At 43.0% G+C, this 144,179-nt stretch overlaps 6 protein-coding genes across 13 annotated transcripts in view; 5 read left to right on the top strand and 1 right to left on the bottom strand.

The window, feature by feature from the left end:
• The window catches only part of LOC118391235 (neuronal tyrosine-phosphorylated phosphoinositide-3-kinase adapter 1-like), a 38,460-nt gene extending 26,232 nt beyond the window's left edge, over positions 1 to 12,228 (top strand). The window contains exons 3-7 of the mRNA XM_035782412.2: positions 2,552 to 2,931; positions 3,058 to 4,776; positions 4,974 to 5,219; positions 5,627 to 5,733; positions 7,283 to 12,228. Coding sequence (XP_035638305.1) covers positions 2,552 to 2,931; positions 3,058 to 4,776; positions 4,974 to 5,219; positions 5,627 to 5,733; positions 7,283 to 7,708 — 2,878 coding nt within the window. The 3' untranslated portion in view covers positions 7,709 to 12,228. The remainder of the gene's footprint in view (positions 1 to 2,551; positions 2,932 to 3,057; positions 4,777 to 4,973; positions 5,220 to 5,626; positions 5,734 to 7,282) is intronic.
• Positions 12,229 to 12,394: 166 nt separating this feature from the next.
• Positions 12,395 to 24,715, top strand: LOC118391234 (sodium/potassium-transporting ATPase subunit beta-2-like). 2 transcript variants are annotated; one of them, XM_035782411.2, is made up of 8 exons: positions 12,395 to 12,783; positions 18,464 to 18,592; positions 18,802 to 18,906; positions 19,015 to 19,220; positions 19,506 to 19,565; positions 19,857 to 19,883; positions 20,203 to 20,298; positions 20,518 to 24,715. In XM_035782411.2, the coding sequence occupies exons 1-8, from the start codon at positions 12,693 to 12,695 to the stop codon at positions 20,683 to 20,685; spliced, it is 882 nt and encodes a 293-aa protein (XP_035638304.2). In that variant the 5' UTR covers positions 12,395 to 12,692; the 3' UTR covers positions 20,686 to 24,715. The 2 variants fall into 2 exon arrangements, with proteins under 2 accessions (XP_035638304.2, XP_052313912.1); XM_052457952.1 differs by lacking the exon at positions 19,857 to 19,883 and having other exon boundaries at positions 12,400 to 12,783.
• A 19,215-nt stretch (positions 24,716 to 43,930) lies between these two features.
• Positions 43,931 to 55,810, top strand: chrne (cholinergic receptor, nicotinic, epsilon). Its single transcript, XM_035782410.2, has 11 exons — positions 43,931 to 44,489; positions 45,009 to 45,142; positions 47,773 to 47,817; positions 48,029 to 48,138; positions 48,335 to 48,594; positions 48,862 to 49,062; positions 49,523 to 49,637; positions 49,758 to 49,872; positions 50,093 to 50,300; positions 53,440 to 53,573; positions 53,824 to 55,810. Exons 1-11 carry the CDS (start codon positions 44,408 to 44,410, stop codon positions 53,989 to 53,991), a joined length of 1,572 nt encoding a protein of 523 aa, XP_035638303.1. The 5' UTR covers positions 43,931 to 44,407; the 3' UTR covers positions 53,992 to 55,810.
• A 1,915-nt stretch (positions 55,811 to 57,725) lies between these two features.
• LOC118391232 (phospholipase D2-like) lies at positions 57,726 to 89,715 on the top strand. Of its 3 annotated transcripts, XM_052457951.1 has the most exons (25): positions 57,905 to 58,167; positions 59,106 to 59,218; positions 59,904 to 60,057; positions 60,206 to 60,336; positions 62,069 to 62,211; positions 62,388 to 62,481; positions 70,840 to 70,905; positions 70,994 to 71,052; positions 71,184 to 71,429; positions 73,880 to 74,023; positions 74,166 to 74,249; positions 74,622 to 74,700; positions 76,838 to 76,948; positions 77,118 to 77,336; positions 77,467 to 77,632; positions 77,733 to 77,851; positions 78,013 to 78,129; positions 78,261 to 78,365; positions 78,746 to 78,834; positions 82,162 to 82,275; positions 82,475 to 82,521; positions 82,853 to 82,987; positions 84,211 to 84,364; positions 87,419 to 87,536; positions 87,674 to 89,715. In XM_052457951.1, exons 3-25 carry the CDS (start codon positions 59,916 to 59,918, stop codon positions 87,896 to 87,898), a joined length of 2,907 nt encoding a protein of 968 aa, XP_052313911.1. In that variant the 5' UTR covers positions 57,905 to 58,167; positions 59,106 to 59,218; positions 59,904 to 59,915; the 3' UTR covers positions 87,899 to 89,715. The 3 variants fall into 3 exon arrangements, with proteins under 3 accessions (XP_052313909.1, XP_052313911.1, XP_052313910.1); XM_052457949.1 differs by lacking the exons at positions 57,905 to 58,167; positions 59,106 to 59,218 and adding an exon at positions 57,726 to 57,884; XM_052457950.1 differs by lacking the exon at positions 59,106 to 59,218.
• A 1,776-nt stretch (positions 89,716 to 91,491) lies between these two features.
• Positions 91,492 to 129,372, top strand: LOC118391230 (misshapen-like kinase 1). 5 transcript variants are annotated; one of them, XM_052457948.1, is made up of 32 exons: positions 91,492 to 92,552; positions 95,219 to 95,284; positions 95,748 to 95,930; positions 96,132 to 96,242; positions 96,387 to 96,477; positions 97,375 to 97,505; positions 97,580 to 97,634; positions 101,461 to 101,539; positions 107,233 to 107,408; positions 108,109 to 108,178; positions 108,353 to 108,566; positions 112,865 to 112,972; positions 113,561 to 113,647; positions 114,003 to 114,182; positions 114,495 to 114,665; positions 115,219 to 115,374; positions 118,058 to 118,137; positions 120,409 to 120,512; positions 120,624 to 120,724; positions 121,037 to 121,060; positions 121,257 to 121,408; positions 121,650 to 121,767; positions 121,923 to 122,039; positions 122,173 to 122,284; positions 122,588 to 122,743; positions 122,957 to 123,100; positions 123,331 to 123,465; positions 123,647 to 123,747; positions 123,878 to 124,027; positions 124,328 to 124,487; positions 124,600 to 124,739; positions 124,877 to 129,372. In XM_052457948.1, exons 1-32 carry the CDS (start codon positions 92,496 to 92,498, stop codon positions 124,958 to 124,960), a joined length of 3,813 nt encoding a protein of 1,270 aa, XP_052313908.1. In that variant the 5' UTR covers positions 91,492 to 92,495; the 3' UTR covers positions 124,961 to 129,372. The 5 variants fall into 5 exon arrangements, with proteins under 5 accessions (XP_052313908.1, XP_052313906.1, XP_035638297.2 ...); XM_052457946.1 differs by having other exon boundaries at positions 115,111 to 115,374; XM_035782404.2 differs by lacking the exon at positions 113,561 to 113,647 and having other exon boundaries at positions 115,111 to 115,374.
• Positions 129,373 to 130,431: 1,059 nt separating this feature from the next.
• Positions 130,432 to 139,638, bottom strand: LOC118391231 (guanine nucleotide-binding protein G(I)/G(S)/G(T) subunit beta-2). Its single transcript, XM_035782408.2, has 10 exons — positions 138,771 to 139,638; positions 135,238 to 135,345; positions 134,899 to 134,937; positions 134,560 to 134,666; positions 134,361 to 134,424; positions 133,793 to 133,955; positions 132,962 to 133,028; positions 132,592 to 132,793; positions 132,191 to 132,407; positions 130,432 to 131,866 (listed from the first exon to the last, which is right to left on the bottom strand). Exons 2-10 carry the CDS (start codon positions 135,292 to 135,294, stop codon positions 131,760 to 131,762), a joined length of 1,023 nt encoding a protein of 340 aa, XP_035638301.1. The 5' UTR covers positions 135,295 to 135,345; positions 138,771 to 139,638; the 3' UTR covers positions 130,432 to 131,759.
• Between the last annotated feature and the right edge of the window lie 4,541 nt (positions 139,639 to 144,179).

Genomic DNA, 144,179 nt, shown 5'->3' with positions numbered 1-144,179 from the left:
AGAGGCAGAAAAGGAGAAGGCAGAAAAGGGGAGAGGCAGAAAAGGAGAAGGCAGAAAAGGGGAAGGCAGAAAAGGAGAGAGGCAGAAAAGGAGAGAGGCAGAAAAGGAGAAGGCAGAAAAGGAGAAGGCAGAAAAGGGGAAGGCAGAAAAGGAGAGAGGCAGAAAAGGAGAGAGGCAGAAAAGGAGAGAGGCAGAAAAGGAGAAGGCAGAAAAGGGGAAGGCAGAAAAGGAGAGAGGCAGAAAAGGAGAGAGGCAGAAAAGGAGAGAGGCAGAAAAGGGGAAGGCAGAAAAGGAGAGAGGCAGAAAAGGAGAGAGGCAGAAAAGGAGAAGGCAGAAAAGGAGAAGGCAGAAAAGGAGAAGGCAGAAAAGGAGAAGGCAGAAAAGGGAAGGCAGAAAAGGAGAGAGGCAGAAAAGGAGAGAGGCAGAAAAGGAGAGAGGCAGAAAAGGAGAGAGGCAGAAAAGGAGAGAGGCAGAAAAGGAGAGAGGCAGAAAAGGAGAGAGGCAGAAAAGGAGAGAGGCAGAAAAGGGGAAGGCAGAAAAGGGGAAGGCAGAAAAGGAGAGGCAGAAAAGGAGAGAGGCAGAAAAGGGGAAGGCAGAAAAGGAGAGAGGCAGAAAAGGAGAGAGGCAGAAAAGGAGAGAGGCAGAAAAGGAGAGAGGCAGAAAAGGGGAGAGGCAGAAAAGGAGAGAGGCAGAAAAGGAGAGAGGCAGAAAAGGAGAGAGGCAGAAAAGGGAAGGCAGAAAAGGAGAGAGGCAGAAAAGAGAGAGGAAGGGGAAGGCAGAAAAGGAGAGAGGCAGAAAAGGAGAGAGGCAGAAAAGGAGAAGGCAGAAAAGGAGAGAGGCAGAAAAGGAGAAGGCAGAAAAGGGGAAGCAGAAAAGGCAGAAAAGGAGAGAGGCAGAAAAGGAGAAGGCAGAAAAAAAGGCAGAAAAGGGAGAGGCAGAAAAGGGAGAGGCAGAAAAGGGGAGAGGCAGAAAAGGAGAGAGGCAGAAAAGGGGAAGGCAGAAAAGGGGAAGGCAGAAAAGGAGGGAGGCAGAAAAGGAGAGAGGCAGAAAAGGAGAGGGGCAGAAAAGGAGAGAGGCAGAAAAGGGGAAGGCAGAAAAGGGGAAAGGCAGAAAAGGAGAAGGCAGAAAAGGAGAGAGGCAGAAAAGGAGAGAGGCAGAAAAGGGGAAGGCAGAAAAGGAGAAGGCAGAAAAGGAGAGAGGCAGAAAAGGAGAGAGGCAGAAAAGGAGAGAGGCAGAAAAGGAGAGAGGCAGAAAAGGGGAAGGCAGAAAAGGAGAGAGGCAGAAAAGGGGAAGGCAGAAAAGGAGAGAGGCAGAAAAGGGGAAGGCAGAAAAGGAGAGAGGCAGAAAAGGAGAGAGGCAGAAAAGGAGAGAGGCAGAAAAGGAGAGAGGCAGAAAAGGAGAGAGGCAGAAAAGGGGAAGGCAGAAAAGGGGAAGGCAGAAAAGGAGAGAGGCAGAAAAGGAGAGAGGCAGAAAAGGAGAGAGGCAGAAAAGGAGAGAGGCAGAAAAGGAGAGAGGCAGAAAAGGGGAAGGCAGAAAAGGGGAAGGCAGAAAAGGAGAGGCAGAAAAGGAGAGAGGCAGAAAAGGAGAGAGGCAGAAAAGGAGAGAGGCAGAAAAGGAGAAGGCAGAAAAGGGGAAAGGCAGAAAAGGGGAAAGGCAGAAAAGGGGAAGGCAGAAAAGGAGAGAGGCAGAAAAGGGGAAGGCAGAAAAGGGGAAGGCAGAAAAGGGGAAGGCAGAAAAGGGGAAGGAAGAAAAGGAGAGAGGCAGAAAAGGGGAGAGGCAGAAAAGGAGAGAGGCAGAAAAGGGGAAGGCAGAAAAGGAGAGAGGCAGAAAAGGAGAGAGGCAGAAAAGGGGAAGGCAGAAAAGGAGAGAGGCAGAAAAGGAGAGAGGCAGAAAAGGGGAAGGCAGAAAAGGGGAAGGCAGAAAAGGGGAAGGCAGAAAAGGGGAAGGCAGAAAAGGGGAAGGCAGAAAAGGAGAGAGGCAGAAAAGGGGAAGGCAGAAAAGGAGAGAGGCAGAAAAGGAGAGAGGCAGAAAAGGAGAGAGGCAGAAAAGGAGAGAGGCAGAAAAGGGGAAGGCAGAAAAGGAGAGAGGCAGAAAAGGAGAGAGGCAGAAAAGGGGAAGGCAGAAAAGGAGAAGGCAGAAAAGGGGAAGGCAGAAAAGGGGAAGGCAGAAAAGGGGAAGGCAGAAAAGGGGAAGGCAGAAAAGGGGAAGGCAGAAAAGGGGAAGGCAGAAAAGGGGAAGGCAGAAAAGGAGAAGGCAGAAAAGGGGAAGGCAGAAAAGGAGAAGGCAGAAAAGGGGAAGGCAGAAAAGGGGAAGGCAGAAAAGGGGAAGGCAGAAAAGGGGAAGGCAGAAAAGGGAAGGCAGAAAAGGGGAAGGCAGAAAAGGGGAAGGCAGAAAAGGGGAAGGCAGAAAAGGGGAAGGCAGAAAAGGGGAAGGCAGAAAAGGGGAAGGCAGAAAAGGAGAAGGTAACACAATGGGAAAATAAATGACCGTCCTTCAATAGGCCGTGATTAACTGCTGAATGAGGGAATGTTGTTCTTCCTGTGTTGTTCAGCTCCAGCCAGAAGGACTCCTCCTCAGCCACGGTGGGCAAGGTCCGTGACTTGGCATCCTTCCGGCGCCACTTCCGCATGGGCTTCATGACCATGCCTGCCTCCCAGGACCTGTCCCCTCACTCCTGTGCCTCTGCCATGGCTCCCCGCTCCCAGTCCTGCCACGCCGTGGGCGCTGGAGACACAGGTCTGGAGAATGGGGAAGATTACTCTGACACCCAGTCACAGCACGGCGGGCGCTGCCCCCCTGCTAAACCCAAACGCCATCCCAGCACCCGTCTCAGCTCCTCCTCGGATCCCAGAGCACCTCATGCCCCACCGGACGCCCCTCCGCCACCCCCTCCCACTCACCCGCAGGCCAAACACTCAGAGAAGAAGAACGGTAGGCTATGGAAACAGTAATGAGGGCAGTGAAGTGGGGAAGTGTGAAAATGTGTGTTAATATTATTTTACCTGTTGTAATTATTGAATTATCTCTCATTCATTGCTCTCTCCCTTTCCCCTGCAGCCATGAAGAAGTCTGACTCAGGGGACATGTCCAAAAAGGTGCCGCCTTTGAAACCCAAACGAAGCCCCAGTACTCAGCTCTCGTTTGAGCCCCCAACTCCCTGTGTGCCCCCTCTTACCACGCCCATCCAGGGGGGTGAGGGTCAGCCTCAGGGGGACGATGAGCCCGTCTACATAGAGATGGTGGGCCAAGTGTTCACCAGGGAGAGCCAGACTGCCACTCCTCACCCTGTCACGCCAGTAGCCACCACGCCTGATTCAGACTCAGACCAGAGTGAGGCCATCTATGAGGAGATGAAGTACCCACTGCCAGAGGACAGAGAGGGACACAAACGCCTCCCTCTCAAACACGAGAGACTCAAATCCTACAAACACCACCACTCCTCCTCTGGCACGTCCGCCCATCTACCTCGCCCCTCCTCCTCCCCCTCCTGCTCCAAACCTAAAGCCACAGTGTCCATCTCCCACTCCTCGCCCCTCCCCTCCTCCACCTCCTCCACCCCTGTCCCCCAGCCCCTCTCCTCCAGCCCGCACCCCCCACGAGCCCCTACGCCCTACCTCCTCCAGGGAAACAAATCAGAGACAGAGTCCAACAGTAAGATCCCAGCCCCCTTCCCCAACCTGCTGCAGCACCGACCCCCGCTGCTCGCCTTCCCCCAGCCTGCTGCTGCCTCCAGTGGGGTCGGGGTCCAACACAAGGCTGCTTCTGCCAAACTGGGGACCATCAGCATTCAGACCTCCTCCAGTATGACAGCTCCATCTAGCACCTCCTCCTCCTCCACCACCCCCTCCTCTAACCTCCCTGTGCCCCTGTCAGGCTCTAAGGAGTCTAAGGACAGAGACAGAGACAGCCAGCTCGGCCCTGCACCAGGGCTAAGGGCCAGGAGCCACTCCACACCCCTGCCCCCTTCCTCTAAGTCCACCTCCCCCTATTCCCACCACCACCACCACCATCCCCACCCTCACCACCGCCCCTCACACTACCACCACTACCGCAAGCCAGAAAGAGGAGACTCGCCCAACCCCAACACCAACAACAAGAATGGTTCGGAGACCTTCTCCAAGTCCATTGCCCAGACCCAGACCCAGGGCTCGGGCAAGGAGGGAAAGTCTGTGAGCTTCTGCTTGAAGTTAGACAAAGCAGAGAAGGACAGGGACAGAGAGAGGGATAAGGACAGAGAGAGGGACAGAGATGGTCACAGGGACAGTCACAGAGACAGAGACAGGGACAGTGACAGAGAGCGACACAGGGAGAGAGACAGAGAAGCAGGGTTCCACTTTACCTCCTCTCAGGCTGAGAACACCACAAACAACCTTTCATCCCAGACCAGTGCCAGTTCAGCCACAACCTCGTCCTCCTCATCTTCCTCCCACTCTCGCCCTCACTCTCGCTCCCAACTCCACCGCTACCACACCCCCCACGGCCTACCCGCCTACAAGCCCCCCTCCTCAGACAGCCCCCTGCTCTGGACCTACCCCTCGGTGGGCTTCCGGAGACCCCCGGCGTACGACAGCCTGCGAGGAGGGTCTCATCTGCCCTCCTTGCACCACCAGGGTCACGGTGATGTGGCCTCTAAAAGCAGCACGGTGCCTGGGCCCGTCCAGGGGAAGGCTGGGTTCATGCCCTGGGACAACAGTGGCTTTGGAGACGACGGGTCTTACTTGCCCATGCAGAGGAAACTGTCCTTCAGCCAAGGCAGCAGAGAGACAGAGAGAGAGAGTAAGTTAACATGTGCTGGATGGCATCGTGGGTTTGAATTGAGTATTGAAATGTATCAGACGTTCCTCAGATCCCTGGGGAAGGGATAATCAGACTATTAGACTGTAGCTAAGTGACATCTGTCACTACACTATACTTTGTCAATAGACGATTATTCCATGTTTACTCAACAATTCCCTCTGACATTCCCCTCTCAGAGGATGAAGGGCGGGCGTGGAATGGCAGTGCAGATGCCCTCCTGAGGATAGACAAGGAGGACCTGGGCCCTGGTCGTCGAGGAGGAGGAGGCCACTCTGGGATCCCAGTACGCTTCACTGGAGGGAGGGGGCTGGGCCACAGTGAGTCCCTGGCTGGGATGGAGGCGGGGTCCTTGGGGTTCCGAGCCCTGCCTAGAGGGGGTCTCCCCCTCCCGTGCCAAACCTTTCCAGCCTGCCGCAATGGAGGTAAGCACTAAGACACCCAGCACAGACTCCTTCACCCAGAATATTTTCAAGGAAAGGGGTATGTCTAGGATTTCACTAGCACACAAACATCGCTTTAGAAAAGAGACGACATCAGCAGATTTATCTGAAGATCCTATTATGTGCATTTCTTAAATCCACAGTCGTATCATCATGGTGTTATGGGTTAAGATCATCAGTGGCAGCATATGTAGTACCAGAGCTATATATACACACACACAGTCAGGCACATCATACCTCCCCCCACATGTAAGCATAGTTGCACATAGATACATGAAATAATGCAATCCATTTTATACGCACAGCCATTCTCCCTGATAACATGAACAGCACAGTTGATTTGTGGTCATAGACAGCTATATGAACAGTGCTTGTTTTTTCTGTTCCAGAACTGGGTCGATTGAGCCGCTCATCATCCACCTCTGGGGTGAGACAGGTGGGTGGAAGCGACGTTCAACGGCAGAGCAGCCTGCCCCATCGAGAGGTACTGAATCAGGTGAATAATACCTATTATTAGAATGACGATGATTATTAGAATGACGATGATCTTTGGTATTACTGTGATTACTGTCATCTGTACAAGTAGTAGTTTTGGAATTATTCTGAAGAACATGGCCATTCTTATTATTCCCTGTACTGATAGCAACAACACTCCTCCTGAGCTATTTATAATGTGGAGATATGTTCAGTGAGCAGAATAAGGTTGCGCCTTAAAGAATAAGTCCAGGGGAGAGCGATGCTCTAATTGACGCATGCAGAGACGCGTGGATGTAAGAAGTATGCTTCTCTACAGTGTTTTGGGGCAGTGAGACACTGTCCAATAGTGTTGCATTTTGCCCAGTCACTTGGCTGCATCTCAAATGCTGACGCAGTTCGAGTGTGCTGTGCTGTGCTGCAGAGACTGTTGGCGTGTTGCTGCGTAACCCTCCCTTGCACGCCACGGGAGCTACAGGCTCTAATATGGTGTCACGTTGCCGCCTGGTGGCAGGCTTGGGTGCAACACGTTCTTATGGCTGTTGTGGTTGCTGGGCTTGGTCTTCAGTGCTACAACAGAGATTCAGTGTTTACAGCAGGGATGGGCAACTTTGATGGGGTTGGAGGCCACAAAAAAATCTGAACTCAACATGAGCGGGTCTACGTACCCACATCCATACCCACATATGCAGTCTACTGATTTGTGCAGTTAAACTACTTAACTCTCTTAACTAAATGCTTTATACCATTAGCCAAGGCCAGCCCTAGCGTTTTGGGGCCCCTAAAAGAGATTTGGTTGGGGGCCCCCTCCCCCTTGAGGTCAAAACATTTTACTGGCTCCATCGTGACGTTGGAGAGAAAACATTTGATTTGCAATTCTACACATTTTCCCATGGGTCAGAGACAATATATGTACATTTTCTAACACATTTCATGCAATTCTACTCATTCTGACATAACTTATGCCATGTTATTATGATATCTGAGTGAGAGTGACTAACAAAAATCAATGGGGCACATGCCCTGCATGCCAGATTGCTATTTGGCCATGATTACTACATGTTTAGACAGCTGGCTAGACTTAACCTTTTACTGCAGTGGGCTTAATCAGGGTCACACAGAGTCTTTCTTGGTAGTCTTAAACAAATCTACTTTGAAACAAAAGTATACACCTCACACACATTGTTATGGGCTTAAACAAATACATGTCAGATATAGAGTTGAAAGTATAACATTTTGAGTTTGCATCCCAATATTAGTCTTTATAGACATCACAGAAGACTGAAATATAACAAAACAGTTTGACATAGAAACACCAGATTTTCAGTGTGTTTTATTTGTTTTAATTAACATTCCACCCATGATGCCACTAGAGGGAGATTTGGTTAATTGACCTCACCAATCCAAAAATTGTTAGCTCACATGGCTAATTGAGTGACTGTCAGTGACTGACATAACAAGTAACACACGGTGACAAACTGTATTCATGCATACCCTACATTAGATTTTAGGTTAAAAAATATTTATTTAACTCCTCTCCTTCCACCTTCCCTGCCCCTCTCTCTGTCCAGTTGCATGGGCTGTCCCAATCCTCCCAAACGCCCTGCAGTCCTATCCTGTCCAGACAGCAGCAGCAGCTCCAGCTCCATCAGCAGCAGGTGCAGTTACAGCAACAGCTCCAGCAGCTGCAGCAGCAGCACCACCTCCAGCTGCAGTTCCAACACCTGGCCCAGCTGGCCCAGGGACAGCCTCCCACCACCGGGGGCGCTGCCACGTCCGCAGCCCAAACCCAGAGGGATGGCAAGCTGCTGGAGGTCATTGAGAGGAAGCGCTGCCTATGCAAAGAGATCAAGGCCCACCGCCGCCCAGAAAAGAACCTGTGTAAGCAGGACAGCATGCCCATCCTGCCCAGCTGGAGACGGACCCCTGAGCCCCGGAAGACGGGCACACCCCCCTGTCAGAGGCCCCAGGCTGTGGTGTGGGACACAGCCATCTGAGTGGAGGGTTGTTGGGGCAGCGGAGGTACAGTAGAAAAACAGGGGCAAGTAAATAAGTACTATTGGGTACGATTGTGGTGAGAATCAAGAAGTTTACACATGGAGAGAGATGGTGACAATATCTTTCTTCAAAGGGAAAGAGGATGGAGGACTATTTCCTCTCTTAGGAGTGACAGTGTGATTACCACCGACCTCCACAGAAGGGTGAAAATATACATGAGAGTAAGATGAGAGTTTTGTGCTCTCACATAGTAAAATAAACTTTATTTGGAGCTGATACAAGGTGTACCACGTTAAGGAGATTTTTTGAGGTGTGTGGGCCAGAGAGATAATGAACTGAAACATAAATCGTTATTTTGCCAAGAGTGATCAACTCTACTTTGTAGAGATATACAAAGATTGGGAAGATTCAGTTGAGGGATATACCAATCCAATTTGAAACCAAGAAGAGATATATGTACAATCTTTCAGTACAGTGTGATTTCTTACACTTTAATTTTAGTATTGTACAAGCCCTTCCTTGACTCTTTATTCATTTCTTAAACGCCAGTCAACTCAGACTTTGTTGAATCAAAAAAAGGGGAGAATTTAACCTATAAGAGCAATGCTGGTTTAAATAATTAGGCCTAATTTCCCCTAATTTAACTGCAGTTTACATTAATTTTCTCTCCCTCCACTGTCACAAATGGCTGTTGGTAGGGAGAGTTTGAATGAGACTTCAGGTTGATCCTCAGCAAGACACATCTTATACAAACTTATGTTCAAGCACACGGACACAGACACTTTAAACACACACACACACATAGTATTGTACAGCTAACCTTGTGGGGACACACAATTTAGTCACATTCAAAATCCTATCCTAACCCTAATCTTACACTTACCCTAACTCTAACCCCAACCCTAACTCCTAACCAAAACCCTCAAATTAACCCAAGCTCCTAACCTTAATCCTTAACATAATTCTACCCTAACACTAATTCTAACCTTAACCCTAAACCCCCTAGAAATAGCATTTGACCTCACGGGGACTAACAAAATGTCCCCAGTTGGTCAAATTTCTGTTTTTCTACTATTCTTATGGGGACTTCTGGTCCCATTTTACACACACACACACACACACACACACACACACACACACACACACACACACACACACACACACACACACACACACACTTACAGTTGAAGTTGGAAGTTTACATACACTTAGGTTGGAATCATTAAAACTTTTTTTGCAACCACTCTGAAACGTTTCACTCAAATTAAACTATTTAAAGGCAATGTTACCAAATTTGAATTGAGTGTATGTAAACTTCTGACCCACTGGGAATGTGATGAAAGAAATAAAAGTTGAAAGAAATAATTCTGTCTACTATTATTCTGACATTTCACATTCTTAAAATAAAGTGGTGATCCTAACTGACCTAAGACAGGGAAGTTTCACTAGGATTACATGTCAGGAATTGTGAAAAACAGAGTTTAAATGTATTTGCTAAGGTGTATGTAAACTTCCGACTTCAACTGTATACACTAGCCTTTGATAAAAAGGAGAAAGGATTGTTATTATTAAAGAAACATTGAAACATGTTGAATGCATATGAGATGGTTTGGTTTGCCTTGTGGTCTGGGTATCAGTTGTTTGTTATTGTGGAGATGTAGTGGGGGAAAATACTACCTAACGGTTTGCATTTTTGTAATGTAAATATACAGACTTTCTCAGCATTCCTGCAATTTTACAGCAATATGTTCCCAATGTGAGCGTAACATTAATATTAAAACGTGTCAGCCGGCCAAAACATATCTCGGACATGAACTCCAAGTCATAGTTAACATGTCATGCATGTCATTGAACAGACATAAAGTACTGTATAAAACCATATCAATGAATCGTGTGGTTATCGTGTGGATATGGTCATGTGAGATTGTCCGATTTTTCACATAGATCTCGAAGATGCCATTATATCACTACATACACCATGAAAAGTCCTGCTGAAATGTTATGTTGTGGTTGTGTAAAGAAGATGAATGTGTTGCCGGGGAAATCTTTTGAACAAGTTAATATAATGGCAGATGGCACTTACTGTACACTCAAACATAGTAGGCATGCTGAGGGTTTAATATTTTGTTATTAGTAACAAAAGTAGTGCACTGGGAATTTACTAGACTTGTATTAGTCGACTGATAAAGCCGTCTGTAGCGCGGGCTAAGGAATCTGCACTCAAATCATACTGTACACTCAAATGAAATACAAACGGAAAATTGTACAAAAAAACATTGGCGGTCGAAAAAAACACCACCGGTCATGCAGACTCACAGTAACTTATTGATGAGTGTCCCATCCCACAAAACAATAATATCAACACACCTCAAACAGAATGCTGGAAGATCCTGCCCAAAAACACAGAATAAGCCTATATAATATGTAAATAGATATGTACAGCTGTATTGAAAATGTAGCAATTATTTCCACTTTCATACTTGTAATCAATAAATATAATGTAGCATATAATGTATAAATGTATTTGTTCATATATTTTTTTTAAAACTTTTTTTTAATTGGGTACTTAATCTGTTGCAACTGGTCCACACAGACATTACTGTACGCTTTTACCAATACATGACAAGCCCTCAAGACAGTCTCACAATTGTTGTATCATATTTATGCAAGATTCCCTTTAAGCAGTACATACAGTTGTGGTATTTATGCCCTTTTCTACATACATTGTATTTATGTACAGGTTTGAACAACTCAGTTTGACCATTTGTTTGGACATTTTCTGAAATACTTTGCTGCTATCTCAAACTACTACTAGCTACTGTTGTTGTTTATTGAATTACAATGGCATTTGTGACCATATCTAACATTACTACTCTTGTGCTTATTGTGACATACTTTTAATTGATTTACTGAAAACCATGTGAGATGAAGTTTGTACTGTGAAGAGTCAATCTCTCTGTACTTGTATTCTGGCACTTGAATGTCTCCTGGTTGATGTTGTTGTTTTACTAGTTAGCACCAACCTGTACAGTTCCAGTGCCACCCTGTGAAAAAGTATCCAAAATGTTCAAGTGACATTGCACCAATGTTACCGAGATACTGCTTCACTTTTTGCTACTCAAGGTTATTATCACCCATTGGTCTATAATTTCAACTAAACAAACAGAGATGAGGACCATGTTGAGGGAGAGAGGGGAAGTGCAATGCATTCCTTACATTGAAAACGTCAGAGTTTGGATTCTATCCCAAACCCATTGATAAGTGTGCCCAATTGTATTTCAGATATACCAAGTAGTCATCTTTTTAAACATTTATTACAACAATTGATAACTTAGGCATCATTTACAAACTAGTTTACAGAAGCTGTCAGCTTTGCGTGTCGCCTAAAACAGTGGCCATTATATGAGTGCCATACTATATTGATATGGTAAGATACGGTGTACCTTGGAAATCACTGTAGTGCTATATTCACATTGATATTGTCATTAAATCAGTTTTATATAATGAACAGGATTTTTTGCATGTCTTTATGTTTCATTTCATGACAAACAGAAGCAAACAAATATGATCTATTTGCTTTATCTCTTCACATCTCTTATGTATCACGTTCAATAGCATTGGTACGATAAGTGGTGGTGAATGTAGAACATTGTCTCTGGTTAAAACATTGCAGACAGACAGAATGCACTCTAACAGGATTCTGCTGCAAGGCTTTGAACCCGGTGACACCGCCCAGACACAGACATGTTGTAATGTCTTAGATCTCCAAGTGAGGGCACCATTCACATCCACTGTACCAGTTACTATTCTCTCTCTGAGATTCATGTACCTATCATTTCAGTATATTTACACACACGCACACAGACACACACAGACACACACACACTGAGATGCGAATGAATGCTGGTGGCACATCCTATGGCACCAGAAGTACAGCAGAGTAATCTAACAGCCTTTAGACTTGACCTCTGCACTGCTATGAGACTGACTGGCAGACCAGACGCCACACAATGCATCAATTTAGCTAAGGCAGTGAGCTACATTCCCTATATTATAGACATCAGTTGCCAGTTGTGTGCAAATAAGCATCATATTGATATTGTGTGAGCCAGCACCATATGGTCCTCCCTCCTTTTCCTCCTTCCCTCATGACAGCCGGGTTTAGAGGACTGCATGGGGTTTAGAGGACTGCAACATAATTAATAAATCCTCAGAGGAATCTGCATTATTCAACAGTGTGGGTTTCAGGGAGGGGATGCTGAGGGGTAGACATTTTGTTTAGATGGATGTTATCATATGAGCTATGTTCAAGAGCCTAATTCATGAGCAGCACCACTGTCTTCACACACATGTATGAGCTGCATGAGGAATCCCAAGAGCTTATATCATTTGCTGGAATGCTTTTCACTCAAATCCTTGCTCTGCCATTAAGCGAGCAACACAGGTTGTAGCTCGCATATGATTGGTTAGAGAGGCAAGCTGGTTGGCTGCTGGTGTTCTCTGGTGAGAGGGGAGGAGGATGATTGTAGCTTTCTCCTCCGAGGGGTTGGAGTGATGGGTAGGGGAGGGGGTGATGCTTGAGAGGTAAGTGAGGGTGAGCGAGACAGGCTGGTAGAGAGAGAGAGAGAGAGAGAGAGAGAGAGAGAGAGAGAGAACGCTTTACCGCAGTATCACTAAATTTCTGCATCACTCATCAAAACTCTGCGGCATGCTAACTAGATCTGGGGGAGGGCTCATACCGGGTTTGTGCTGAGTGTAGTGTCAACACCACGGTCGTTTAGTATAGATTGACTGTAATTAGATACAGTAGCACGGAGCCGCCGGATTGTTCATCCTCTTCTTTCAAACAGCTCGTCATTTGTGTGCTCGCTAACGACTTTCTGCACCCTATCTGAGTAAAATATTTCACATCTCACCAAAACGCCTATTACATTAGGTTATAACGCCCGGTAACAGTCCGTGGATTGAAACACATTTAGCAAAATGGCAAAGGATGCTGAGAAGAGCACTTGGAAGGACTTCATATGGAACTCCAGGACCCGAGAATTTTGTGGCAGGACAGGGAGCAGCTGGGGTGAGTCTCCTACTTAGTAATGGTCGCCTGCAGCAATGCAGTACAGATGGCCCCTCTACACCTAACACAGGGATGGGCAACTCCAGTCCTCAGAGACCGGAGTGGTGTCACACTTTTTCCCCATCCCTAGCAAACACAGCTGATGAAACTAATTGCATTCTAAACTGAATATGATTCGTTTTTATTGGAGTCAGGTGTGTTAGCTGAGGCTGGGGCAAAAGTGTGACACCAATCAGGCCCCGGAGGAATGGAGTTGCCCATCCCTGCTCTAACATAATTGCAGGTCCGCAGCACCTTCTAGTTGGCTACAGGTTTCACAATTATGTCATGAGCACCCTTTATGTGTGCTGCTTGAATACTTATGAATGCGTAAAGAGTAAAATAATGTGACCCAGCAGAAATGTAAAATGTGTGCAGCATTCAATGCGCAATTTGAAACCGCTGCCTCACCCGAGCGATCGCTTAATGAGATTGGTCGCTTTCCAGTGCAAGGCGGTGCTGAAATTCAAATGCGGCATTATGTGTGGATTGCCCTTGTGGGAGCGGGCAAAATGTTCCCTGCATTATTCTTTTTCATTTATTAATTTATGCCACTGAGTTTTCCTGCGCAATGCGTCTGGACATAAGGGTGGAAGCAGTGCCAATATTTTTAATGAAATGAATATGCCAGTGCACCACATTTTTTATGTTACCTTTATTTAACCAGGCAAGTCAGTTAAGAACAAATTCTTATTTTCAATGACGGCCTAGGAACAGCGGGTTAACTGCCTGTTCAGGGGCAGAACGAAAGATTTGTACCTTGTCAGCTCGGGGGTTTGAACTTGCAACCTTCCGGTTACTAGTCCAATGCTCTACCCTACTAGGCTACCCCGCCGCCCCATTCTCTGTTGTTGCCTACTTTTTAAAGACTACAGTAGGCCTCTTTAGATTTAATGGTCTTTACTTAAGCTGTCTTCTGGCGCAGAGCACCCCTTCCTGAGATGTGAGGGCCAGTTGTTACTTCAAATAGCTTCAGAAGTTATTAGCCTGGCCTGTTATTAAAGTTACTTCAATTGGCTTTACCAAACACAAATGTAGTGGGTTTGCGGTATTCACTTCAACTATAGGCTATTTGCAATCAGTTACAATGTACGTTTTGTTTCAATGAACAATCAAATGTATAAGATTAAAGTTGTATCGTCTGCTTAGTGTCAAGATCAGCACAATAATCTGCACGGACAAGATCTGAAATAAAATAGGTAATGTAGTCTAGCATCCGAGATTTTAAGCGATGACCACAACGTTATAATTTGTGCACTCTTTCAACGCCCTTAATAACCCGCAACTATTTCAAATCGCTCTTTTCTAATGACATTGAGGCGTTTTAATCTGGGTAAAGCTGAGGGCCACATTCTATTTGTATCACCTCCAAGCCCCCAGCCCTCTCCTCTCTTAGTGTGAGTAAATCTGTGCAGGATTTAATCCTAATCTAATGACTTCATTGGCTGGCTAGCGGAGTATCAATTGTAGTTGTCAAATCAAACTGTATCAATTTCAGAACATTCCCTTTAATTGATTGTACAGCTAATCAGAATTGTTTCGGATGTAATCTGTCTTTAATGTAAATGCAATGATTTGAGATGTCACACACACATACTCACACACATTGCATTTCGCATTTCCACAAAAAACCGTGCCCTTGCTACGATATTGATGAATGGAGAGAAATGTAAGTCCTAGGTCTACTGAGTGGTGTGTTCACTGACTGTAGTTTCCTTTTCAGTAATTCTCCCAGAATGCACTCCTTCATCCAGCTCAGTGTGTCCCATATGCTTTGAGGACTGGTGGCCTGGTTAAGCTGCACCTCTCTAAGGCTTGTTAATTAGGCTATTTCTGTAGTGAGCCAAAACGTTTATAGCCTATACATGGTCCCTGAACTTAGTACATCCTTATTACCTGTCTGCGCCTAAGTGACCCATGTATCCAGGTGCTAGTCTGCATGTATCTGTCTTTTAATCAGCTCTGACCTCCTCCACGGCCCACAGAACAAAGATGGAGACGAACGACACCAATCTCAGGCACACAGTACTCTAGCTAGTGTAATGGCCACTTTTCCCACTAATAGTGCACACTGCTTAGCTGTTCCTTGTGGAAATGTGTGTGTGTGTGTGTGTGTGTGTGTGTGTGTGTGTGTGTGTGTGTGTGTGTGTGTGTGTGTGTGTGTGTGTGTGTGTGTGTGTGTGTGTGTGTGTGTGCGTGCGTGCGTGCGTGCGTGCGTATGTTTCACAGTTATGGAAATAGCTCTTAGATCCATCGGCAATTTCAAAAGTACTTGAATATTAAAACAACCATATCACATGCATATTCTTTTATCCTTACCACATTTTCCATTCAAAGCCTCTTGAACAGTGTCCACCACGTTTGAACATTAATCAAACAAACAAAAAGAAAAGAGACACCTTTTAAAAGGCATCCATGTTGCCATTGTAGGAGGGAAAGCACAGGATGCTACTGGCCTATTCAGCCCCGCCATTTTGTTCTTTGCTTTCAACTCTCCCGGTGATGGGGGGGATGAAAAGAGAGGCGGAGGAAGAGTGAAAGAGAGAGGGCACGGTGTCCATCATCGGCCGGGGCATGGTGATGAGAGATCAAGCAGGACAGCCAGTGAACTGGACACCCTCCTGGTGTGGTCAGAGGGAAGCTGACCCTCTCTACACTCCTCTTGACCCTCTCTCTGGGTTTGCACAAAACACCCAATCTGTCTCCCCACAGGGATGGGTGGTATCTGTGGTTACCATGACGCCCCATAATGTTAGATCAGATAAATAATGTCAGGTTCCCCTCCCTGATGGTAGTCCCTCTCGGCATTGGTTGTACCAGAGCCAGGGCTAGACCCAGGGCCTGTACAGCAGGGTGTGTCCTTCCAACACGCTATGTAACACAGCTCCCGCTCCATCCCTATCTCTCTTCACCACATCTCACCCCACCCCACAGGATGCCGCTCTGCTCTCCTCTCTGCTTACGATCCTCTCTATAAGGTTACATATCTACGTAGATCCCCTCACCCTGGGGACTGGCAGACAGACACACTTACACATTCACTCTCACTCACTCACCAAGAAGCTCCAGTGTTCGTAACTTTATCCCATGGAGGAGCTTCCCCTTGCTATTTGGTTATGGATCCCTGTAAGCCTGGCTGTGCTGTGAGGCCCACGGCTCCACACAGCTCTAGGCCTGCTGACAGAGGGAACCCTCATGCTGTTCTTTGACAGGGCCCAGGTGTGGAGCTCCACATTGGGGGTACTCTAGCAGAGACACAGCAGGCCTACACCCCAGGACTGGTCTCAGGTGACAATGCTGAGATGGCAGATGGAAGGGAAGGAGGGCTACTGATAGGCTCAGTCAACTCACCTGTTTTATTCATTATAATTTACACTAATTGTATATCTCACATTCTGTATGACCATATAATATTTAGCAGCTGTCGTGATTTTATCTTATCAACCCAACAGAATGGTTCAATAGCCATCCGTTCCCTTTGGGCCCAATGCCGTTCCCTTCGGGCCCAATGCCGTTCCCTTCGGGCCCAATGCCGTTCCCTTCGGGCCCAATGCCGTTCCCTTCGGGCCCAATGCCGTTCCCTTCGGGCCCAATGCCGTTCCCTTCGGGCCCAATGCCGTTCCCTTCGGGCCCAATGCCGTTCCCTTCGGGCCCAATGTTACCATGTTGGTTTGGTCTCCATACGGTTTGTGTTAGTGGAATACTGTGCATGGCAGCTAATCCCCTGACCCTCTGCCCTAATCTCCAGGGGTCTTCTCTCCTCCTCCCCTTTCTACTTCTGTCACCACTCCTCCCTCCCTCTCTTTTACCCTCCCCCTCATCGCGGCTCACTCCCCCATTGTTAGTGTTACTTAATAATTCATTCGGACAAAGACCAGACATTCATCCTGGATGAATCAGCCTGGTTTAAGGCTGGGGGAAGGGCGTGTGTCTTTATGTGCAGGTTGTGTGAGTTCAGACATGTATGGAGAAGTGTGCATGTCCAATTACTGTTTCCATAAATAGATAGATATTCAATATCCATTCATTGAAATATTTTTTGTAGTGTATGTTTGAGAGAGAGAGAGAGAGAGAGAGAGATACACTATAGAAGGAAGTAAAGGCTTCTGGTTTGAAGTAAAGAGGATTACTCCTTACCTCCTGTGTCTTTTCATGTATTTGAACGTCGGCACGGTATAGTGTGATAAATATAGAGAGAGTGGTATAGTGTGATAAATATAGAGAGAGTGGTATAGTGTGATAAATATAGAGAGAGTTGTATAGTGTGATAAATATAGAGAGAGTGGTATAGTGTGATAAATATAGAGAGAGTGGTATAGTGTGATAAATATAGAGAGAGTGGTATAGTGTGATAAATATAGAGAGAGTGGTATAGTGTGATAAATATAGAGAGAGTGGTATAGTTTGATAAATATAGAGAGAGTGGTATAGTGTGATAAATATAGAGAGAGTTGTATATAGTGTGATAAATATAGAGAGAGTTGTATAGTGTGATAAATATAGAGAGAGTTGTATAGTGTGATAAATATAGAGAGAGTGGTATAGTGTGATAAATATAGAGAGAGTTGTATATAGTGTGACAAATATAGAGAGAGTTGTATAGTGAGATAAATATAGAGAGAGTTGTATAGTGTGATAAATATAGAGAGAGTTGTATAGTGTGATAAATATAGAGAGAGTTGTATATAGTGTGATAAATATAGAGAGAGTTGTATAGTGTGATAAATATAGAGAGAGTGGTATAGTTTGATAAATATAGAGAGAGTTGTATAGTGTGATAAATATAGAGAGAGTGGTATAGTGTGATAAATATAGAGAGAGTTGTATATAGTGTGATAAATATAGAGAGAGTTGTATAGTGTGATAAATATAGAGAGAGTTGTATAGTGTGATAAATATAGAGAGAGTGGTATAGTGTGATAAATATAGAGAGAGTGGTATAGTGTGATAAATATAGAGAGAGTTGTATAGTGTGATAAATATAGAGAGAGTGGTATAGTGTGATAAATATAGAGAGTGGTATAGTGTGATAAATATAGAGAGAGTGGTATAGTTTGATAAATATATAGAGAGTTGTATAGTGTGATAAATATAGAGAGAGTTGTATAGTGTGATAAATATAGAGAGAGTGGTATAGTGTGATAAATATAGAGAGAGTGGTATAGTTTGATAAATATATAGAGAGTTGTATAGTGTGATAAATATAGAGAGAGTTGTATATAGTGTGATAAATATAGAGAGAGTTGTATATAGTGTGATAAATATAGAGAGAGTTGTATATAGTATGATAAATATAGAGAGAGTTGTATATAGTGTGATAAATATAGAGAGAGTGGTATAGTTTGATAAATATAGAGAAAGTGTCCAAACAATGACTTGGATCACAGACAACATAACACCTACTCTACATGACATTTTCACATGTCAGCATTTCAGGCTTTGTAATAACACAGGGCAAATAATAAATGGCACCCTATTCCGTAAAAGTGGGGAATATGGAATGGCCATCAAATGAAATTGCCCCACTGTATAGGTAGTAGAGTGCCATTTTGGGAATAGCCATATTTTGTTGAATGTTCCCTTTCCTTTGATCTTGTGTGATGTTAATGTTGTATCTGTTTGCTGGTTGTCTCCCTCCCAGGCCTCATCCTGCTCTTCTACCTAGTGTTCTACATCTTCCTAGCTGGCATGTTCTGCCTCACCATGTATGTCATGCTGCAGACCTTGGATGACTACAAACCCACCTGGCAGGACAGGCTTGGCACACCAGGTAGGATGAACTAATACACCAACACACCAATGCCACATTCTAAGAGGTTTTGATACACTAAAACCTCAGAAATCAAGCGAACATTTTGACAAGTCTCTTTACAACTGCCACTGTATAGTCAGTAACAGCCCGGACAATCACACATAGTGTAGTATACATATGATGTTGGCTAAAAGCCCTCCCCATCTTCTCTCTTCTCTGTTCTGCAGGCATGATGATCAGACCCAGGGGAAAGGCAATGGAGATCTCCTACAACACCACCAACACTGAGACCTGGGACATGTACATCAAGACACTGGACAACTTCCTCTCCCGTGAGTCTGTCTGTCTGCTTGTCTCTGCCTCTCTGTGTGTCTGTCCCACGAAATCACATTTCTATTGTGGAATACAACAGGGTGAAACTGTATTTCTCTCCCATCCAGCCTACAACAACTCTCTGCAGGCTGAGAAGAATGAAGAGTGCACACCGGACCAGTACTTTGTTCAGGCAGACAGTGGTGATGTGAAGAACAACCCCAAGCGCTCCTGCCAGTTCAACCGCACCATTCTAGAAAAATGCTCTGGCCTTGATGACCATACCTATGGATACCAGGCTGGCAAACCATGCATCATCATCAAACTGAACCGGGTATGGGAGAAGCAGAGAGCAGAGAACGGCTGGGGAGGGAAGAACTTGGCATGTTGCTAGGAGACGTAAGGGAGATGGGGATGGAGCAGTCATGTGAATGGTTGGGAGCCTGGAAGAGATCATACTAATTAAATACAAACAATGTTGGCCATTTTTGAAATTGTTATATCGACAATCACAACAATGATCAGTTGACTAGATCCGCTTTAAGGAGGGATGATGTGGGGATGGTGGTGGAACTCTCTGGTTAATGCATGTCTGTCTGTTGGTCTGTCTGTATTCTAGGTCATTGGGATGTTGCCAGGAAAGGATGGCCAGGCTCCATTTGTCACCTGTGGAGCGAAGGTGAGCCTCTCTCTCTTTCAGCTCTCTCTCTCTCTCTCTCTTTCTCTCTCTCTCTCTCTCTCTCTCTCTCTCTCTCTCTCTCTCTCTCTCTCTCTCTCTCTCTCTCTCTCAGAATGAACCCATCATGTCTCTTGTTCTCATCTATGTCCCCCATTACCATCCTTCATGTCTGTGTCTTTCTTTGCTCATCTGTGTTGCATGACACAATGTCATTTCCTCATTTCAAACCCTATGTGTATGTTGTTGTTCTCTTCTTTTATGTTACCGTCCATTTTGTCCTTGCACTCTCAGAGGTACAAGGTTGGCAAAGATGAATGGGTAAGGGTGCCACTGTAGTGATCTTAGTGACAGATAGAGAAGTAGATATGTGGTGTATAGTTGCTAGCGCTACGCTAGCACCCTCGTCATTTTATATTCCAAGATATAGAGGTTCAACAGCTGTATTGCATAGCATATACAGGTAGGCACAATGGCTAAAGTAAATGTAAATAAATAGTATACTCTAATTGTCATGGTGTCCTTTCAAAGCTCATCCAGTCCTTCAGATTGGGCAGTCTTTCCCTGCTTGCCCACACACTTCCGACAGATCATGCTCTAACATGATCTAACTAATGGCCTTGATCCTCTGCCCCTGCAGAAAGAAGACTCTGATAAGATTGGAGAGGTGGAGTACTACCCTGAAAATGGCACCTTCAACCTCATGTACTACCCTTACTATGGCAAGAAAGCTCAGGTGAGAACCCCCCAATACCAACCTGGCAACACTCACAAATCATCACTTATAAACCTTTGTTTTATGGTTAGATTAACTCATCTTTTGTTCCAATGTCATTTCTAATGTTGTTACACATTATTTTGCCTGTGCTTTCAACATGTTATAGATCAAATGTTGCTGAAAATGAATGCTTAAAGCCTATGTAACAATATCTTGAAAATGGTTAACTACTCCCAGGTGAACTACTCCCAGCCGCTGGTTGCCATCAAGTTCCTCAACATAACCCTCAATGAAGACATCAACATCGAGTGCAGGATCATCTCCAACAACATTCCTCCTGGGAGTTTAAGAGACAAGTTTGCGGGGAAAGTGTCTTTCAAACTGAGGATCAACACTAAAGGCTAGATGTACATTCTCTCTCACTAACATGTCCACCCACCTCTACATTCTGTACACAGGTACCCAGGTACACAGGTACACAGGTACACACACACACACACACACACACACACACACACACACACACACACACACACACACACACACACACACACACACACACACACACACACACACACACACACACATACAGAGATAGATAACAGAATTAACACCCTCCGTTTGTCGAATAGAATATGTTTACAACTTCCATTTACCCTCGATGTCGGGCATTGGATGCCCAGTGGAGTGATGATGTCAGAATGGTGGAGTTAAACGGGTGGTAATTCTGTCTCTGTTTCTGTGTGTGTACTTCCATTCCTTTCTGTAAATTAGTTTGAGGTGAAGTCTATTTATACTGCATGACTAACTAGGGAATATAGTGGACATAAACATGTATGATTTCAAAGTTTGCAAGGAGAAGCAACGCCTCTTACCAGTTTACTGTTGCTCCTTCATCTCTGCCTCCCTATAGAGTGCGCCTCTATATACAAATATACACAAAATACAATACAACCGTGTATATCTATTTATATATCATAACCTTATATCAGTATGTCTATTTTGTTGCGCTTGAAAATAATCCAACAGCTAAAACATATGATGAAAAAACATATTTTTGTGGATGAAGGGAGAGATGGAGACATTTTGCATGTGTGTACTGTCTTTAGTGCCCTAAGAAGGCGAGAGGCCCCATGTCTCAGCTCTCTGCTCTGCTATGTGGGAATTATAAACGAGGCTATGTTAAACTGCTGGCCACCAGGAGGGACCACGCTGCACTCTGCAGTGATCATCCATTTGAACCCATAAGAAGATAGCATCTCCAACATGGGGAGCTACAGAGGTCAAGACCTTTGAGTCTGTTTGTGCGTGTGTGTGTATGTTTGTATGTGTGTGAGTATGTACTGTACATTTAATTTGTATAACCAAATTCCATTTGCAAGACAGAATGCATACTGTAGGTCGGGAAGATGCATATGCAACGTGCAATATTAATTAAGAATGACACATCATGCACATTATACTCATTAAACAGGACTCTTTTGTCATTAACACTTGAATTGCACATGGTCATAATTCGGATTATCTTCCATAACATGAATATACACTTCATTGTCCTTCCATGGTTTATGTTCACATCGGTGTTCCTACAGCTCAAGGCTCAGGGCTAGTTTGTTTGTTCATAGTTTTTTGCATGTGCATCGCATCTATTGACATGCCTCCTATACATATAAGAAAGAGATGCTGTTCTTCTATTTTGTATTGATTTGCACTGGTTTGTGTTTTTCTTGTGAAGACGAGATGCTTATGGTTCTGTGGAGAAGGAAAAATAGAGTTTGTTTTGTTTCTACGTTTGTTGAAATTTATATTCAAACATGTGGTACCATTTGAATCAGTTGTACATGACTTGTTACTGCTGTAATAGTGCATCTCAGTTTGAAGGCTGTCTCCAACATCTGATTACATCGGCCAGAATGTCTGTAAGGCTGGTTTGGTGATAACGGTAATCTGTTTGATTTATTTTAATTTTAGTAGGAATCTCTACCATTACATTGCTTTAAAAAGGGTGCAACAGACCAACCAACCTTGTAGTTGGAGGGTGTACTATAACTAAAAGCACCTACAGTTGATCATGGGCAAGAGCGTTTATGAATTTGCTCTAGAATGATGGTCAATGTGCTGGCGCACAGATGCCCTGGATGTGCTGCAGACTTGGGGCTAGATTCAATATGTAACACTAAACTTCGGCATACAGATTCAATCCAGCCCTTGATTCTGGACACATAATGAGAAAAACCAGTTGAGGAATCTATGGATCTGAGCGAGTGTTGCTGAACACTGGCTGTGACATTGTGGCAATGTGACTCTGATCCTTCTTCAACGTCATAGCGACACTTTTAGAACCCTAGCATCTGTTCACTCAGCTTAAGGGTTGGGTTGACTTTTAGGACCTTTCTTCGCTCAGTCAGTATAAGGTGTATATCAATCAATTTTCCTTCATTTTGGTTGAAGTTGCACCTCAGTAATATCATCATAATGAAGACTTGACAGTTTAACAATAATCAGTATATAAATAATCGGTTTAATTTGATAGCTGTATAATACACGTTGAGGATTGACTGAACAAAGTCAATTGACTCCATGCTAAACATCCATGTTGCGTGTGGCCTACCAATAGTCCTTGTTTTTGACATTGTGAGACAATGGAGTGAACAGTGCTAATTCCTCGTTAGCATTCCTGCTCCACTCAGTCTGTTTCGCATGCTGAGATTCCACTGTAATCTCTTAATCTGGTCAGATAATCTAGAGCAGGTACCTTCTCTCTTTTGTACACACACACACACACACACACACACACACACACACACACACACACACACACACACACACACACACACACACACACACACACACACACACACACACACACACACACACACACACACACACACACACACACACACACACACAATCATCCACCCTTTCTGTTAAAATATGTCTGGTGAGGAATGACTATGCGCTTGGTTCCACAGTTCCTTTAAGGTCTATATTATTATTATCATGGTTTTATACATATGACCCATGTTTTGCCATGTTGTATCACAATATGTTTTGTCCCATGAGCCCATTCCATTCACAATTCAATCTACAAGTAAATGTGTATCCATGGTGTGTATCCATGGTGTGTGTAGCCACACAAGTACATATATGTGGATATATTCCAATTGTAAAATTAATGCTTTCCTTTTCTGCCTACAAAAAAGTAGTCCTGCCAGATTCCCTCCAACCAAAGATATTCATGATCATTTTATAACAGTATGAAATAATTGTGCTGCAATGAATGAAGAATGAAGGAAGTCCTATTCTTATATAATGCTACGCACAGAAGGAGCAGGTGTCACTAAATAACAACAGTGCCTCCTGGTGGGTGGACAGATGTGTTGTTCCCCAATATCACCGAATGTTATTTAATGTTATCTCCATATATCCGTTTTTATATGATAATTTGGAGATGTCTTCAAAAAGCAATATATTCATTTCCTGTGTTGCTGATGATGTTTTTATTCTTGGAATGGCTGTAACAAGTTTATAGTAGCATTAATCATCATGAAAGTGAGGAAGAAGACAGAAAGAACATGTAAATATTATGTTCACAAATAGATATACAGTTATATGTCTGCCAATGCACATCTTCAAGATTGAACAATAGAAACACTTAACAGTTTTGTTTTCAAACGAGATAAAGTATTTTTATTGTTATTTTGTTGTAAAGAGGAGATTATGTATTAGCTTTGGATTGTAATAAGACAGGGGTGCTACCTGGTAGGTGTTTGACATGTAACCTCTTGACTCTGGTTGAACACATACCAAGTATGGTTGAATGTAGAACACGTTTCTTTTTTGGTACCATCTTTCTCTATTTTGTTTTCAACCTTGCAGTATTGAATGTTTGCAATGATGAGCGCTCCACTCTTTCTCAGTCATTGTCTACTGGATATTCTTTCAGATGAACAATGCATGTCTTTATATGGGCCACAGTATGATGAGATAAAGGAGGGTGTCATCTTGGTTTGCTCAGTTACACTGATTCAACAGAAAGCTGCATATTTACAGTAACTGCAATGGATTTATCCTCAAACAGCACAATTACTCGCCTGTGACCACTGCATGTGGCAAACTAGTGTGAACTACCTATTTGTTTCAAACTCACTTCTGAAGCAGCAAGACACAGCTTTTCACAAAGGTCCACCCTGAAAAGAATAGCAAACGTATCCCTGATTTAAGACTATCTTGAATCCGACAGATAATTCAAAAGGATCTAAGGCAGAAATCCTTTGAAACACATTGGGATAGTCTCACCAAAAAATGAAAATGGCTGATAATTCTATTTTCTTTGGATCTTTTTTTGCTGTTATTGTATTTATATATATTTTTTGCTCATGTTCGTTGTAAAAAATGATAGAGAAATCAATAAACGTGATTGAAAGAAACATAACCGGACTGTCTGTTTTGTTACCTTTCTCCATTTTATATAAGTTTATTATCTCAGTTCAGTGTGTCTAACCTCATCCCTCCTTCAGTCACAGTCAGTCAATGAGACATAGAATACCCAGGATAATATAACACTGACATAAAAATAAACTCTATTCTAAGACTTGACAGAGTAAAAGCAGACATCTCCCACATTACATTTTTTTACATTTTACTGTAACATACTACAGTACTTACTATAGAATTCTGTAGTAAAGTGTTGTATACTGTAGAATACTACACTAGACACTGTGGTATCTCTCGATAATGTGTAGCACTTACTATAGTATGGTGGAGAATACTGTAGAATACTACAGTAAATACTACAGTAAAGTCTGTAAAACCCTACAGTCCGCAAAAACACAACACTTTTTTAACTATAGTAAATACTACAGTATTCACCCCCTTGGCATTTTTACTATTTTGTTGCCTTACAACCTGGAATTGAAATATATATTTTGGGGGTTTGTATCATTTGATTTACATAAACAGGCCTACCATTTTGAAGATGCAAAATATTTTTTCTTGAGAAGACAAAAAAACGTAAAACCTTGGCACACCCTTGGCACATCTAGCCACTGGGATTTTTGAAAATTCTTCAAGGCAAAACTGCTCCAGCTCCTTCAAGTTGGATGGTACCACAGATTCTCAATTGGATTGAGGTCTGGGCTTTGACTAGGCCATTCCAAGACATGTAAATGTTTCCCATTAAACCACTCAAGTGTTTTTAGCAGTATGCTTAGGGACAGTGTCCTGCTGGAAGGTGAACCTCCGTCCCAGTCTCAAATCTCTGGAAGACTGAAACAGGTTTCCCTCAATAATTTCCCCGTATTTATCACCATTCACCATTCCATCTATTCTGACCAGTTTTCCAGTCCCTGCCGATGAAAAACATCCTCACAGCATGATGCCTCCACCACAATGCTTCACTGTGGGGATGGTATTCTTGGGGTAATGAGAGGTGTTGGGTTTGCGCCAGATATAGCATTTTCCTTGATGGTCAAGAAACTCAATTTTAGTCTCATCTGACCAGAGTAACTTCGTTCATATGTTTGGGGAATCTCCCACATACCTTTTGCCGAACACCAAACATGTTTGCTTATTTTTTTCTTTAAGCATTGGCTTTTTTTTCTGGCCTCTCTTCCGTAAAGCCCAGCTCTGTGGAGTGTATGGATTAAAGTGGTCCTATGGACAGATACTTCAATCTCCGCTGTGGAGCTTTGCAGCTCATTCAGGGTTGTCTTTGGTTTCTTTGTTACCTCTCTGAATAATGCCCTCCTTACCTGGTCCGTGTGTTTTGGAGGGCGGCCCTCGCTTGGCAGGTTTGTTGTTGTGCCATATTCTTTCCATTTTTTAAAATAATGGATTTAATAGTGCTCCGTGCCACTTTCTTGGTGGTGACCCTTGCTTAGTGGTGTTGCAGACTCTGGGGCCTTTCAGAACAGATGTATATATACTGAGATCATGTGACCGATCATAATTATTTTAGATTGCTCACAGGTGGACTTTATTTAACTAATTACATGACTTCTGAAGGTAATTGGTTGCACCAGATCTTATTTAGGGGCTTCATAGCAAAGGGGGTGAATACATATGCACGCACCTCTTTTCCGTTTTTTATTTTGTATAATTTTTTAAAACAAGTTATTTTTTTCATTTCACTTCACCAATTTGGACTATTTTGTGTATGGTCATTACATGAAATCCAAATAAAAAATATTTAAATTACAGTCTGTAATGCAACAAAATAGGAACAATATTAATGGGGATGAATACTTTTGCAAAACCCAGTATACCCTGCCCATTCCTCTTACCCAATTCGCAATTTCTGCCACTCATAAGTGAGAAACCTGCATGCCAAGTACAGACCATATTGTGTTCCCTACAGGTTATAGAATAGAGCAGAAGCGCTGTACTATCCATTCAGACCGCAGTATTTCTATAGTAGGTTTTCTGAAGGAGGAAGCCTCCACTTCTATGACAAAGATAATAAAACAAAACACTATAGTAAATACTACAGTAAAGTCTGCAAAATATCTACAGTAATTTCTACAGTCTGCAAAAACACTACAGTAAATACTACAGCTTGGTACAGTCCTAAAAAAACACTACAGTAAATAGAATAGTATACTACAATCAGCAAAAACACTATGTTAATTATTATAGTATATACAACAGTTTTCTTTTACTAACTGTTAATACTTCAATAAACTACAGTATACTACATGGTCCCTAGGACCATGCCCCAGGACTACCTGACATGATGACTCCTTGCTGTCCCCAGTCCACCTGACCGTGCTGCTGCTCCAGTTTCAACTGTTCTGCCTTATAATTATACGACCATGCTGGTCATTTATGAACATTTGAACATCTTGGCCATGTTCTGTTATAATCTCCACCCGGCACAGCCAGAAGAGGACTGGCCACCCCACATAGCCTGGTTCCTCTCTAGGTTTCTTCCTAGGTTTTGGCCTTTCTAGAGAGTTTTTCCTAGCCACCGTGCTTCTACACCTGCATTGCTTGCTGTTTGGGGGTTTTAAGCTGGGTTTCTGTACAGCACTTTGAGATATCAGATGATGTACGAAGGGCTATATAAATACATTTGATTTGATTTGATTAAATACTACAGTAAAGTCTGCAAAATAGTGTTTATACCATGGTATGTTATAGTATTTGTTATTGTGGGCTGTAACATAATCATTCACATGTCAATTGTCAAATATTTCAACAATGAGTTCTGTAAAGTCAACAATTTAACAAAACTATTTGATGATCCAAACTGATTTTGTATAAAGTCGAAGCTACCCAATACTGAGTCTCTGGGGGAACTAGGTTTTCAACCTAGTGGGGAAAGGGGAAGTAAGGTACCGGGGGAGTCAAGAGGTAGCGTCAGGCAGATGGATGTAATCTAATGTAATCTCATTCACCATGATAATCCCTATGCAGCTCCTCCAACACTCATGTATCCTATTCTCTGCTGTCCTCTGGCAGATGATGGCCACTTACCTAGCCTGACATCAGGACAAGGCATCTAGCCAAGTACCCAGAAGGCCCTAAAAATGGCCAAAAACTCAAGCCATCCTAGTCATAGACTGTTCTCTCTGCTACCGCACGGCAAGTGGTACCGGAGCGCCAACTCTAGGTCCAAAAGGCTTTTGAACAGCTTCTACCCACATGCCATATGACTGCTGAACAGCTAATCAAATGGCTACCCGGACGTTTTGCATTGACACCCCCGCCCACCTTTTTTTATACTGCTGCTACTCACTGTTTATTATTTATTATCTATGCATATTCACTTTACCCCTACCTACATGTACATAGTACCTGAATTACCTTGTCTAACCGGTGCCCCCGCACATGGACTTGGTACCGGTACCACCTGTTTATAGCCTCATTATTGCTATTTTATTGTTGCTCTTTTATTTTTTACTTTCGTTGATTTAGTAAATATTTTTTTCTGAACTCTTATTTTTCTTAAAACATCATTGTTGGTTAAGGGCTTGTAAGCAAGCATTTCACTGTAAGGTTTACACACCTGTTGTACTCGGCGCATGTGACAAATAACATTTTATGTAAATACCTTTCATGGGAGACATTGCCTTGTACTTCAGATAACCTAACAATGATGTTAGGATTACAATGTATAATTTGAACCTCGAAACAATTGAACAAAAACCACTACATTTAAGCACTTTCTTCATTAAAGGTGCAAGATGACTGTCAGACTCGGACTGTTCTCAGATTGGACAGTGCTTCATGATGTTATAATGTCATAGTGGTTCTGACTTGTCTACCCTGCTCTGACCACTTTACAAGTTTATAACAGAACTTGACACCCAGTCTTTGTCCTTCACCTCAACTCTCACCACCCTTCACATTCTCTCTCTCTCTGTCTCTCTTTCTCTCTGGCTCTTTCTCTCTCGCTCACTCTCTCTACCTCACTTCCTCCTCTGCGCTATGCCCTTTGGCTCTCTCCTTGCCTCTCTTTCCGATCATCCTTTCTGGGAATGAGATCCAGTGGAGGACGACAGGGGGAGAGAGCAAGGATTACAAAGCATTAGAGGTATTTGTGGGTTTAAAATAGTGTGATCAAGTGTAACGCAGGTGGCTGATATACTGTGCATGCAACAGCTCTCTCTCTCTCACACACACACAAACACAGACACACACACACATACTGACACACACACACCACACACACAGAGAGAGAGACTCACAGACATACAGTGATTTATGTCAACTCTTTCCATTAACAACCTAAAGCAATATTTCTGTCTCCATTATCAATCTCAAGAGCATTTTTCGTTTTTTCTAACCATCACAGTACTGTCAGACACTTGGTGGTTATTAATAGTTTTTTTTAAATTACAGTTAATTCCCCCAAATATATTCTGAGGTCAAAAAGTCATTGTAGCTTACATTCAGAAATCTCTTCAATTGTGATGTTATGCCATTCACAGCATGTGTCCAAGTGAGTGGTGAGTGCTTGTGAGGTAGAAGGGATTATGTCACAAATGCTCATTTAAATGACTTAGTCACTCACTTCAGGGTTGAGTGATAGTGATGTGCTTCTGCAGTATAGCACTCTGACCGCTAGTGGACATAGTCCAGTACTGCAACAGGAGATCAAAAAGTAACTCATTGTCATATTTGAGTAAAAGAAAAGATACCTTAATAGAAAATGACTCGTAATGTAAAAGTTAAAGTCAGACAGTACTTTAACTACTTGAGTAAAAGTATTGGGTTTTAAATATACTTAAGTGTCAAGAGTAAAAGAATAGTCAATGTATAAATCATTGTCACGCATAGGTGTAATAGGTGGCAGGGAAGTCAGGCGCAGGAGAGTCAAATGGAGTGTAAATATGGAGTCTTTTAATAAAGTTCCAAGAGTATGCTCCATAACAATAAATGTACAAAAAACAAAACATGGGTACGAGGACCCGACGCGCACCTATACAAACAATCACACTACACTGACAACAAATCAATCTCTGACAAAGACATGAGGGGAAACAGAGGGTTAAATACACAACAGGTAATGAATGGGATAGAAAACAGGTATGTGGGAAGACAAGACAAAACCAATGGAAAATGAAAAAAGGATCAATGATGGCTAGAAGACAGGTGACGTCGAACGCTGAGCACCGCCCGAACAAGGAGAGGCAACGACTTCGGCAGAAGTCGTGACAATCATTTCAAATTCCTTACATTAAACAAACCAGAAGGCATGTTTTTTTAAGGATAGCCAGGGGCACACTCCAACACTAAACAATAATTTACAAACAAAGCATTTGTGTTTAGTAAGTCTGGCAGATTAGAGGCAGTAGAGATGACTGGAGATTTTCTCTTGGTAAGTGTGTGAATTGGACAATTTTCCTGTCCTGTTAAGCATTCAAAATGTAACGACATCTTTTGGGTGTCAGGGAAAATGTATGGAGGAAAAAGTACATTAAGTGATGTAGTGAAGTAAAAGTAGTCAAACATATAAATAGTGGAGTACACTACAGATACCCCCAAAACTACTTAAGTAGTACTTTAAAGTATTTTTACCTAAGTACATTATACCACTGCATATCATTGTGTGATTGCTTCATTTTTTCAAGTCAGAGATTCATTTAGATGTAAAATGCTTAATCCATGACAATAACAGTAGCAAAGATCCTAGTGAATCACTGCATTGTAAATGTGGTTTTGATTACTATGAATAATGTTCATCTGATGCTTACAGCAGCCCTAGAAAAGAATTACAAATGACATAATGACAGTGTGGGGCATGGATAAAGTCCTTTGTCCTGGGATTGGCCTTTGATTCAATGACGGCAATGCCGAATTATACATAAACATATCAGTCACTCATAACAATCACTGAGCTATGGAATGAAATTGGTAGCATCCTCCTAATTTACAACAATACCTAATAAATTGGACTTGTTTTTCAACCAGACAGAATTCATATGGTCTCTGGTCTTCCAACAGTATAAAAAGTCCATTACATGATCTCACACAAACAGTGACATGACAATGACTTAACAGTTGTACAACGAAGATGAAGTTTAGATTCAGTTGATTTCTTTCACCCGCACATTGGTCATATGGCCACTGTGGTCATATGGCCCTTAATACAATTTGGTTAACTCTGTTGAGAGCACTCACTCATGACTACTTGAGCAGCTCATTGTTCTTGCTAGTGAACTTTAGCCTGATAGTAGATGGTGTGTTGATAGTACAGCATATGAAACAAGGCACCAGGGGATAGACTGTAAGACCTAGTTTCCACTATTGTGCTGACCCGAGCCATACTGTGCTGGTTCTAGTTTATTTTCACATGGTCCATTACAGCATGATTCCATTCTCTTGTGGCGGATGTGTAACCAGGCCAGCGCAGTACAGCTCAGCTCAGCTTAGTACAGTTCCACTCAGTAGTGTGAAAAGAGCATTACTGTAATATCCAGATGTGGCTGGTCTTTCAGGAACAGACCCCCCTTCTCCTACGGCAGGTCCAGCATCCCATGCTCCTCCAGGGCCCCCTGAGTTCTATCATACACCTCTCCAATTTTTTGTACGTTTTTTTTTTACCTTTATTTAACCAGGCAAGTCAGTTTAAGAACACATTAAATGACCCGGACCACCCTGTTCAGCCCCATTCTGGTGGCCATCTCCTGGTTCATCACATACACCAGGCTGTCGGTGGAGAGGGAGGGGGAAAGGGAGAGAAAAAGAGTAATAGATTAATTTGAGTACATTTGGTTATCCATATTGAGTCCATTCATATAAAACCCAGCTGCACAAATAAGTTTAGAATTGTTTTAATTGTATTTGACCATACATCTCTCTCTCTCTCTTTCGTTGATTTACCCTGTTTATCTCATTTTAACATGTATGACACAAATCCCATTGGTAATCCAAATATCTGTAAAGAGAAAGATTTCAATATTTCAATATTTCAATATTGTTATCACTATGCTTTCACCCATCTAATATCACAACCAAACGGAAAAACAATGTCTGATTTTTGGTTTAGTTGTCATCTAAATGTGTTATCACTGCACATTAAACCATTTGAAAGCACAATGTTCAAATGGTTAATACAGTATCTGATATTTTATATGTATACAACAACTTAAAATCTTTTACTACAGTGGGCTAAATCACGGTCACACAGAGTGTTTCTTGGCCGTCTTAAACAAATCTACTTTGAAACGAAGGTACACACCTCACACACACTGTTATGGACCTAAAAAAAGAAGACACCTGTACCATGTCAGATGTAGAGTTGAAATGTATAAAATGTTGAGTATGCATCCCAATTTTACACTTCACAAATACACATCACAAATGACTGAAATGTAACAAAACCATGTCTTTGGCGTTTAAGAAAAAAGGTTTATTAATTAGGAAATGATGACAATAACATTCCACCCATTTGACTGCAGACAAGAGCTACTGCGTCGTCACTGTGCTTCATCTAATAGCACAACCAAATGGCCTGGATTGCAGTTGAGATTACATTAAAAGTACATGGTGCAAGTGATCAATGCTGTTCAAGATTCTGTGCAGATTATTACAGCAATTGTGAAGATCTCCACAGACCTGTGACCTGTGCATGCTGTCTTGAACATGCATGCTGTCTATGAATACATAAGAATTTATAGTTACTCTAGAATAACTCAAAATGTGACCATGGATGTGGTACTCATTTTAAGGTTGAATACTGTTACATTAGTTTGTAAGATAGACTTAACTTCAGGCTATTTGACAACCCAACCAAATAACAACATCCAAATATCTAATGACTGTGTATACTCTTAGAAAAAAAGGTGCTATCTAGAACCTTTAAAGGGTTCTTCGGCTGTGCCAATAGGAGAACCCTTTGAATAACCCTTTTCGGTTGCAGGTAGAAACCTTTTGATTCAAAGTAGGACCGTTTAGGGTTCCATGTAGAACCCTTTCTACAGAGGGTTCTACTTGGAACCCAATAGGGTTTTACCTGGAAGTTCAACCTGGAACCAATAAGGGTTCTCCTATGGGGACAGCCCAAAAAAGTGAATACAGTGTTACTGTTAAAAGCGCGTGCACAAATAGGCATCCAGTGGAAGAAATGAGCCCGCCGGAATGTCACAAACTGTAAAACATAGTGCAACCAATACATCTAATCCTTCAGAATAGTGACAAAACCTCACTCTGTTAGACAGACAGACGTGATTTATAATCACAAAGTTATTAGATTATGTCCTTCTTCCTGACCATTCTACCAAGCTGTCACACACTTTCATGACCTCATGATAACGTGTACTTGACGGGGGGAATAAAGGCTCATTATGATCTAAATAAGATTCAAGATCAAACTGATAATTGCAAACTTGTGTATAGCACACATCCTTGCATCATGAACTGAAGTTAACTGCTTGGAAATGGAATATTTCTTTGTGCTTCACTCCTATCTCCTTCTCTATTCTAATACCTTTGTTAAGTGTATGTTTTCCTCACTGCAACTAAAGTTACGGTGCTGGATGAAGTTAGAATAGAGGCAAAGATTGCTCTGATTATTGTGTAGAGTAGCATGATGTGGTGGTGTGTGGTGTTAACCCAGCCTAACCAGCAACCTAACCACCACAGGAGGAAATCCAAACTTCTAGAGATTCCTAGGTTAGCAGGTATCACGGATCCCTCTGGAACATTCATTACAGACACCTGTCCCCTATTCCCACTGATTAGTACTTGTATAAGTGTGCCCTTTGGTTTCCATTGGGCTGTCGATTATTGTTACAATGTCCGTTAGTGCGTGTGAGTACCTGTGCCGTGTGTTTTGACTTTCGTGCACATGTGGATTGCACAGATGATAATCATTGTTCGCCAGTGTTATTTATTTGAGGTACTCCTCGCTCTTTTGTTTGGGTTTCAACCCTGTGTTTTTGTTCCATGTTTGTTTGGTCTTCGTCTCAGTGCCTTTACACGGCAAGCCATAATTTGGGGCTTAATTAAAAAAACTATTACGCATTCCTGCGTCTGTCTCCCGAATCTCTTCATACCAACGTGACAGCAGGCACCATGTAATATTATTATATACATTGCAAACAAGTGAGGCATGTGTAAATCAATAAAGCTACATTATTACATAGGCTGGCTAACACATGGAATGTTTATTATACCAGGACAGATGCTCAGCCACACATACAGCCTCCCCTGTGTTGGATTGAGACAAATACGTTACTTTTGGCTTTCGTGCCTTTTGGCTTTCGTGCCTTTTGGCTTTCGTGCCCTTTTGGCTTTCGTGCCTTTTGGCTTTCGTGCCCTTTTGGCTTTCGTGCCTTTGGGCTTTCATTCCCTTTTGGCTTTCGTGCCCTTTTGGCTTTCGTGCCTTTTGGCTTTCGTGCCCTTTTGGCTTTCGTGCCCTTTTGGCTTTCGTGCCCTTTTGGCTTTCGTTCCCTTTTGGCTTTTGTGCCCTTTTGGCTTTCGTGCCTTTTGGCTTTTGTGTCCTTTTGGCTTTCGTGCCCTTTTGGCTTTTGTGCCCTTTTGGCTTTTGTGCCATTTGGCTTTCGTTCCCTTTTTGGCTTTCGTGCCCTTTTGGCTTTCGTGCCTTTTGGCTTTCGTGCCTTTTGGCTTTCGTGCCTTTTAGCTTTCGTGCCTTTTGGCTTTCGTGCCCTTTTGGCTTTCGTGCCATTTGGCTTTCGTTCCCTTTTGGCTTTCGTGCCCTTTTGGCTTTCGTGCCCTTTTGGCTTTCGTGCTTTTGGCTTTCATGCCCTTTTGGCTTATCGTCCCTTTTGGCTTTCGTGCCCATTTGGCTTTCGTTCCCTTTTGGCTTTCGTGCCCATTTGGCTTTCGTGCCCTTTTGGCTTTCGTGCCCTTTTGGCTTTCGTGCCTTTTGGCTTTCGTGCCCTTTTGTCTTTCGTGCCTTTTTGGCTTTCGTGCCCTTTTGGCTTTCGTGCCCATTTGGCTTTCGTTCCCTTTTGGCTTTCATGCCCATTTGGCTTTCGTGCCCTTTTGGCTTTCGTGCCTTTTGGCTTTCGTGCCTTTTGGCTTTCGTGCCCTTTTGGCTTTCGTGCCTTTTGGCTTTCGTGCCCTTTTGGCTTTCGTGCCTTTGGGCTTTCATTCCCTTTTGGCTTTCGTGCCCTTTTGGCTTTCGTGCCTTTTGGCTTTCGTGCCCTTTTGGCTTTCGTGCCCTTTTGGCTTTCGTGCCCTTTTGGCTTTCGTGCCCTTTTGGCTTTCGTGCCCTTTTGGCTTTTGTTCCCTTTTGGCTTTTGTGCCCTTTTGGCTTTCGTGCCTTTTGGCTTTTGTGTCCTTTTGGCTTTCGTGCCCTTTTGGCTTTCGTGCCCTTTTGGCTTTTGTGCCATTTGGCTTTCGTTCCCTTTTTGGCTTTCGTGCCCTTTTGGCTTTCGTGCCCTTTTGGCTTTCGTGCCCTTTTGGCTTTCGTGCCCTTTTGACTTTCGTGCCTTTTGGCTTTCGTGCCTTTTGGCTTTCGTGCCTTTTGGCTTTCGTGCCTTTTAGCTTTCGTGCCTTTTGGCTTTCGTGCCCTTTTGGCTTTCGTGCCATTTGGCTTTCGTTCCCTTTTGGCTTTCGTGCCCTTTTGGCTTTCGTGCCCTTTTGGCTTTCGTGCCTTTTGGCTTTCATGCCCTTTTGGCTTATCGTCCCTTTTGGCTTTCGTGCCCATTTGGCTTTCGTTCCCTTTTGGCTTTTGTGCCCATTTGGCTTTCGTGCCCTTTTGGCTTTCGTGCCCTTTTGGCTTTCGTGCCTTTTGGCTTTCGTGCCCTTTTGTCTTTCGTGCCTTTTTGGCTTTCGTGCCCTTTTGGCTTTCGTGCCCATTTGGCTTTCGTTCCCTTTTGGCTTTCATGCCCATTTGGCTTTCGTGCCCTTTTGGCTTTCGTGCCTTTTGGCTTTCGTGCCTTTTGGCTTTCGTGCCCTTTTGGCTTTCGTGCACTTGCCACATGGAGCTGAGGAAGAGCATTAGAACCGAGGTGGCCTCAGATGCCTTGCCCTTTACTCCCATGCTCCCATGCTCACAGTCAGCCTGGCCCTCTCTCTCACCCCTCTCTCCCTGAATATGCTACTACGCCTGCCAGCCTGTATTTTTTAAATATATTTTTTTATTTCACCTTTATTTAACCAGGTAGGCTAGTTGAGAACAAGTTCTCATTTGCAACTGCGACCTGGCCAAGATAAAGCATAGCAGTGTGAACAGACAACATAGAGTTACACATGGAGTAAACAATTAACAAGTCAATAATACAGTAGGGGAAAAAAAGGGGAGTCTATATACATTGTGTGCAAAAGGCATGAGGTAGGCGAATAATTACAATTTTGCAGATTAACACTGGAGTGATAAATGATCAGATGGTCATGTACAGGTAGAGATATTGGTGTGCAAAAGAGCAGAAAAGTAAATAAATAAAAACAGTATGGGGATAAGGTAGGTAAAAATGGGTGGGCTATTTACCGATAGACTATGTACAGCTGCAGCGATCGGTTAGCTGCTCAGATAGCAGATGTTTGAAGTTGGTGAGGGAGATAAAAGTCTCCAACTTCAGCGATTTTTGCAATTCGTTCCAGTCACAGGCAGCAGAGAACTGGAACGAAAGGCGGCCAAATGAGGTGTTGGCTTTAGGGATGATCAGTGAGATACACCTGCTGGAGCGCGTGCTACGGATGGGTGTTGCCATCGTGACCAGTGAACTGAGATAAGGCGGAGCTTTACCTAGCATGGACTTGTAGATGACCTGGAGCCAGTGGGTCTGGCGACGAATATGTAGCGAGGGCCAGAGAGCATACAAGTCGCAGTGGTGGGTGGTATAAGGTGCTTTAGTGACAAAACGGATGGCACTGTGATAAACTGCATCCAGTTTGCTGAGTAGAGTGTTGGAAGCAATTTTGTAGATGACATCGCCGAAGTCGAGGATCGGTAGGATAGTCAGTTTTACGAGGGTAAGTTTGGCGGCGTGAGTGAAGGAGACTTTGTTGCGGAATAGAAAGCCGACTCTTGATTTGATTTTCGATTGGAGATGTTTGATATGAGTCTGGAAGGAGAGTTTACAGTCTAGCCAGACACCTAGGTACTTATAGATGTCCACATTGACTATCTATCCATACCGCTGCCTCTTCCTCATGTGAGTGAGTTCTTTGATCTCCCCACTCAGATTATGTTTCTGTCTCTCTCCTGCTCTCTTTCTCTATGCTCTGTCCTTCTCCTTTCATGGCTCCCTCTTAATTTGCGAAACTGTTGATCTCTCTGTGTCAGTCTTCAGCTTTGTTGACCAATGGAATAGTCAATCAGCCGCTAGCCGATTAAGCATGTGTGGTCTGTCCCATCAAAGCAAAACCCATTCTCTATTCTCCAGCCCATTCCCCATTCTCCAGTATGTTTATATATCAGAGGGGAGGTAGTGTAAGAGAACAAATTGACCACAGAAGTCACAGTTCAGTAAATAAAGGACAGGTTATGCTCTAAGTAAATACGTTGTTTGTTGTTCCTGTCTGTTGCTTGTTTATCATCCAATGTGGACCCTATACTCTGACAATGTTATCATGCCCTCTATACTATTAAAATTCCACTATTGATCCAATGGCAGGTCAACACAGTCCACACACTCATTGTGCACTACCGAGTCCCATGGTCATCTACATACTACTGAACTCAATGTTTTGGGTGTCCAAATATATGCGCCAAGACCAATCAATTGCAGATACATGTAAATGAATGCAGCGGGTTCACTTAGATGTTTTTTGCTGCCATGGTGATGTTAACCATGTTAAAACCCACACACAACAAAGGAGGTTTGTCATAGGATATTTTCCTGCAATTGATTAAATTGCAGAATTTGCCAAATGAGCTTGTGAATCAATAACTCCACAGTCTGCCCTGCCCTTTTATTGGTTTTATTCAATCAATCCCTATCCCAGTCTGCTGTCCCCACATGCTTCAAGATGGCCACCATTGTTCCTGTTCCCAAGAAAGCTAAGGTAACTGAACTAAATGACTGTCGCCCCGTAGCACTCACTTCTGTCATAATGTAGTGCTTTAACTCTAGTGACTCCCCATCCCGCATGAGGGAGCGTAATCATCGACTGACACTAATTAGCATAACGCAACGGATATAAATATTCCTAGAAAATATTCCTATTCATGAAAATCACAAGTGAAATATATTGAGACACAGCTTAGCCTTTTGTTAATCACCCTGTCATCTCAGATTTTCAAAATGTGCTTTACAGCCAAAGCTAGACAAGCATTTGTGTACGTTTATCGATAGCCTAGCATAGCATTTTGTCCAGCTAGCAGCAGGTAACTTGGTCACGGAAATCAGAAATCAAATTAAATCGTTGATCTTTGATGAGCTTTGGATGTTTTCACACACGAGACTCCCAGTTAGATAGCCAATGTTCCTTTTTTCCAAAAATATGATTTATGTTGACGAAATATCTCCGTTTGTTCTTCATGTTTGACTGAGTAATCGGCCGGAAATTGCAGTCACAAAAACTCTGAAAAATATTCCAAATTAGCTCCATAATTTCGACAGAAACATGGCAAAAGTTGTTTATAATCAATCCTCAAGGTGTTTTTCAAATATCTATTCGATAATATATCCACCGGGACATTGGAATAATGGCTACCTCTGTATTTTACATGAGAATCACTCTGGGAGCATCAGGTGACCAGTTGCGCAATGTAGCCGCATACGGGTATTCTTCAACATAAATGCGTAAAACGACGTCACAACGCTGTAGACACCTTGGGGAATATGGAGAAAAAGTAATCTGGTTGATAGCCCATTCACTGCTCAATAGGGACGCATTGGAATGCAGCACTTTCAAAACATGAGGCACTTCCGGATTGGATTTTTCTCAGGCTTTCGCCTGCAATATCAGTTCTTTTATACTCACAGACAATATTTTTACAGTTTTGGAAACTTTAGAGTGTTTTCTATCCTAAGCTGTCAATTATATGCATATTCTAGCACAGAGGTGGGCAAACTTTTTGACTCGCGGGCCACAATGGGTTCTAAAATTTGACAGAGGGGCCGGGCCAGGAGCATTTGGAGGGAGTGTTTGGGCCTTATATACTAAAGCATTAAATGTAGTGTGTGCAAACCTCATAGCACAGTAAGAACACTACAACCCAATTTATTAACTGTCTTTCAAATGTGAAAAATAGCCCTTATCAGTTAATAAATTTGTCTCAAGGAATATGCAAGATATGGCATTTACATACTATTTCGCAGATACTGGGAGGAGGAAATGTAAATAGATTAAAATAACATACGCACTGTGATTTATCAAGATTGCGTCTGTTTTTAATAAGTTTCAATCGAAGGTGCAAAGTTAAAGAAATCAACATTTATTGAAAAATGGAATCACTTTCAACATTCAAAACATATTATTACACAACGAAATACTCAAGCTCAATAATATCTACTTGTGTTAAACTCCGCAAAATCATGGATGGATTGTCCTGACCGCGCGCTCTACAAACTCGCCACGGACGCCCTCGCCTTCACGCGCAAACAGTACACGTGTATCATTGCCAAGCACACAGACATAGGCTGTATTAAATAGTATTTTGTTGTCCACTCCTTATTAAACACTCGGCATTCGCTGTCCACTTTCCTTCTCTTTGGTCCGCTCATTTTCACAGAAGGGCTTAATGGTGACGTGAAACGAAGTGAAAATTAAAGTGAAATAAAGAGAAATACGCGCCACTCCAACAACGGTCAATGTGTTTTGAGTGCGCCATCTATTGGGGAAACGTGGGCATTGCAGGGAAAGGGGAAAAGGGAGGTTTTTACTATAATTTGGACAAGTTCGGCGGGCCGGATTAAAAAGCCTAACGGGCCGTATGTGGCCCGCGGGCCGTAGTTTGCCCATGTCTGTTCTAGCATCTTGTCCTGACAAAATATCCCATTTACTACGGGAACATTATTTTTCCAAAAATGAAAATACTGCCCCCTAGTCACAAAAGGTTGCGCCCTGCCTAGTCAAGGATCAAATCACCTCCACCCTACCTGTCACCCTAGACCTACTTCAATTTGTTTACCGCCCCAATAGATCCACAGACGATGCAATCACCATCGCACTACACACTGCCCAATCCCATCTGGACAAGAGGAATACCTATTGTAAGAATGTTGTTCATTGACGAAAGCTCAATATTCAACACCATGGTACCCTCCAAACTCATCATTAAGCTTGAGACACTGGGTCTGAACCCCGCCCTGTGCAACTGGGTCCTGGACTTCCTGAAGGGCCGCCCCCAGGTGGTGAAGGTCGGAAACAACATCTCCACTCTGCTGATCCTCAACACTGGGGCCCCACAAGGGTGCGTTCTCAGCCCCCTCCTGTACTCCCTCACCCACAACTACGTGGCCATGCACGTCTCCAACTCAATCATCAACTTTGCAGACGACACAACAGTGGTAGGCTTGATTACCAACAACGACAAGACAGCCTACAGGGAGGAGGTGAGGGCCCTCGTAGTGTGGTGTCAGGAAAATAACCTCTCACTCAATGTCAGCAAAACAAAAGAGATGATTGTGGACTTCAAGAAACAGAAAAGGGAGCACCCCCCTCTCCACATCGAAGGGACAGCAGTGGAGAAGGTGTAAAGTTTTAAGTTCCTCTGTGTTCATATCACCGACAAACTGAAATGGTTCACGCACACAGACAGTGTGGTGAAGAAGGCGCAACAGCGCATCTTCAACCTCAGGAGGCTGAAAGAATGTGGCTTGTCACCGAAAACCCTCACTAACTTTTACAGGTGCACAACTGAGAGCATCCTGTTTGGCTGTATCACCGCCTGGTACGGCAACTACACCGCCCACAACTGCAAGGCTCTCCAGAGGGGGGTGCGGTCTGCAGGCTGATTGAGGTAGTATGTACATGTAGATATGGTTAAAGTGACTATGCATACATGATGAACAGAGAGTAGCAGCAGCGTAAAAGGGGTGGTTGAGGGGGGCACACAATGAAAATAGTCCAGGTAGCCATTTGATTACCTGTATAAGAGTCATATGGCTTGGGGGTAATAACTGTTGTGAAGCCTTTTTGTCCTAGACTTGGCACTCCGGTACCGCTTGCCATGTGGTAGTAGAGAGTAAAGACTATGACTGGGGTGGATGGGGTCTTTGACAATTTTGAGGGACTTCCTCTGACACCACCTGGTGTATAGGTCCTGGATGGCAGGCAGCTTAGCCCCAGTGATGTACTGGGCCTTACACTACCCTCTGTAGTGCCTTGCGGTCAGAGGCCGAGCAATTGCCGTACCAGACAGTGATGCAACCAGTCAGCAGGATGCTCTCGATGTTGCAGCTGTAGAACCTTTCGAGGATCTCAGGAGCCATGCCAAATCTATCTAGTTTCCTGAGGGGGAATAGGCTTTGTCGTGCCCTCTTCACGGCTGTCTTGGTGTGTTTGGACCATTCTAGTTTGTTGTTGATGTGAACACCAAGGAACTTGATGCTCTCAACCTGCTCCACCACAGCCCCGTCGATGAGAATGGGGGAGTGCTCGGGCCTCCTTTTCCTGTAGTCCACAATCATCTCATTAGTCTTGGTTACGTTAAGGGATAGGTTGATATTCTGGCCCTTCTTTGGACACTGTGTTAACTAACCTCTAGACGAGCTTCAAGGCCATACAACTCTCCTTCAGTGGCGTCCAACTGCTCTTAAATGTAAGTGAAACTAATTGCATGCTCTTCAACCGATCGCTGCCCTCACCTGTCCAGCATCACTACTCCGGATGGTTCTGACATAGAATATGTGGACAACTACAAATACCTAGGTGTCTGGTTAGACTGTAATCTCTCCTTCCAGACTCACATCAAGCATCTCCAATCCAATTAAATCTAGAATCGGCTTACTATTTTGCAACAAAGCATCCTTCACTCATGCTGCCAAACATACCCTCGTAAAACTCACCATCCTACCGATCATCGATTTCGGCAATGTCAATTACAAAATAGCCTCCAACACTCTACTCAACAAACTGGATGCAGTCTATCACAGTGCCATCTGTTTTGTCACCACAGCCCCATATACTACCCACCACTGCAACCTGTACGCTCTCGTTGTAGCAGCAGCGTGGGGGGCGGCAAATAGTCTGGGTAGCCATTTGATTAGCTATTCAGGAGTCTTATGGCTTGGGGGTAGAAGCCTCTTGGACTGAGACTTGGCGCTCCGGTACTGCTTTCCGTGTGGTAGCAGAGAGAACAGTCTGTAACTAGGGTGGCTGGAGTCTTTGACAACTTTTAGGGCCTTCCTCTGACACCGGCTGGTATAGAGGTCCTGGAACGCAGGAAGCTTGGCCACAGTGATGTACTGGGCCATACGCACTACACTCTGTAGTGCCTTGCGGTCAGAGTTGCACACTGACAATTTTAGTCACCCTAGCAGAGCTGGTTAGGCAGTTTTCATGAGACCGTTGGTGACTGTAACTGTGCTTCTGGCAACAATTGAGTTACGCTTTTTTGCCGACATTTACTGCACCGGCCACATTAAACGGGTGTTGACCGTTCATAAATTCATCAGTTATTCTGCACTCTGGCAAGTTCGATGTATTAGTAGCCAACTAACATTACAGTAGGTAGCTAACATACCCGGTACATTACTGCTGTAATGATATGCAATGCAGTTCATAAGGACAGCATAGCTAACAAATTGTCAGCCAACATAACATGCAACGTAACTTATTTGAAAAGTCATTACTTTATTACATTTAATTGCTGAACATTTTCTTAACATTTGTCATAATTAGTTAAAGCAACAGATTTGTGTCCGCTCTCGTCGGACTTCGGCTGCATATTTTCCACCATTCTCTTCAAATCTGAAAACGTTGTGAAGCAATGCCAATTTTCTGAAACATTGCATTATGGGCCCTAAAAGCACGGAAATAGTAGCACGGAAATAGTGTCCATTGCTTGTATACTTCAAACTTCGGCGAATGTTCCCAACATCTGGGAAACTTTGGCATACTAACTATATCCATATTGTGACTAATAAGCATACTACATACTCAATTTACGTTAGTGTGGTTAGTATGAGTATTCGAACACAGCTATAGACTAATCACACTCATGTGCTAAGGAGAGGATGGGGGAGGCATAATTGTGCATTTGTTGGTGGAGAGAAAAGTGAAAGCAAGGGCATTCATTAGCGAAGGATGTGAGGAAGGAGGGGTGGGTCATGTGAAGACTACTTAGCCGAAGACACCAATTGAGATAAGTCTTAAGTGTTGATGTGGTGTGTGTGTGTGTGTGTGTGTGTGTGTGTGTGTGTGTGTGTGTGTGTGTGTGTGTGTGTGTGTGTGTGTGTGTGTGTGTGTGTGTGTGTGTGTGTGTGTGTGTGTGTGTGTGTGTGTGTGTGAGCGCACGAGAGAGAGAGAGATGGGGTGTGATAATAGTCTATGTTATGTGGGACATGTGTCCTGCTCTGTGGCTTGAATTTGTGAACTCTGCGACGTGAGATACGTATCGGTCTCGGAGATACAGAGGTCAGAGGTCCCGGTTACCTCAAAGGAGCGCATCTCCGTTTCACTCATGTATTTTTAGAGGCACTTCGCACACGGCGGAATTCATTCAATTGTCTTGTTGTCTTGTTGTTTAACATAGACAACTTCATCAACATTTTCTTAACATCCAGCCAGCTGCACGATCAAATTTTATTGCCCGGTATGGACAATAAATGTTCATTAGACCTTCATTTTATTTATTCAATGGAAATGTTAATTAATGTTGGTTGACGTCGTTATCAAATACCAACGACAATTGTATGCTGATATGCTGATGGTTGGATTCTTACCTCTTGACTGCTGCCACTGGCTGGTGTTTAGTCACTCAACGAAATGTAACAGGCGCATCCGGCGTCTCCACACACACACACACACACACACACACACACACACACACACACACACACACACACACACACACACACACACACACACACACACACACACACATGCCCAAGTACATGATTCATCTTCACGGGACCCCGTCCTATCTGTCGTCTATAACCAGCCGTCATCGTGACAAAATCACCCCACCCCACCCCACTCCAATCCAATCCCCCAGAGATTGTTCCCGTTTCACCAGAGCCCCGCAGTGCAAACTGCAAGGAGCGCAGCATAGACACTATTTATTTATACCCTCCCCGGGTAGAGAGTGGGGGCAGTGCAATGGAACGGCTTCCAAACTGGATCCCCGTCACCTGTTCACCTTGCTTACCAGTAGCGTCGACACACACACGCACACGCACACACACACGTTGTCGAAGTGGTCAGCTGTGGTCTAGGCATATTGGGCCTCTAGATGCAATATTTGTAAAACAGAGATAGGCTACTTTGTTAAATGGACACTATCCCATTCCATCCCACATTCAGAACATTGTGGGCTATTACTAGTTTGAAACCCGCTGACATATCAAGCAGAAAAGGTCCCCTTCATAATCGGAGTATTGTCATAACTACCCCATAGAATAATGATAATGATTATTATTATGAACGACCCGAGTGTGACTTTAAGACCGAGTTTAGCGCTTCCCGGTTGGTGTGTAACCCGAGCCAAGGGTAGCGACAGCTGGAGGAGCGAGACGACGAGCCATTCGGAAATAACCTCTCGCTTTCTCTTTCTTTGAATTTGTACTTCACTCAAATCTGGAACTGTGCGTAAAGAGCAATGAACTTTGCGATGGCAAGGCACTCCTTTTGGACGTGTTTGATTGCAACTGCAGGCCTACTCTGGGGTGTGACAATACCAGGTAAGTGCGTATATTGATGATTTCTTCTCATGGCCAGGATCAAGTCTCTTGGCAATGGCACCTCTCGGTGTCTGCGACTGTTGTTTTGGTGTTTCTATGGGCTTGTTATTATTGTTCCTGTGAGGCAGATGTCATGTTCATGTTTTTATAGGCGCTGTAAAAACTTTCACAAACATTGTTACAACTTTTGGTGTTAGGGTTGACATGCCTAAATGTCAAACATGTTAATTGAAAAGGGTTCAATGGGTGATTTTAGCAAAGCAATCGGTCACTGACCATTTAAGGTCATTTGGCACTTTAAGTGTTATGGGTCGTTTGAAATGGTAAGTGTTATGTGTTGCAGTCCCTATGGGTTTTACTCCACCCATATCTCATCATATATTGCCATGGCACTCTGCTGTGTCCTCTTACTCACTCACTCACTCACTCTCTCTCTCTCTCTCTCTCTCTCTCTCTCTCTCTCTCTCTCTCTCTCTCTCTCTCTCTCTCTCTCTCTCTCTCACACACTGCCTTGTGCAGTGAGTTGTAATGAGGAGTCTAAGCTGATTGGGGATCTGTTCAGAGGCTACAACAAGAACATCCGTCCAGCGGCGCACCCCACTGACAAGGTGGAGGTGCAGGTCAAGCTGATCCTTACCAACCTCATCTCCCTGGTGAGAGACAGACCACACCTGATGCAGTATAACGCCAACAACACATAGTACACACACACATTACACACATTATGCATCTCAATAAGAATTTCATTGTACCAAGCATTTCATTGTCCTGCTTACCTTGTGTATCCTGTGCATCAGAGGAGGCTGGTGGAAGGAGATATAGGAGGGGCACATTGTAAAGGCTAGAATGGAATGAATGGAACACATCAAACATATGGAAAGCACATGTTTGACTCTGTTCCATTTATTCCATTCCAGCCATTACGATGAGCCTGTCCTCCTATCGCTACTTCCAACAGCCTCCTCTGCTGTGCATATGCAAATAAACTTGACTTGACTTACTGCTGCAACATAACAATGCCATATAACAACACACAACACATACCAAACATATTACACACACATATTACACACCTGCTGCAACCCAACAACATTCCATACATATTGCCAAACAGTCCTGTGCTTTTGTCAGCCAGTGATTGTCAAGCAAATAACTGTCGGTCTCACGGTAATTGACCTTGAATTAACAAAAACACATTTATTATCTCCTGGCTTCCACACACAAACCGTTGGAATGTGTACATTTTTAAAAAAGTCTAATAAATCCATGTAATATAGCCTACACCTTCACAATAAATCCATGTAATATAGCCTACACCTTCACAATAAATCCATGTAATATAGCCTACACCTTCACAATAAATCCATGTAATATAGCCTACACCTTCACAATAAATCCATGTAATATAGCCTACACCTTCACAATAAATCCATGTAATATAACCTACACCTTCACAATAAATCCATGTAATATAACCTACACCTTCACAATAAATCCATGTAATATAGCCTACACCTTCACCATAAATCTATGTAATATAGCCTACACCTTCACAATAAATCCATGTAATATAGCCTACACCTTCACAATAAATCCATGTAATATAGCCTACACCTTAACAATAAATCCATGTAACATGACTCTAATGATATTTTGAAAAGATCTTAGTCCTGTATTGACCGTTTGCCTGTTTAATGGTTCGTCGGAGGTTATAGCGGGATTTCTTATAAGCGCCCGGGTTAGAGTCTCGCTCCTTGAAAGCGGCAGCTCTACCCTTTAGCTCAGTGTGGATCTTGCCTGTAATCCATGGCTTCTGGTTGGGGTATGTACATACGATCACTGTGGGGATGACGTCATCGATGCACTTATTGATGAAGCCAGTGACTGATGTGGTGTACTCCTCAATTCCATCTGAAAAAATACCGGGACATATTCCAGTCTGTGCTAGAAAAACAGTTCTATAGTTTAGCATCTGCTTCATCTGACCGCTTTTTTACTGACTGAGTCACTCGTGCTTCCTGTTTGAATTTTTGCTTGTAAGCAGGTATCAGGAGGAGGGAATTATGGTCAGATTTGCCAAATTGAGTTCGAGGAAGAGCTTTGTACGCATCTCTGTATGTGGAATAAAGGTGGTCTAGAGTTTTTCCCCCTATGGTTGCACATTTAACATGCTGATATAAATGAGGTAAAACGGGTTTTAAGTTTCCCTACATTAAAGTCCCCGGCCACTTTAATGCCAGCTGTATGTTATTCATGTCGTCGTTCAGCCACGACTTGGTGAAACATAAGATATTACCGTTTTTAATGTCCTTTTGGTAGGATATCTGTGCTTTTAGTTCGTCCAATTTATTTTCCAGCGATTGTACGTTGGCCAGTAGTATGGATGGCAAGGGCAGATTAGCCACTCGTCGCCGGATCCTCACAAGGCCCCCCGATCTCTTTCCGCGATATCTTTTCAGTCTCTTTCTCCTCCGAATGACGGGGATGAGGGCCTGTTCGGGTGTCTGGAGTAAATCCCTTTCATCTGATTAATTAAAGAGAAATGTTTCATCCAGTTCAAGGTGAGTAATCGCTGTTCTGATTTCCAGAATCTCTTTTCGGTCATAACAGACGGTAGCATCAGCATTATGTACAAAATTTTTTACAAAAAATGCAAAAAACGAACAGAAAAGCACGGTTGGTTAAGAGCCCACAAAATAGCAGCTATCCTCCCCGGCGCCATCTGTAGTTGGAAAGTTGAGAAATAAATATGGTAGGCCCAGCCTATAGAAAGCTGATGGGATCCTTTTTATTAGTGGTCATCACTGTGTTTTCTCCTGCAATTGCATAGCCTATATAAATGTTGCGCAACATGAGCTCATGGGCTCTCATGACGTGTTTGATTATATTTTTGATTACATTTGAATGGATGTCAGAGTGATTAGAGGAACAATAGAGTGCTGAGTACCAGGCAGTTAGTAAGTTAGGTAGGCTACTAATGACCATCAGCAGCATCAGAGCTTGGAGAAGCCTAATTAACATGACTAAACGGTAATGTGGAATTTGACTGCCTTCATGACTTGTGACCGCTGGTATGGTGGCAACAGTGTGGCCGCAACAGCCCTAGGTGCACTACAATACTATCACATATCAAACTGTCCAGCATAATCCCATAGAGTTGCCACAGTTACCAACTACCCTTTCACAATCTCACTCCACATGTATTCCTGTAAGGTTATGTAGGCTACCCAAATAAAGTAGACAAATGTCTGCATCAGACCATTATATATGTCCTCTGTTACAGAACGAAAAGGAAGAGACTCTCACGACTAATGTCTGGATTGAGATCGTGAGTGTTTCTCTCATTGTAAACCAATTTTTTTTGTTGATATTGTATCTTCTTAATTAGTTTAACATGTTTCCTGCATACATCTTTGACTAGATTATTTCTGTTTTTTTATTTTCTCCTACTTTTCCCTGATTTCTAGCTGTGTGTCTTTATTTCCCTCTGATCCTCTCACGCTCTCTACTCTGCCTACACCCTTTGCTCCCTCCCACAGCAATGGAATGATATTCGCCTGGCCTGGAACACCTCTGAGTATTTTGGCATCGAGGTTATCCGTGTGCCTTACAACACAGTGTGGCTTCCTGACATTGTCCTTGAGAACAAGTGAGTCAGTAGAGGAGGGCTTTCAACTTCTTTTTCCTTTTTTCCTTTTTCCTCATTCTGATTTCCCCCTTCTGTGGCACTGCTATGTTTTGACCAATAGACTCTTGAACTCTTTTCATCGCCCCCTCTACCCTTTCCTTCCACCTCCTCTCTTCCCCTCCTCCGTTCCCTCTCCTCTCTCCCTCCTCCTCTGCAGCATTGATGGCAAGTTTGACGTGGCCTACTATGCCAATGTGTTAATCTACTCCAGTGGCTACATGTACTGGCTGCCTCCAGCTATCTACCGCAGCACATGTGCCATAGAAATCACCTACTTCCCCTTTGACTACCAGAACTGCACTTTAGTCTTTAGGTCCCAGACTTACAGTGCAAATGAGTTGGAAATCATGCTGGCTGTTGACACGGAGACTGAACAGCCCATTGAGTGGGTGGACATTGATCCTGAGGCCTTCACTGGTATACACACACTAATGTTGCAATGTTTTGTTTTTATAGATTTGAATAAATTCTATTTCAAAACCTACTACCCCACCTTGATAGTTTCCCACTACTACTCTGGTCCTGCATGTGTGACCAAAATACAGTATATGAAACTTTGTAATTCCTCAAAATCAATCTGTAGGCCTACACCTATCTGCAAACAACTGACACAACCCGTCAACTGGTCCAATCCTAATGAAATGGTTTCTACTCATCCCAGTGTCTTTGTTTCCAACCTGTTAGAGAATGGTGAGTGGGCCATAAAGCACCGGCCAGCCAGGAAGCTGATCAACTCACGCTACACTCCTGATGACCTGGAGTACCAGGAGATCTCCTTCAACCTGGTCATCCAGAGGAAACCTCTGTTCTACATCATCAACATCATTCTGCCCTGCTCACTTATCTCCTCCTTGGTCGTCCTGGCCTACTTCCTACCTGCACAGGGTCAGTGGCAACGTTGCTGCTGATTGGTCAGTGGTATAAGGGTGTAACTTAGGGTTAGTGAAACAGGAAGATGATGCAGTATGCCATCCCCAACTGAAGTTAGCAGTTGTCCGCTAGTGTTACTAGTGTTGCTTTGTATATTGACTATTATTTCAAATGATTTATATTTAAGAAATGCTCCAACATAGATATAATGGTTTTGAGTTTCAAACTAGAGAATGCACTGTATGTTGTTGGACTTTAGTTGGACTCGGTTAGCCTGTGCGATAGAACGTCAATAGTTTTCTGCATCCCAACTAAAGCACTTGGAAGCATTTGGAAACACTAGAGCACTCTCATGTTATGTCTGGAATTGCTAGAGTACAGTATAATATGCCTGTTGTCATCTATGAGGATGATGATGGGAAAAGCACTGCACTCCTTTCTGTACCCCTCTGACTCTCCATTGTCCCCTTCACAGCTGGGGGACAGAAGTTGACTGTGTCCATCTCTGTCCTGCTGGCTCAGACTGTCTTCCTCTTTCTTATTGCTCAGAAGGTCCCTGAGACATCTCTCAATGTCCCTCTCATTGGCAAGTGAGTAAGAATTTCTCCAGTCTCTTGCTTACTGCCTTCCTCCATATACAGTATTTCTGTAACACCAGAAGAGAGCTCAATTCCCTCTCCATCCACATCTGTCTGTTCTTCTCTTCCCAGGTACCTGATCTTTGTCATGTCTGTGACAACACTCATCGCCACCAACCAAATCGTGGTGCTCAACATCTCCCTCCGCAGTCCCAACACCCACACCATGTCTCACACTATCAAACACGTATGTATACAGTAACTGTGTAATAACATGGTAAGTTGAAATCAAAACCAAAGTCAAGGCTCATGTAACACTGGCCCAAACAGACATAGAATGGACAAAGTAAATGTCGCCTGTATTAAGAAACAATACGATATGATAAAATGCAAATTTATCAGAACGAATATTAAACTTTTTTCTTGCCAAACTAATACCTGTTCCACCGTTCCTCTCCTCTGTTCAGGTCTTCCTGGAGCTTGTCCCCCGATTCCTGGGTATGGACCCTCTGGTGGATGATGGAGAGGCGGAGGCGGAGGTGAATGGAGTGAGGGAGCGACGGCGTAGCTCGTTCGGCCTGATGCAGAGAGCGGAGGAGTATGTGCTAAAACAACCACGCAGCGAGATGATGTTTGACAAACAGAGAGAGAGGCATGGCCTCACACGATCCGTTGGTAAGATTAAGGAAAGAGATACTGGTAGGGAGTGAAGGGTAGCACATGGGGGAATGTTTATTTGAGGCGACAGTACAGAATGTCACCTTTTATTTTAGGGTATTTTCATACATGCTGTATCTGTTGTACCATTTAGAAATGAACACATTTTATGTATCTAGTCACCCCATCTGAAGGTGTCATATGTATTTGGAAAAATGCACTTATAGTGTATTAATTAAAGTAGTAAAAAGTGTAGTATTTGGTCCCATATCCCTAGCATGCAATGACTACATCAAGCATGTGACTCTACAAACTTGCTGCATATATTTGCAGTTTATTTTGTTTTTGGATTATGTTGAATTGTGAATAATGATGAGTGAGTAAATTACAGAAGCATAAATATCACCCCCCGAAAATGCTAACCTCCCCTGTTATTGGTAATGGTGAGAGGTTAGCATGTTTTGGGTATGATCTTTGTGCATCTGTAAATTCTTCACATGTATCATTATTCACGATTCATTAATGATTCTCTGTAATCAAGGTAGGACCCACATTATTCTAAAAGTGTTTAGAAACATATTATATTCTTATTTACAATAAAAGTGACTCCACAATAACACAATGCATTGTATACCATTAATTTATATTGGGCACAAGATAATCCTAAACAAAAACTAAAAAAATTGCAAAGGCATCCAACAGGTTTGTAGAGTGACAAACGTGATGTAGTCATTGTGTGCTAAGAATACGAGAACAAATACTAAACCTTTGACTACATTAATACACTATAAATTAATTTGTCCAAATATGACACCTTCAAATTGGGGGACTAAATATGTAAAGTGCTTTAATTTCTAAACGGTAAAACAGATATGTATGAAAATACCCACAAATAAAAGGTGACATTCTGTACTATCGCCTCATATTAAACATTTGATCTCAAATCCAAAATTATGGAGTATAGAACGAAATGAACCGTTTTAGCCTCACTGTCCAAATAAATATGGAGTGGAATGTATGTGCATTATCCAGCAAGCCACTTTTCTGAATAGATGTGTCTGGCTCAATTTGAATTGGTTTTAAAAAGCATTTTGGTTGTATTTGCTATTATAAATATGTATCACAATCAATGGGAAAAGGAGAGGGGATAAAGATTAGCACTGTGGTCCATCATCAGCGTACCTTTAGGTAACTGTATGTGTCTCTGATACACTAGCGGATGATATTGATGTGTCTCTGCTACCCTCTAGTGGATGGTATTGATGTGTCTCTGCTACCCTCTAGTGGATGGTATTGATGTGTCTCTGCTACCCTCTAGTGGATGGTATTGATGTGTCTCTGCTACCCTCTAGTGGATGATATTGATGTGTCTCTGCTACCCTCTAGTGGATGGTATTGATGTGTCTCTGCTACCCTCTAGTGGATGGTATTGATGTGTCTCTGCTACCCTCTAGTGGATGGTATTGATGTGTCTCTGCTACTCTCTAGTGGATGGTATTGATGTGTCTCTGCTACCCTCTAGTGGATGATATTGATGTGTCTCTGCTACCTTCTAGTGGATGGTATTGATGTGTCTCTGCTACCCTCTAGTGGATGGTATTGATGTGTCTCTGCTACCCTCTGGTGGATGATATTGATGTGTCTCTGCTACCCTCTAGTGGATGGTATTGATGTGTCTCTGCTACCCTCTAGTGGATGGTAATTGATGTGTCTCTGCTACCCTCTAGTGGATGATATTGATGTGTCACTGCTACCCTCTAGTGGATGGTATTGATGTGTCACTGCTACCCTCTAGTGGATGGTATTGATGTGTCTCTGCTACCCTCTGGTGGATGATATTGATGTGTCTCTGCTACCCTCTAGTGGATGGTATTGATGTGTCTCTGCTACCCTCTGGTGGATGATATTGATGTGTCTCTGCTACCCTCTAGTGGATGGTATTGATGTGTCTCTGCTACCCTCTAGTGGATGGTATTGATGTGTCTCTGCTACCCTCTAGTGGATGGTAATTGATGTGTCTCTGCTACCCTCTAGTGGATGATATTGATGTGTCACTGCTACCCTCTAGTGGATGGTATTGATGTGTCACTGCTACCCTCTAGTGGATGGTATTGATGTGTCTCTGCTACCCTCTAGTGGATGGTATTGATGTGTCTCTGCTACCCTCTAGTGGATGGTATTGATGTGTCTCTGCTACTCTCTAGTGGATGGTATTAATGTGTCTCTGCTACCCTCTAGTGGATGATATTGATGTGTCTTTGCTACCTTCTAGTGGATGGTATTGATGTGACTCTGATACCCTCTGGTGGATGATATTGATGTGTCTCTGCTACCCTCTAGTGGATGGTATTGATGTGTCTCTGCTACCCTCTAGTGGATGGTATTGATGTGTCTCTGCTACCCTCTAGTGGATGGTAATTGATGTGTCTCTGCTACCCTCTAGTGGATGATATTGATGTGTCACTGCTACCCTCTAGTGGATGGTATTGATGTGTCACTGCTACCCTCTAGTGGATGGTATTGATGTGTCTCTGCTACCCTCTAGTGGATGGTATTGATGTGTCTCTGCTACTCTCTAGTGGATGGTATTGATGTGTCTCTGCTACCCTCTAGTGGATGATATTGATGTGTCACTGCTACTCTCTAGTGGATGGTATTGATGTGTCTCTGCTACCCTCTAGTGGATGGTATTGATGTGTCTCTGCTACCCTCTAGTGGATGGTATTGATGTGTCTCTGCTACCCTCTAGTGGATGGTATTGATGTGTCTCTGCTACTCTCTAGTGGACGGTATTGATGTGTCTCTGCTACTCTCTAGTGGATGGTATTGATGTGTCTCTGCTACCCTCTAGTGGATGGTATTGATGTGTCTCTGCTACCCTCTAGTGGATGGTATTGATGTGTCTCTGCTACCCTCTAGTGGATGGTATTGATGTGTCTCTGCTACCCTCTAGTGGATGGTATTGATGTGACTCTGCTACTCTCTAGTGGATGGTATTGATGTGTCTCTGCTACTCTCTAGTGGATGGTATTGATGTGTCTCTGCTACTCTCTAGTGGATGGTATTGATGTGACTCTGCTACTCTCTAGTGGATGGTATTGATGTGTCTCTGCTACTCTCTAGTGGATGGTATTGATGTGTCTCTGCTACTCTCTAGTGGATGGGATTGATGTGAGCACCACAGCCAGCCTGTACAAGAGCCTCGCCCAAGCTGCTCCTGAAATCAAGGAATGTGTGGATGCTTGTAACTTTATCACTGAGAGCACAAAGCAAGCAAATGACATTGGATCAGTAAGTATTGCTTTTACTCTGGGGATCAGAGGTCAATTTCATCTGAATGCAGCCAGTGCAAGGCCGTGTTCACAAAGAGTGCTAATCCAGATTTATTTGTGATAAAATAAATAATTATGATTAAAACTCTGAGACACTTTGTGAATAATGGCCCACGATGAGCTGAGAGTTGAGAAATCCTGATAGAACATTGTGGGTTATTATCTCCCCACTTCTACCCCCTTCTGACTCACTGTTAACTGTCCCATAGGAAATGGAGAGCTGGGTATTGATTGGGAAGATGATTGACAAGGTTTGTTTCTGGGTGGCCATGGCTCTCTTCTCCATCGGAACGGTCGCTATCTTCCTCACGGGACATTTCAACTCTGTCCCAGATTTTCCATTCCCTGGGGAAAACAAACGATACCTCCCCAGTTAGGGCGGCAGGGCCACCCTCCCTTAACCTGGTCACAGGTTATAGGACACATCATCATCGTCTTCATATCATTGAGAGCTAAGATTTATTCACTTCTTTCTCTTACTTACTTATTTGTCTTTTTAGCAGTAGATGACTGAAAATGGTATCGTCTTGATATGATGTAATCCTTTTTGATAAATATTTCATACTGTGTTTTGAGTTTTAGCTGAACCATTTCTTGTTATGTGTGATTTACATGTGTGCATTTTATTTTTTGTGACATGAAAGTGCCAAAAACCTCGAACAGTTAGTGGCAAAGCAGTTGTGAAATTAATTCAACAAGTCTGCTGTGGGCTTTTGTGGGCTTTGTTATGTTAGAACAAAATGAAAAAGTTAGATCTCTGTTTTAGCCTTCAACCTTATTCATACCTTAGTCTTTACACACCACATTAGGAGGACGCTGCAGATCACCTATACCCTGCGGAATTCTTGTCTTTCTTGTATCTCACTGTATGGTGCACTCAGCACACAAAAGACATGCTCTTTCCATGATATAGACTGACCAGGTGAATCCAGGTGAAAGCTATGATCCCTTATTGATGCCACTTGTTAATCCACTTCAATCAGTGTAGATGAAGGGGAGGAGACAGGTTAATGTAGTATTTTTAAGCCTTGAGACAGTTGAGACACGGATTGTGTGTGTGTACCATTCAGAAGGTGAATTTAAAAAAATGTAAGTGACTTATGGTATGGTAATAGGAGTATGGTAATAGGTGTCAGGCACATTGGTTTGTGTCAAGAACTGCAACAGTGCTGGGTTTTAAATGCTCAACGGTTTCCCATGTGTATCAAGAAATCAAGAATGGTTCACCACCCAAAGGACATCCAGACAACTTGACAGAACTGTGGCAACCATTGGAGTCAACATGGGCCAGGATCCCTGTGGAACGCTTTTAACACCTTGTAGAGTCCATGCCCGGACGAATTGAGGCGGTTCTGAGTGCAAAAGGGGGGGTGTTCAACTCAATATTAGGAAAGTGTTCCTAATGTTTGGTATACTCAGTGTATATGTGACACAGGTCTTTACTGATGGATACAATGCAATGTAAGAAGGCCACATACTGTAAGAATATTTGATTTAACTAGTTACTTTAATTTACACACAGTACATTTACATGGTTAAGTGACTTGTTCTGTTTAATATCTAAGAATGACACAATGACACAGAGACTTAATTAAAAGTTAGAAACAGAGGCCTTGCCTTCCTTTCTGTCCAATTTGTGCCTCATTTTTAAAATGTTATGTAAATATACCATTTATGTTTTTGTATACAATTACAATCCTACACAATTAACACCCCTGTGCTGCTAATGTTAGCATACACAAATCAAATCTATGTAATCATCATGAACAACAATGCATATAATAATTTGTGTATTTTTAAATGTATTTTTATGTTTTAATTTGAACCTTTATTTAACTGAGCATTCGAATAGGCATGTCAGTTAAGAACAAATTCTTATATACAATGACGGCCTACACCGGCCAAACCCAGACAACGCTGGGCCAATTGTGTGCCACTTTATGGGACTCCCAATCACGGCCGGTTGTGATACAGCATGGTTTAACATTATGGACATTGAATATATTGAGTTTTAGTATTAAGAGGATGTGTTGGATGGTACATAGAGTCAGTACAAACTTTTGAGATTCAAACCATTACTTAAAAGTACTGTGTTGTACTTGTTTTAGACAACAACAAATACTGTATAATGAGTGTTATTAGTATTTTATGTTATTAATACTGTAATAATTAAATCTAATAAATGTTTTATCGAAAGACTGTTGGGATCATTGTAGAGAGGGTGCACATACAAGATGTGGCTATTCAATTTTGAAATGGCAGTTTGAGATGCTTTTGAAATATCAGACAATGTTAAAGATTAAGGTAGCTCCAGACCACCTCCAAAACACTGCTTGTCTGAGTCCAAGTCTTGATTAGAATCACATGGGAATCCAAGCACAACCCCGCTTTCCCAGGGATTAAATCACATGGGAATCCAAGCACAACCCCGCTTTCCCAGGGATTAAATCACATGGGAATCCAAGCACAACCCCGCTTTCCCAGGGATTAAATCACATGGGAATCCAAGCACAACCCCGCTTTCCCAGGGAATAAATCACATGGGAATCCAAGCACAACCCCGCTTTCCCAGGGATTAAATCACATGGGAATCCAAGCACAACCCCGCTTTCCCAGGGATTAAATCACATGGGAATCCAAGCACAACCCCGCTTTCCCAGGGAATAAATCACATGGGAATCCAAGCACAACCCCGCTTTCCCAGGGATTAAATGGAGCAGTAGCATGGCATCCTACCAGACAACACAACAGTTTGAAGGTAGTTTTAATATTAAAGGCAAAGTAAATATTTATTCAACCCCTGACCTTACCAACAACTCACATGCAAGTAAGGCTGTATTGAATCATTTTGTCTGCTACTGTCGAGTACTGTAATGTTTACATTTTCTGTTTCACTAGAGTATTATTAAAACCTTTGGGAATGAAGATGAAGGTGTTCTTAAGGCATATTAATGGGATACAGTTTCTGATCCGTGCGTGTAGTGTGTATGGTGAAAGTACACATGGGTGCTAGCCTATAGGGGTAAGCTCTACAAGTCTGAGACATTTCACACCACTATAATTATGAAACTTTTGAGTGACATAAGAATAGGCTACAGACCTTTAAGATCATGTTTTTTGTATTTACAATATTAAAATAATGTAACCTGAGATAAAAAATATTTTCAGGTTGAACACATTTTATTTACTACTTCCACTGAGTGTACAGGGTGTGCTCAGTCCGTCTGACCTTGAATGACTGACCATCATGTGAGCACTATGGATGGACAATGTCTGCTGGTTCACCCTAATTTGCAGTCTCCACCCAAAGATTTTATGTTAAAAGTAGTTGTTACTTCAAAATGTTAAAGGCCTAGTTCAGTCAAAAACATGATTTCCCCGTGTTTTATATATATTTCCACACTATGAGGTTGGAATAATACTGCAAAATTGTAAAAATAATTATGATAATGCACTTTTAGTGTAGGAGCTATTTGAAAAGAGCTGTTTTGGTGAGGTAGAGTTTTTGCCTGCCTGGTGACATCACCAAGCGGTACATTTGCTAATAGACCAATAAGAAAGAGATTTCCAAATGTCATACCTCTCTGCCAGCTAGTTTTCAGTTTTCCCCTCCCCACTCAGACCAATTATTGCTTGGTAAATTGCTCTTTGCTAAGAAGTTTTTAAAATGTATTTTAATCTATTATTTTATAACATGTTAATAGAAAACAATCACAGTAAACAATTTGATATTGAGATAAGAACGGCTGCATTGGACCTTTAATAGAAGAATCGCAATGCAGGCGAATGTTGTGTGCTGACAATCACCGACAACCTGGCTACAACAGGAGCGCTGCTGTCTCCTATGCCAGCCACAATGCAATATTTTCTGTGATCATGGATAGGTCATGTGTAAGGAAAATGTATACATTGTTGATACAATAATGCAATGTTTATGCGGACAACTAATCGCGCGCTATTGTATCATATTGAAACTCCTTTATGACTAATTATGCTACAGTAGTATCTAGTCTCGGTGAATGATTTCATGAATAATGCATGAACATACCATGCAGCCAGAAGAAACATTTACGCGTGCATCATTTAGAGTGATTACGGTATCGGGCGTGTCTCCCTCTTCTCTTTTACTTAAAAAAACTACTGTTAAGTGTACTAGGACGGAGGAACTAGAATGAAAAACGATAGAAGTTCATAGATTTTTTGATTCAACAATACGGAATTATTTGGATTTTGACCATCATCTTTCAGATGTTTTCTGTGTGACGCTTTAGTAAGTAGCATACGCCTCTGCCAAATTACCCCCTCTAACTTTTTAAAGGGAACTACGGTGATTTAGAAATTGTTTTAAACAACACGTAAATAGGCCAGCTACAAAGGGCCTATGCGACATTTCAACCGGACCCTTCATTATTGTCTCACATTGCCAAATCTGCTCCTACGCTCGCATGCCAAGATTTTAGTTTTTTCCCTGGAATGTTTTGGAACTCTGTAACTGCAATGGTGAAACTGGGATGGGTGGAGGCTATGACAAAAACTTTCCACAGGCTATAAAGGTGCTATGAAGAATTATGGCTTAAGCGGGGAAATCTTCTAGCTAGTCAGTCATTTTAATGACAAACAAGCTAGAATATAGAACCTTTTTAGAAAGTGTTGATTATGATGTAATAAATGAAGCAAATATCTGTCTGATCATAGTTGTTGGTTCCATGGGAGTACTGGTTGTTTTACAGTAATTATGGAGCCACCAGTTGTGTGAAAAATACTAAATTGTCATACTTGAGTAAAAGTAAAGATACAGTACCTTAATAGAAAATGACTCAAGTGAAAGTCACCCAGTACTTAAGTACAGTGTCAAAACGTGTCATACTTAAGAAAAAGTAAATGCTATAGATCAAACTCCTTATATTAAGCAAACCAGACACCAACATGTTATTGTTTTTATTTATTTATAGTCATGGGCACACTCTAACAATTTACAATTGCAGTATTTGTGTTTAGTGAGTCTGCCAGATCAGAGGCAGTAGGGATGACAACGCGTTATATTGATAGGTGTGTATGAATTGGACCATTTGCTGTCCTGCCTGAGCATTCGAATTGTAACTAGTACTTTTGGGTGTCAGGGAAAATATATATGGGTAAAAAGTACATATTTTCTTTAGAAATGATACTCTGCATAGTAAGAGACTTGTAGGAGACGGTGGTGCACATTTTGCCAATGCTTTCTCTCTCTCGCTCTCTCTTTCTTTCTCTCTCTCTCCCCCCCTCTCTCTCACTCTCTCTTTCTTTCTCTCTCTCCCTCTCTCCCCCTGTCTCCCCCTCTCTCCCCCCCTCTCTCTCTCTCCCTCCCCCCTCTCTCTCTCTCTCTCTCTCTCTCTCCCCCCCCTCTCTCTCTCCCCTTTCCCCTCTCTCTTCTCTCTCTCTCCCCCCGCTCTCTCTCTCTCTCTCACCCCCCTCTCTGGATTGTGTTCCACCTGGAACCTGGTTGCCCAAGAAACAAATCTTGTCAGCCAATCGGATCCCTCAACCCACATGCATTTGCACACACCCTTCTTCTCTCATTGTGTCCCAGCCTTCTTATGTATCACACTGTCGATGATAAACCAGGTAAACACCACCAACACATGATTGCGGTGATTGCTCTCTGTATTTGCTGTTTAAAGCTGTTATCTCTTGTTTTTTCCCTCTTCAGCTCCTCAGTACCCACCCATATGTCATTGTGCACACATCATATTTAGCTGTTGACACTAGTCCCTCTACACCTGCTTGCTGCTGTGGTGTGATTGGTGTGAACTGTCTGGTTTACTGAGGTGTCTGAGGCACTTGAGAGGTCCCAGGATTATATTTAGACACACTTGAAGCCCCAGTTTCTCCTAGTTCATAGATCAATGTTCCCACTATTTATTACTTAGCTGTCTTATGTATCCTTTACGGTACTGTACTTCCTACATAACGTGTCTGAAAAATTGTTCTCTGCCTTATTGGCACAGGCCTGAAATGAGTCTAAATGACTCTGTCGTAGTGTTGTAGAGTCCCACTATTGGCCTGTTATTTAACCATGTTTGCGTTCCCCTCTCTCATAGAGAAAAACAATACTCCAACTAATCTTGCAAACAGTGTAGCCTCTGAAGAAATATTTTGGCAGTAGCAGTCCTAACTTAGGCAAACTTCAACAACACTTTTGTTGAGACACCTGTGCTTTTACATTTTTGGACACCATAGCTAGATGTCTTGAAGATTATGATGATGGACTGTGATTCATATTTAGTGCTCCTTTTCTGTGTGATAAAAGGGATAGACCACCATGACTAGTCCAGCACCAGCATGCTGCAAAACCCCTTCCAGTCCAGAGGGGGGAGTGGCGGAGACCCAAACGACAAAGCGCTTCATCACGGACAACTATGAGCTAAGCAAGGAAGAGCTAGATGGTCTCATGAAGGAAGGAGGTGAGGAAACACAGACATAAGTTGTTGATATAGCCTATACATATTTTTATTCCCTCCATCCAAATACCTTTACATCACATCAGACTGATGAGAGGCTCCAGTTGTGGTGTTTTATTAATCTCTGATGATGGATTTGCCCCCCACACAGAAGAAGAGCGTCCCTTCCTGGTGGTCCATCATCTGCTGGATGTAAAAGAGGCAGGTGTGCCGGTATTATTGCCTGGGACCCAGGTCATATGCAGAGTGGACAGCACTGAGAGATACACCACACGCTCCAAGGTGTGTGTGTGTGTGTGTGTGTGTGTGTGTGTGTGTGTGTGTGTGTGTGTGTGTGTGTGTGTGTGTGTGTGTGTGTGTGTGTGTGTGTGTGTGTGTGTGTGTGTGTCAACTGTAAATGTGTATATACAGTTGTAGTCGGACGTTTACCTACACCTTAGCCAAATACATTTAAACTCAGTTTTTCACAATTCCTGACATTTAATAATAGTAAAAATTCCCTTTCTAAGGTCAGTTAGGATCACCACTTTATTTTTAGAATGTGAAATGTCAGAATAATAGTAGAGAGAATGATTTATTTCAGCTGTTATTTCTTTCATCACATTCCCAGTGGGTCAGAAGTTTACAAACACTCAATTAGTATTTGGTTGCATTGCCTTTACATTGCTTAACTTGGGTCAAACGTTTCAGGTAGCCTTCCACAAGCTTCCCACAATAAGTTGGGTGAATTTTGGCCCATTCCTTCTGACATAGCTGGTGTAACTGAGTCAGGTTTGTAGGCCTCCTTGCTCGCACACACTTTTTCAGTTCTGCCCACAAATTTTCTATAGGATTGAGGTCAGGGCTTTGTGATGGCCACTCCAATACCTTGACTTTGTTGTCCTTAAGCCATTTTGCCACAACTTTGAAAGTATGCTTTGGGTCATTGTCCATTTGGAGACCCATTTGTGACCAAGCTATAACTTCAGGACTGATGTCTTGAGATGTTGCTTCAATATATTCACATACATTTCCTCCCTCATGATGCCATCTATTTTGTGAAGTGCACCAGTCCCTCCTGCAGCAAAGCACCCCCACAACATGATGCTGCTACCCCCGTGCTTCATGGTTGGGATGGTGTTCTTTGGCTTGCAAGCCTCCCCCTTTTTCCTCCAAACATCATGTTGGTCATTATGGCCAAACAGTTCTATTTTTGCTTAATCATACCAGAGGATATTTCTACAAAAAAGTACGATCTTTGTCCCCATGTGCAGTTGCAAAACGTAGTCTGTCTTTTTATGGCGGTTTTGGAGCAGTGGCTTCTTCTTTGCTGAGCGGCCTTTCAGGTTATGTCGATATAGAAGGTCCTTTGCTGTTGTTCTGGAATTGATTTGAATTTTTCGCACCAAAGTACGTTCATCTCTCTGAGACAGAACGCTTCTCCTTCCTGACTGGTATGACGTCTGCGTGGTCCCATGGTGTTTATACATGCGTACTGTTGTTTGTTCAGATGAACGTGGTACCTTCAGGCATTTGGAAATTGCTCCCAAGGATGAACCAGACTTGTGGAGGTCCACACTTTTTTTTCTGAGATCTTGGCTGATTTCTTTAGATTTTCCCATGATGTCAAGCAAAAAGGCACAACGTTTGAAGGTAGGCCTTGAAATACATCCACAGGTACACCTCCAATTGACTCAAATGATGTCAATTAGCCCATGGCTTCTTAAGCCATGCCATAATTTTCTGGAATTTTCCAAGCTGTTAAAGGCACAGTCAACTTAGTGTATGTAAACTTCTGACCCACTGGAATTGTGACACAGTGAATGATAAGTGAAATAATCTGTCTGTCAACAATTGTTGGAAAAATTACTTGTCATGCACAAAGTAGACATCCTAACCGACTTGCCAAAACTATAGTTTGTTAACATGAAATTTGTGGAGTGGTTAAAAATGAGTTTTAATGACTCCAACCTAAGTGTATGTAAACTTCTGACTTCAACTGTAGGTGTATGACATGAACTGTATTCTCTGTCAGGTCAGTGTGTGCTCTCTGTACACTGTGAAGCTGACCCATGGCAAGTTCACCTGGACGGTCAAGAGGAAATACAAGCACTTCCAGGAGCTGCATCGTGACCTCTACAAGCACAAGATGATGGCTCACTTCCTGCCTCTGGGAAGGTCAGACTCAGAGCACCAATCAAAGCTCAGACATGCAAAGCAACCCATTATCTGAGTGGAGAGTAATTTGTTTAGAGGGGATGCAATTCAAATAAGAGTGAAGGCCTGTTGTGATTTCTGTGTGAGTTTAACCTTAAGAAGGAACATTTTTAGAATATTCAAATATCTCTTTTTAGATTTGCAGCCCAGAGAGCGCAGCTGAGGGCTATGACAGAGGAGATGCCAAGTCTACACGGCACTGAGAGGATGAGACAAACCTCCAGTAAACCGGTATCACTCTTACATTCATTGACCCACCCAAACTGTTTACAGTATGCACAAAGACAGACTCTGATAAACACCATGGTACACACGCAGACAGAGACCCACACATAACTTAGTCTCACATAAAGGCTCACTCCACTGGGCACACCATGTCATTTCAACATGGAAATGTGGGTAATATTTGGTTGAGATGTTGATCAATGAGAGTTCCACCTTTATGCACCCACTCAAGACAGACCGAAGTTTGTTGAATTCCCAATGTGTTATTACTTTGCTTTCAACCGTTGAAAAGCACAACAAAGTTCAAATGGGAATAAAATGTGCTTCATATAATAGGACAACTAAATGACCTGGATTGCAGTTGAGATTACATAAAAAGTACATACAGATGTAGGATCTTAATTTGAGGAAGTTTGCTACAGCAGGAAAATAATCTTGCAGCAACAGGAAATGTGAATTATTATGTGGATTATAATTAATGGATTTTTTTGTAGGGGTTGATACATTTTTTAAGTAGGGCAAATCAAGTCTGTCATTTTAAAGTGGAAATTACATACATTTTAAGCCTTTTTAAACCATGAATATATTACAAATTTGCATTTCCTGCTGTGCAGAAAAATTGTGATCTTACATCTGTAGTGCAAGATGCTAGACAGATTATTATAGCATTATTGTGAATATCTCCACAGACCTGCAAATTTTGCGTGATATCTTGGACATGCACAATGCACACCTTCTATGATTACATAATACATTTATAGATACAGTAATCTCAAAATGTGACCATGGGTTGTGTTACTCATTTTAAGGTTGAATAAAAACGCTTACATTAGTTTGTATCTTTTGTTCCACTGACTTAGTCTGGCTTTAATTACAGTTTGTCTACAAATGAATAATTTATATTTTGTATTCCAAGAATCAAAGTTAAAGAATAGCACTAAATCAAATCAATCCTAAATTAAAGTCTATTTAAAGTTTGTTTGATTTAGTCCTATTCTTTAACATAGATTTTTTTGGTTGAGATGGAGACATGAATCCAACATATTAATTAACAACTTGAAGATAAAATGTAAAAACAACCAAAGCTTTAAACCCTAGGCCTATATGTACTGTCTATATTTAGTTGAACCCTGAGTTGAATTGAAACAATAGTTGTTGATGACTTTGCAAATGCTATACAGGCCTAAATATTGATGATATAAGATTTATAAAGTATGGTTACATTTTATTTTTCTCTGTTGAACTGACCCTTTGGAATGACGTCAATAGCAACAGGGAATCTATTTAGTTATTAAGAGAACACTCATAGGACTGTTACCGTGACCGTATTACCGCCACACCGGCGGTCACGAGTCATGATGGCAGTCAAATTCTATGTGTCCATTTACAGTAATTAGGCTTCTCCAAGCTTGGATGCTGCTGATGGTCATTAGTAGCCTACCAAACTTGCTAACTGCCTGGTACTCTGCAGTCTATTGCCCCTCTAATCACTGTGACACTGTGACAAATGTAATCAAAAAATGTAATCAAACACTTCATGAGAGCTCATGTTGTGCAACATTTCTATAGGCTATGCAATTGCGTGAGAAAACAGAGTGATGGCCTCTATTAAAAAGAGGAGGATCCCATCAGCTTTCTACAGGCTAGGTCTAGTATATTTATTTCTCAACCTTCCTAATATTGAGCACTTTGCTTCTCTTTAAAACAGGAGTATAGTCTACCTGGCTGGCATGAAAATTAACCACTGGAAAAGTGTCCTTCATTCGCTATTTAATTGTGTAGCTGACGTATTTTTTCCCCCGGTGCCCCTGTTTTGAAATGTCTGCATGATAATGGTCCATTCTAAATAAAAACACATTTCACACATATATTATTGAGTATATGTAAAGACAAGATTAAATCAAGAATAGTGTGATGGGTAACAATATTAGCTTATCACTTGGGAATTGTATATCATCACTTTTTGTGAGTTTTTCAAATCATAAGTCACACACCTAATGTAGCCTAGCACATTGGAATATATGTTCTCGTAAAGTTTGTATCACAACTAAAGTGACCAAATAACTTCTTCAAATTTAAGCACATTAATCCGGTTTCCAACGGCTGTAGAGCCTAACTGGCATGCATACCCAGCGCGTGAGTTTCAAGTTTGGGGAAGATAATTTTCAACATAACAATGCACCTTTATAATAAAAGCATTATATGCATAATCACATTTGTGGTTACTTTGGATAATGGTGTTTTGTCGGACTATGGAATATTTAATTCTCGCACAGAATAGAATAGGTAAACCTTTGTACCATGGGGGATAGTAGATTGACATAGGCTAGTGCTTTTGCTGTTCGTTAGGCCTACTCATCTTGTTGGCTGCCAAAAAGTAAATGTGGACAGTTCTTCCAATATCTTCAATATGCACCTCAGAATTGGATAAGGATGCGTGCAGTTGCATCTCCAATATGTCTGTCTTCACTTCTAGCCTGTGAGAAAGACCCGATCACGTGACTGAGAACCATGTGAGTGAGATGTGCAGCCGGGAGAAGGGAATTCTAATTATTATATTCAGCCCAAGGGCACAATGGCCACTGGCCGCAAAAGGCATGGATTCTTTTTAGGGGGAATTACGGCCATGCAAAGGGTATGCAGCCGGTAAATTCAAGGCATTATCTGGTGCTTGTGAAATTGTGAATGAGAGACTGATGACGTGTGTACAGCCTGTGCAAAAAACAACAACGCAGAGCTCATGCCTTTCATGCAACCTTTTTCAAATCATCATTAGAGTCGCATCATGCAGCCTTAGAATGTATTAAAAATCAAAACATATAGCCCAACATTTTTATCACAATGCTCAACACAGAATAGCCGCATCTATGCACTCCCTGAAAAATATCATTTTTTTCAGCTATGTTCAATTGTATTCTTCATACTATAAAACAATATAAAATAATGCCATGGATTTCAAAACAAATCTTGTCTGCTAAATGAACTAGTGTAGCCCACAGCCCAATGGCAGAGTCAGATTAGGGCCTAGCATAAATTCTTCTGAAATAGACTACATTTTGTTCATATCGTGCTTCTTTAGACCTGTCTAAAATAAATAATTGATTTATTGTGATGGTGTAGGTTATATTAAATGTATTTATTACATTTTTGTCAAATGTAGATGTTCCAAAGGTCTGCATCAGTGGCTTGTAGGCTGTGCGTGGGATCCAGAAGATGCTAAATGTGTTTATGTTAATTAACGGTCAATTACCATGAGACCGGCAGTTAATTGCTTGAAAATCACCGTCTGAAAAAATGTAATGACCGCCATAGCCCTCATCGCTCAATAATAATTGTCCCGATAATTCAAAAAATATATTATCTTTATTTAACCTTTCATAACTAAGTCACTTAAGAACAAATTCTTATTTACAATGACTGCCTACCCCAGGAAAACCTGGACGATGCTGGGCCAATTGTGCACCACCCTACTGGTCTCCCAATCACAGCCAGATGTGATACAGCCTGGATTCGAACCAGGGACTGTAGTGACACCTCTTGCACTGAGATGCAGTGCCTTAGACAGCTGCACTATTCTGGAGCACATTGGTAACACATTGGTAGTAGTGACAAATGTCATAGCTAAGCAGGACTGGGATTGGTTAAACCCTGGATGGGAGACCAAATGGATAGCTGTAGGTAGATCAATTATCCTGGCCTAATGATAGTGAATATAACGTTGAAGATCTGATGTTCAAATAGAGGTACAAATAGAACATATCTTATAAAAGGTGTGTCTATGTTGAAAATGGGTTAACCAATAATGATATAAGTTTGTAAGTTTGTACTGTTAGGTGACCTAAACTGGGACATGCTTAACACCCCGGCCGTCCTACAATCTAAGCTAGATGCCCTCAATCTCACACAAATCATCAAGGAACCTACCAGGTACATCCCTAAATCCGTAACCATGGGCACCCTCTTAGATATCATCCTGACCAACCTGCACTCTAAATACACCTCTGCTGTCTTCAACCAGGATCTCAGCGATCACAGCCTCATTGCCTGTGTGCGTACTGGGTCCGCGGTCAAATGGCCACCCATCAATACTGTCAAACTCTCCCTAAAACACTTCAGCGAGCAGGCATTTCTAACCGACCTGGCCCAGGTATCCTGGAATATTGACCTCATCCCGTGAGTAGAGAGTGCCTGGTTGCTCTTCAAAAGTGCTTTCTTCTCCATCTTAAATAAGCATGCCCCATTCAAAAAATGTAGAACTAAGAACAGATATAGCCCTTGGTTCACCCCAGGCTTGACTGCCCTTGACAGCACAAAAACATCCTGTGGCGTTCTGCATTAGCATCGGATAGCCCCCGCGATATGCAACTTTTCAGGGAACTCAGGAACCAATATACTCAGGCAGTTAGGAAACCTACGGCTAGCTTTTTCAAACAGAAATGTGCTTCCTGTAGCACTAATTCCAAAATGTTTTGGGACACTGAAGTCCATGGAGAATAAGAGCACCTCCTCCCATCTGCCCACTGCACTGAGGCTAGGAAACACTGTCACCACCGACAAATCTACTATAATCGATCATTTCAATAAGCATTTTTCCACGACTGGCCATGCTTTCCACCTGGCTACCCCGACCATGGCCAACATCTCTGCAACCCCTACCGCAACTTGCCCCCCTCCTGCTTCTCCTTCGCCCAAAACCAGACAGCTGATGTTCTGAAAGAACTGCAAAATCTGGATCCCTACAAATTAGCTGGGCTAGACAATCGGCACCCTCTCGTTCTAAAATCACCCTCCGAAATTGTTGTTTACTAGCCAATTCAATCTCTCTTTCGTATCGTCTGAGATCCCCAAAGATTGGATAGCTGCCGCGGTCATCCCCCTCTCCAAAGGGGGAGACACTCTAGACCCAAACTGTTACAGGCCGATATCCATCCTGCCTGACCTTTCTAAAATCTTTGAAAGCCAAGTTAATAAACAGATCACAGACCATTTCGAATCCCACTGTACCTTCTCCGCTGTGCAATCTGGTTTCCGAGCTGGTCACGGGTGCACCTCAGCCACGCTCAAGGTCCTAAACGATATCATAACCGCCATCGATAAAAGACAGTACTGTGTAAGTACTTAGTACTTAGTAAAACTAAGTGCATGCTCTTCAACCGATTGCTGCCCGCACCCTCCCGCTTGACTAGTATAATTACTCTGGACGGTTCTGACCTAGAATATATGGACAACTACAAATACCTAGGCGTCTGGTTAGACTGTAAACTCTCCTTCCAGACTCACATTAACGGGATCGATATGACAACAGCCAGTGAAAGTGCAGGGCGCCAAATTCAAAACAACAGAAATCTCATAATTAAAATTCCTCAAACATACATGTATCTTATACCGTTTTAAATCTTGTTGTTAATCCCACCACAGTGTCTGATTTCAAATAGGACACTGTGAACGATTTTTCCAGCCAAAGAGTGGAGTCACAAAAAGCACAAATAGAGATAAAATGCATCACTAACCTTTGATGACCTTCATCAGATGACACTCATAGGACTTCATGTTACACAATACATGTATGTTTTGTTTGATAAAGTTCCTATTTATTTGTAAAAAATCTGTTTACATTGGCGCATTACATTCACTAGTTCCAAAAACATCCAGTGATTTTGCATAACCACATCAATTTAACAGAAATACTCATCATAAATGTTGATGAAAATACAAGTGTTACACATGGAATTATAGATATAACTTTCCTTAATGCAACTGCTGTGTCAGATATCAAAAAAGATTTAGGGAAAAAGCAAACCATGCAATAATCTGAGAACGGCGCTCAGAATTTTTGTTTTAATCTGCCATGTTGGAGTCAACAGAAATCAGAAATAACATTATAAATATTCCCTTACCTTTAATGATCTTCATCAGAATGCACTCCCATGCATCCTAGTTCCACAATAAATGTTTGATTTGTTCGACAATGTCCATTATTTATGTCCAAGTAGCTACTTTTGTTAGGGCGTTTAGTACACAAATCCAAATGCTCGTGCAGGTCTAATCGAACGTCGGACGAAAAGTTCAAAAAGTTATATTACAGGTCGTAGAAACATTTCAAACTAAGTATAGAATCAATCTTTAGGATGTTTTTATCATAAATGTTCAATACCGTTCCAACCGGAGAATTCCATTGTCTGTAGAAAAGCCATGGAACGCAGGTCGCTCTCACGTGAAATGCGCGTGACCAGGACCTGGCTCTCTGCGAGACCACTGACTCAAAGAGCCCTCATCCGGCCCCACAGCACAGTAGAAGCCTCATTCAAGTTTCAAAAGACGGTTGACATCTAGTGGAAGCACCAGGAAGTACAACTTGAACCATATCCCACTGTGTATTCGATAGGGCTGAGTTCAAAAACTACAACAATTTTCTCAGGTTTTTGCCTGCCATATGAGTTCTGTTATACTCACAGACATCATTCAAACAGTTTTAGAAACTTCAGAGTGTTTTCTATCCAAATGTACTAATGCTATGCATATATTAGCAACTGGGATTGAGGAGCAGGCCATTTACTCTGGGCACCTTTGGGCTCCTTTCATCCAAGCTACTCAATACTGCCTCACTCATGCTGCCAAACATACCCTCGTACAACTGACCATCCTACCGATCCTTGACTTCGTCATTAAAACTCATTTTTCAACCACTCCCCAAATTTCTTGTTAACAAACTATAGTTTTGGCAAGTCGGTTAGGACATTTACTTTGTGCATGACTCAAGTAATTTTTCCAAAAATTGTTGACAGACAGATTATTTCACTTATCATTCACTGTATCACAATTCCAGTGGGTCAGAAGTTTACATACACTAAGTTGACTGTGCCTTTTAAACAGCTTGGAAAATTCCAGAAAATTATGGCATGGCTTTAGAAGCTTCTGATAGGCTAATTGACATCATTTGAGTCAATTGGAGGTGTACCTGTGGATGTATTTCAAGGCCTACCTTCAAACTCAGTGCTTCTGCATGACATCATGGGAAAATCTAAAGAAATCAGCCAAGACCTCAGCAAAAAAAATTAAAGACGTCCACAAGTCTGGTTCATCCTTGGGAGCCATTTCCAAACGCCTGAAGGTACCACGTTCATCTGTACAAACAATAGTACACAAGTATAAACACCATGGGACCACGCAGACGTCATACCAGTCAGGAAGGAGAAGCGTTCTGTCTCCTAGAGATGAACGTACTTTGGTGCGAAAAATGCAAATCAATCCCAGAACAACAGCAAAGGACCTTGTGAGGATGCTGGAGGAAACAGGTACAAAAGTATCTATATCCACAGTAGAACGAGTCCTATATCGACATAACCTGAAAGGCCGCTCAGCAAGGAAGAAGCTATTGCTCCAAAACCGCCATAAAAAAAGCCTGACTACGGTTTGCAACTGCACATGGGGACAAAGATCATACTTTTTGTAGAAATGTCCTCTGGTCGGATGAAACAAAAATAGAACTGTTTGGCCATAATGATCATCATTATGTTTGGAGGAAAAAGGGGGAGGCTTGCAAGCCGAAGAACACCATCCAAACCGGCAAGCACGAGGGTAGCAGCATCATGTTGTGGGGGTGCTTTGCTGCAGGAGGGACTGGTGCACTTCACAAAATAGATGGCATCATGAGGGAGGAAATGTATGTGAATATATTGAAGCAACATCTCAAGACATCAGTCAGGAAGTTAAAGCTTGGTCGCAAATGGGTCTTCCAAATGGACAATGACCCCAAGCACACTTCCAAAGTTGTGGCAAAATGGCTTAAGGACAACAAAGTCAAGGTATTGGAGTGGCCATCACAAAGCCCTGACCTCAATCCTATAGAAAATATGTGGGCAGAACTGAAAAAGCGTGTGCCAGCAAAGGAGGCCTATAAACCTGACTTCGTTACATCAGCTCTGTCAGGAGGAATGGGCCAGAATTCACCCAATTTATTGTGGGAAGCTTGTGGAAGGCTACCCGAAACGTTTGACCCAAGTTAAACAATGTAAAGGCAATGTTACCAAATACTAATTGAGTGTATGTAAACTTCTGACCCACTGGGAATGTGATGAAAGAAATAACAGCTGAAATAAATCATTCTCTCTGCTATTATTCTGACATTTTACATTCTTAAAATAAAGTGGTGATCCTAACTGACCTAAGAAAGGGCATTTTTACAAGGATTAAATGTCAGGAATTGTGAAACACTGAGTTATATGTATTTGGCTAAGGTGTATGTAAAACTTCCGATTTCAACTGTATGTATATACTGTATATATATATATACTTTTTTTTCTTCTCAGAACCCCCTGCGGGCTAGTAGGCTATCAGTCTTGATTTCTGATTTCTCTGTTGTAGAAATACCTTGAAGAATATCTAAATGGCCTTCTGGAGAATTCATTTTGTAAGAACTTCCACGGCATGGTGAGTGAAGATGACACACACACACACACCAATTTTCATTCAGTGTCAGGATGAGCTGTCGTCACTGTCTGTCTTGTTCTGATTCCAGCTGGAATTCCTTGATGTCAGTGCTCTCTCTTTTGTCAGTGAGCTTGGACCCAAAGGCCTGTAAGCAATATTAATAGTCTATGAGTGTGTGATGGTATACGAGAAAGTGAGAGTGAGTGTGATTCAGTACATTTTAATGTGACTAATTCTCTGTCCGTGTGAGCAATGTTAGTGATGTCATTGTATTTCAGGGAGGGTTCCATCTTCAAAAGGTCAGGAGGTCATCGTATCCAGGGGCTGAACTGTATTGGTCATCACCAGTTCTGCTTCCGCTGGTCAAAACGCTGGCTGGTGGTCAAGGATTCCTTCCTGCTCTATATGAACCGGGAAAATGGGGTCGTCTGCTTTGTACTGGTCTTTGACCCAGAGTTCAAAGTTCAAGTGGGCCGTGCATACACTGATACCAAGTATGGGGTCTGTATTCAGAACTTCACCAGGTAAGTCCACAGTGGTGTCCAAAATGTTATCTATTTGTAGGCAGACACACCCATAAATTTGAATGTATGTTTTTTACATTGGATAAAAGTAGAGACTCAGAAATAGAACATTGTATATCATACACTGCAGTAGAGGAACAATGGGAAAGTAATTCTGCTTTGAAAGTTGATAAACTTGTAACACTACTTTTGAGAAATTGTTGTTACACCAACTGGAGAGCTCTTATTTTTCTTCACCCATTCAGCATCGTTATCACCCATATAAGGCTTAGCCCTGCCCATCTTAAGGATTCACGTGTGAGGCCATGTAGTTAACAGAGTGAGTAAGGTATTGTAGTTAACAACCAAAGATTTAGACTGAAAGTGGTACAAATGGTACAATTATAGTGGTACAAATATACTTTATCTAGTCCTTGGCCCATATCCTATTCTGACTTTGGTTCAGGTCATGTTGTTCTTCTCGTTACCATTTCTGGTAAACACACACTAAATTAAATAAAATCTAAGTTTATTTGTCACATGCACAGGATACTGAAGGTGTGAACGGTACAGTGAAATTATTACTTTGCATAGTGGAGTCTTTTGTTTAGACCCTTAATCCCAACCCATACTACCATGTACCATGCATGAATCTGCAGGTAGCTTAAGCTAACCAACTAGGTTCAATGTTAGCTAACTAGCTAACATTAGGCTATTACTAGCAATGCAAATGGTAGTCCATCACAACTTCTTCCCACTGAGCAGTAGCAACACTTTTTCAGTTCTTCATGATATCCTTCAAAAAAATCCTTGGTAGAAAGTATTATCTACACATAATGAGCAACTCGTGCTATAAACAGAAGAATACTACATGGCAGACCAATCCGAACTCATGTCCAGCCCATCCATTATCTCAGACAATCATGGCTAGCAGGAAGGTTCCTGTCTTTTTTCATTGTTAAACCAACTAGGCTTGTAATTTCTTATTTTAATTTGATTCATTTACAGATGGCATACACGTTTGTTATTAAGGCAAATGACAGTCCGCATGTTCAAGAAGGCATTTCTCCCCCAGAACTTTTGATTTAAAAAAATGTAAATAAACGTTAAAATGCTTCTCCTGTGTAGTAGTGACGTGCAACATACACATAGATTCCTGGAATGTGTCACATACAGTATTATTTCTCACAAAGATATCTACATATATTTCAGGATGTTGTGTATCCCTGGAAAAAATCTGAATTCATATAAACATAACAGTTTTGAAAACATAGATTGTCCAAAAAAAGTGGTCTCTTGGCACAACTTGGGGTAAGTTGAGAATGGGACAGGGTAAGTTGAGTCATCTTGGGGTAAAGTGGTTGATGGTGTCCTGTGACAGTGGGTAATGGTGCTGATAGGTCAACGTTTAATGAATTAATGTGGTGTATTGTATATCTTAAATGTATGCCTACATTCAGATATAGATATTTCTGTTCAATATCACTTAACCTTCCATTTCTTGACCAGTTGTCTGGGACAGGGATGTTTCAATGTGTCAATTAGTAGACAAGTTCTCTGCATTTGAGGCTACAAAGCCCATGAAACTGGCCCGCAAGATTCTTGATATGTTTAGGAAGCTCAGACTCCATGTCGTCAGATAAGACCTTGTGTGCCTCTGCTACTCTATCATAGCCTCATTCTCACAGGGACATGTTCATTTTGGTTTTTGTCATTGAACGTCTTCAGTGTCATTCAGTCTATTGTTTTCATCCCTTGCTGCTGCTCAAATGGACTTCTTCCTTTCTCACTTCTTCCTTCGCTTCTCTCTCCAGAATCTCAAGGGGGGCCAGATCCCTGCTTGTTTTATGTGTGTATACAGGGGGCATGAAGATGTCTGCTATGTAACAATAAAATATGCATCTTGAGTTCATACAGGACACATTGCAAAAATACTATGCATATTATGCACGAAACTGACTAAATGTGATGATAATATGTATGGGGTATGGTGGAGATTGGCTCAATGTATCCCATGGCCATTGGCATAACTTACCCCAAAGCAAATATGTTGACTATATTAGCCCACACAGCTACAAGGATACACTTTCATGCTATGTTTAGGATCTCATATTTTAGCTTATAGTCTCAACTGATGTATAAAACATTATTTAAACTATATACTTCGGTTTAGATACAAGCATCATGAAACCTATAACACAATAAATTAATTTGACTTTGTGAAAATCAGTTTTTTGGACCTAACTTGCTTACCACTTTCCCCATATGGCTTCGTACTTCAGACTCTATGAAATGATGAACTCTTCCTAAATATTTGGCCACATGATTAATTTTGTGTATGGTTTTCTAGAAACAATTAGGGTGGCTCAATAATTATTTGGTTCAACATATCCCACTCTCCCCTATTGCCTCGCTGTGTTGCCTCATATGTGTATGTGTGTTCTTACATGAGCGTTGTGTGTGTGTTTTAGGAATCTGGTCATCAAGTGTAACAGCTACAGACAGGCTCACTGGTGGAGCCATGAGATCAACAGGCTGGCTGAGCCTTGTGAATTCCTCCAGGTCCAACGCTTTGGGGGCTTTGCCCCGCCACGGGAGAACACACTCACTAAATGGTCAGATGTGTGTGTGTGTGTGTGTGTGCATTGCTTCACATTGGATGATGATGTGGTATTTGTACATACTGTATACATCCATAGCTTTGTGCTCCCTTAACTTGAATGTAATGTCTCTGTTTATGAATTGGTTGTATTAAAGGTATGTAAATGGCAGTGGCTACTTTGCAGACCTGGCTGATGCTCTGGAGCAGGCCAAGGAGGAGATCTTCATCACAGACTGGTGGTGAGGAGCAGAGCTAGCACAATCGAAATAGAATAGAACGTTATATTATTATACACTATATCTTGATGGCTAGTAGGAATACTCTGTGTTCCAAATTTCATGTACAGTAAGCACAGTGCTCTCCGTAATTACAGAGAGAGGTTATCCAGAGCCCTATATGGTATACTGTATACATGGCTCTGCCCTGCCGTTAGCTAAATTAGAGCATACCGCAAACAAAACAAATGTTTGATTTCACTCTCTCAATAACAACGGAGACCACTTTTTCCAACATTTATTAGGTTTGTTTCTAATTAGTCTGTAAACAGCAGGACACAGTGTAAATATGTTCATTATTAATATTGCATGGTGAATATTTATTTCCCTCCCAAGGCTCAGTCCAGAGGTTTTCCTGAAGAGGCCAGCTACAGGAACATACTGGCGTCTGGACCAGATCCTCAAACGCAAAGCAGTACGAATCTACTTCCCACCTTTCTCCTGACAACATACAGTGGGGAGAACAAGTATTTGATACACTGCCGATTTTGCAGGTTTTCCTACTTACAAAGCATGTAGAGGTCTGTAATTTGTCTCATAGGTACACTTCAACTGTGAGAGACGGAATCTAAAACAAAAATCCAGAAAATCACATTGTATGATTTTTAAGTAATTCATTTGCATTTTATTGCATGACATAAGTATTTGATCACCTACCAACCAGTGAGAATTCCGGCTCTCACAGTCCTGTTAGTTTTTCTTTAAGAAGCCCTTCTGTTCTCTACTCATTACCTGTATTAACTGCACCTGTTTGAACTCGTTACCTGTATAAAAGACACCTGTCCACACACTCAATCAAACAGACTCCAACCTCTCCACAATGGCCAAGACCAGACAGCTGTGTAAGGACATCAGGGATAAAATTGTAGACCTGCACAAGGCTGGGATGGGCTACAGGACAATAGGCAAGCAGCTTGGTGAGAAGGCAACAACTGTTGGTGCAATTATTAGAAAATGGACGAAGTTCAAGATGACGGTCAATCACCCTCGGTCTGGGGCTCCATGCAAGATCTCACCTCGTGGGGCATCAATGATCATGAGGAAGGTGAGGGATCAGCCAGAACTACACGGCAGGACCTGGTCAATGACCTGCAAATTAATTACTTAAAAATCATACAATATGATTTTTCTGGATTTTTGTTTTGGATTCCGTCTCTCACATTTGAAGTGTACCTATGAGAAATTACAGACCTCTACATGCTTTGTAAGTAGGAAGCACTGCCGATTTTGCAGGTTATCAAATACCTGTTCTCCCCACTATGTCTATAGTCTCCCTTATACCTGTCCTCCTCTCCTCTGAAAGCACTGAAGATGAATCTCTTCCCAGCCAGCACATAATGTTCTCAGAACAATTTGTTTCTTAGAGCTTGCTGAGAGTGTAGTTATCCTATTGGTTATTTTGCATACAACCTTCCTCAACTTTATGGGAATGGTGCAGGATAATTGCTTTACTTTGGAACATTCTCAGCACATTTTAAGGAACTTCACAAAAAAAACACATTTACTTGGTATTTCATTTAACAGTATACGTTTTCCAAAATGTCAAACATGGCTACGTTTAATTTCATTTGTTAATGTTCTAGGGACATTCTCCAAATGGTTTGACATTGGGAGTGTTCTCAAATAGTTCAGAGAATGTCAAGAAACAATGTTCTTCTGTGGGAATTTCAGTACTTTCGGCATAACGTTTCCTATAGGTTTCCTCATGGTTCTATTTAAGGCCATGTTCTCAAATTGTTCAGAGAACTTTAAGAAACAATATTCTTCTGTGGGAATTTCAGTACTTAACAGATCATTCCACCACAAGTTCCCATGCGGTTCTATTTTATGTCATATTTTTACCACATTCTGGGAATGTTCTAAAAGAAATGGTGACTTAAGGGATGTTCCCAGAACATTCAGAGGATGTATGGTTGGTTCTATTTTATGCAGGTTCTTGGCAATATTCTTGAAATCTTCTGAAAAATGTATTGTACCCATTAATCTCAATAAGCTCTACATTTCGTTAACTGAACATGAAGAAAACTTTCCAAAAAAACACAAGAACTTTAGTAACATTCAGAGAACAATTTAGAAAAAAAAGTTAACCCAAAGTAAGCTAGCAGTGTTATTAAGTCTTATTGAAACATTCAGTGAAATTTATTCAAAAACCTCTAAGTAACCTAAAAATGTAGTTCTTAGAGTCAATAATAACTATAACAAAACTTTCACAGCATTTAGAGAATATTCTCAGAATGTTATTTAATTACCTTCAAATAACCTATATTTTCAGATCTCAGAACGTTAATAAAACGTTCAATGAACTTGAGTAAAACTTTCTGCACACCTACCTGCAACTTAAAAATAAACAATCCCAGAACAGTTTAAATTTTCACTTCTGTCCTCAGAATATATTTTTTTAAACATTCCGTTTTTACTGGACTTTGTTCCCACAACCAATTTGAAACCAAAAACATACTTTCCCGCAACATCCAAGGTACCAAATATTCTTGCTGGGTCCTTTCCTCCTTCCCACCTTTTGTGTATATCTATCCTTTCTTTTCTCTGTGCAGGAACAAGGTGTCAAAGTGTGTGTGCTTCTGTACAAGGAGGTGGAGATGGCACTGGGTATAAACAGTGGCCACAGCAAGAAGACACTGATGGACATGCACCCCAACATCAAGGTCTGTCAGACACTAATCTCTGCTCTACAATCTGGTGGTGCTATACACCTCATAAACCAACCCACATAGCATCATCATGCTTTCATTGCTGGTGTTATACTGTGTCATTATTTAAAATTCAAAAAACGTTATTAGATTTGTGTCCTTAGCTTCACTGTCTCTCCAACAGGTGATGCGACACCCCAACCACATGTCCGCTGTGGTATTTTTCTGGGCCCATCATGAGAAGATGGTGGCCATCGACCAATCAGTGGCCTTCGTTGGAGGCTTGGACCTGGCCTTTGGGAGATGGGACGACAGCCAGTACCGGTTGACTGATATAGTTCCCACAGAGACAGCCAATCACATCTCTGAAGAAGTGCCAAAGGCTCCAATTTGTGAGCCAGAGGTGATACATCTCAAGACAAAGTCAAGATTAATATTTTTCTTTCTCCTGTGTTCTGATAATCCATAGTTCATATTGTTACCTGGTGTTAAGCAGTGACTTCTTTGCCAGACTGTCCTATTCTGCCTCCTAGGCAGCTGATTCAGGTGACCAAGTGGATGGGTCAAACTCAGCCCAGGATCCAGAGCCGGAAGAGGTCAATGCTGAGGATCTGAAGAACAACACCCAGCTGTGGCTTGGCAAGGACTACAGCAACTTCATCAAGAGAGACTGGGTCCAACTGGACCGCCCATTTGAAGGTGCCGCATACACAACACCCACTACCCCTCTCTTTGTAACTTACTAACACACACACACCGGAGGGATAATCCTTCATTTGAATGTGTTTTGTTTTCTCAGACAACATTGACCGCACTGAGGTGCCCCGTATGCCGTGGCGTGACCTGTCTGCTGCCCTACATGGCAAAGCTGCCAGGGACGTGGCCCGCCACTTCATCCAGCGCTGGAACTTTGCCAAGGTCAGAGGTCAAATGAGAGGTTCCTAAGGATCTTTCTTTCATGGCTTTACTTGGATGTACATACACTACTTCTAAACTAGGTTCCAAAGGACAACCCTAGACACAACTAGGGTTATGTGATAGAGACATCTGGCTCTTATCTTTGTTTTGTCTGCCTACAGATCTTTAAGTACAAGAATATTAGAAGCAGGTTTTTCCCATGCCTTCTTCCCAAGTCTCACAGTACTGCTGATGTACTGCCATTCACTGTGCCTGGCTCTGGGAAGGCCTCCGTGCAGGTACACATGCTCACACATAAGAGTGAACAAACCGTCTCGGACACATACAAGCTCACAGAAATGTCTCTCAATTCTCCTTTTTTTTGATTATCAATTGTATATTGATTTTAATTTTCTTCTCTGTCTCTCAGGTGTTGCGTTCTGTGGATCGCTGGTCCGCCGGAACTTGTGACAACTCTATCCTCAATGCCTACATCCATACCATCGATAACAGCGAACACTACATCTACATCGAGGTAACTCTGCTACCAGCACACTACATACATTATTTAATCGCACCCATTTACCGGACTCAAACTCTTACCAGAATCATTGCACCAATTTACCAGAGTCAAACCCATGCTAATTCTATGCCATATCTATCTGTTTGATTGCTGTAAAAGCATAGAAATCAACCAGGAGACAAGGTTGTTTTTTGTAATGCAAGATGGTATTCAGTGCCCTGGCCTCCCCCATGCTGTCTTGTGACTGTATCTCTGTAATAAAGTCAACTTGGAGCTCAAGGTTGCGATAACGGCAGTCCCCTATGCCTTCACAGTCCACATGGTCCTATCAAGTCCAATTAAATGTATGGGTTGTGGTATAAATTCTCAAATGTCCCCCTCTCTGCTCTCAGAACCAGTTCTTCATCAGCTGTGCTGATGGGAAGAACGTGCACAATGGCATCGGTGACGCAATCGTGAAGAGGATACTACGTGCACACAGGTGTGGTTCTTCCACAGTGTCTCTCGCTCTGTATGTCTGGGTTTAATCAGTCAGCACACGGCAAGGTTTACTGTTTAACATGATTTTACTGGACTGATCATCACACTGGGTTATGCACAGGGGTGAAGGTAGAATTCATTTCTTCCCGGTTCGGGACCTCCTATATGTGCTTGCGCCCAATCATAGAATTACATACAGAATCCCTTTTCATTCAATAGCACCTCTGGACCTAGTCGTAAATGCTTGTCATTTAACTTTTAAAAAGTATTACCTGTTTTTGCCACAACAAAAATCGATCCTGATGTTTTCATCTGATTGTCAAAGTAGTCATGTCAAAGAACTCCTTCCCTAGGCGCACCTTCCTCCACTCACAACATATTTCCAGCCTCCAAACAAAGTGGTGAATGGAAAGAGACATCTGTTACACAAAACACCACAGTGTCATGACATTTGACGATTGCCATTAGGCCAGAATTTACGAGTCCACCGCTGTTCACGTAGGTCTGTCAGCCACTCAACTCTGCCTTGGCAAAATCTCAGTGTTCACGTAGATCTGTCAGCCACTCAACTCTGCCTTGGCAAAATCTCAGTGTTCACATCTAACCACATTGCATTTTGAACGGTAGGCTATAGCACCCGTTTTCAAGTCCATTTTCAAATTGTTCATGCCTCTGACATGCGGTAATGATAAAAAGTGGTGTAATAGCTTACAGTTTAATATACATTTTGTTTTAATAAATGTGATAGGCTCATATTTTACCGGTATGGCGTACCCGCACTATTTATTTTTGCCGTCTCTACTTACTTTCACCCCTGGTTATACATGTTTTATACTTGCTTGTTAGTTGATGGTCTGTATCGAGTTAAGTAATCATGATTCAATATTGTTAATGTCACAAATACCACATTGTTTTCTTGTTTTTATATTTCTTAATGTTTTATATAACCTTTATTTTAACAGGGAAGACATATTGAGAACTAGTTCTCTTTTCCAAATGCGCCCTGTACAATACTATATATATACTGTAGATGAAGTTTACAATTTTCAACAGATTGACCTATGCTGTTTTATATAAATGTAGAAATAATCTACCTGTGGTTCACCTTTATGTACAGTACCAGTCAAAAGTTTGGACACCTACTCATTCAAGGGTTTTTCTTATATTTACAATTTTCTACATTGTAGAATAACATCAACTATGAAATGACACACATGGAATCATGTAGTAACCAAAAAAAGTGTTAAACAAATCAAAATATATTTGAGATTCTTCAAATGGCCACCCTTTGCCTTGATGACTGCTTTGCACTCTTGGCATTCTCTCAACCAGCTTCATGAGGAATGTTTTTTCCAACAGTCTTGAAGGAGTTCCCAAATATGCTGAGCACTTGTTGGCTGCTTTTCCTTCAATATGCGGTCCAACTTATCCCAAACCATCTCAATTGGGTTGAGGTCGGGTGATTTTGGAGACCAGATTTCCACCAGTCTAATGTCCATTGCTCGTGTTTCTTGGCCCAAGCAAGTCTCTTCTTATTATTGGTGTCCTTTAGTAGTGGTTTCTTTGCAGCAATTCAACCATGAAGGCCTGATTCACACAGTCTCCTCTGAAGAGTTGATGTTGAGATGTGTCTGTTACTTGAACTTTAAAGCATTTATTTGGGCTGCAATCTGAGGTGCAGTTAACTAATGAACGTATCCTCTGTAGCAGAGGTAACTCTGGTCTTCATTTCCTGTGGCGGTCCTTTTGAGAGCCAGTTTCATCATAGAGCTTGATGGTTTTTGCGACTGCACTTGAAAAAGACTGAAAATGGCAAGAACTTAAGGTTTTCTTATTTTATTTCAACTTAATTTAACCAGGTAGGCTAGTTGAGAACAACTTCTCATTTACAACTGCGACCTGGCCAAGATAAAGCAAAGCAGTGCGAGACAAACTATAACAGAGTTACACATGGAATAAACAAACTTACAGTCAATAATACAATAGAGAAAGTCTATATACAGTGTGTGCAAATGAGGTAGGATATGGGGGTTGAGGCAATAAATAGGACATAGTGGCAAAATTATTACAGTATGGCAAATTAAACATTGGGGTGATAGATGTGCAGAAGATGAGTGTGCAAGTAGCGGTACTGGGGTGCAAAGGAGCAAAATAAATAAAATAACAATATGGTGATGAGGTAGTTGGATGGGCTATTTACAGATTGGCTATGTACAGGTGCAGTGATCTGTGAGCTGCTCTGACAGCTGGTGCCTAAAGCTAGTGAGTGAGATATGAGTCTCCAGCTTCAGTGATTTTTGCAGTTCGTTCCAGTCATTGTCAGCAGAGAACTGGAAGGAAAGGCGGCTGAAGGAGGAATTGGCTTTGGGGGTGACCAGTGAAATATACCTGCTGGAGCGCGTGCTGCGGGTTGGTTGACTGAACTTCATGTCTTAAAGTAATGGACTGTCGTTTCTCTTTGCTATTTGAGCTAGTTTTGGCAAAATATGAACTTGGTCTTTTACCAATTAGGGCTATCTTCTGTATACCACCCCTACCTTGTCACAACACAACTGATTAGCTCAAACGCATTAAGAAGTAAAGACATTCCACAAATGAACTTTTAACAAGGCACGCCGGTTAATTGAAATGCATTCAAGGTGACTGTCATGAAGCTGTTTGAATGTCAAAAGTGTGCAAAGCTGTCATCGAGGCAAAGGGTGGCTGCTTTGAAGAATCTCAAATCTAAAAAAAATGTTTGACACTTTTTTTGCTTAATACACAATTCAGTCTCTTTTTTTTCACAGTTTTTATTTTTCTACAATGTAGAAAACAGTAAAAATAAAGAAAAACCCTGGAATTAGTTGGTGTCCGAATTTCTGACTGGTATTGTATCACGATGGCCTGAGTTCTTTCACTGAGATAATCATGAAAATATGAACCCCACGTCAGAGCTCAGGCAACAGTATCAAAAGCTTTTGACAGGTCCACAAACAAAGCACATTTAATTTTAGTGTTGAAAGCATTGACAAGGTCACTAACAACTAAAGCTGTTTCTTTAATAGCGCTGTGCCCAGGCTTAAACCCTTATTGGTTTACATTTAAAATACATTTCGAAGATAAAAAAAAAAAAAGATAAATTGTACATTTACCCAGGATTCAAGAATCTTAGCCAGACGCGGAGCCTTGAAATGGGCCGATAATGATTTAAGATCACTATTATCCCTGCCCTGATGGAGAGCTGATTTCCATACTCATGGAATATTCCCTGAAAACAATGTTGAATTAAATTATATATAACCCCCTCTCCTCTTCTACCACATTCCCTATAACTCTTGCTGTTCCTCAGTGAGCAGAAGAAGTACAGGGTGTTTGTGGTGGTGCCCCTGCTTCCTGGGTTTGAAGGAGACATCAGCGAGGGGGGTGGGAAAGCCATCCAGGCCATATTACACTTCACCTACAGGTCAGAACCCTCCCTTATGGGCCTACATACACACACACACACACACACACACACAGTAAAAAGTAGCACACAATCACTTAGTGTCAAACTGCATAATTTTAAAACATACATTTTGTGTAGTGATTTGTGTTTTAAGAAAACAACTTTAAAGATTGTTGTCGATTTTTATGGTGTAAATAATATGTATTTTTCACGACAGGACCATGTGCCGTGGAGAGTACTCCATACTGATGAGACTGAGAGAACGTGAGTTTTGTTTCCTTATTTCCAACCTAATATCTGGAATTACTGTCAGTCTGTCTCATCTCTGATAATATTTCTGCTTTTCTTTCTCTCCTGTGTATGGCTTACCCTTCCGCTAACTGAAGGCTCATACTAGGTATCTAACTTCACTATCTATATTATCTATAGTATAGTTCTCGATTCTCCCCATACTTAATCATTTCATCCTCTTTTCCTATAACGCCCATCTGTCTTCTCATGTTTAAATTGTGGTCCTGTTTCATTAGCGTTCATTTATTCATTGGCTTCAGCTCCATGCCAGTGTGTCAGCCAACCAGTGTCTCCCTACCCCCAGTTGAGGACCAGTGGAGCGAGTACATCACCCTGTGTGGCCTGCGCACACACTCCCAGCTCTCCCAGTCCCTGGTCACAGAGCTCATCTACGTACACAGCAAGACCCTCATAGCTGACGACCGCCGCTACATCATCGGTGAGTCACTGTCATCACAGCCACACTTACAGATGAGACAGGATGGGGCATCACTGTGGCTGTTTCCAAAATGGCCCCCTATTCCCTATATACTGTAGTATACTACCTTTGCTCTCGCCAAAAGTAGTGTATTATAGGCAATAGTGTTCCATTTCCGACGCAGCTTGTGACTGTGACTCATCACTGAGATCAATCACAGGCTGCTAATTACTGTCTCTGCATAATAAACACAAGGTGAATGATATGCAGAGCTAATAAAATATTCAGCTATAAAAACATACTGAACTTTAGGGGAGGGAGGGAAGGGGAACTTAAACGGCACCCCCCTCATTGAAGATGAATGCATTTTTTCCCGAGGTAGATTGTATTGGAATCTGTTGAAGGAACTTAATTCCTGTTTTAATTCCCAATTAAACACTCTGTCAATTCATAAGAATTTGTAAGACCCTTATTTTATAGGAATGGACAGAGCCCGGTCTTAAAAGTCAAGTATCAGCCTTTAATCAAGAGAGTACTGCCACAATACAGGTTACTACAGGTTATAAACTGAAAATGACGTCCTTAGTTCCAGCCCCAATCCGTGCCATATCCGTTCCAGTACAAAGGCTGTCTCTCCAGCCTTCCCACATCCGTCTCCCTACCAATTGAATATAATTTACGAGTCAAGGTTTTCTTGTGTCGATAAGCACTCTAGCCAGTCTGATTAATTTGTACCAAGGAACAGACAGTTATTATTCTAACTTTTTCCCACGTTCACACACACATTATTTTCAGTACTGTGATCAAGAAAGAAAACTCATACATATACAGTAACATTTAGTATTCTGATTAGTACATGTACTGTACTAGTATTCGGATTAGTCTTGAGCTTGCTTGGCTCCATGCTATGATATTATTATGAGTACACTGGGACTGGGTAGGGGTACAGTAATTATGATGCTTCTGTCAGCTAGATGGAGGATGATTCAAGGATGAGTCCTTGAAACACAGGAAAGGTGTTTTATAAACAATGTTTTTTTTAACCTTCTATCTTCTCTGTCTTGGTATTAAGAAAGTTTGCTGCTACCAACTCACATACTTTGTTGCAAGCAAGTGGCTGCAGCATCTATGGCCATCGTCACTGATATTAGTGCCACAACACGCTCTCTCTTTCTGGCTCTCTCTCTTTTTCTCTCCTCTCTGGTTTCTATTCCCTCCACTCTCTCTGTGCTCCCTCCATCCAGGCTCAGCTAACATCAATGACCGCAGTATGCTGGGGAGCCGGGACAGTGAGCTGGCTGTGCTGGTGGAGGATGAGGAGAGGATCCCCTCCATTATGGGGGGAGAGGAGTACCAGGCTGGACCCCTCACTCTGGCCCTGCGCAAAGAGTGTTTCAGGTTCGGACTCGGGAAAAGAGTCCATACACTTCTGCACTGTCTGTGATTTTACATTAAATTAGTTTATTTTTTAAAATTATTTTAAAATTTCACCTTTATTTAACCAGGTAAGCTAGTTGAGAACAAGTTCTCATTTACAACTGCGACCTGGCTAAGACAAAGCATAGCAGTTCGACACACATAACAACACAGAGTTACACATGGAATGGACAAAACATACAGTCAATAATACAGTAGAAAAAAAGAAAACAAAGTCTATATACAGTGAGTGCAAATAAGGTCAAATAAGGGAGTTAAAGCAATAAATAGGCCATGGTGGCAAAGTTATGTTAATTACATTATGGCAATTAAACACTGGAATGGTAGATGTGCAAAAGATGGATGTGCAAGAAGAGATACTGTGGTGCAAAAGGAGCAGAATAAATAAATACAGTATGGGAATGAGGTAGATAGATGGGCTGTATACAGTTGGGCTATGAGCAGGTGCAGTGATCTGTGAGCTGCTCTGACAGCTGGTTCTTAAAACTAGTGAGGGAGGTGGGAATCTCCAGCTTCAGTGATTTTTGCAGTTCGTTCCAGTCAGTGGCAGCAGAGAACTGGAAGGAAAGGCGACCAAAGGAGGAATTGGCTTTGGGGGTGACCAGTGAGATATACCTGCTGGAGCGTGTGCTGCTATAGTGACCAGCGAGCTGAGATAGGGCGGAGCTTTACCTAGCAGAGACTTGTAGATAACCTGTAGCCAGTGGGTTTGGCGACGACTATGAAGCGAGGGCCAGCCAACGAGAGTGTACAGGTCGCAGTGGTGGGTAGTATAAGGGGCTTTGGTGACAAAACGGATGGCGCTGTGATAGACTACATCCAGATTGCTGAGTAGACTGTTGGAGGCTATTTTATAGATGACATCGCCAAAGTCAAGGATCGGTAGAATGGTCAGTTTTACGAGGGTATGTTTGGCAGCATGAGTGAAGGAAGCTTTGTTGTGAAATATTAAGCAGATTCTAGATTTAATTTTTGATTGGAGATGCTTAATGTGAATCTGGAAAGAGAGTTTACAGTCTAACCAGACACCTAGGTATTTGTAGTTATCCACGTATTCTAAGTCAGAGCTGTCCAGAGTAGTGATGCTGGATGGGCGGGCAGGTGCGAGCATTGATCGGTTGAATAGCATGCATTTAGTTTTATTTGCGTTTAAGAGCAGTTGGAGGCCACGGAAGGAGAGTTGTAAGGCAGTTCACTGATTGAGAGGTTTACTGAGGTTGAGTGGTATGGGAATGATATACACTATATATGCAAAGGTATGTGGACACCCCTTCAAATTTGTGGATGTGTTTATTTCAGCCACACTCGTTGCTGACAGGTGTATAAAATCAAGCACACAGCCATGTGATCTTCATAGACAAACATTGGCAGTAGAATGGCCTTTGTCACATATACTCCCTCTAGGTCATCAGGCTGCTGATTATCTCGGACACATGTCACCATCGTCTCGCTCACCTGCGCCTCATGAGACTCAACTGGACTCCATCACCTCCTTGATTATCTTCCCTACATCTGTCACTCCCCTTGGTTCTTTCCTCAGGTGTTATTCACTCTGTTCTCATGTCGGTGTGTTGTTTGTGTTATGTGTTTTTTTTATTTATTAAAACACTCACTCCCTGAACTTGCTTCCCGACTCTCAGCGCACTCGTTATAGCCTTACTGAAGAGCTCAGTGACTTTCAACGTGGCACCGTCATAGGATGCCACCTTTCCAACATGTCAGTTCCTCAAATTTCTACCCTGCTAGAGCTGCCCCGGTCAACTGTAAGTGCTGTTATTGTGAAGTGGAAATGTCTAGGAGCAACAACTGCTCAGACTCTGCAACAGTGGAAATGCTTTCTCTGGAGTGATGAAACACCCTTCACCATCTGGCAGACCGACGGACTAAGCTGGGTTTGGCGGATGCCAGGAGAACGCTATCTGCCCCAGTGTATAGTGCCAACTGTAACGTATGGTGGAGGAATAATGTTCTGGGGCTGTTTTTCATGGTTTGGGCTAGGCCCCTTAGTTCCAGTGACGGGAAATCTTAACGCTACAACATACAATGACATTCTAGATGATTCTGTGCTTCCAATTTTGTGGCAACAGTTTGGGGAAGGCCCTTTCCTGTTTCATCATGACAATGCCCCCGTGCACAAAGCGAAGTCCATACAGAAATGGTTTGTCGAGATCGGTGTGGAAGAACTTGACTGGCCTGCACAGAACCCTGACATCAACCCCATCAAACACCTTTGGGATGTATTGGAATGCCGACTGCGAGTCAGGCCTAATTTCTCAACATTAGTGCCCGACTTCACTAATGCTCTCGTGGCTGAATGAAAGCAACTCGCCACAGCAATGCTCCAACACCTAGTGGAAAGCCTTCCCAGAAGAGTGGAGGCTGTTATGGCAGCGAAGGGGGGACCAAATCAATTTTATTGGCCTTGATTTTGGAATGAGATGTTCAACAAGCATGTGTCTACATACTTTTGGTCATGTAGTGTGTCTGTGTTGAATCTGGGGTGTTTGGACATGAAAGGTTTCTAACGAGATGAACCACTCTCACATAGCCGTCCTTATATTAGCGAGGGAGGTTGTAACCAAGGTCCCTGCACTGACATTCTAATAACGCTGACTCCACTGCTAGTGGATGAATCTATTGATTAGCAATTGTTGGCATTTGTGATGCACTGACACTGTCCCTAAAGATCCTGGACAGAATATGCATACTTCTCACAGAGCTTGTCTGCAGCCTATTATGCCAGCAGAGCTATTCATTTCGATTCAGCAGCTACCAAGTATATCCTCTAGTTTCCAAGGGAACCATCTCAGACGACAATTTTGCGCAGGCGTGGTCATCATTCTCTGTATGAAGGAAATCTTTAAAAAAATAAAAAAAATGTAATATGAATTTTTGCATCAACCTCTACTCAGATACTGTAATACGAACTGTCACTCTAGCAACAGTTTGAATGTGCAGTTAACATAGCTGCTTGGCAGTAACTGACCTACAACTCTATGTGCATGTACTTCCCAGGGTGCTTTTAGGAGCCGATTCTGAACCCCAGATCGACATCGATGACCCGATCAGTGACCTGTTCTTCTTTGTGGGGTGGAACACGACGGCAAAACTGAATGCTATGATTTATGACAAGGTATGAATAGAACCAAAAGCTATTTTTGTTCTCTTTTATGTGCATCCTCAATTACATCCACTCTCTCTTTCCCTTCTCCCTGTCCTCTCTGCTGCTCACCTTCCCTATGGACTGTTCCGTCCCTTTACCCGGAACAGGTCTTCCGCTGCCTCCCCTGCAACTCTGTCCACAACATGAGGGAGCTGAAGGAGCATTCAGGCCTGGAACGCCTGTGTGACACACACCCCCAGCAGGCTAAAGAGGAGCTGGAGGCCGTCAGGGGGCTACTGGTCCACTTCCCCCTCAACTTCCTGTCTGAGGAGAATCTGCTCCCCCCACTGGGCAGCAAGGAGGGCATGGCTCCAACAGAACTCTGGACATAAGAGTACCAGGCTACCAGCCACAAGGACCAAGATGACACTGGAAAAGCCCAGTGCAGCAGGAGAGAGCTTTATAGATTTGTATCGCATTGACCAGATTCCACTCCATTGTAAATCAAAAGATTGGAACGAAATGTATACTCAACTCACCTACACTAACTGATGTGTCTTTGAAGACTGCAAATAAATGCAAGGCATTTAGGATGTTTACATAGATGATACAGAGTGAATTTGAACTCTGTTAAAATGGAGGAAGAAAAAATGAAACACTAGATGATAATCTATACTAATGCATTATGAGCCTTGTATGTGCTCCAAGTGACTTTGAGACATAGCTATTTGAAGGATTACCACTCTTGTAATGTTAAAAGTACATTTTTACGATGTTGGATCATTGCTGTACTCAACTGACCAAATGTGTTTGTTGATATAATACTGAACCTGAGTATTTCTTTTTTCAAAGGGCTTAGGTATGGGTCTGCCATTATAGAACACAACAGGAACAGGATGCCACTGTATGATAGGCAGGGGGAGGAATGGAGATCAGAAGTCAAGAGTCTCAGATGATTGAAGAACATTGAGTACATGTGTTCTTGCAAGGTTGTGGGTGGATAGCTCGCCTCTCTCTCTCTTACCCTCTCAATGCAGTACCAGCAAATCTGTCAGAACATTTGTGGTTGTTATGGTGATGGTTACAAAGAGCTGACAAGATTGTGGCCAAAGAGGAAAGGAGAGCTAAACAGCGGCAGAGTACGATGAGCTATGGACTAAATCAAACAGGTTTCTGAAAAGATTGAAGGTGATATGGAAGACATGGATGTGAGAGAGAGCCCATGGCAAAAGAGGAAGAAAAAGGACCATAAGAGAGTCATGGAGTGAATAGAGGGGAATGAGGAAAAAGATATTCAGGGGGTGCACCTGGCGTGCTTTAATTGTTGCGTATTTTTGCTGTCACCATGGCAACCAAGTACATTATTGTTACATTACTTACCCGGTTGTCTGTGGTCCAGAACATTCCACTTCATTTTGAGCTAGGGGAGCAAGGAAATAGTGTTTTTGTAAAGCACCGTTTCTAATCTGGGATGGGAGGAATCAAGTGACAGGTGAACAAGGAGCAGGGATGGTCTATTTTCTGCCATAGTCTTTCTATGCATTTAACAGGTTTATGTTTCCATTGATAGTCTCATGTGCATGCTGAATTCTAGCATGTTGTCCCTATCTCAGCATAATACAATTATTAGGCTTAACCTATTTATTTTACCAAGTTATTTAGACTAACTGAAATGGTCATGTTTATTTAGTGATACTACTTAATCTATCACCACCACTACAACTTCTTCTTCCTCCCCCTACTACAGCTACTGTTTCATCTGCTAAATATGTCTGTGACCAATAACATTTGATTTAATTTGATGATATTATGCCTACTACAACTACTACTCATTTTGTTTTAGATTTTGGCATTGGTTTCATATTTTCATTTCACCAAATAAAATGTGTAATTTCTTAACTCTATCAATGGTTATTATATTCATGCATACTTTATGCTGAGTCTAAACCCCATTTATAGATGATAATGTTAAAGATTTACTATCTATTCACAAACCTGTCTGCCACCTTTTAAACAGTGTAGGCCTACCTTTCACTATGTTTTAAAACCTTTTAATGTGCATCAAATGTATGTATCACTTAATTATTATAATAACTAGATTATAGCCTCTGCTTTATTTTTTTTTCAATTATCATGTGTGAGAATGTATCTTTAACATTTTAATAAACATCCTAACATTTAAACATTTAAAGTTTGAGTATGAACAGTATTAGTTAACTTGCCTCTGGTTTTTGACTTTGAAGTCTCATGTCAATCTGATTTTCCTAGTCAGCTAGGTAAACAGTAGGCTAGCCGGGCCTACAGGAACAACGCACTAGTATGCATTACTGATCACCTCTCAGGTAATTTGTGCCTGATGGTGTACCATAGGACTCTTCAGTAGGCAGAGGGGAGTGGGAAGAGAGAACAAATAAAAGAGTAGAAAGGAAAGGGTGTTGTATACACACTTGCTGGAAAGGAATGAAATAGCCGACAACACAGATGAAAAGGGCTGTACAACATCGATAGAGGAATTTTAGTGCCCAAATGCATGTTTGAGCAGGGCAGCGCCATTGAGCACTTTCACCATTTTGAAATAGTCAACTGCGTGAGAACTGGCATTCTCTCAATCAGCTTCATGAGGTAATGCATTTCAATTAACTGGTGTGCCTTGTTAAAAGTTCATTTGATACTATTTCTACCATCAAGCACTATGATGAAACTGGCTCTCATGAGGACCGCCACAGGAAAGGAAGATCCAGAGTTACCACTGCTGCAAAGGATGATTTCAGTTACCAGCCTCAGAATTTGCAGCCCAAATACATGCTTCACAGAGTTCAAGTAGCAGACACATCTCAACATCAACTGTTCAGAGGAGACTGTGTGAATCAAATCTAATCAAATTGTATCTGTCACATGCGCCGAATATAATAGGCAGAGTTGCAAAGAAAAAGCCATATCTCAGACTGGCCAATAAAAGATGAAGATGGGCAAAATAACACAGACACTAGACAGAGGAACTCTGCCTAGAAGGCCAGCATCCCGGAGTCGCCTCTTCGATGTTGACGTTGAGACTAGTGTTTTGCGAGTACTATTTAATGAAGCTGCCAGTTGAGGACTTGTGAGGCATCTGTTTCTCAAACTAGACACTCTAGTGTACTTGTCCTCTTGCTCAGTTGTGCACTGGGGACTCCAACTCCTATTTATATTCTGGTTAGAGCCAGTTTGCTCTATTCTGTGAAGGGAGTCGTACACAGTGTTGTACAAGATCTTCCAGTTTCTTGGCAATTTCTGAAATGGAATAGCCTTCATTTCTCAGAACAAGAATAGACTGACGAGTTTCAGAAGAAAGTTATTTGTTTCTGGCCTGTAATCGAACCCACAAATGCTGATGCTCCAGATACTCAACCAGTCTAAAGGCCCGTTTTTTGCTTCTTTTAATCAGAACAACAGTTTTCAGCTGTGCTAACATAATTGCAAAAGGGTTTTGTAATGATCAATTAGCCTTTTAAAATTATAAACTTGGATTAGCTAACACAATGTGCCATTGGAACACAGGAGTGTGAACAATAGTGTGTGTGTGTGTGTGTGTGTGTGTATATATATATATATAAATGGAAACTTCAAAATCAAAGTTCAAATAATTAAATCAAATAATTAAAATTCCAAATCAAATAGCAAAATGATTTAAAACAGTACCATATAGCTTAGTGGAAAATATTAAAATATTTGACATCTGAAGAGCTGCTTGGAGTACTGTCTCGAGCAGTCCCACCCTCTCAGGCCCTAGAGCCTGAGTAGGGAAGAATGAGTTATCTGAAGGAGTGGGAAAATTTTTGTTAATGATCATTGTTGGGTAGTTTTTTTTAGAGATCCATGTTTTTTCCCCATTCCTGTAACGAATTTGCTTTTCTTTTGTGTATTTATTCACCCCCGTCCAGCTGGCGGCGGCATGCACCTCTAACATTTGTTTACGGATCCCCATAATACCATAGAAGAAGAATGCACTGCCCATGCGATCACAGACGCCATAGAACATATACAATGTTGAGTCGTCTGACTATCCATATGGGCCATACCAAAACATGGCGAGGAAATAAGTTTATGCACTATATTTGTCGGAAAATTAATCGCCTAATCATTGGTACCAACTATTCTAGCTAAAGTATATATTGTAGAAGTACGAATCAGCTCCATGACGCTTATCGATCGAGGGTCAATTGGGACTGCACAGAAACTGTTTGTTTTTTCACGGCCGGTACAGGCAGTGCAAGGCGCGATCACTGTCAACGGGAAAGGAATGAAAGTTTGTGTACGGATATCGATCATTTGACGTGGCTAGCCGTACATTCCACATTGATCGTGCGGCTCGCCATTTGCTACTTCATTTGTGGAACATTTTAAGTATTTGTAGGATGGAAATTGCGAGTAGTTAAAATCCATGTTTAAGTACAATAAATCTTATTTTTGATTTGTGCGTGGGTAGCTAGCTAGCGAATAGCGTTCATGTTGTGGCAGACTGAAAAGTGACAGCTCTGCTGCGGACCACCTTTGTATTACGCTGTTATTATCTAGTCTGCTAACTTGGCAAGCTAGCTATCTACTTGTTTAATCTCACAAACATTAACATTACAATTACATTGTATTTGTAGTTAGAAGCATTCAAATGATCTGTCGACGACCTTCAAACAGCATATACGCAGTGACGTTATTGCCAGAATGAACGCAGTAAGAGAGTGCCGCACACGATTGGGTCTCTGTAACGCAATTGAACTTAGTATACCTGCTAGATAACTGCGTTTTACCTTGTCATTTTTGCAACCATTTGTTTATGTTAGCTAGTTAAGTTAGCAAGTCGAGTCTCATCAGGGATTGATGTTCTGAGCGGGACTTGACAGCTCAGGACACAGTTAAATTAAACATTGGGCCACCTGGATTTTCTACTGTCCGCTGCTTTTATTTTGTAGCTAAATTATTAGCTAACTAACGTTAGCTACGACTTTTGCCAGCATGTCTGAAAACGCCACCACACGAAGCTTGGATGACATAGACCTCGCAGCTTTGAGGGTAAGTGGCTACTGTACATCTAGTTAGCTAGGTTAGTTCAAAGCTGCAGCAGTTGTCACAATGCGCGTGACAAAAGTTCACTGATGATACATTTTTTGGAAACGTGCAACAACTAGAGCTGTACGTTTTGAGGTGCTTGCTTGAGCTAACTAACGTTAGCTACCTAATGTTATATTTAGGTAAATGGCTAGTTGTGGGTTACGCACAGACAGGGTTGCGAGATTTGAGTCTATTGGATGTCACTACTGACTCCACTATCTTGCTTTTTTCCATATCACCTTGGTCAATCTGAGTCCATTTTTGTAAATGCTTGGGTGAGTAAGGAATGACGGCCTGATTCGTTTGATCGATGGCTTTTAAAACAGGCCTGTATCTCAGTTCCATTTATTCTTTTAAAACTAGCCCACATTGATCGATTTCTAGTCTATCTAGCAAACGATTGAACTGTATCTTGTGTACTTTTTACCCGTATATTATCATACAACTTCACAGACCACAACACAGGTGTTGACAAGCGTATTTACCACAGTGTGGTGTGCTACAAGACTTCCTCGTAGGCTTTTCTTTTTTGTATCATTCGAAGTAATACAAACGTAATCTCAAACATTTCTTCCAAGAGCTATCAAAGCATGATTTGAAATAGATTTGTGGGAATTCAAAAACTCACCGAGTTTTTGACTGCAGTCTCTCTCTCTGACATGCACACAATGGTCCACAAGTGTATTGTGAAACTCCCATTTAGCATATTCCAAAACCATCAAAATTAGAAGTTGAACAAAAATAATTAATAAACCCAGACCTGGGAGCTTATTCTTCAGGACCATAGACATTCAAGTTATCTATTTGTAATGTGGACCGTCATGGAGGTTGACCGTTCTGATACCATGATCCAGTGTCAGTATATCATCAAAACAAAGACTAGTGGCATGTAACAACAGAGTAGAGGCACTTTAGTTTGAGAAAGGGAGATTTAATATCTACCGGTATATCTCACCTACACACTTTTGCGATTTCAGTACAGCGAGTTACAGGCCAGACCTCTCCAGGCAATGCCATTTAATTTTCCGTTCTGAGAGAAGAGGGATGAGAGAGAGCTCTGAGAGGGATGATTCACTAGAGCTCATTGTTTGATGGCTGTCCTATATAACACCCACTCTGCCTGCTACACATAAACGCACACATACACTCACATAGCCTACAAGTACAATCTAGGCTAGTACTAGTGCATCACTGTTTTCTGTGGGAGACTCAAAAGTTAGCTAGTAGAACAGGCTTTGTGTAATGGATTTGTTTGGGGATCCCTTGGATTCTTTGAGTCCCCATATCAACAAATGTCAGGTGGTAGGACAAGTGTCAACACACATTGAATCAACGCTTACCTTCCAACTTCCAAATCTGTTCTAGGCTATTTCTTGAGCGAACGACCCCTGTACTTACCTTGCAGACAGTTGTTTTTCTCGATTTGACATTTTTTCATGGTTTCTGTGAGTTTAGTTTTTGATAGTAGACAGTGAGTCTAAAGGCCAAATTATTTGTGAATTTGATAGGCCTATTTGTCGAGGAAGAGAGGAAAAGCTGTTTTCCTTTAGGTAAGTACAGATATTAGGGGGAGTCTTCTGACAGACACAAAGATCCAACAGCATTATTAATGGGTAGAGTTTGCACTTCCGCACCCAAGTTAAGTTGACTGAAGTGATGTTAACAGGTCCACAGTGTGTATTCCTCTCATGCACTTTCTGATCAATGTTGACAGTTTTGTTGCTGGTACAGCGCTCCCCCCACACACATTCATCTCTTTCTTCCTTCCCTCTGCGTTGGACGTGGGCGATGCTGCCATCTCTCTTCCCCCTGGATAATTGCATTAGCCTCCTCTATACCATCGCCCCCCCACCCCTGTCATCTCATTCTTTCTCTCTATTTTGTACACTTGTACTCCAGCGCTTTTACTCCAACCCTTTTGACAGTTTGATCCTGCTTCTCCTGCTCTCAGTGCTCCTCTTACACACAGCATAGATGCACTAATTGGACGATTTGTCATTCCCATTATGTTTATTTAATTTCTCTCTCAACCCCCTTAGCCCTAATGCTCACATCTATCTATGCCTCATTCTCTTGTACACCTCTCTCCTCTCCTTAAATGCGTTCTCTGTTAAAGACAAACACTTGAATAAGTCAGGAGACAGACCCATTATTGGAACCAGATGAAAGCAGGATGGTCACGCTGTATGCTTCCATCCCAAAGCAGCCCCAACGCCCACAGATCCTACACAGGCCATAATGAATCACACTGTGAAAGTGGAACTGGGTGTCTTTTTGCCCTATCCAGGGAAAAAAAGAGATGGCTAATTTTAGCAATTAGCTAGAAGTAGCCATTATGAACATCACCTGTGGTTTTATCTTATGGTGGGGAAAAATAGAAACATTCTTGCAAATTGTTCTGTAACATAAATGGTGGATGGATGTCTAGAGCTTCTATGTGTTTCAGAACATCTCAATAGCACTCAGGCCTCCTTGCTTGTGTGGTCTAGGCCTATATATTTGCCAGTCTATTTAAATGTACCATGTCTGTCTCTGCATCTTGTCTCCCAGTCTGTCTGGCCTGGTGTTCTGGTCTCAGTCTGCCAGAGAGCAACCAATCTTAATGAATCTATCACTCTTTCTTCAAGGACCCAGCAGGGATCTTTGAGCTGGTGGAGGTGGTGGGAAATGGGACCTATGGACAGGTGTACAAGGTAAGATGAGTTTGGGCCAGCGACCCAGTTGAGACACTGAGGGGATGAGTGAGATGAACCACTGAGCTGGTTGAAACTCAGATTGAGGCTGTCTGAGTTACTCCCCTGAGTTTCTCAAACTCTAGCTGTGGTAGTAAATCTGAGATTAGGCCAGATTAGTGCACCTGTGCTGGACCACGTTAAGGCTGTCAGTTGGAGGAGCCCAGGAGATGGGTAGTGGTAATGAGATAATATGGAGAGAACTAAAAAGTAGAGGGGAGAGAAGAAGAGTAAATGACGTGGTGAAACACAGCATAATCACTCTCAAAACAGATTAAACAGGGTTGGAGTTTTTTGAACTATTAGAGATTTTTGGCTCAAATGTAGAATATATTTTTTAGAGCAGACATCTGTTGTACTCACTTAATTTTCTCGTTTTCGATTGACCAGATAAGATGATCAAGTCTGCTCTGCCTTTAATCAGGGGCGTCACGTGAAAACAGGCCAGTTGGCTGCAATCAAGGTGATGGACGTGACTGAGGAGGAAGAGGAAGAGATCAAGGCTGAGATCAACATGCTGAAGAAGTACAGCCATCACCGCAATATTGCCACCTACTACGGAGCCTTCGTCAAGAAGAGCCCACCTGGACATGATGACCAGCTCTGGGTCAGTCTGATGGATTCTGACCCTGTCTGGTGGTATAATCTGAGAGAGAGCAGCATCATTTATAGGGCTCTCTCTGATATCCATGAACCCCATAATGCACAGAAACTAGATTAGGGTTATTGCATGCAGCATATATTATTTATTACAGACACACTGAACATTGTATTTATGTGTGCTAAGTTCCTTCCTCTCTGTGTATAGCTGGTGATGGAGTTCTGTGGGGCAGGCTCAGTGACAGACTTGGTAAAGAACACCAAGGGCAACTCTCTGAAGGAGGACTGGATCGCTTACATCTGCAGAGAGATCCTCAGGGTGAGGAACCACAGTGCACCCACTATAGAACCATTACAAAACAGTCTTTAGGCCAAGCACCAGTGTAAATCCCTGCATTGGAAAAGTGCCATTACAGACGCCCTCAAACCCCTGACTGAACTCTGACCCCTCTCTAATACCCAGGGCCTCTCGCACCTCCACCAACACAAGGTCATCCACAGAGACATCAAGGGCCAGAACGTGCTGTTGACAGAGAACGCAGAGGTCAAACTCGGTGAGATTATTGATTCTAAAACTGTTAATGTGTTTGCTCTGCCACTGCTTGTTGTTTACATGTGTTTCTGTACTGTGTGTGGGCTTGTTGTAATCAAACATTTGTATGTTTTCCGTTCCAGTGTTTCCGGACAGAAAATACATTTATAAAATTGGTTCAAACCAAGAGAACGTGACTGTTCATAGTACATATTCGTTCTTTTTTTGAACCTGTGAAATCAACATTGTTTTTACAAAATGTCTCATTAATTTACTCGACCCATTAGCACAGATAGAGAAGCTTTCTATGGAACGCGTAAGCTAGTTGTTTACATGTTTAATTGGTCAAAAAAGTACAGATGCAAGATGCGATTGGAATTTCACTGGTGGGGAGAGCTCGAGAGGGAGTGGGGTGGACATGGAGGGGGAATGGCTTGATGCGCTGAACATCATGATGTCATTTGAACTGGACTGTGTTTAAGCTATTACTAGTATTATAACTACACCAAATGACAATTATATACTAGACAGGAATGTTTTTGTACCAAAAAAATAACATTATTAATCGGTTCTCAAGATTTTAAAATAATGGTTCTGTTCCAGAACACTAGAGATCACTTTCGTTCCCAGTTCTGTTACCATTCCTCAAACATTTTAGTTATATTTTGGTTCTGTTCCCTGAACCGGGTCCAGCCCCTGGGTATGATGAATATGTATTCCTGCTCTTTGTTTCCATATGTAATCTTCCAGTCTGTGTTTTATAGCAGCTTCCCTAAGTCTGAATAAAGTGCTCAATTGTCTCACCATCAAGCACACTACATATTTGTATTATGGTTTTATCTACAACTTAACTTAATCAAGACTTGAAAAATGTAAATGTAGCCAGTAATACTGAGTCTCTGTCCTCCACTGTGTGCAGTGGACTTTGGGGTGAGTGCTCAACTGGACAGGACCGTGGGGCGCAGGAACACCTTCATTGGCACACCTTATTGGATGGCCCCTGAGGTCATCGCCTGTGACGAGAACCCCGACTCTACCTATGACTACAGGGTAATGACCCCTTTCCATCCTAACGTGTCTGTCTGTGTGTGAGAGTGGGTAGTAAATCTCACATGTCTCCACAGAGCGATATCTGGTCCCTGGGGATCACAGCCATAGAGACAGCAGAGGGAGCTCCTCGTAAGTACAGCTCAGTGCACCCACCCACACACATCCATCTCCACTTTATTACCCTTTTCATCCACACCCACCCACACACACCCATCTCCACTTTATTACCCTTTTCATCCACACCCACCCACACACATCCATCTCCACTTTATTACCCTTTACATCCACACCCACCCACACACATCCATCTCCACTTTATTACCCTTTACATCCACACCCACCCACACACATCCATCTCCACTTTATTACCCTTTACATCCACACCCACCCACACACATCCATCTCCACTTTATGACCCTTTACATCCACACCCACCCACACACATCCATCTCCACTTTATTACCCTTTTCATCCACACCCACCCACACACATCCATCTCCACTTTATTACCCTTTTCATCCACACCCACCCACACGCATCCATCTCCACTTTATTACCCTTTTCATCCACACCCACCCACACGCATCCATCTCCACTTTATTACCCTTTTCATCCACACCCACCCACACGCATCCATCTCCACTTTATTACCCTTTTCATCCACACCCACCCACCCACACGCATCCATCTCCACTTTATTACCCTTTTCATCCACACCCACCCACCCACACGCATCCATCTCCACTTTATTACCCTTTTCATCCACACCCACCCACCCACACGCATCCATCTCCACTTTATTACCCTTTTCATCCACACCCACCCACCCACACGCATCCATCTCCACTTTATTACCCTTTTCATCCACACCCACCCACCCACACGCATCCATCTCCACTTTATTACCCTTTTCATCCACACCCACCCACCCACACGCATCCATCTCCACTTGATTACCCTTTTCATCCACACCCACCCACCCACACGCATCCATCTCCACTTTATTACCCTTTTCATCCACACCCACCCACCCACACGCATCCATCTCCACTTTATTACCCTTTTCATCCACACCCACGCGCATCCATCTCCACTTTATTACCCTTTTCATCCACACCCACGCGCATCCATCTCCACTTTATTACCCTTTTCATCCACACCCACGCGCATCCATCTCCACTTTATTACCCTTTTCTTCCACACCCACGCGCATCCATCTCCACTTTATTACCCTTTTCATCCACACCCACGCGCATCCATCTCCACTTTATTACCCTTTTCATCCACACCCACGCGCATCCATCTCCACTTTATTACCCTTTTCATCCACACCCACGCGCATCCATCTCCACTTTATGACCCTTTTCATCCACACCCACCCGCACGCATCCATCTCCACTTTATGACCCTTTTCATCCACACCCACCCGCACGCATCCATCTCCACTTTATGACCCTTTTCATCCACACCCACCCGCACGCATCCATCTCCACTCTATGACCCTTTTCATCCACACCCACCCGCACGCATCCATCTCCACTCTATGACCCTTTTCATCCACACCCACCCGCACGCATCCATCTCCACTCTATGACCCTTTTCATCCACACCCACCCGCACGCATCCATCTCCACTCTATGACCCTTTTCATCCACACCCACCCGCACGCATCCATCTCCACTCTATGACCCTTTTCATCCACACCCACCCGCACGCATCCATCTCCACTCTATGACCCTTTTCATCCACACCCACCCGCACGCATCCATCTCCACTCTATGAGCCTTTTCATCCACACCCACCCGCACGCATCCATCTCCACTCTATGACCCTTTTCATCCACACCCACCCGCACGCATCCATCTCCACTCTATGACCCTTTTCATCCACACCCACCCGCACGCATCCAGCTCCACTCTATGACCCTTTTCATCCACACCCACCCACCCGCACGCATCCAGCTCCACTCTATTACCCTTTTCATCCACACCCACCCACCCGCACGCATCCAGCTCCACTCTATTACCCTTTTCATCCACACCCACCCGCACGCATCCAGCTGATATTTATCTCCTAAACTCTCAAAAGCACATTCTGCATAACATAAGCCATGTGTTTGAGATGGCTCATTCACCACTGTGCTGCTCATGTAAGATACGAGGTGAGGGGGCTATTGATCTGTGGTGTTAGAGAGCCTTCTCTATATCAAACCGCATAACACAAGCACATATCACTGCACATTGCTCCCACCGTAGGCAGCTTTGAAGTGGGATGCCTGGAGAAGGGATTCTCTCCCTGGAGCTCCTGCTGTTGCTGTACCCACCCAGTATGCGCGACACAGCCCAGACAGGCAGACTGTCGAGGGCTGTTGTCGTCAGATGCCTGTTGTCAATGAATTATGCAATACGGACTTTCTCACATTCTCACCAACACTGAGTTTCTACTGGTGACTGGGAGGCTACTGGCTAATTGTTAGATAGCATTGCTGTTGTTTTTCAAAACCTGATAAAACCACCCTCTGGTCTGACATGAGCAGACTGATTTAACTCATGTGACTTATTGTGCCAAACGGTGAAGTGTGCACATTGGTACATGTATCCCCATAAAAAGTTCCCACAGATGCACATAAACTGTTTTTATACTTCACAAACATTGTCAAGAATGACATACTTAAACTGGTCGTGTAATCACCATGTATCAAATTTTATTGGTCACACACACATGGTTAGCAGATGTTAATGCGAGAGTAGCAAAATGCTTGTGCTTCTAGTTCCGACCATGCAGTAATGTCTAACAATTTCACAACAACTACCTTATACACACACAAGTGTAAAGGAATTAATTAGAATATGTACATGTATATATGGATGAGGGATGGCCGAACGGCATAGGCAAGATGCAGTAGATGGTATAGAGTACAGTATATACATATGACATGAGTAATGTAGGGTATGTAAACATTCTTTAAAGTGGCATTGTTTAAAGTGACTCGTGATACATTTATTTTTAATTATTAAGTGGCTACAGATTTGAGTCAGTATGTTGGCAGCAGCCACTCAATGTTAGTGATGGCTGTTTAACAGTCTGATGGCCTTGAGATAGAAGCTGTTTTTCAGTCTTGGTCCCAGCTTTGATGCAACTGTATTGACCTTGCCTTCTGGATGATAAGCGGGGTGAACAGGCAGTGGCTCGGGTGGTTGTTGTCCTTGATGATCTTTTTGTCCTTCCTGTGACATCAGGTGGTCTAGGTGTCCTGGAGGGCCGGTAGTTTGCCCCCGGTGATGCGTTGTGCAGACCTCAGTACCCTCTGGAGAGCCTTGCGGTTGTGGGCGGAGCAGTTGCCGTACCAGGCGGTGATGCAGCCTGGATTGTGCATCTGTAAAAGTTTGACTGTTTTTGGTGACAAGCCAAATTTCTTCAGCCTCCTGAGGTTGAAGAGGCGCTGTTGCACCTTCTTCACCACGCTGTCTGTGTGGGTGAACCATTTCAGTTTGTCCATGGTGTGTACGCTGAGGAACATAACTTTCCTCCTCCTCCACTACTGTCCCGTCGATGTGGATAGGGGGTGCTCCCTTTGCTGTTTCCTGAAGTCCACATGTAGTCACTGAAAGTACTGAATGCCTTGGGCAGTATCAGAACTAACGTCAATGTATTCGTCCTAACAAAGGGCATGTTATTGTTGTGCTGATAACCTAACCAGACAGGTTAAGCTAGCTATGCTTGGAAGACAATACGTACGTGTTGCTCAAACAAGACAATGGAGCAATAGGTGTGAGGCACGGATCGGGGTTTATCAAGAGCACATTATATTGATTGGGACTACAGTTGTATGCATAAGGATTATGTGATCATTACATGTTTATACTGTATAGTAGTGTACAAGCAATATTTTAATGCTCTTTTGATTTAAGTGCTTTGTACCAATCCATCATTATCTCCCCCTCTCTCCCCTCAGCTCTGTGTGACATGCACCCTATGAGAGCTCTATTCCTCATCCCGAGGAACCCCCCTCCCAAACTTAAGTCCAAGAAGTGGTGAGTGTTTGGTTTCTGCTGTTGTTTTTCCTAAAACTTCAGTTTTATTTTAGGACATAGCTATTTTCTCTTGGCTCCCCACCCTCTATTGCCCTGCCTTTGTAGTGATAAGATTCCTTCCTTACCATAGCCCTGCTGTGCTTTACTGAGCTATTTACGTCCAACACCAGCTGGCCATGGTACAGTGGCATGACAGAAATGTTATCACTAGGGCTGTGGTGGTCACGAAATTTCATCAGCTGGTGATTGTCAAGCAAGTAACTGTCAATCTTAAGGTAGTTGACAGTTAATTAACATAAACACATTTAGCATCTCCTAGTTTCCACACATAATAAATCCATGTGATATAGCCTACACCTTCACAATAAATCCATTATTTATTTTAGACAGTTCTAAAGAAGCATGATATGAAGAAAACAGTCTATTTCAGAAGAGCAGAATAGCATACTCTGAGTTGTCCGTGTTAGGTCCTGATGTGGCTATGACAAATAGCTGTGGGCTACACTAGTTCATTTAGCAGACAATATTTGCTATAATTCTGTGGCATTATTTTATATTATTTTATAGTATGACGATCACAACTGAACAAATTTGAATATAATATAAATATTTTCTCAATGATTTGAGGGCGTGCGCACATGCAACTATTCTGTGTTGAGCAGTTATCAAAGAAGTAAACTAAGCAAAAAAGGAATTCTTGTTCAATGAATCATAAACAATTAATGAACATGCACCTGTGGAACGGTCGTTAAGACACTAACAGCTTACAGACGGTAGGCAATTACGGTCAGTTATGAAAACTTAGGACACTAAAGAGGCCTGACTCTCTAACACCAAAAGAAAGATGCTCAGAATTCCTGCTCATCTGCGTGAACGTGCCTTAGGCATGCTGCAAGGAGGCATGAGGACTGCAGATGTGGCCAGGGCAATAAATTGCAATGTCCATACTGTGAGACGCCTAAGACAGCGCTACAGGATGGCAACAACAACTGCCCGAGTTACACCAGGAACGCACAATCCCTCCATCAGGGCTCAGACTGTCCCCTATAGACTGAGAGAGGCTGGACTGAGGGCTTGTAGGCCTGTTGTAAGGCAGGCCCTCACCAGACATCACCGGCAACAACGTCGCCTATGGGCACAAACCCACCGTCGCTGGACCAGACAGGACTGGCAAAAAGTGCTCTTCACTGACTAGTCGCAGTTTTTACTCACCAGGGGTGATGGTCGGATTCGCGTTTATTGTCGAAGGAATTAGCTTTACACCGAGGCCTGTACTCTGGAGCGTGATCGATTTGGAGATGGAGGTTCCGTCATGGTCTGGGGCGGTGTGTCACAGCATCATTGCCTGCAATGACAAGCTCAGTCCAATCTCAACGCTGTGAAGACATCCTCCTCCCTCATGTGGTACCCTTCCTGCAGGCTCATCCTGACATGACCTCCAGCATGACAATGTCACCAGCCATACTGCTCGTTCTGTGCGTGATTTCCTGCAAGACAGGAATGTCAGTGTTCTGCCATGGCCAGCGAAGAGCCCGGATCTCAATCCCATTGAGCACGTCTGGGACCTGTTGGATCGGAGGGTGAGGGCTAGGGCCATTCCCCCCAGAAATGTCCGGGAACTTGCAGGTGCCTTGGTGGAAGAGTAGGGTAACATCAAACAGTCCATGAGGAGGAGATGCATTGCAGTACTTATTGCAGCTGGTGCCCACACCAGATACTGACTTAATTTCGTGGTCCTTCTGTAGCTCAGTTGGTAGAGCATGGCGCTTGTAACGCCAGGGTAGTGGGTTCGATTCCCGGGACCACCCATACGTAGAATGTATGCACACATGACTGTAAGGATAAAAGCGTCTGCTAAATGGCATATATTATTATATTATATTAATTTTTATTTTGACCCCCCTTGTCTGTGAAACTTGTTCAGTTTATGTCTCAGTTGTTGAACATTATGTTCATACAAATATTTCCACGTTAAGTTTTCTGAAAATAAACGCAGTTGACAGTGAGAGGACATTTCTTTTTTTTTGCTGAGTTTAGGTACTCCTATGTGCTTAATTTAATTATTATTATAACTTTAGTTGTTCTACAAACGTTGGGCTATATGTTTTGATTTTTAATACATTGTAAGGCTGCATGATGCGACTCTAATGAGGATTTGAAAAAAGTTGCTTGAAAGGCATGAGCTCTGCTTTGTTTGTGTTTTTTGCGCAGGCTGTACACACTCCAATAGTCTTCCATTCACAATTTGACAAGCACTTGATATTGCCTCGAATTTCACGGTGGCATCCCCTTTGTGGCTGTAATGCAGCCTAAACAAATCCATTCCTTTTGAGGCCCGGAGTGCTGCATTGTGCCCTTCTCCCTGAGTGTGCTGCCCAATCCGAGGCATTTCTCACTCGCACGGTTCTCCATCACCTGATCGGGTCTTTCTCATAGGCTATAAATTAAGACAGGCACATCTGGGACACAACTGCCTGTGTCCTAATCCAAATTCCGAAGTGCATATTGAAGATATTGGAAGAACTGTCCAAAATATACTTTTCATCAGCCAACAAGATGAGTAGGCCTAACGAACAGCAAAAGCACTAGCCTATGTCAATCCACTGTCCCCCATAGTACAAAAGTCAACCTATTCTGTGCAAGATATAAGTATTTGTTATATATGCCAGTTAGGCTCTACAACCCTTGTAAAGTGGCCTAATGTGCTTAATTCTAAGAAGTTATTTGACCACCTTAGTTGTGCTACAAACCTTGTTAGAACATTCTGGCCTATGGGCTATGATTCAAACAAGTGGCTGTACTCCTGTTGTAAATATAAGCAATCTGCTTAATATTAGGAAAGCTGAGAAATAAACATAGCTTTCTATAGACTAGGCAAATGGGATAGAAATGTTCTGCAACATGAGCTCATGGGCTCTCATTAACTGTTTGATTTATGTTTTCAAATACATTTGCATTGATCGTGGACTATAGGTCTCATGGTCCAAATACACCAAGACCGTTGTGAAGTGTAATGTGTATTGGCGCCGGAGGGGATGGCTGCTGTTTTATGGGCTCTTAACCAACCGTGCAAAAAAAATATCTATATATTGCACTGTTTAACTTATTTTGTTTATAATGTTGCTGCTACCGTCTCGTATGACTGAAAATTGCTTCTGGACATCAGAACAGTGACTACTCGCCTTGAACATGACAAATAATTTTTCTTTAATGAGTCGGACGAGAGGCATTTACTCCAGACACTTGAACAGGCCCTCATCCCTGTCATTCACAGGAGAAAGAGAGGTTATGCGGAAGGAGATCAGGGTTCCTTGTGAGGATCCGGTGACGAGTGTCTAATCTGCCTTTGCCATCGATACTATTGGCCAACGTACAATCGCTGGATAATACAGTGGAAAAACTAAAAGCACCTATATCCTACCAACTGGACATTAAAAGCTGTAATCTTATGTTTCACTGAGTCGTGGCTGAACGACGACATGAAAAACATAGAGCTGGCAGGTTTTACACTACTGGCAGGATCGAACACCAGCCTCTGGTAATACAAGGGGTGGCGGTCTATGTATATTTGTAAACAACAGCTGGTGCACGATATCTAAGGAAGACTCAAGGTTTTACTCTACCTCAGGTGTGCATCTCATGATAAGCTGTAGACCACACTATCTACCTAGAGTTTATCATATTCTTTGTAGCTGTCTGTTTACCACCACAGACTGATGCTGGAACTAATACCGCACTCAACGAGCTGTATACGGCCACAAGCAAACAGGAAAACACTCTTCCAGAGGCAGCGCTCCTAGTGGCCGGGGACTTTAATGTAGGGAAACTTACATTTGTTTTACCTAATTTCGACCAGCATGTTAAATGTGCAACCAGAGGGAAAAAACTCTAGACCACCTTAACCTCACACACAGAGGCACATGCAAAGCTCTCCCTCACCGTCCATTTGGCAAATCTGACCATATTTATATCCTCCTGATTTCGGCTTACAAGCAAAAATTAAGCAGGAAGCACCAGGTCTATAAAAAAAGTGGTCAGATGACGCAGATACTAAGCTACAGGACTGTTTTGCTAGCACAGACTGGAATATGTTACGGGTTTCGTCCCATGGCATTGAGGAGTACACCACATCAGTCACTGGCTTCATCAATAAGTGCTTTGAAAGGCTGGTCATGGCTCACAATACCATTATCCCAGAAATCCGAGACCCATCTCCAATTTGCATACCGCCTCGTGAAGAGGGCACGACAACACCTTTTCCCCCTCAGGAGACTGAAAAGATTTGGCATGGATCCCCAGATCCTCAAGAAGTTCAACAGCTGCACCATCGAGAGCATCCTGACTGTTTGCATCACTGTCTGTTATGGCAACTGCTTGGCATCTGTCCGTAAGGTATGCATAAGGCCCAGTACATCAGTGGGACCAAGCCTCCTGACATCCAGGACCTCTATACAAGGCGGTGTCAGAGGAAGTCCCACAAAATCAGACACCAGTCACCTAAGTCATAGACTGTTCTCTTTGCTACCGCATTACAGCCGGTACCGGAGAGTCAAGTTTGGGACCTTAACAGCTTCTACCCCCAAGCCATAATACTGCTGAACGATTAATGAAATTAACACTTGGACTATTTATATCTCCCCCCCCTGTTTTTACCATGCTGCTACCCGCTGTTTATCAATGCATAGTCACTTTATAAATTACCTCGACTAACCTGTACGCCCCGCACATTGGCTCAATACCGCCTGTATATAGCCTCGTTATGTAATTTTCTTCTTACTTTTTGAATTTAAATGTACATTATTTTGTAAATATTTTCTTAACCAAAAATGCAGTTCAATAAATGGAGTTAAGGGCCTTGTAAGTAAGCATTTCTCGGTAAGGTCTACAGCTTTTTTGTATTCGCATGTGACAAATAAAATTTGAAATTATTTTAGAGGGACAATAGTGCTGAGTGCCAGGCAGTTAGTAAGTTTGGTAGGCTAATGACCAGCATCAGTTCTTGGAGAAGCCTAATTACCGCGACTAAATGTCATGTAGAATTTGACTGCCTTCCTGACTTGTGGCTGCCGGTGTGGCGGTAATACGGTCACCACAACAGCCCTAACTTAAACTAACGTAGCAAGTTTTTTTACTTGCACTATTCTTTCCCTGACAAACCAGGCATGTAGGAAGACATTCTTAGACCTCAAACAAGCGAGTCATCTGCAAATCACATATTTAAACTACTCATACAAATGATTCAATGATTAAGACAAGAATGTATTGAATGAAGTTGTTGCTCAATGCACATGTTTCATTTGGTTGACCTATAGTACATTCCTTAGTGATAGCTATTGGCCTCCAGACAAGTCATGTGGACAACTTTACTGCAATTGATACACCCAAGTACATCCTAATAAAAATAGCAGTGAAAAATCTACCGATAGAGGCACTGTTGTACATTTAATGTATGGATACTCGGACTGTCTTTTTGTCTCTCTTTCACTCCCACACACACAGACCTTCCCTGTTCTTGTCCTTTCTTTCTGAACACTCATCTTGGAATAGTTTTCATTCCCAAATACATGTGACCTACAGGAGATACCTGGCCTCCTAAAATTCCCACTCACACCAGCTCTCCCATCTCTCTCCACCAAACACCTGTTACTCAACACTCCCCTCTTCCTCACCTGACCCACCCACCCCACCTCCAGGTCTAAGAAGTTTATAGACTTTATAGAGGGCTGCCTGGTGAAGACGTACACCAGCCGGCCAACCACAGAGCAGCTCCTGAAGCACTCGTTCATCCGGGACCAGCCCACGGAGCGCCAGGTCCGCATCCAGCTCAAAGACCACATCGACCGCACACGCAAGAAGAGGGGCGAGAAGGGTGAGCGAGGGAAGGGCCGGCCTGGGCCCGACTGAGGCCTGTTTGGGTTGCGCATGAAATATTGTGTTTTGCACATGTCTGTGTGCATAATGGTTGGAGGGTTGAGGTTGACTGAGAAGATTGGGTGGATTGTCATTATATGTACATACAGATAACGGCCAAAATAAAGGAAGCACCAAAATAGTGTCTTTAATAGGTCATTGGGCCACAACAGCTTCAATGCGCCTTGGCATAGATTCTACAAGTGTCTGCAATTCTATTGGAGGGATGTGATGTCATTCTTCCACAAGAAATTCCATAATTTGGTGTTTTGTTGAGGGTGGTGGAAAATGCTGTCTCAGGCACCGCTCCAAAGTGTTAATTTGGGTTGAGATCTGGTGACTGAGACACAACCACACACCCTTTAAACCCCCTGCGGTCCTTTAAGGCTCTTCTTTCAAAGTCACTGACATCTCTTCTCGCCATAGTAGCCAAAATAATGGGCAACTGGGCATTTTTATACATGACTAATCATGATGGGATTTTAATTGCTTAATTAACTCAGGAACCCCACCTGTGTTGATGCACCTGCTTTCAATATACTTTGTATCCCTCATTTACTCATGCGTTTCCTTTTTGGCAGTTACCTAGTATGTTTTCACTACTATGTGATATACTTTCTCATTTCTGTTAATTATTTGTCTCACTCCCTTTGTCTCAGAGGAGACAGAGTATGAATACAGTGGCAGTGATGAGGAGGATGAGAACCGTGGGGAAGACAGGGAGTCCAGGTAACACAACACTACCCATATAACATTACTACCCCCGTAATATAATAATATAGTGTCATGAGATTAATGTCACAATCTCCTGATTCTCTACTATGATCTCTCATCACCTCATCCTGCTATATTCCTCCATATCTAAATCCTCCTTTCTAACCCTTCCACCTCTCTCTCCTCTAGTACCTCCATCCTGAATGTGCCGGGTGAGTCAACGTTGAGGCGGGACTTCTTGCGTCTTCAGCAAGAGAACAAGGAGCGCTCGGAGGCTCTGAAGAGACAGCAGGCCCAGCTGGCTGCCCAGCGTAGAGACCCAGAGGAACACAAGAGACAGCTGCTGCACGACCGACAGAAACGCATCGAGGAGCAGAAAGAACAGCGCCGCCGCCTGGAAGAGGTAATACACACATACTCACATACACATACTCACACACACACACACCTATATATAGTCACACACACACACACACACACACACACACACACACACACACACACACACACACACACACACGCATACAGTGGGGCAAAAAAGTATTTCGTCAGCCACCAATTGTGCAAATTCTCCCACTTAAAAAGATGAGAGAGGCCTGTCATTTTCATCATAGGTACACTTCAACTATGAAAGAGAAAAAAAAGAAAATCACATTGTAGGATTTTTAATTAATTTATTTGCAAATTATGGTGGAAAATAAGTATTTGGTCAATAACAAAAGTTTATCTCGATACTTTGTTATATATACCCTTTGTTGGCAATGACAGAGGTCAAAAGTTTTCTATAAGTCTTCACAAGGTTTTCACGCACTGTTGCTGGTATTTTGGCCCATTCCTCCATGCAGATCTCCTCTAGAGCAGTGATGTTTTGGGGCAGTTGCTGGGCAACACGGACTTTAAACTCCCTCCCAAAAAATTCTATGGGGTTGAGACTGGCTAGGCCACTCCAGGACCTTGAAATGCTTCTTACGAAGCGACTCCTTCGTTGCCTGGGCGGTGTGTTTGGGATCATTGTCATGCTGAAAGACCCAGCCACGTTTCATATTCAATGCCCTTGCTGATGGAAGGAGGTTTTCACTCAAAATCTCACGGTACATGGCCCCATTAATTATTTCCTTTAACGGATCAGTCGTCCTGGTCCCTTTGCAGAAAAACAGCCCCAAAGCATGATGTTTCCACCCCCATGCTTCACAGTAGGTATGGTGTTCTTTGGATGCAACTCAGCATTCTTTGTCCTCCAAACATGACGAGTTGAGTTTTTACCAAAAAGTTCCATTTTGGTTTCATTTGACCATATGACATTCTCCCAATCTTCTCTAGCAAACGGGCCTGGACATGTACGGGCTTAAGCAGGGGGACACGTCTGGCACTGCAGGATTTGAGTCCCTGGCGGCGTAGTTTGTTACTGATGGTAGGCTTTGTTACTTTGGTCCCAGCTCTCTGCAGGTCATTCAATAGGTCCCCCCGTGTGGTTCTGGTATTTTTGCTCACCGTTCTTGTGATCATTTTGACCCCACGGGGTGAGGTCTTGCGTGGAGCCCCAGATCGAGGGAGATTATCAGTGGTCTTGTATGTCTTCCATTTCCTAATAATTGCTCCCACAGTTGATTTCTTCAAACCAAGCTGCTTACCTATTGCAGATTCAGTCTTCCCAGCCCCGTGCAGGTCTACAATTTTGTTTCTGGTGTCCTTTGACAGCTCTTTGGTCTTGGCCATAGTGGAGTTTGGAGTGTGACTGTTTGAGGTTGTGGACAGGTGTCTTTTATACTGATAACAAGTTCAAACAGGTGCCATTAATACAGGTAACGAGTGGAGGACAGAGGAGCCTCTTAAAGAAGAAGTTACAGGTCTGTGAGAGCCAGAAATCTTATTTGTAGGTGACCAAATACATATTTTCCACCATAATTTGCAAATAAATTCATTAAAAATCCTACAATGTGATTTTCTGGATTTTTTTTCTCATTTTGTCTGTCATAGTTGAAGTGTACCTATGATGAAAATTACAGGCCTCTCTCATCTTTTTACAATTGCACAGACAAACACACACACACACACACATATGGGGCGACAGGGTAGCCTAGTGGTTAGAGTCTTAAATATTCCCAGGTAAGAAGATTTAGGTTGTAGTTATTATAGGACTATTTCTCTCTATACCATTTGTATTTCATTAACCTTTGACTATTGGATGTTCTTATCGGCACTTTAGTATTGCCAGTGTAACAGTATAGCTTCCGTCCCTCTCCTCGCTCCTCCCTGAGCTCGAACCAGGAACACAACGACAACAGCCACCCTCGAAGCAGCGTTACCCATGCAGAGCAAGAGGAACAACTACTCCAAGTCTCAGAGCGAGTGACGTTTGAAACGCTATTAGCGTGCACCCCGCTAACTAGCTAGCCATTTCACATTGGTGATACAAGCCTAATCTCTGGAGTTGATAGGCTTGAAGTCATAAACAGCGCAATGCTTGATGCACAATGAAGAGCTGCTGGCAAAATGCACGAAAGTGCTGTTTGAATGAATGCTTACGAGCCTGCTGGTGCCTACCACCGCTCAGACTGCTCTATGAAATCATAGACTTAGTTATAACATAATAACACACAGAAATACGAGCCTTACGTCATTAATATGGTCGAATCCGGAAACGATCATCTCGAAAACAAGACGTTTATTCTTTCAGTGAAATACGGAACCGTTCCTTTATTTTTATCTAAGGGGTGGCATCCATTTGTCGAAATATTCCTGTTACATTGCACAACCTTCAATGATTTGTCATAATTACGTAAAATTCTGGCAAATTAGGCTGCCCAAACTGTAGCATATACACTGACTCTGCGTGCAATGAATGCAAGAAAAGTGACACAATTTCACCTGGTTAATATTGCCTGCTAACCTGGATTTATTTTAGCTAAATATGCAGGTTTAAAAATATATACTTCTGTGTATTGATTTTAAGAAAGGCATTGATGTTTATGGTTAGGTACACATTGGAGCAACGATACGCACCGCATCGATTATATGCAACGCAGGACACGCTAGATAAACTAGTAATATTATCAACAATGTGTAGTTAACTAGTGATTATGATTGATTGTTTTTTATAAGTTAAGTTTAATGCTAGCTAGCAACTTACCTTGGCTTCTACTGTATTCGCGTAACAGGCAGGCTCCCCGTGGAGTGCAATGTAATCAGGTGGTTAGAGCTTTGGACTAGTTAACTAGTGATTATGATTGTTTTTTATAAGTTTAATGCTAGCTAGCAACTTACCTTGGCTTCTACTGCATTCGTGTAACAGGCAGGCTCCTCGTGGAGTGCAGTGAGAGGCAGGTAGTTAGAGCGTTGAACTAGTTAACTGTAAGGTTGCAAGATTGAATCCCCCGAGCTGACAAGGTGAAAATCTGTCGTTCTGCCCCTGAACGAGGCAGTTAACTCACCGTTCCTAGGACGTCATTGAAAATAAGAATGTGTTCTTCACTGACTTGCCTAGTTAAATAAAGATTCAATAAAGGTGTAAAAAAAATTTTTTTTTTAAATCGGCCAAATTGGTGTCCAAAAATTCAGATTTACAATTGTTATATGAACTTGAAATCGGCCCTAATTAATCTGCCGACCTCCCTCTAACACACACAGACAGACAGACAGACAGACAGACAGACAGACAGACAGACAGACAGACAGACTCACTGGCAACCTTATCAACTGCAGTTTGTGTTCTTTAGCTTGCTTAATCAAACCACGTTTTTACCCTTTGAGGTAACCTGTGACCAACATGGTTCAGCTGACTTGATCCCACCTTACAAAGAATGAATCATCACACAAGCCTTTTATCTAGCTATTTATGTCACTCCAAGTTAAGGCTTTCACAGTAGACCGGTTTACTGGGATTGTACTAAGCTGTTATGTACATTGCCACTGTTTAGGGAGATACCGTAATACAGCAGGATGGTAACACCAACGGTTTGACGATATCTATAATACATTTTTTATTAATGATAATTATGAATAATTGCACATAATTTCTGTGCCAATTAAAATACTTCCACTGGATTGAAATCTCAATTAATGTTGGATTACCTGCATACAGTGTGGAGTAGATGGGAATTGATTATCACAAGGTCAGGAAGCAATTTAGCGTCAGGGAGAGAACTAAAAATGATAGCTCAATATTGTCTCGAGATTGTTAATCATTCATTCTCAACAACAAAAGAGAACTGTCATTTAAATGTAAAATGTGTCATTAGCAAGTGCTATCTTAATTCTAAGAGGCATCCTCTCTTAAGGGAGTTGTTTTAATAGGGAGGCTGTAGTGTCTTTTCAGAAGGCGGCTTAAAACTATTCAGGGTGATAACAATTAAAAGAACAACTGGCCAAGTGTTTGAATCAGGGAGCTGTGCGGTCTCAGCAGAGGAGCAGGGCTCCTGCAGTGGCTGTTGGTAACGGGGGCTGGCAGTGACTCACACCTAACATGCTCTTTCTCTCTTTCACACTCGCTCACTCTTTTGCTCTCTCGCTGTCTCTCGCTCTTTTCTTTTGCTCTCTCTCTCTCTCGCTCGCTCTCCATTTCCTCTCTCTCTCTTTCCATTTCCTCTCGCGGTGGAGGGGGAAAAAAACTAAAGGTTTATGCAAGGCATCCATTATAACCACAACTAATGTAAAAAAAATGTGGCCTCCACACAAATTTCTCTCTCCTGTCATCCCTCTCAGCAACAGAGAAAAGAGCGAGAGATGGTGAGACAGCAAGAAAAGGGCCCCCATCGGAGACTTGACGATATACGGAGGGAGGAGGATAGGAGGCTGGCTGAGAGGGAGCAGGTAACCAACCACGAGAAGCACAGGAGCACAATCAGCCAATTGGGGAGAGGTGTGGGTGTAGCCTACTCTGCAGCCTACTGCAAGCCATTCTAGCTGTGGAATGTCCGTGTGCTGGTTGCCATGGCAGCCGGGATCTAAATTAGTGTGTTTTCTGTTTTCTGTGCAAGAGCTCAGTTTCTGCTGCTCCGTTTCCGCTCTACCTCTACCACACAGTGACTGGCATTATATCACAGTCAACCTACGTTTTATAATCTACTCTCCTAGTCTTCTTTTCTCCAACCTTTAACTCTCCTACCATGGCCCGTTTCTTCACGATAACTAACCTGCATCTAGTACTGATAGACGTGATGCCTATATGGAACTGTATTGTAGTCTTTACAGTAGATATTCAATAGAAAATAGCTAATACCATTTTAGCTTTTAGTGTGAAAGTGTAACTTTAAAGCCACTACAAATCACTAGGGCTGAATACTAACTAGTGTATGACAGTCATAAATCCCCCCGCGCCTACATCGTGGTCTATTTATATCTATCCTCTTCTCCATTGTCTTTCCTTTCCCTCTTCACCCCTCCTCCACCTCTCTTCAGGAGTTCATAAGAAATAAGTTAGAGGAGGAACAGCGGCAGTTAGAAATCCTTCAGCAGCAGCTGCTTCAGGAGCAGGCACTGCTCATGGTAACTCTCTTCCTTCCTTTCTCCTGCAGTCACCTCCTCTCCTCAGCCCTAGTCTACCCCTACCTCTGCCTGCAGGGCATACTGCTCACCCTCCTCCTCCTTCTTGCACTTCACACCTCTCACCACTAGAGGCATCAAACACTCCATGTTCTGTATGTTGCTTTTTACTTGATGAGAACGTTTCTTGAGAGAAGTGGAGAATCAGCCCTTGTCTATGTGTACCCTGCATGATGTCCCCATCTTTGTCTGTGGTATTGTGTCTGTTTTGGGGGCATGTCAAAGCGTTGTGTCTTGTGTACTAGCAATGCTCAGTCCTTGGTAAGTCTGCTTTGACCGTATCATGGTGTGTGTGCAGGAGTACAAACGTAAGCAGCTGGAGGAGCAGAGGCAGTCTGAGCGTCTGCAGAGGCAGCTGCAGCAGGAGCATGCCTACCTGGTGTCTCTGCAGCAGCAGCAACAGGACAAGAAGCCCCAGCCCCTATACCACTACAGCAAGAACCTGGAGCCCAACAACAAGCCCGCCTGGGCCCGAGAGGTACAACAACCACACAGACAGGAACAGTGGAACATGCTCTTACTTCCTAGATAACCCTAGGAACCACACCTTTCATTACATAGTGTTTTATAACCTGGAGTAATGTAGACTAATACCAGTGGAATACATTTAGCTATTTCCCTGTAACAAGCTAGCATATACAAGCAGTTATGTAGTATCACCTTAGGTGTCATATTTTTTTCCTGAAAGTTAGTCTGAATCGACATCTCTGTGTGATATGCTCTCTTCCTCCCTCTCCCTGTCTCCTGTCCCCCATCTTTGCCTCCCTTTCCTTTTCTCCTTTTGTCTCAGGTGGAGGAGCGCAGTAAGCTCAACAGGCAGGGCTCACCCAAAATCTGCACCACTGTCTCTGACACTGCCATCCAATCACGCTCCGACTCCATCAGCCAATCCGGAGGGGGCCAGGCTACTCAGACCCCGCCTATGCAGCGGCCTGTTGAACCTCAGGGGGGACAGGGCAAGGTGTGTTGGTGTTCATCTGGAAATGTATTAGTCAGTGTGTACTTTATTTGTATGTTTTCCCGTGTTACAACATTGCAGACATTTTGGTCAAATACTGGTTTAGCACAGTGGCGACTGCATTGTCTTTCTTTCTTGAGCTGCATTACCCCCCTGTCTAATAATGCTTCTTTGAACTGTATTTATTTCCAATCTTATTTACCTTCCTTTTCTCCCTTCTCCTCCTGGACCCACCCTCTCCCCTTCTTATTGCTTTCATATTGTTTTATTGACATTTCATAAAATGGCAAAATTCCCTCTATTCCCCATCTTAAAACATGCACAATCCTCAATCCTCAACATGCACAATCCTGTCCCACTCTATCCTGCCTGCTCTCACTGCCTTACCCTGCCCGCTCCTCCACCTTCACACTCCCTTCCCTCCTTCCTCACCGCTGCCCCCTTGCAGTTCCAGATGGCCCACTTGGTTCCGCTGAAGCCCTACGCTGCCCCTGTCCCCCGCTCCCAGTCCCTGTGTGACCAGCCCACTAAGACCATGTCCGCCTTCCCCACCCAGGACCCATCCCCTACCCCCACCCCCCGCCCTGTCCACTCCAGGGAGCTGGTCCGACAGAACTCCGACCCCACCTCCGAGAGCCCCGCCCCACAGCCTCGCACAAGGGAGGACCGCGGCCCCTGGATCCGCCTGCCAGAGATGGAGCAGCCGCCCAAGGTCAGAGACCACCTGCTGGGTTTTAGTCTTTAGATGTTGACTAAAGACAGCGCTCCAGACTAAAATTTTCCCTGGTGGCGCTTGTGCCACTACAGTTTTCAGTTGGTGGCACCAGCCCAGGATTTGGTCACACCAATTTTTTTCACAGCGTTACGTAATATATATATCTTTTGATCATCTTATAAAGTCACTCTCAGTGCGTTATTTAAGTGTAATAGACTACTGAGACAGTATTCAAGAAATACTTTTTCGTCATCTTTTCATGTTGTGATTCAAAATGTGTTAATATGCAACCAAATCCAGTGATTGTCATGCATTTTGGGTTGACAATTAAGCTATTGTTATATTTTACTGTTAAAATAGGGCTACAGAATTATCAATATTTTAATTTATTTGGGGCTAGTTCACTGCCTGAGTAAGTGGAAACTCAAAACACATTAGCTAGATCGTTAACTCTAAATATAATACCCACTGCTAGTAGCCACATAATAATCTAACATTAATGTCCCGAAAACATAAGGCCTGTGCAATCGCAGTGGCCTATGCGCATCTCCTATGCTCCGTATCCCAAAGCCATATCAAACAGGCAAAGCGTCAATACAGGACTAAGATTGAGTCGTACTACACAGGCTCTGGCGTTTGTCAGATGTGGCAGGGCCTGCAACCCATTACAGACTACAAAGGAAGCACAGCCGAGAGTTGCCCAGTGACACGGGACTACCAGATGAGCTGAACTACATCTATGCTCGCTTCGAGCCAAATAACACTAAAACATGCATGAGAGCACCAGCTGTACCGGAAGACTGTGTGATCACGCTCTCCGCAGCCGATGTAAGACCTTTAAACAGGTCAACATTCACAAGGCCGCCGGATTACCAGGACGTGTACTGCGAGCATGCGCTGACCAACTAGCAAGTGTCTTCACTGACATTGTCAACCTCTCCTTGTCCAAGTCTAATACCAAGATATTTTAAGCAGACCACCATAGTGCCTGTGCCCAAGAACACTAAGGTATCCTGCCTAAATGACTACCGACCCGTAGCACTCACGTCTGTAGCATTGAAGTGCTTTGAAAGGCTGGTCATGGCTCACATCAACACCATCATCCCAGAAACCCTAGACCCACTCCAATTTACATACCGCCCCAACAGATCCACAGATGATGCAATCTCTATTGCACTCCACACTGCCCTTTCCCACCAGGACAAAAGGAACACCTATGTGAGAATGCTATTCATTGACTACAGCTCAGCGTTCAACACCATAGTGCCCTCAAAGCTCATCACTAAGCTAAGGATGTGGTAAGGGTAGGTAACAATACATCCGCCACGCTGATCCTCAACACGGGGGCCCCTCACTCATGACTGCACGGCCAGGCACGACTCCAACACCATCATTAAATTTGCCGATGACACAACAGTGGTAGGCCTGATCACCGACTTCAACGAGACCTCCCTACAGGCTGAGGTCAGAGACCTGGTTGTGTGGTGCCAGGACAACAACCTCTCCCTCAACGTGATCAAGACAAAGGAGATTATGGTGGACTACAGGAAAAAGAGGACCGAGCACTCCCCCATTCTCATCGACGGATGAGTGGAGCAGGTTGAGAGCAGAGCTTCAAGTTCCTTGGTGTCCACATCACCAACAAACTAACATGGTCCAAGCACACCATGACAGTCGTGAAGCGGGCACGACAAAACCTATTCCCCCCCAGGAGACTGAAAAGATTTGTCATGGGTCCTCAGATCCTCAAAATGTCTACAGCTGCACCATCGAGAGCATCTGGTTGCATCACTGCCTGGTATGGCAACTGCTCAGTCTCTGACCGCAAGCCACTACAGAGGGTAGTGCGGATGACCCAGTACATCACTGGGGCCAAGCTTCCTGCCATCCAGGACCTCTATACCAGGCGGTGTTTGAGGAAGGCCCTAAAAATTGTCAGACACCAGTCACCCAAGTCATAGACTGTTATCTCTGCTACCGCATGGCAAGCTGTACCAGACCACCAAGTCTAGATCCAAGAGGCTTCTAGACAGCTTCTAATCTCAAGCCATAAGACTCCTGAACATCTAGTCAAATGGCTACCCAGACTATTTGCATTGCCCCCCCCTCTCCACACCACTGCCACTCTCTGCTGTGATCTATTCATAGTCACTTTAATTAACTCTACCTACATGTACATACTACCTCCTCACCGGTGTCCCTGCGCATTGACTCTGTGCCCCCCGTATATATTTTTACTTTTTACTGCTGCTCATTAATTACTTGTTACTTTTATCTCTTGTTTATATAAATGATACTACAGAAAGCTGAGAACCACCTCTTTGACCGTGACAACCGGATAGCTGTGTTTTCCCCGCAATTGGATTTCGAAATCTTATACAATCAGAAAGAAAAATTATCCCGCAGCATTTTTTTCCCCCCTCGACACAGCAGCAGGCCCCAGTTTACAGGGGCAGGCAGACACTTTAATGACAGGAATCATAAGGATAATGTGCTTTACTGTTTGACCAAATCATGGGTTTAGACGTTTTGAGAGAGGCGACCATGTAGAATTTAAAAAATGTACTCGCACAGCCAAGTCGAGGGGTCACAAAATGGTACTAAATGGTCGCAGTCTGGAGCTCTCTAAAGGGTATATAGATCTATATGTTAATGTGCTATTTCACTGTATCTTTCCCAGATTCCCCAGAGGACAGCCTCCATTGCCACAGCTCTCAACACCAACCTTTCGTCTGGCATCAGGCATCCAGTCAGAGCCAGGTAACTCAGGAGGACACATTTGAGCTACTCTTGTCTAATCTCGGTGTCAAGAACGCACAATTTCCCACTACTTGATTTAGGTTCTGGAGGAAAACACTTCCCAATCTGTTTCAACAAAGCCCGTGCCTCCCTCTGCCAAAGCCCGTGCCTCCCTCTGCCAAAGCCCGTGCCTCCCTCTGCCAAAGCCCGTGCCTCCCTCTGCCAAAGCCCGTGCCTCCCTCTGCCAAAGCCCGTGCCTCCCTCTGCCAAAGCCCGTGCCTCCCTCTGCCAAAGCCTGTGCCTCCCTCTGCCAAAGCCCGTGCCTCCCTCTGCCAAAGTCCGTGCCTCCCTCTGCCAAAGCCCGTGCCTCCCTCTGCCAAAGCCCGTGCCTCCCTCTGCCAAAGCCCGTGCCTCCCTCTGCCAAAGCCCGTGCCTCCCTCTGCCAAAGCCCGTGCCTCCCTCTGCCAAAGCCCGTGCCTCCCTCTGCCAAAGCCCGTGCCTCCCTCTGCCAAAGCCCGTGCCTCCCTCTGCCAAAGCCCGTGCCTCCCTCTGCCAAAGCCCGTGCCTCCCTCTGCCAAAGCCCGTGCCTCCCTCTGCCAAAGCCCGTGCCTCCCTCTGCCAAAGCCCGTGCCTCCCTCTGCCAAAGCCCGTGCCTCCCTCTGCCAAAGCCCGTGCCTCCCTCTGCCAAAGCCCGTGCCTCCCTCTGCCAAAGCCCGTGCCTCCCTCTGCCAAAGCCCGTGCCTCCCTCTGCCAAAGCCCGTGCCTCCCTCTGCCAAAGCCCGTGCCTCCCTCTGCCAAAGCCCGTGCCTCCCTCTGCCAAAGCCCGTGCCTCCCTCTGCCAAAGCCCGTGCCTCCCTCTGCCAAAGCCCGTGCCTCCCTCTGCCAAAGCCCGTGCCTCCCTCTGCCAAAGCCCGTGCCTCCCTCTGCCAAAGCCCGTGCCTCCCTCTGCCAAAGCCCGTGCCTCCCTCTGCCAAAGCCCGTGCCTCCCTCTGCCAAAGCCCGTGCCTCCCTCTGCCAAAGCCCGTGCCTCCCTCTGCCAAAGCCCGTGCCTCCCTCTGCCAAAGCCCGTGCCTCCCTCTGCCAAAGCCCGTGCCTCCCTCTGCCAAAGCCCGTGCCTCCCTCTGCCAAAGCCCGTGCCTCCCTCTGCCAAAGCCCGTGCCTCCCTCTGCCAAAGCCCGTGCCTCCCTCTGCCAAAGCCCGTGCCTCCCTCTGCCAAAGCCCGTGCCTCCCTCTGCCAAAGCCCGTGCCTCCCTCTGCCAAAGCCCGTGCCTCCCTCTGCCAAAGCCCGTGCCTCCCTCTGCCAAAGCCCGTGCCTCCCTCTGCCAAAGCCCGTGCCTCCCTCTGCCAAAGCCCGTGCCTCCCTCTGCCAAAGCCCGTGCCTCCCTCTGCCAAAGCCCGTGCCTCCCTCTGCCAAAGCCCGTGCCTCCCTCTGCCAAAGCCCGTGCCTCCCTCTGCCAAAGCCCGTGCCTCCCTCTGCCAAAGCCCGTGCCTCCCTCTGCCAAAGCCCGTGCCTCCCTCTGCCAAAGCCCGTGCCTCCCTCTGCCAAAGCCCGTGCCTCCCTCTGCCAAAGCCCGTGCCTCCCTCTGCCAAAGCCCGTGCCTCCCTCTGCCAAAGCCCGTGCCTCCCTCTGCCAAAGCCCGTGCCTCCCTCTGCCAAAGCCCGTGCCTCCCTCTGCCAAAGCCCGTGCCTCCCTCTGCCAAAGCCCGTGCCTCCCTCTGCCAAAGCCCAGTCCCTCCCTCTGCCAAAGCCCAGTCCCTCCCTCTGCCAAAGCCCAGTCCCTCCCTCTGCCAAAGCCCAGTCCCTCCCTCTGCCAAAGCCCAGTCCCTCCCTCTGCCAAAGCCCAGTCCCTCCCTCTGCCAAAGCCCAGTCCCTCCCTCTGCCAAAGCCCGTGCCTCCCTCTGCCAAAGCCCAGTCCCTCCTTCCATCTCCAGAAAGTCCACCTATGTTTATTCATATTTTTTGCTGCAAGCTGACAACATGGAGGTATCTGACATTTTCCACGAAAATATTTCACAGGTAAGCCGTGTTTATTAGAGTTGTGGCTAAAAATCCCTGTTCCCACTCGAAGCAACACATCTGGTTTATCGTGATTCATCAAAATAATCAGCTGACGGTGTTCCAACACACCCATCAATAACTGTTTTACTCCCTTTCTCACAGATTTGCCTTTAGATGCATGTCAGGGTAGATTACTCTGATTCTAATCATGACACATGAATGATGATAGATCATGACACAGTTATGATATCGACTGCTGAGGCCAGATAACTGATTTGGTGTCTTCCTTAACAGCAACCCAGACCTCAGCCGCAACGACCGCTGGGAGAGAGGAGATAGCATGCACCTTGTATCCAATCTGCCCCAGACTGGCTCTCTGGAGAGGCACCGCATACTCAGTGAGTAAATCACACTGTTGCTGACTCTGCTTTTCTCTCCATCTCTTGATCCCTTTTACGAAATGAAAGCAAACCCCAACAATGATGTGATATTTAGTGTGTTGGTTTCAGGCTCCTCCAAAATGGACTCCCCCATACTAGGCCATGACGGGCGCATGAAGGGGCACAAGCCAGGGGAGTCTCGCACCTCGTCCCGCCCCAGTCGCCCTGCTGTAAGTACCCCTCACCTGTAAACCCCCCCTCACTCTGAACACTGCGTGATGGATAATCAGACAACACTTTATACACCCTTATCACACTCATCTTCTTTTAAGCTTATCACTTGTAGAAATCTATATTGCTCTCTTCACCGACTATTCTGCACTATTGTAATATCTGCACTCACTCCCCAATCCCTACACCTGGATATTGACACCTGCACTAACAGTTGCTCTCTTTTTATGATCCTATTTCTGTACCTGTTGATCACACCCTTTCCTCTGCACTCACTTCCCTGTTTGTCCACTGCTTCTTCCAATGCACAGAGTTACAAGAGAGCAATAGGAGAGGTTAGTATCTCTGTGTGTGCTGTGATATGTTTTTGCTTCCACTATGTCAGGCTGCTGTGTTAAAAGTTACACAAGCCTGCCATAGTCCTGGTATGCTGGCAAAGTATGTTAACTATTGAGGAAACGCCCAGCTCTATGATTCCCTAATGTCTGTTGCGTGTCTGTGTCATCTGCGTGTGTGCCTGTCTGTGTTCAGGACCATGGGCTGTATGCTAAGGAGCGCCCTGAGGAGCAGCCCAGACCTCCGGTGAAGGCCAACGACTACTCTTCATCCTCCGAAGGCAGTGAGAGCAGTGAGGAGAGTGAGAGTGGAGAGGGGAATGAGGAGGAGGACAGCCCCACAGACCGGTCAGTACCAGGGTGGGAGAGGCACACAGACAAACAGGAAGAAGAAAAAAGGAACTGCTTTCTAGAGACATAGCTACTTAATGTTATTGAAAGCACATTGTCCACTTTTACCGCCACCCTGACCATTCCTTGTCTTTTTATTTTCCTGTCCACTCCATATCCTCCACTGCCCTCTGCTCTGTCACCTTCCTCTGTTTCCTTCCTGTCTTCCTCCCTGACTTCCTCTCCTGTCTTTCGTTAGTCCCCGGGATGCAGACTCTGACTCAGTCAACACCATGGTGGTTCATGAGGAGGAGGGGGAGGGAGGGGAGGAGGGGCAGGCTGGAGGCTATGGGGACCAGACCATGCTGGTGCAGAGGGTGAGTCATCTGTCTCTCAGGAAGTAGCCTACTGGACTAATCTGCATTAAACACACACCTATGGGACTGACATGGGGGGGTGTGTGGGTGGTTAGCTTACTCTTTTGTAGCGGTTGTGTTGGGAGTTTGACTGGTTTGTCCCCATTGCCTGGCAGACACCAGAGAAGCGGAGCCACAATGGATACACCAACCTGCCTGACGTGGTGCAGCCCTCCCACTCCCCCACTGACTCCGCCTCCCACTCCTCCCCTGGGAAAGACTCTGTCTATGATGTAAGTCTGTCTCTCTGACTGACTGTCTGTCTCTGACTGTTAATCTGTCTCTAATCTGTCTCTCCATGTACATGTTTCTCTGCCATAAACCCCATTCCCAGTGGTATTTCTCACTCCCTTTTGTTTCCCCCAGTATCAGTCCAGGGGTCTAGTCAAGGCGTCAAGTGGCAAGTCCTCCTTCACCACCTTTGTCGACCTGGGCATGTACCAACCACCAGGCCCTGTGGATGCCATCTCTGTGAGCAGTAAGTACAGACAATAGTCATTATCATAAAGGGTTAAATGAGGTTCCCCTATATACCTTCACTTACCTAGTTTCCTGTTCTAGTCCCTCTATTTTCAGTTACTCGGCTCACAATCATCAGCATCTCTTACTTACTGCTGTTGGTAAATCTAACTCATGGAAATGTCTCACAAGCAGGAGGGCAGCAGTTGCCCACAGTAGCTTGATTCAATATTATATTTCCCTTAAGGAAGTTTTAGCATTCATAGAGAACTAAGGCTTGTGTTTCTCTCCTCCTTCTAAACTCTGCTCCTGCTGTGTCCAGGCCTGGGCTCCAGGTTTGAGCAGCTGAAAATGGAGGTGAGGAAAGGCTCCATGGTGAATGTGAACCCCACCAACACACGCCCCCACAGCGACACCCCCGAGATCCGCAAGTACAAGAAGAGGTTCAACTCTGAGATCCTCTGTGCTGCTCTCTGGGGTGAGACAGACGGCACACTGGTCTTGGCTATGGCCCACACTCTAATCATATGAGCCACAGAATTAAAATGAAATATAGAATGATATGCATTTCAATGACCACATGTAACATGCTTTGTTCCACCCAGCTTGAATATCACATTCTTCACACATTGTACGTCCTGATTGATTGCATTAAGGGGGATATTTGTATCTAAGTGTGTGTGGTCCCCAGGTGTGAACCTGCTGGTGGGGACAGAGAACGGTCTGAAGCTGCTGGACCGTAGTGGTCAGGGGAAGGTCTACTCCCTCATCAACTCCCGCAGGTTCCAACAGATGGACGTCCTGGAGGGACTCAACCTGCTCATCACCATATCAGGTGATTGATTAGTACTGCTCTGCACTCACCTGGGGTCTGTTTGGGAGAGTGGAACGTCACAAAACCTTCAGCTAGAGCTAACAGGATTCTGACTTGAGCATTTCTATCTGCGACGTTCTGAACGTTTCACTTCATTTAATAAACCTGTGGAAAAGGACCTGTGCATCACAAACTCCATCTGTTGCTACTAAGCTCTTTATCCACTATATAACTGTGTGTGTCCATCCCAGGTAAGAAGAACAAGGTGCGTGTGTACTACCTGGCCTGGTTGAGGAACAAGATCCTTCACAATGACCCGGAGGTGGAGAAGAAGCAGGGCTGGACCACTGTAGGGGAGATGGAGGGATGTGTCCACTACAAAGTGGGTGAGTAAAGGAAGGGAGGAGACGGAGTAACAGTGATGTGACCCGTTATTGAACCGTGTATCTATTATCAATGCATTCTGTTTTTCTAACAATGTATATTTACACATTTGGTTTTGCCTTTTTGGCACTGTTTATTTATAGTGGCACATAATGGCTCTAATCCCGCTTTGTATGTGTCTAGTGAAATATGAGAGGATCAAGTTCCTGGTGATAGCTATGAAGAACGCGGTGGAGGTATACGCCTGGGCTCCCAAGCCTTATCACAAATTCATGGCCTTCAAGGTAGGTCTCACCTTTCCTGCCTCATTGTTCTAAATGCCAGGAGTTCTGTTTCCCCTCAGCCAGTCGACCAGAACAACATTCAAAACACCCCATGTTCTCCTCTCTCTTTGCCTCTCTTACTCTCCTCTAGTCCTTTGGTGACCTGCCCCACAGGCCCCAGTTGGTTGATCTCACAGTGGAGGAAGGACAGAGGTTGAAGGTCATCTACGGCTCCAGTGCTGGCTTCCACGCTATCGATGTCGACTCTGGGAACAACTATGACATCTACATCCCAGTGCATGTGAGTGGAGGAGTTCCTCATGGAACAAGACACACGCAGACAGACAAATAAAATAAAGCTTTGGAATGAATTCACACCTAAAACATCTATAAAACATGAATAATGATATGTTTCATTGATTAGATGCCCAGGCCTGAAAGGTATTGATGTGAAAACCTCAGATTCTAACACTTTCTTTCAAGATTTACATATATTTAATATTTTAGTCACTTCACTCTTATTCAGAGCGACGTAGAATCAGTGCATTCAACTGTTAGGTAAAACAAGATTCTAGTCCTTCGCCCTTGTGTGTGTCCCCAGATCCAGATCCAGATAATGCCACATGCCATCGTGTTCCTGCCCAGCTCAGACGGCATGGAGATGCTGCTGTGCTACGAGGACGAGGGAGTCTACGTCAACACCTACGGACGCATCATCAAAGATGTGGTGCTGCAGTGGGGCGAGATGCCCACCTCCGTTGGTATGGCACATCTGTAACTGCACGCAGTCACAGGCACACACACTTCTTTCTCTTGAAATTGGCATGTTCTGAGTTGGCATGTCCTGAGTTCTCTCTCTCTCCCTGTGTGCAGCACATATCTGCTCTAACCAGATCATGGGCTGGGGAGAAAAGGCCATAGAGATCCGTGCTGTAGAGACAGGCCACTTGGACGGAGTCTTCATGCACAAGAGAGCCCAGAGGCTCAAGTTCCTCTGTGAGAGGAATGACAAGGTGGGTCACACACACATTGGTATTCAAAATATTACTTAAGTGATCTATGTTTATGCCTTCGGTATGTACAGCTGTAGGCACTGGAGTCTCATTGAATATGAGTAATAAGCCTCATGTCTTGTTAATGTGTGTCTCAGGTGTTCTTTGCCTCTGTGCGCTCCGGAGGCAGCAGCCAGGTCTACTTCATGACCCTGAACAGGAACTGCATCATGAACTGGTGAAGCAACATAGTCCCATACACAAAACACTCATACACACACATCTAGCACGCACGCGCGCTCGCCAACACACAAGCATACTGTAAATCCATTCCAGCCTAAAGCTTCACGACAATGAGTCCATCTCACCTGCCATCTTCTGACTCCCCTGGTCTGATTGATCTCCCCCTGGAATGGTAGCTACCTATGAGATATCACTACAGGCTTCTAATGTAGTATCTCTACTTTGTACTGTATATACTTGTCCTGTATTGTTGTACCTCAGTCAGTTGGTGCGCCTGTGTTTTAGTTGTAAACTACCGTAGTTAGTTCCTTCTTATTAGGGGTATGTTAAAAACATTCCTTCCTGGTGAAATACATTTGAAAGAAAGCAAGATTCAACCAATATAAGTCCAGATTGAATTGTAAATAGACGGTATCTAACATGTTTAAATGGAAGAGAACATGGGTAGACTGAAGTCACCGGCAGACGTGTATATAACACCTCCATTCAGTGTGTGGCCACTGACCTGATATATATATATATATATACTGCACTGGCACACCCTAAGGTATTGTTGCAACACTCAAAATGCTTCAGATTCCCTATGGTTTCATTATTCAACTCATCATTCAAAAAGAAAAATAGGTATTTGATTAACTTGATTTCATGTTTTTATTTTGGTGGTTTTTTTTGGAAGGAGTTTTTTTTTTAACTCTTCGGAAGACAGACTATCCATTATGTGAACATAGTAACATTCTAGTCCCTGGTAAAAATGGAACATATTGCTGTGTTCTAGCGTCATGCTTTCATGTGTCTTTATTCTCCCCTTGTTTCATATCGGGGATGGAGCTATTTACCATTTTAGGAGCCTATCGAACAGACTTATGATATTAAACTTTTCTCTTGTTAAGAATTTAAACAATATCACTGCAAACAATTGATATTATCTGTACTGTTTCTGTATTTGGTATTAGCCTAACTGGCATTCTTACTTTTACTCTCTACTGTTATATTGCCGTTATATTGCAATATATATGCTGTTCTAGTGCAGTTCTTGTTCCGAGAGGGGAGTTTAGGTTGAATTAATTTGTTGTGTGTAAAATGTACCAGAGGTAGGCAGTGAGGTGACTTAAGATGTGGGGGTCGAGGGGTGATGAAGTATGAAGGTTTTGATGTGACCGTAATATAGAGGACATAGGAATTGGGTGAGCGAGTGATGTGCTTGTTAGAATATTATAATGGCAGCAGGTGTCCATGATCCTTACCTGGGGGATAGTGATGGGGTTCAGGCTCTCATCTGGCGGCTGTAATCCAGTGAAAAATAGTTCCCTCTTGCTAGATCTACTCTGTCTGTAACCTCTGTTATTGATGTATTTTATGTTCATTGGTATGGATCTTGTTACGTTTGTACTCAGATGTTGGTTTGTAGGGATAGGGCTACAGTGGATAATACTGAGCTATCAGTGTGGTTCCAAGCAATAGCTGTGTGATTCTTGAGCCAGTGTTGAAATCCACTCACTGATGCTTTAGCAGGCCCAGTTTTGTGTCATGTTTGTCTCTGCAATACTGAACCAGAGGACTCAAACTCATTGGGCACTTTCATTTATCATCTTACTAAACTAGTTGTAAGGCAACAAGTTGTTGAATATAGTGTAATTGCTATTGTTTTCCCTACCAAAGTTCCCAATTGTCCTCTGGACATACATGAATCTGCTTTGATTCTTTTAGAGATCAGGGGAAATGCTTAAGCTGTGGGTATGTTATGTAGTTTATGCTAAATTAATGTTATATATATTGTAACATTAAATATATATTAAAATATATAAGGAAGTAAAGAACAGAATCGATTGATACACTTTTTAGTTCAGTTACAATTTGTCTATTTTGCTCTTATGTGAGCATGCTTGCATGCACATCTGAGCCATTTATCCTGTATCACAATTGCGTATCAATTCTTAGATGAGTTTCTCGCTAGCCTAGTGCATTCAATATCAGCTGTGTGCCATTTGTGACTGATATCGCAAATATCACATTTTACACACACTCAACAAGTACCTCTGGCAGCTGTGAAAAAGTCCTCATATCTTAGTTAGCCAAACTGCCATGTTTACAGTTTAAGCAGTGCCTTGGAGTAGGGAAGAGACTGGGAGATGGGTGTTGGGGGAGGGGTGAATATGACCCCCCACTCAATCTTCTAACTCTGAACTTCATGAAGAAGAGGTGTTACTGACAGACGGAACAACATAAGAAATAGTTGCCTCCCTCGTTAAGGATGGTGTTCTGTGCCAATTAAGTGCCCTTAAATAGAAACCAGAAAGTCCCAATACGTTTCAACAACTTTTAATGTTTTACATTGTCAATGATTATATATTTCATTCTGTAATAATAACTGCAATGTTTACCTACTGCTCTTTAAACATTGAATGGACTCACCAGTTACAGGGATTGTATCTGTTGCCACCATGTGGAAGAGGGAACATTCTCTAGAGAATTTCAACCATCGTTAATTTCTGCTTGTATGACACATTCATGTGACTAGAATATAGGCACAGGGAGAATGTGCAGTTGATGGCAGCAAACCAATTTGGAATGTAGAAAATGATATGCCTATAAAAATGCATCTCTTGATTTGATGGTTCTCTAGACGGTGGGAGGGGGGCCAAAATACCATAGAAAAGCCATATGCTACTTCACATTTGTTGCAAATAGTTTAATAGTATTTCATATGTTGAAATTAAACTGAAGCCAGTGACCTGGGTTTAGTTGTGTGGTGTTAGAGGGGCTAGAAACATGGCGATAAAGAAGCAGGTTTTTGCTGGTGGTCAAGTGTGTGGACTGGCTGAGATGCAGTGGGAAAGTAACCAACTTAATATATTCTGAAAGGACTATTTTATTAAAGGATATGTAAATTATATTGAGAGATTTAAATAAATGAATGTATATCTATAAAACAGATTTCTATAACATACTTTACTGTCTGGTATATTAATTAATCTAAGCACAATGTATTCTAATCTACAGTAGTGAGGGGAAAGCTATGAATGTGGGTGTACGTTTAAGACTGAATGTTTGGACTGTTTTGGGGGGTGTTACAGATGCATGAGAGTGATGGCTGAGCTGCGTGTCTTTCCAGGTGAAGTACAGATTCCTCTTGATACAGCCTAACTAGTAGTCATGCTATTGGTTGAGAGGGAGTGACCAGTCTATTGAAGACATGTACTGTTCGATGCAGGAGTAGCCAGCTGAGACAGAAAGGTGGGTGGATGGAGAGGGTCAACAATTTGTCATCAAGTGAGCCATCTAATTTTTATATAGCAACGTTTCTATTGTCAATCCTAAATATAAAGTATCAGTCAAGTGTAGTGTTACGACAAAGTTGTAACAGTAAAATGGGCTTTGTTACATGAATCAAAATGTTCAGCCCCACAAAACAGAGGCATATCACGAAGGCTGTCCTTGCCATATCAAACGTTGACACTTCTCCTTCATAAGCAATATGAGTGTTAAATTGAATTCTCTGCTGTCTCTGTCTGTGTGACTTTGGTGGGAGGGTGTTTATCGTGGCCTTTAGCAAACTGAATGTAAGATGGACTGTTTGTCTGTGTCTCATAATTGAGAGATACCCATACACTGCTTAATCTGTTTTTTTGTCTTAATCCCAAGAAAATCTACTTTGTAATCCACAGTCAGCATAATACACAAACATCACTAACAGTTGTGATGCTAGTTTTGCATTGATGCGTTTATCCAGTAATTGCCTTTGAGGAGGATGAATAAATGAATGATAAATGATAATCAGTTGGGTGGGTTTCCTGCTTCTGTGTAGTGTTTTATTACCTGCCTCTTGCTATGGAGCCAATGACCTGCTCCACCCAATGTAGTCACACACTAATCAGACACTCCATTCACATATATTATATAGTAATACTGTATAACAGGGCTTTTGCCCTAGTACTACACATCTGATTCAAATAATCAAAGCTTGATGGTTTGGTTATTTGAATCAGCTCTGTACTGCTAGGGCAAAAAACAAAATGTGCCCCAGGACCGAGTTTGGGAATCCCTGCTGTACAACATAATCTTGAATCTTGTCGAATAAGATTAAAGTATGAATGGATTTGTGATTTTTAATAGGTGCTTGTGGGAACCAGTACAGGTGAACGTCTGAAAGCTGAAAAAGCTGATTTCTTTGGATGGGTCTATAATCTCTTCTACTTTATTTTTTTTTTTTTCAATCTCTTTGTTTTTGAGAAATGAAATTTATTTTACCATGTTTGTTTAGAGTGTTTCTGTTTTGAGGGGTTAACTTCAGATTATATTAGACTGATGAACTTTAATATTTTAAAAGATTGTGTTGAATGAACTTATGAGTCTGTAAAAGTCTTGATGAAGAATTGTTTGAAAAATAAAACTATATTGATCTCATCTTAAACAGTCTATAATTGTATCCGTATTCATAGATTGGGTGTAAAGCATGATGAACAATGAATCCAATGAGAGAATGGGCTAAGCATGTGTTGTATAAATGGCCTCCAGTTCCCAACCACCATCATGCAGGACTTCACTCCAACAGACACATTTATCATGCTTGCTGTCCAATATTCAACCATTTCCCTGAAGTGTGGATTTATACTCCACCTTGTGGAATTAAAAGGAATAGACTGGTTTAAAGAACATGGTGGAAACCAATGATGTATATAAACCCTGGATTGCTGATGCTATGTATTGGCGAATGAGATGCTTTGACGCCACCGGTCGGCCATATTGGCACTCCGGATGAAGCAGTCCAAATTAATGAATGGAATTCTACAGTATTTCAAGTAAATGTTTCAAGGACAAAATGACATGTATTTAAATAATGTTGTAGTGGGGACAGTAACATTAGAACTTTAAACAATTATACTTTAAGGAAAACATTTGAATATTTGTATGTTTAGCTCACATAAGTATGCATTAAAGCGTCTAATATAATAAACTTGTTAATACAAATTTAGACGTTAAATAAATGCATTTCTTTAGCTTCCAAAATATGTTTTACAATGGTTGGGTGTGCCAAGATGGAGGTACAGTGGCTTCAAAACAGGTTATCATCTAGTGTATATATAAACTATTGTTGGGAACTCCCTCTGGTCTTGGTATGCACCAATCCAATCCCCATGTGGGGGAGGGAACGGGTGCACACTTCTGGAAAAAGGGTAAAGAATCGGAACGCAACATGAATACATTATCTGAGCATTCTAAAAATGACCAGTAACTATTTATATCATTAATCAGTCTATAGTAAGTAGTGTGTTGAGAAATAAGAGCAGAAATCTGGACATCAGGTAGGTTTCATCAAGGTTAAATTGGGTCATCAAAGCATGTAAAATTCACGTGTTTATGTTGAAGTTGTGTGCTGAACAGGATCCCCATATATCTCCCTTGAAAACTACCATGCATGGTTTTAAACACAGAAATTACAATGTTAAAAAAGTACACAACTGGCCAAAACTGGCAAGAGAGGCTACGTGTATTTATTAATAGTATGTACAATGTATACCATCATAAAGTTGACATAATATATTGACAAAGTCAAAGTATGAATATTGCCCCCTGCTTATTTGAGAGTTGTCTCTTGATAATCTCGCTCACCTTATGAATCTCTCATTTTATTGATTTCATTTAGTTTAATTTCATCATTATTCTCTATTAATTATCCTTAAAGTGTATCTGAGGCACACAGGGAAACATGAATAAAATAGGCGTAAAAAATTAATACAACAAAAACATCAAAATCAAAACTATCATATATTTACTTATATATGTGGGTGTACATATCTATAAAAACAGTAACTACATGATAGCATTTTGTTTGAGCCAGAAGAAACTTTAAGAATTGATGGTTTATCTTGATTTTCCTTTAACAGGGTCACTGGAAAGTTGGGCATTCTTTCTGCTCTCTATCTCCCTGTCTGTAGTGTCTTGAGTGTTATTGGATTCACTTATTACCATGCTTTTCCAGCCCATCACTCTCTATTCCTTCAACTGTGACTGTTTTCACCCTGTTACAGAGACACACAAACCTACTGTAGCACAGAAAATCAGATTTAAGGATATTTGGGACTTCAGAGTAAACAAACGAAAAACAGAATTGTCTCCCCAAATTAGCTCAAGAGTTGGAGTTTCGTTCAGAAATAAACATGTACTGTAGATGTGTGTGCATGTATATATTTTTGTTTGTATGTTTGTGTGCGCATGTATGTGTGCATGCACTTAAAGTTTGTGTGTGTGTGTGTGTGTGTGTGTGTGTGTGTGTGTGTGTGAACATTTGTTTCAATTTGTGTTGAAAAATCTGGTAAATTGTGACATTTCAAATGCGTGTTTTAGTTTAGCATATATCAGGATTTTATTGAATTTGGTCACGTCTTTAATGGTAGTTCCAATTACAAATGTACTATAACTGTGTGTGTGTGTACTGTGTACCTATATATCTGTTGTGGGTAGTGTGGGCATTTGTTTGTAATTCTGGTGGACTCTTCCTGCATACAATGTGATTGGTAACATGGACAATTGCAAGTGGCATTTGTGTGTCTGTGTAAACTCATACCTAATTGGCGTTATATATATATATTATGTACAATGTTTTAATGTGTATGTGTGTATGTGTACATCTTTACGTACAGTGTGAATACAGTGTGCAAACTATGTGTACCAAAATGTGAGATGTGAATACTTTGTATGATCAATATTGTGTTTGCGTGTGGGTATGTGTGTGTGTGTCTATGTATGTGTCTATGTGTGTGTGTGTAATGTGTGTGTGTGCATGGCTCAGGTAACTTGTCAGTTCCAGATCTTGAGGAAGCTGTCCCAGGACCCAGTGGCCACCGCCATGCCATCATCAGTCACACCTAGACAGCTCACGCGATTGTCATGGCCGGCTAACACTCCTGACACAGAGAGGGACAAACAAACAAGTGTTAACATATGGTGTCCTGGTTAGCTATCTCATCAATCCACCATCTTGAAATACCCCTGAACTGTTAACACGGGGACCCCTTTGATGGTTGATTTACATTTGACTGAGATCACACTTGTGAATTGAAGTCTAACATCTCAATGAAATCAGAAGATATAACATTCCCTTTTTGATCAGTTGTTTTCAGTCATGGGTCTGATGCATAGCCAGACACAACTATACAACAATGGCTGCCAGCTAAATGACAGCCGCTCGCTCCTACTCCACCTACTCCACCCCACCACACCCAACTGACCTGCTCGATCTCCCTTCATGGCATCCCAGATGTTGCAGTTGAAGTCGTCGTAGCCGGCCAGCAGCAGCCGTCCGGAGCGGGAGAAGGCCACGGAGGTGATGCCACAGATGATGTTATCGTGAGAGTACAAGCTGAGCTCCTGGTCGGCGCGCAGGTCAAACAGCCTGCAGGTGGCGTCGTCGGAGCCGGTGGCAAAGGCGCTGCCGTTGGGAAAGAACTGTAGAGGAGAGAGAGAGGGAGTGACAGCCATGGGTTATATCAGCTAGCATTAGGTACATTAGACACTCAGAATTAGCTAGTGCAGCTAACATGAAGGACTTTGGGAAAGGTGACATGTCTTAGAGTATGGTTTCCTGGCTTACTGCCATGACATGAACCAGAAAGCAGGTCAGCACACTCACACAGACTGCGTTGATATCAGACTCATGGCCCGTGAACGTCTGTCGGCACATGCTGTCCCTGATGTCCCACAGCTTAATGGAGGCGTCACAGGCTCCGGACACAAAGGTGCGGAAGTCTGGAGACAGGGACAGGCTCATGACATCACCGCTGTGGCCCGAAAACACCGTGGTCTGCTGGCTTGTCTCGATGTCCCACAGTGCACTGGGTAAGAGAACAGAAGAGCGACCCACTGGATTTAACAACTGCTATCAGATCATTTTGAGTGTAAGGTTAGGCTAGCTCATAGCTAGTTACGTATAGACAATATACTGTAGTATATTTATATTTGCATTCTCCATCAGCCTTGGTTACCGATCCATCAGGACTCACCAGGTAGTGTCTCCTGAGCTTGTGATGATTTGGTTGTCATCGATGAAACGGCAACAGGACAGGTAACCTGTAGCACAAATAAAAACATCTAGTAGAACACTGACCACACCATATCAATGTATGGTGCTCCTACTAACACCTCCGTCACACCAACAGCTTCATTACATTTTGGTACACCAGAAGTACATTCATTTCCAATGGAATGCCGCGTTTGCCTTGCAGCATTGAGTTGCAGAGGCAGTTGCAGTGCGTTCTGTGCTGTGCATACGTTGGATTTATTGAGCGTGTGCGTGCGTCAGACTGTATGCGTAGAACGGCTTGACAGAAATGGTAGCAGAACGTGAATGTTGGAACTTTTGTTGCACACATATCCAGATGATGCTGCGTACCATTTTGCGAAATGATGCTGTAGGTGTGATCGAGGAGGAAGACTTCATTTCAACAATACCCGGCCTCCCGAATGTGAGTAATTTAAAAGCCCCAGGTGAGCTAGCGCTGTAACACAGCTAAGGGACTCACTAGGTTTTCAGGCTGATGTCTCAGCTCGTTATAATTGTGTTGCCCTGTGACTAATTAGCCATGTGAATTAAAGTCTTCCTTGTTTAGGGGTTTGGGACCTGGGGATCCCAGTGGGACAGGGAACAGGTAGGAATACTCAACTAAACTGCATACACAACCATATGTAGTGTCACTGGGGAAGTTAGAATCAGGGAGGATCAAATAAACTCACATAACCTAGCTAAGACACTTCCATGATTTCTCAATAAAAATGAACACAAAATGACTCAAGCTTAGTCACATAGGTATTTGTGTGTAGTAATTCTTCTTCACCTGTGTGTCCGGGTAATTCCCTGCTGACCCTGACGTTGCCCTCGCGGGTCTTCAAGCAGTAGATGGAACAGATGTTGTCCAGACCTCCACAGGCCACGTAGTTACCAGAGGGGGCATACGCACAGGTCATCACCCAGGAGGAGCGCAGGGGGATAGCATGCATCTGGAGGGGGGGATAAGAGTTGGTCACTGTGTGTCACAGAATAAAGGCATGGCCATGGACAAGGAGAGCGTAGTATCGTAAACGGGGCCAGGCAGGAGTCCAGAGCCAAGTCCACATCCAGACAGAGCAGGAGCAGAATAGTAGTTCATTGTTCTTCCTCTGTATTGAATTTGTGGAATCTTTTCAGGGGGAGCCATTGCATAATATAATTTACAATGTTTAAATGGCAAAGTGACTCTGGTAGGTTATGATGTAAGTAGAAGTATGAGATGAGTCAAAACACACAGTCGGCTCCCATTTCATTTCCAATCCCTGAAGGCTGCCTAGTTTGCTGAGAGTGAGTCAACCTTTCCAGGCCCCTTGGTGAGACCAGGGGAGATGTTGTTATTTGGGTGCAGGTCTCACCTTGTTAGTGGTGTAGCTGTCCCAGATGATCAGTTTTCCATCTTGAGAGGCGCTGACCAGGAGCCTGCGGAGACAAAGAGCCATTGTGTTATACCTCATCAAAAAAAGCACCGCTTGTACCGCCATGTGTGGTATATGAGTGAGAGAGTGTGAAGAGAGGGAGAAGCCCCCTCATGGGTTGGCATAACGTTACACCCACCTAGAGTCTGTGCCCCAGTGCATGGCATAGATCTTAGCCAGGTGGCCACGGAGAGTGCGCCTCGTCCGCATCTGAATCCTCCCCACGGGATCCAGACCTGACGTTATCTGGTTGACACACAAACACACAGAAAAGCAATGTAAAGAAGACAAGTTCATCACAGGGTTACTGTGTCAATGTATTCTGATCTTTTTTCACACATCAGATCTTTTCACATCAGATCTTTTACAGAGCTGATCTGATTGGGCAAAATATCAATTAGTGAAAAAAAGATGAGAATTGGGCTGGTTGTCAAAACACAGCCATACTCTCTTTTATGTGGGTATCTGTGATACATACCTGTGTCAGGGTTGAGTCCCCACATGCTTTCCTGGCATCCTAAGAGACAGAGAGTGGTTAGACAAGCATCAGCAATCTCTCTCAATCTCACCCAGGCAAATATCCCACCTCTCAATATGGTGTGTTAGACCTACTCCCTTTTCCACCAACCCCCTTCTCCTCTAGACCCAATGGTTTTACTGCTTTCATTGAGATCATAAAGCGTTTCAGAGTAGGATTGCTGATCTAGGATATATCCTGTAATCGAAAAGGCAAAACTGATCCTAGATCAGCATGCCTAGCCTTTGGGACTCTTTGTAAATGTGTGCCCAGATCAGTAACATTCTCTGACACACATACTCTTATCTGGTTCCTAAGTTGCTCCGCCTCCTGACGCAGCTGCTCCAGCTCGCTCATTTTGGATTGGTCCCTGGCCTCGTCGAAGTCCTCTGTCACTCAGTCAGTCACCTGGTGGGGACAAAGGATGGAAAAACAGCATGATTTAAACTTAAAACATTCACGTAGATCGCCCAGACTGAGATATCAAGTTCAAAATTAGGACTCCATCTAAGAGCAGAAATGTCCAATTAGAATGATGGACAGTGCCTGCGTCAGAACAAACCAATCTGCTTGTAATGTAATATGTGCTATGTTTGTACATGGCATGCGTATCAGATTGCATGATTTGATTGCAGTGTTATCATGGTGAGTAATCGACTCCAACTACATCAGAGGTCTCGTGGTCCTCTGCTGGTCTCAACCTGATCAATGGGTTTGATCTGATCCTAATCATTTTGGCATATTTCACCTGGAGGCTAGTTGTTTAACACCATCACAAACATGGCTGCAGAGCGGCAGCTAGAATCAGAGTAAATTGGGCATATAAAATAATACTTAATTCAGTATTTTAAGTGCACAGTTTACTAACATAGCACATCTAAAATACGTAAAGCTCTGTAATCTGTATATTTATGCTAGTACAGCCTTGTCTGGTTTAACTGTGGAGAATAATCTCTAATCTGGTATAATCTGAGAGAGAGCTTCATCATTTAATGGGCTCTCTCTGGTATCCACGAACCACTTAATGCACAGAAACAAGATTAGGATTACTGCAGGCAGGCAGGCATTTATCATTCATTACAAGCACATTGAACAAAATGTATGCGTGTTTGTGTTGTGTTCTAAAAGGGGGCTCCCGGGTGGCGCAGCGGTCTAAGTCACAGTATCTCAGTGCTAGAGGTGTCACTATAGACCCTGGTCACAACCAGAATGTGATTGGGAATCCCATAGGGCAGCGCACAATTGGCCCAGCGTCGTCTGGGTTAGGGTTTGGCTGGGTTAGGCCGCCATTGTAAATAAGAATTTGTTCTTAACTGACTTGCCTACTTGAATAAATAAAATAAAAATGTTAAAAATGACATTTTGAATCTCTATTTAGCATAGCTATCATTACATTTGGAATTTGCCAGTGGGATATTTGCATAATTACTATGTTATTATCTGGCTATTACTATGTTTTAACAAGGACTGATGAATGATTCAACATTGCTGCGATTATGGTCGATTCTAGTGGACACAAAATGTCATTGTTCAAGCTGCAGTATCAAAACGAATGAAAACTATTTTACAGCAAGATCTCGATCATCTAGTGAAATACACTGAAAATGGCTGACACTAGCATTATCACAAACTACATTTCCAAATGACTACATTTTCCCCCCGCTAGACGTCCATTGTTACCATCACAGTTGAATGTGACTGAAAATACTATGGTAGGCGGTAGGTCTATTTGTATTATTTAAATTCACCAAAACACTATTTGTTGTACCATACACTTCCATATCAACATGATTAGCACTACAGACGTGTTTTTGATCACATGCACAGGGAATTCGAAGAGAGAGAGGTTTCACATTCAAATCATACTCAAAAATTGGCACTAGTATTTGCATGAGTTTGTGGGCCTATTCAAATCCGTTAAGACACCGATGAAATACCTCTGACCATTGTACTCTGCTTTGCACATTCGATTTGCATCACTGTCGATACTGTACCTCTTTCGGTGGCGGTGTACCGGTACTTGTAAAAACCCCATATTAAAAAAATAAAAATGCATTCACAGACAGGTACACTGCCCATGCAGCAGTGTCAGGTAATATCACATTTAGTGTTCACATTTTCCATATTTCCTCTAATCCCAGTGCCTCAATGTTAACATTACCTAACACTCACATCACATGTGCCATGTTATTAAAGGCCTCCAACTCCACATACACAAACAAACAGGAACATCCACATCATCACCATCTACTGGGCTAGGGAGAGGAGAAATTAACTGGGTCATTGTTCCCGGTGGGAACCTCCAACCAGATGGATCACACAGCACTAATGGAAGGCGACCGGGGGGAAATTGGTGGGTCCCAGTCTCCTGGCACAGCTGCTCATTTAGCCAATAAAGCACTGAGGGGTTGGTGGTGGTGCATTACCATCAGATACCAGGGTGTGTGAGGAGAGGACTGGGCATCATGGGATGGGATGATACACCATCGCCCACTGACATCATGAAATGGCCCTTTTTTGGTTTCCTCCTTTCCCCAATGCTTTCTGGACAGTATGTGCAATGCAATCCACCTTGCCAGGCAGTCACCAACCCATTCCGTTGTTGTCTGGACATACGTTCCAGTTCCTAACCCTCCCTCAAGAACATCATTTTAAGGGAGCATTTCTGGTAGAATTGGTTCAAGAAGTGTTTGTCCACTAGTAAAATCATTTTGAAAGATGTATAAAATGATGCAAAACACAAGGCAGGGCTGGATGTAAATGATCCGTATTGACTATACGTGTTTGTGGACCTCAGCACATGTCCTGTGCTGAATAGGTGGCCATCAATGTCACCATAATAGCTTATTAAGCATTTTCTCCAAGACAATATATTACCCATGACAACTGACAGACAGAAGCTACCTAAACTATAGGTCAAAGACAATATATTACCCATGACAACTGACAGACAGAAGCTACCTAAACTATAGGTCAAAGACAATATATTACCCATGACAACTGACAGACAGAAGCTACCTAAACTATAGGTCAAAGACTTGCTTCTCATTTGGAAAAGATTAATGCAAAATACAGTGTGGCCCCACCCCTTATGTTCATGCTCAGTAAACGATAGCCTGCTTGGTCTATTCGGTTGACATTTCACAGCGAACCAAGAGTGCTAAAGTAATAAGCACATTATATTAGCCTTATTGGATTGAGTGCATTACAGCATCATTTTCTATAATAGAATTCTAAATAAATTCCTTGCATAAAATGTCAAATCCATTTTAAGGTCAAATTGCAGCATAGACACTGTAGAATAGCCCTCCCTCATCAACAAATAGGTTGCTTACATCGGCCTTGGGGCGCAGCTCAGACGGCTAGGCTACTCCCTCACTACAAGCAACAGTAGCCTACCCAGTACCCACAAATGTATGGAGGCTACTTGATATAGATAGCTGTTAGGCTACTTGATGAATTTAAGGCCATAATTCCACGATTATAGCAGTAAACCCCTGGCATTCGTTGTTAATGGCACTGACACCCTGGCAACCGTGTAATTTTTCCAAGCCGCTAAATATGCAAACACTTTACGGGGTTGCCTGTGTTAATATAGGTTATCGCAAGAATGTACAGCAAGCTATGCTATATGCAAATAGAAAAACATTTGGTACAGTGGGGAGGTTCGTCCATATGTCTATATTTAGGCTACCAAAACATACAGTTGAAATATAATTTCAGCGAAATGATGAGCCTAGTCATGAATAGGCCCATCACTGGTAGGCTACATCATCCAGCCATCTTACATCCATGACAATTCTGACAGCATTTTATAATGGATGGCTGGCTACCTGTTAGGTAATGTTTCCGATGAGGTTGGTAGTCTTTCTCGAATACAGTCTGGATTTAATGTTTCAAAAAGGCTGGGGATGTTTATTGGCCCCTTTTTCCTTAGAAAATAAAACAATATAGGGACAGAAATATGCAGATATTTTCAATATCCTCTCGGCTCCTTGTCTTCTCTAGATTTTTGCTCAGTGAATCTCCAATGTCGGCTACACATCAAATAAATATTAGATCGAAGTACAGAGACACCATATCTCCGTTTGACTGGACCCCTTGAAAAGATGAGTTCTGCTGTTGTGTTCCCGTTTCCTCTTCAGAATGGTTTGCCTTTCTACGCCCGAGACCTTCATAAACTCGAAAACATCTTTGTTGGAGCCGATTGAACACAATTGCAATCTGTCCACGCATCAAAGAAAATGCATTGAACCATATGAAATTAGTAAATAGCTTTTTTGTGACTCAGTTTTTCTCTTGATTGTGGTTTTCGTGATCCTCGCTTCCTTCCTCCTCTGCTAGTTCGCGGATATCTTCCTCCTCCTTCTCTCCCCTCACTCCCTCGCTTCGTAATGACCGTCGCCTCCTCGTCAAAAAATGAATTATTAAATAAATTGCCAAACACAGAGGCTTAAACTCTTGAGAGAAAAATGTAAATTATAATTTAAAAGCGACTGGGCTATCTTGCCGGAGGAGCAGGAAACCCACCCATTGGTACACAATTTTTTTTTTTAAACATGCAATAGGCCTAATGCATATTCTCATGAGGTGTTTTTGTATTCAAAGCTCTAAATTGCAGTGTTATAATAAAATAACGTAGTTTCAGGTTAAATCACCCGGTCTGCGCTTGCTAACATTAGATCTCGTAAACACGATTCAACCACACCCATTTCGGAGAGACTGTACCATTTTAGAACCCCCCTCTGATGTCTACTCGATAGGCTACGGGTGGGATGACTCTCAGATGGTCCTCGATCTACTGCAGATCTTGAACATCACAGGGCCGCATTTGTCTCCTTTATGAGAACCCTTTTCGTGTCTTAGTTATTGATTAGGCCTACGACTATATCTCACAGTACAGTGTGCACTTATAGCGTTAACTACTTCCAATGTAGGAAAATTACTACAAGAGCCCACCCACCTAGAAAAAAAATAACTGTTGAAGTGGCTCCAATCGGCCTCAATTCATCACTCATAGCAGATTTCTTACTTCGTCCCCTTCACGTTTTGATTAAACTACTTGTGTAATTAATTCCTCATAGTAGACTAATTACTCCGAAGCACTGTATTATCCCAGGAGATGTAGGCTATACACCTAAGGATTATTTTATAATTAGCAGATGTGGGTGTGAGAGAGCAAGGCCATAGGCTGGTGAGAGATGGGTTTTTATCAAGCCATGGTTTTATATTCATGATAGTGAGTAATCCGCTCATTTCTAAATCTTCTGTCTGTCCAGATTTTTAAAACCTTGGTCTTTATTTACTGTCAAAAGATTGTGTGAAGGTTACAGTGTGATAAAAAGGTCAGAGGCCTGTGCGTGCACACACACACACACACACACACACACACACACACACACACACACACACACACACACACACACACACACACACACACACACACACACACACACACACACACACACACACACACTACATAATATGCATAATCATTATTCTTATATCTAATGCATTTTTAAACTGTCATTAAACTTAGAGACCCACATAACACACACACACACACAATATATACATAATAATTATATTCTTATATTTTAATGCATTTGTAAGACAGGACGAAACCAGAACCAAGCAGCTGGTACTAAATGGCCATATGGGCCTGAGAAATATATTCCCATGGTTTGACTAGAGCAGACCATTGTTTAACCAAACATACCATTAATGATAATTTATAATAATTACCCTAGGGTGGGGGATTACCTAGGCCCTCGATCAGTCAAAAAAGCTAACTCATAATCTGATTTGGGAGGCTGACCCCAGAAATCTAGTGACTGGTTTTGGTTGAATGGGAGTCAGGATCTGCCATAGTCTGTGGATAGGTAAATGATCAACACACATCTAAAGAGAATGCATGATTTGCTCTTGTTGACACTCTGTGTGTCAGTGTATTGCAAAAGGTCATTGGAAAAGTCGAAAGGTGTACTTTGAAGTTCAACAGAATAAAGTGGACTCTACCATCGCTGGATCTGGCTACAGTGCACTCTGTCAGACAAAGGGGTGATAGGGCTTGGACATCCAAGGAAGTGAAACAGCGAGGCTGCAATATTATAGGCAGGGACAAGCATCCTTCCCCTACACAAAGTAAGGCAATGGTATATCCCACCTGCCCTCTCCCTCTGCAGGCCATAAGGGACTGTAGTAAAATGAGGATAGGTTGCCTAGCAACAGCAAGGGCTTGAGCAAAGAGATGGACACAAGAAGACATACATCCACAGATTGAAAATACACATGCATGCAAATATTATACATGCCACTAAAAATCTCTTCCTTAACTACACATAAGCATAAATGATCAGATGTTTTTGTTCCAATAGGGTCTCCCCTAATCAGAGCAAAGTCCACATTTAATATGCTTTACTTAAAAGGGCATTGTTAACTGGATTAAATTCCAAAACCAGGTGACCGCTCTTATCTTTTCACCATAAAGCTTTGATTAAACCTTTAGATAAACACAATGGTGCATTTCGCTCTCCATTTTATTTGCAAGCAAGAGAGGCTGATGCTGATTCGATGCTCAGTTCTTTGCTTAAACAGTGGGTGGCAGTGAACATTCAACAAAACAGAGACCATCATTTTCATAAAATGCAATGTATTCCTATTTTATGAGAATGTCACCTACTAATGGCCATGAAGTTGTTGGGTCACATCAATATGAAGCCCAGTTCCTAAGGACACGGACTGTAAGAGTAGGATAGGAACAGTGCTGGTGAAGCTACTCTGAAAATATAGTTTACCAAGCTACCAATTACTTCTCACTGGAAGAAGTTAAGCTACACTAAACCTACCCTTAATGGCCCAGTGCAGTCACAAATGTGCATTTCCAACCTGGACTTAGGGGTAGAAGTAACATAGTAAAACATAGTAAATGTAAATCCGAGACAACGGTCGCAACAACAGGGTCAATGTTGAACGTCTCTTGCTCCTTCCTGGAAAAAGCAATGGCTATATACATTTCTGAGCACACAGTCTCTCCTGGAGCTCGGTGTCCTGGCTCAGCCTGGTCTCCAGCAACTCCAGTCCTTGTCGGTCCCCCATCGGGAGATTGAAATCATCAGGCAAGGACAAATCTCCCACCGACTCATTGGCCCATCGGTCCGATACCACCCGGACCTATAGAAAAAAATAAGCACTTAATCACTGTCACACCCCTAAAAACAATTATACACCAAAAATAGATATGCAAGTTATGTTCTCACCTGATTGCCCACTCCTTAACACCTTAACTTCTTCCCTAAGGGCTCTGTTTTCTTTCACGTTCTCACCTTCATGTCTACCGCCATCATTTGGCACGTTGAAGTGTCTCAATGTAGGCCCTGTTTGAAACAGTACATTGAAATGAAATACTGTGCACAAAAGAACAGATAGGATAAGTCATCTGGGAAAAGTGAATGAATTACATACATGGCTGTCCTCCACATGCTGCTGTGGTGAATATGATGCTGGGGAATATGATGCTTGTCCTAATTGAAAGAAAGATTACAAAAAAGGGGCTTGTTTCACCTCTGAAATTCATTCAGTACTTCGCAGGAGAGAATACATCCTCCAATGGATTTTGTCATGAATAATGCTTCACTTACTTGTATTCGACCCCTTGGCCCCTTGAAGTGGCATCCGTGTTATAGGGGAGAGAACTAATTCTAAGAAGAAGAAATACATAAGTACAGTACATTTGGAAATTGACCAGGAAAGATGATTTATGGTTCAGAAATGGAACTTTGTATATAATCAAGCATTTAAAAATATATATATTTTACATAACAGCTCTAAAGTCTACGACCCCCACAAGCGTCTTGGGACTTGTCTGAAGTCGGTACAGCCGATCGGCCAACTTCTGCCTGTAGCGGCCGAACAGTTTGGGCTACTACACACTAAAATGACCCATCTGTGTAAAGGTGAGACTCTCTCACGAACACGTACAGTTGTCTGAAGGTCTCCCGGTACCAGTCAAAAAAAATATGGAAATTTATGGAGACTGTTTTGTGCCAAAAATAAGGGGTTACATACATGTAAAAAAATGAATAAAATGTTTCCTGATCTTTTTTTAATATCTATCAGATATAGGATAGAAACTTCCTTTAGATTGTTTTGGGGGGATATCTGTTGTTCAATGTAGAGAATCTGTTATTCAATGCGTTTGCTTTGGCTAATAGCAGTAACGGACCCAAAATATGTATCAAATCATTTTTGTATATATTTATTTTATGCCTCAAGAGGTCTTAAAATTCTAAATCAATTTAAAACAATTCCATATACAGTGCATTCGGAAAGTATTCAGACCCCTTCCATTTTCCATATTTTGTTACGTTACAGCCTTATTCTAAAATTGATTACATGCATTTTTTCCTCAATCTACACACAATACCCCATAATGAAAACATTTTTGCAAATGTATATAAAAAAATGAAACATCCTTGAGATGTTTCTACCACTTGATAAATTGAATTGATTTGACATGATTTGGAGAGGCACACACCTGTCTATATAAGGTCCCACAGTTGACAGTGCATGTCAGAGCAAAAACCAAGCCATAAGGTTGAAGGAATTGTCCGTAGAGCTCTGAGACAGGATTGTGTCAAGGCACAGATCTGGGGAAGAGTACCAAAACGTTTCTGCAGCATTGGAGGTCCCCAAGAACAGTGGCATCCATCATTCTTAAATGGAAGAAGTTTGGAACCACCAAGACTCTTCCAAGAGCTGTCCTCCTGGACAAACTGAGCAATTGGGGGAGAAGGGCCTTGGTCAGGGAGGTGACCAGAATACAAAGAGGAGTGGGAGGCCCCGGTGCACAACTGAGCAAGAGGACAAGTGCATTAGTGTCTAGTTTGAGACTCAATCACTACATTGAGACCCAATCACTAGCCACTTTAATAAATGGATCACTAGTCACTTTATATAATGCACACTAAATAATGCCACTTCAATAATGTTTACATATCTTACATTACTCATATCACATGTATATACTATATGTTAGACCATCTATTGCACCTTGTAAATGCCGCTCAGCCATCGCTCATCCATGAACTTACATGTACACATTCTAATTCACACCTTTAGAGTTGTGTGTATTAGGTAGTTGTTGGGGAATTGTTGAACTAGAAACACAAGCATTTCGCGACACTTGCATTAACATCTGCTAACCATGTGTATGTGACATGGTATGGCAACTGCTCGGCATC

The sequence above is a fragment of the Oncorhynchus keta genome, chromosome 12 (assembly GCF_023373465.1).
Source record: "Oncorhynchus keta strain PuntledgeMale-10-30-2019 chromosome 12, Oket_V2, whole genome shotgun sequence".
NCBI lineage: Eukaryota > Metazoa > Chordata > Actinopteri > Salmoniformes > Salmonidae > Oncorhynchus > Oncorhynchus keta.
This window is presented reverse-complemented; position numbering and strand designations above follow the sequence as displayed.

Bases quoted from the DNA above. Each gene is read 5' to 3' on its own strand.
- LOC118391230 (XM_052457946.1), top strand. From the start codon at position 92,496: ATGTCTGAAAACGCCACCACACGAAGCTTGGATGACATAGACCTCGCA. The intron at 122,744-122,956 runs GTGAGACAGACG...TGTGGTCCCCAG, and splicing joins CCTCTGTGCTGCTCTCTGGG to GTGTGAACCTGCTGGTGGGG. The intron at 123,466-123,646 runs GTGAGTAAAGGA...GTATGTGTCTAG, and splicing joins ATGTGTCCACTACAAAGTGG to TGAAATATGAGAGGATCAAG.
- LOC118391231 (XM_035782408.2), bottom strand. From the start codon at position 135,294: ATGAGCGAGCTGGAGCAGCTGCGTCAGGAGGCGGAGCAACTTAGGAAC. The intron at 134,938-135,237 runs GTATGTGTGTCA...TCTGTCTCTTAG, and splicing joins AACTTAGGAACCAGATAAGA to GATGCCAGGAAAGCATGTGG. The intron at 134,425-134,559 runs GTGGGTGTAACG...TTGTCTCCGCAG, and splicing joins CACTGGGGCACAGACTCTAG to GCTCCTGGTCAGCGCCTCTC.
- chrne (XM_035782410.2), top strand. From the start codon at position 44,408: ATGAACTTTGCGATGGCAAGGCACTCCTTTTGGACGTGTTTGATTGCA. The intron at 49,063-49,522 runs GTCAGTGGCAAC...TCCCCTTCACAG, and splicing joins CTACTTCCTACCTGCACAGG to CTGGGGGACAGAAGTTGACT. The intron at 49,638-49,757 runs GTGAGTAAGAAT...TTCTCTTCCCAG, and splicing joins AATGTCCCTCTCATTGGCAA to GTACCTGATCTTTGTCATGT.
- LOC118391232 (XM_052457949.1), top strand. From the start codon at position 59,916: ATGACTAGTCCAGCACCAGCATGCTGCAAAACCCCTTCCAGTCCAGAG. The intron at 78,130-78,260 runs GTACACATGCTC...TCTGTCTCTCAG, and splicing joins CTGGGAAGGCCTCCGTGCAG to GTGTTGCGTTCTGTGGATCG. The intron at 84,365-87,418 runs GTTCGGACTCGG...TGTACTTCCCAG, and splicing joins CTGCGCAAAGAGTGTTTCAG to GGTGCTTTTAGGAGCCGATT.
- LOC118391234 (XM_035782411.2), top strand. From the start codon at position 12,693: ATGGCAAAGGATGCTGAGAAGAGCACTTGGAAGGACTTCATATGGAAC. The intron at 18,593-18,801 runs GTAGGATGAACT...TCTGTTCTGCAG, and splicing joins GGACAGGCTTGGCACACCAG to GCATGATGATCAGACCCAGG. The intron at 20,299-20,517 runs GTGAGAACCCCC...AACTACTCCCAG, and splicing joins ACTATGGCAAGAAAGCTCAG to GTGAACTACTCCCAGCCGCT.